Source organism: Oncorhynchus masou, chromosome 13 (genome assembly GCF_036934945.1).
Source record: "Oncorhynchus masou masou isolate Uvic2021 chromosome 13, UVic_Omas_1.1, whole genome shotgun sequence".
NCBI classification, from domain to species: Eukaryota; Metazoa; Chordata; class Actinopteri; order Salmoniformes; family Salmonidae; genus Oncorhynchus; species Oncorhynchus masou.
In genome coordinates, this window is record NC_088224.1 from 50,993,130 (window position 1) to 51,137,308 (window position 144,179).

Consider the following 144,179-nt stretch of genomic DNA (forward strand, 5'->3'; position numbering starts at 1 on the left):
TATGGGAAAAAACGCTACCTACTGGGAATATAGATTTTGGGCTCAATCATCCCCATTGCTTTGCTTCGCCTCTTCCTATCTAAATATGCTCATAATACGTAAACTAAGAAACTCAACAAAATGCTCAGTCTTATTCAAATTACTTCTCAGATCCATACACAGGTTCCGGGGCCTTTTTGGTGAACATGCAAATCCAGCGAGAACATCAACTATCGGTATCATACTCTCGCGCATCAAAGCTACAGTCAAAATTGTCTATATCATACAAATTCATGAAAATAAAGTGCTTTTTGGGCTTAATTTAAGTTTAGGGTCAGCCATAAGGTTAGCAGTGTGGTTAGGTTTAAAATCTGATTTTAAGAACGGTAGAAACGTGCCTAGTAAAATAAAAAATAAATAGGCGGGGTTTATGAATTTGTAACTGTGGTAACTTGTGACGACGATACAAGTCCGTGGAGAAAGGAGGCCCCTGGTGGTGGTTGTTTATAAGAAACCCCGTAGTGAATCTCTTTTCGTTTAATGCAACATAAATCCAAAATGGCAGGAGCTGATGGAGACGATTCTCTCTACCCCATCGCGGTTCTCATTGACGAGCTTCGTAATGAGGATGTGCAGGTAATCACCGATGCTCTGATCATAAGACGTTAGTTTTGGATATTATATTGGTGGTGTTTATTTTACTTAAACATGTCTGATTTAAAAAAGGATTGTTAGCTAACGTTAGGCCTTTTGGCCTGTTCATGAAATCTCAGCCCTGGCGCACCCAGTCTGGCTAACGTTAGCTGGCTATAAGCGTGTTACATGGTGTGATAAATATAAAACGGAATAGCTGCATGTCTTATTTAGTTACTGTCAAAAATATATAGCTAGGTAACTAACTAGTTATTTGCAGTGTGTAAAAGTAACTGGTGCTAGCTAGCGTTAGCTAGTTACTACTGGGTCACTTGTTTAGCTAGCTATTGTGCCGGGCTATCTATGCTACAGTCAGTAGTTAGCAGCGAACTAACTAATTAACGTTAGCTATTTAGCTACTTGTTTGTTATTTAAGTATTAACATGTACACACAACGTTACTGTATGCTGATTAGCAAGCTCATACATGTATATACCTGCTAATTACATAATTACAAGGAAGTTTCCTTCCTTCATGTACCCGACAGTCATCCAGCTCCACCCTGGTAATGGTAGTGAGATGATCATTATTTTCATGTTGTAACTAACTAGTTAACGTTAGTTAGGTAACTACTGACATGGTTAGTTATGTAATATATCTGCATCTTGCTTTGGTGTCTGAAAGCATTACAAAACATACACGTTATCTATACTCTAGAAAAAAAGTTATGTTTGTAGGAAGGCACCTAAAAGGGAATTCATTTCTCTTAGAAATGCTCATATCTGAAATAGTCTTGTAGTTCGCTTCACTGAAATGCAAAGAATCTTTTTATTGCTAATGGTGGCCTCTCTTGTAAGTTTCATGTAATAACTTCATCTGACATTGTTTACTTTCCAAGTTGCGACTGAACAGTATCAAAAAGCTGTCTACCATCGCATTAGCACTTGGAGTGGAGAGAACCCGCACTGAACTCCTCCCCTTCCTCACAGGTATGTCCTCACCTTAAGTCCCCAGTTACAGCCATCATCATGAGTCAAGATGTCTGAAAGGCTAATAATTCAGATTGAGTCAACACTCTTTAAAGAGATTCACAGGACATTACACAACCAGCATTAGCCTTGTCACTTTGCTGGAAATTGTTCTGTAGAATTCATCTATCTAATTGTGTTGTCATGCCAATCCCCCGTGCCCCCACTCTTTCAATTATGTTCAACACCTGACCTCTTGCAGACACCATCTATGATGAGGATGAGGTGCTTCTTGCCTTGGCTGAGCAGCTGGGCAACTTCACCATGCTGGTGGGAGGCCCTGAATATGTTCACTGTCTGCTGGTACGTATCTGTTTAAAACAAATTTGGTATTGAGCATATAATCAACATATTATATGGTGGGAGGCCCTGAATATGTTCACTGTCTGCTGGTACGTATCTGTTTAAAACAAATTTGGTATTGAGCATATAATCAACATATAGACCTTACAACACAATTTTAGAGTTAACCCATGCGTATACACCTATCTCAACATATCCAGTCAGCTACGCTACAAACACATACTTAGGTCCCTGTGTCTTTCTCCGCAGCCGCCGCTGGAGAGCCTGGCTACCGTGGAGGAAACGGTGGTGCGAGACAAGGCTGTGGAGTCTCTGCGTAAGATCTCCCAGGAGCACTCTCCTGTGGACCTGGAGGTGCACTTTGAGCCCCTGGTGAAGAGGCTGGCCAGTGGTGACTGGTTCACCTCCCGCACCTCTGCCTGTGGCCTGTTCAGCGTCTGCTACCCCCGCGTGTCCAGCACCGTCAAGGCTGAAATTCGCCAGTGAGTAGCTATATCAGGAGCGTTGTAGTTTAGACATGATTAGCGATTGAAATATGGTCTATTATGTGTCCCCCACTATAATCACTAGGAGCATAATATTAGAATTGCGGACGTTACTTTGTCTCATATCAGGGTTCCCATGCCCCCATCTCCTGTAGTCACACATACCAGCCTTTCAGTCCCAAGTCAATCAGATCGGGATGTTTAGCTACTCTTTTTGTGTAGAGGAGATACAATGGAGTTATGGTCTGATGGTGGGTGGCATGTTCTCTCCACAGGCATTTCCGCACTCTGTGCTCAGATGACACTCCCATGGTACGTCGCGCCGCAGCCTCCAAGCTTGGGGAATTCGCCAAGGTTCTGGAGCTGGACTATGTCAAGAGTGACATCATCTCGCTCTTCACCGCACTGGCCTCCGATGAGCAGGTACATACATGTACTCTATAAGCGCACAGGGCGTTCTGTGACATTGCGGTGGGAAGTGCCTGGAGTTCTACCACACAATTCCTAAATCGACTAGCCAATAGAAATAACATGTCCATACATATTAGCTGTTTTTGAATGGGGATGGATGAATATTTCTGCAAATTCAGTAGGTAGCACCACCTGGGACTCACAACTGGGTCTAGCTTTTGTTAACACCAACGCCTCAGCAGTTACACCATTTTATTAAATTGACACAGAATGAGAAATAATCCCATTGTCCCCCTGCCTGTAGGACTCAGTGCGCCTTCTGGCTGTGGAAGCCTGTGTGAGCATCGCCACACTGCTGCCCCAGGACGACCTGGAGACGCTGGTGATGCCCACCCTGCGCCAGGCCGCTGAGGACAAGTCCTGGAGGGTCCGCTACATGGTGGCTGACAAGTTCTCTGAGGTGAGCATGTGGAGACATTGATATGCTGCATGTAGCCATAATGCCTCAATATTTGCTGCTTTACCCAACCTGGAACGGAAGCAATGGGGGACGACAATCAATGCTTCACAAGTGGTCACTTTAAAATGGTTATTTTAGTAGTTTTTAGTCTGCCCATTTGTAGAGAAAAAAAGGGGCATTTTGAGAGAATTTTCTAATTTGTAAGAGGTATTTGCATTCTTTTGCTGTCATTTTAGTCTAGGCGTTTATATTTTACGTTGCTTTACTGTATTGAACTTGAGTAATACAATGCTGCAAGGGGAATGTAGGGTGGACATGGATTGCAGGACTGTTATGGGGCCCTGTAATGTTCTTAGTCCCCCAGTGTAGAACATTCTTAATGTCCTCTTTGCCACTTAACTTCATTACACTAACACATTGATTGCTAACCCATATGACCTTCTGTTGTCTTTTAGTATAAAATGGGACATATTGCCACTGTTCGATAATATGATGTAGAAGTTCAGTCAATCAATGTGAAAGCTTTCAGGATACCTCACACATTTTTTTTTGTGTGCCACACTTAACTGAAAGGTTTTCTACCACTTTCCCCCTCACCACCATGGTCTTTGGTAGCCTGTGTTCCCGACCTGAAATCCCATTAGTTTAGTGTGTTGATCAGCAAATCTCAGAGTAAGGTTTGAAGGTGGGATCATGTCAGAGCTGTAGATGGAGATGTCTGCTGGATGTTAATTGCTATGTCTGTGGTAGAAGTTCCCTTGTCCAATTCAACAGTTTGCAGGAAACTTACACACAAATGAAAGCCTGGCAATGGCAAATAGTTTTGTGCACTTTCCACCTTGCCACCGTGGACTTTGTAGCCTGTGTGTTCCCAACCCGAATCCCATCAGTTGAGTGTGTTGGTCATGGAGTCTCACACAAAGGTTTAGTGGTGGATGTTAATTGCCATGTCACTGATTCCACAGCTCCAGAAAGCGGTGGGCCCAGAGATCACCAAAAACGACCTGGTCCCAGCCTTCCAGAATCTGCTAAAGGACTGCGAGGCTGAGGTCCGAGCCGCCGCTGCCAACAAGGTCAAGGGTGAGTGTATGGACTATATCCGCCAGTCAAAGAAAGCCCCTGTTGAAATGAAAAATAACTGTTTGAATGAGAAGCTTTAAACGTCTTAAAGACCACAGTATTTATAAACCCCATTTCTTTCCTCAGAGTTCTGTGAGAACCTTCCAGAAGACAGCAGAGAGACCATTATCATGACTCACATTCTGCCCTGTGTCAAGGTATATATAAAAAACAGCCACGGTTCACTTTTATCCCTCTTTTATTCTGCTAGCTTGTCTTGGTTTCTTTGACCTGTCAATTTCTCACTTGATGGAAGTAACTCCTAGCACCCATGACTTACGAAGAGGCAATTTAAAAAAGCATTAATCTTAAAACATTATTTTTTTTAATCAAGCTGTCATGCTTTAGGCGAACAGTCATGTGTTCTGAAGTCTTGACAATAACACGAGTTAAGCAAATTATCTTGTTCAGAAGTGCAAATGCGCAGGCAGCGGATATTTTTAGACACCCGCATATCAATTTCTAGCATGAGTGTTAAACTGATTAACCTGTTTTTGGCCATACTTTCTATAAGTGAACTGGGAGGATATTATGCATTGTAGTTTGGGGGCTTGTGAAGAGATGAGGACTTGAGCTCAGTATAGCCTTTGGACAGCAGGGGGCAGTGTTGTATTTAAAATGTCTACCAAATCACCACAACTCCTATTCACTGTCTGTGTTGGAACGCACTGGGGAGTTCCTGAGTTTAAATGACATCCCTTTTGTTTAGGAAATATACATTTTGGGGAAATAACAGCTCTTCTAGGAACAACTCCAGCATAAAATACCAAAGTACAATTTTAGCCTATACCATCTTTAGTCAAATCCCAAGTCCTTATTAACTGTTATGTAAAGCTGGTCCAAATATGACTGAAATACTGTATATGAGCTCGGTGCAGCTATTCACTTATGTCGGATAAATGACAAAGTGTTTTCATGAAAGCAATTGAGAAAAGAACCAGTGGAAAAACACTAAAGGACATTATATGGACACTGCTCGTCAAATACAGTGGGGCAAAAAAGTATTTAGTCAGCCACCAATTGTGCAAGTTTTGTCACTTAAAAAGATGAGGCCTGTAATTTTCATCATAGGTACACTTCAACTATGACAGACAAAATGAGAGAAAAAAATCCTGAAAATCACATTGTAGGATTTTTAATGAATTAATTGGCAAATTATGGTGGAATATAAGTATTTGGTCAATAACAAAAGTTTATCTCAATACTTTGTTATATACCCTTTGTTGGCAATGACCGAGGTCAAATGTTTTCTGTAAGTCTTCACAAGGTTTTCACACACTGTTGCTGGTATTTTGGCCCATTCCTCCATGCAGAACTCCTCTAGAGCAGTGATGTTTTGGGGCTGTTGCTGGGCAACACGGACTTTCAACTCCCTCCAAAGATTTTCTATGGGGTTGAGCTCTGGAGACTGGCTAGTCCACTCCAGGACCTTGAAATGCTTCTTACGAAGCCACTCCTTCGTTGCCCGGGCGGTGTGTTTGGGATCATTGTCATGCTGAAAGACCCAGCCACGTTTCATCTTCAATGCCCTTGCAGATGGAAGGAGGTTTTCACTCCTTCCATCAGCACTGCAGGATTTGAGTCCCTGGCGGCATAGTGTTACTGATGGTAGGCTTTGTTACTTTGGTCCCAGCTCTCTGCAGGTCATTCACTAGGTCCCCCCGTGTGATTCTGGGATTTTTGCTCACCTTTCTTATGATAATTTTGACCCCACAGGGTGAGATCTTGCGTGGAGCCCCAGATCGAGGGAGATTATCAGTGGTCTTGTATGTCTTCCATTTCCTAATAATTGCTCCCACAGTTGATTTCTTCAAACCAAGCTGCTTACCTATTGCAGACTCAGACTTCCCAGCCTGGTGCAGGTCTACAATATTTTGTTTCTGGTGTCCTTTGACAGTCTTGGCCATAGTGGAGTTTGGAGTGTGACTGTTTGAGGTTGTGGACAGGTATCTTTTATACTGATAACAAGTTCAAACAGGTGCTGTTAATACAGGTAACGAGTGGAGGACAGATGAGCCTCTTAAAGAAGAAGTTACAGGTCTGTGAGAGCCAGAAATGTTGCTTGTTTGTAGGTGACCAAATACTTATTTTCCACCATAATTTGCAAATTCATTAAAAATCCTACAATGTGATTTTCAGGATTTTTTTTTCTCTCATTTTGTCTGTCATAGTTGAAGTGTACCTATGATGCAAATGACAGGCCTCATCTTTTTAAGTGTGAGAACTTGCACAATTGGTGGCTGACTAAATACTTTTTTGCCCCACTGTATCTCGTTCTTAAATCTTGGCCGTTAATAGGAAGTTGGCCCCTCCCTTTTGCCGCTATAACCGCCTCCACTCTTCTGGGAAGGCTTTCCACTAGATGTTGGGACATTGCTGCGGGACTTGCGTTCATTCAGCCACAAGAGCATTAGTGAGGTTGGGCACAGATATTGGGTGATTATGCCTGGCTCGCGGTCGGTGTTACAATTAATCCCAAAGGTGTTTGATGGGGTTGAGGTCAGGGCTCTGCAGGCTAGTCAAGTTCTTCCACACCGATCTAGACAAACCATTTCTGTATGGGCCTTGCCTTGTACACACGGGCATTGCCATGCTGAAACGGGCAAGGGCCTTCCACAAAGTTAGAGGCACAGAATGTTGTAGCGTTAAGATTTCCCTTCACTAGAACTATTGTGCCTAGTCCGAACCATGAAATAGCCCTAAACCATTGTTCCTCCTCCACCAAACTTTACAGTTGGCACTGTGCATTTGTGCAGGTGCCAGATTAGTCTATCGGTCTGCCAGATGGTGAAGCTTAATACATCACTCCAGAGAACAAGTTTCAACTGCTCCAGAGTCCAATAGTGGTGAGCTTTACACCACTCCACGCCGATGCTTGCCATTGCGTATGGTGGGCTAAGGCTTGTGTATGGGTGCTCAGCCATGGAAACCCATTTCATGAAGCTCCCGACGAACAGAAGCAGTATGCAACTCTGTAGTGAGTGTTGCAACCGAGGACAGACAACTTTTATGAGCTTCAGCACTCTGCAGTCCCATTCTGTGAGCTTGTGTGGCCTACCAGTTTGGCTGAGCTGTTGTTCCTAGACATTTCCACTTCACAATAACAGCACTTACAGTTGACAGGGCAGCTCAAGTAGGGCAGACATTTGACAAATAGACTGGGTGGAATCCTGTGACGGTGCCATGTTGAAAGTCACTGAGCTCTTCAGTCGGGCCATTTTACTGTCAATGTTTGTCTATGGAGATTGCATGGCTGTGTGGTTGATTTTATACACCTGTCAGCAATGGATCTGGCTGAAATGGCCAAATCCACTAATTTTGAAAGGGTGTCCACACACAGCAGTTTTGTGTGTGTATATAGTGTAAATGCCTGGTCTGTAGAGCACATTATGCTTCACAGCGCCGGGTCAGTTTGTGTAAACATGATTCATTTCAACACAGAGGCTAGTTTGCACTTACCCTGTCCACAACGGCACCGTATGCTATGGGCAGGATGTTGACTTTATACGCCTCTTGAGGAACATTGTCAGTGCTTCTCCAACTTTTTTTTCCGATGCCACTTTTCTCCCGAGGGAAATATCAATGTAGCAGTAATATTGTCATATAATATTGCCCTATTTGAAAATACTTGATTTGCTGTCCCTGTCCACTGAAATGTCTGACTCTTTCTCTCCTGACAGGAACTGGTGTCTGACACCAACCAGCATGTGAAATCTGCCCTGGCCTCTGTCATCATGGGCTTGTCCACTATCCTGGGCAAAGACAACACAGTGGAGCACCTGCTGCCTCTGTTCCTGGCCCAGCTCAAGGACGAGGTAAACACCAGTCACTACTTCTCCTATTCGTTCTGTTCATTAGGTACCAAATGGCAGAAAATAGGCTGAAACTGGTAGGGACTGGTTTCGACTTGGAGTCTGATCTGATCACCCCCTTAATATCCTCTAATGCTATTGGCCTTGTTCAGGATCAGATGTACCTGACTGGCTCCCTACCGGAGTATAAACCAAGGGATGACCCCGATAGGGTTTGAATCATTTTCCTGGTGATAGTTGTTGTAGTGGCTGTTTGATGTTTTCATTCTGTGTGGTTTCATTCTGACATATCCTTCCTAAATGTGGCCTGTATCACAGCCAAAATCCAGATGAAGTAAGACTTCGGCGCTAGCCGACTACATTTACATACGGTTCCTTTGGAATTATTCAGACCCCTTGACCTTTTCCGCAGCTTGTTACGTTGCAGCCTTATTCTAAAATTGATTAAATTGTTTGTTTTTCTCATCACCCTACACACACTACCCCATAATGACAAAGCAAAAACATTTTTTTGAGAAATGTTTCCAAATATATTCAAATTAAAACACTGATCACATTTACGTAAGTATTCAGACCCTTTATTCGCTAGTTTAAAGCACCTTTGGCAGTGATTACAGCCTCAAGTCTTCTTGGGTATGATGCTACTAGCTTGGCACACCTGTATTTAGGGAGTTTTTGCCCATTCCTCTCAAGCTCTGTCAGGTTGGATGGGGAGCGTACCTGCACAGCTATTTTCAGGTCTCTTCAGAGATGTTAGATTGGGTTAAAGTCTGGGCTCTGGCTGGGCCACTCAAGGACATTGGGACTTGTCCCAAAGTCACTCCTGCTTTTTCTTAGCTGTGTGCTTAGGGTCATTGTCCTGTTGGAAGGTGAACCTGCACGCTTGTTGGAGGTCTTGAGTGCTCTGGAGCAGGTTTTCATCAAGGATCTCTCTGTACTTTGCTATGTTTATCTATGCCTCGATCCTGACTATTCTCCCAGTCTCTGCTGCTGAAAAACATCCCCACAGCATGATGCTGCCACCACCATGCTTCACCATAGGGATGGTGCCAGGTTTCTTCTAGACGTGATGCTTGGCATTCAGGCCAAAAAGTTTATTCTTGGTTTCATCAAGAATTGTTTCTCATGGTCTGAGTCTTTAGTTGCCTTTTGGCGAACTCCAAGTGGGCTGTCATGTGCATTTCACTGAGGAGTGGCTTCCGTCTGGCCGCTACCATCAAGGTCTGATTTGGTGGAGTGTTGCAGAGATGGTTTTCCCATCTCCACAGAGGAACTCTAAAGCTCTGTCAGTGACCACTGGGTTCTTGGTCAACCCCCTGACCAAGATCCTTCTCCCCCGATTGCTCAATTTGCCCAGGTGGCCAGCTCTAGGAAGAGTCTTGGTGGTTCCAAACCTCTGTTTAAGAATGGTGGAGGCCACTGTTGTTTGGGACCTTTAATGCTGCAGAAATCTTTTCAAAATCTATTCGAGCTCTATGGATGGAGGCAGTTTCAACCTCGTGGCTTGGTTTTTGCTCTGACATGCACGGTCAACCCCGGAACCTTTTATATAGACACGTGTGCCTTTCCAAATCATGTTCAATCAATTGAATTTGGCACAGGGGGACACCAATCAAGGATGATCAACGGAAACTGGATGCACCTGAGCTCAATTTCAAGTCTCATAGCAAAGGGTCTGAATGCTTATGTAAATAAGGTATTTCTGTTTGTTAAAAAAAAAAAAGATTTCTAGCCTGTTTTTGCTTTGTCATTATGGGGTATTGTGTGTAGATTGAGGATTGTTATTCATTTAATCCATTTTAGAATACGGCTGTCATGTAACGTGTGTAATGTGGAAAAGGTCCAGGGGTATATTTAAGGCACTGTATTTCTGGTGGCTTATTGATACTGGAGAGGAAAGGTTTGGGCAGATGACGCAAACTGCCCTGCAACAAAAATAAATGTGCACAAATACACAGATACGATTGGCTGTCATCTATGGCAGCCTTACTATTAAAAGATGTTCTAGTTTGCCTTGCAGCCAATGCTGAGTTGACAGGGTTTGTGTCATAAAGGATTACAGTCAAAACGGACAACTGCGTTGCAAAACAGCCCGGATGACTCACGGATATAAAAAATAATCTGTTTTCGTCAATATTTCTACTCCAAATATTTAGTTATTGGATTTTGTACTGTCCCTCAGCTGGCTGCCAACTCTGTCGTGTTCTCTTTTTTTTTCACAAAAAGCTTGATGTGAAATGTGTCTGCACATTCGGAGGCTAAGAACCAAGGGTCTGGGACTGGCAGCAGGAGTTGGGAACGAGCGGAATGTCTTTGGCAATTCTTTTAGCCGTTGTTGCTAATGTCATGTTGCGATTGGAGCCAAGAAAGGCGTCATTACAAGCAGATGGGGAAGCATAAGCAATAGCTCAGATTTTCTGTCGCAAAGATTTTTGCCACTGAAGAACACTTGAAATAAAAGGGCTTTCATTCTTGAAGGACATATGACATGTAATGTTCCCTAATGTATTTATCCCCACAACTTATACAAGAGATCTCGCTCTTCTCTCTCCCTCTCTTTCTTGCTCTTTTTCTCCATCCCCTTCTTTCTCCCTGCAGTGCCCTGAGGTGCGCCTCAACATCATCTCCAACCTGGACTGTGTCAACGAGGTGATCGGCATCCGCCAGCTCTCCCAGTCACTGCTGCCTGCTATCGTGGAGCTGGCCGAGGACGCCAAGTGGAGGGTCCGCCTGGCCATCATCGAGTATATGCCCCTGTTGGCCGGACAGCTGGTGAGTCCTCGGTTGCATCCCAAACGGCACCCTATTCCCTACATAGTGCTCTGCTTGTGACCAGAGCCCTTGCGCCCTATTCCCTACATAGTGCACTACTTTTGATCAAATGTGCCATGCGTGTGTTCCGCAGTTCATGGTGGGCAAGTGCTGGTCACCAACATCATTGTAAAAATAAAAAATAAAAATCTATGCAATGTGTAAGTAATTCAGCTAGCTTTATTTGTGATTTCTATGTAGAAAGTAACACCCTCAATTACTATTCAGTAATAGTGTTGCTTCCACTGTAATGTCTGGATGTTATTTTTTGGGATTTATTTGAAATATATTCTCTTCTAATCTCTACCCCAGGGAGTGGAGTTCTTTGACGAAAAGCTGAACACCCTCTGCATGGCATGGCTCATTGACCACGGTAAGAACCCCCCCCCCCCACTAATACACACCACTCTCTGTTCAATGCATTTGACTTCTGTGTCCACACCGTGAGAAGTCGGCGGGAGTAGACGGACTCCAACATTGGACAGGGGTGGGTCACGTCCCAGACGGATCATGTCCCATGCTGCTGTCTCAGCTAGCAGTTCTTCTCCAGCTTCCCTCCTCCCCCGCATCCTCTGGTTTGGGGGGAGAGAGGGAGACGTGTCAGGCTGCAGCTCTCAGCCTCACGGCTGTGCCAATGACAAAGGTCTGATAAGAACCCAGTGACTTGGACTGGGAGAGGCCAGGGAAATGCGCTCTCCTTAATGTCTCTCCTGCCCTCTCCTCTCTAGCTGAGCAAGTTAAATTCAATGTTGTGCTACCGCACGGCAAGGGATACCAGAGCATCAAGTATAGGTCCAAGAGGCTTCTAAACAGCTTCTACCCCCAAGCCATAAGACTTCTGATCATCTAATCAAATGGCTACCCAGACTATTTGCAGTGCCCCCACCCTCTTCTACGCTGATGCTAGTCTGTTATTATCTCTGCATAATCACTTTAATAACTCTACCTACATGTACAAATTACCTCGACTAACTGGTGCCCCCGCACATTGACTCAGTACCGGTACCTCCTGTACATAGCCTCACTATTGCTATTTTACTGTTGCCCTTTAATTATTTGGGGGGTCTGAATACTTTCCGAATGCACTTTATCTGTGAGTAACTGGCAAATATGGGGGGGTGCATGTTAAACCATGGGGGCTGCTTTAAATGTGTGGCAATTTGATTATAGGGGAAGCACTGCAAAACATCAGTCAGAACAACACACGCTATCAACGAGCCACCTGTGGTTCTCCACTTGGCAGCTTCTTGTTATTGTTAAACTATCTGACCATTCAATCATAACTCACACCTTTCAGCCAAATCGATGCACGCTTCATATTCGTGACATTGTCAGCCAACCAGTCTATAAAGCCTTGAACAGCAAGATTGAATCTGTTGTTGGCCTATCGCTCGAGTGCATCTTTAGTAATCCTGTTTAGAAATAAATGTCTTCTGAGAGCTGTCCTCAGTGTATAGACGAGGTTCTGTTTGTCCTCAGAAAACTTGCTTAAATTTCAGCATGGAAGACTTTAGCTCTGGTCAACAGTTTTTCCAAGCTACAGATCTAGGATCAGGATTTCCTCCCCCAATCCTAACATCCTAAATGCGAAACTGACCCATTGTCAGTGTCGAGGCATTTTCTCCGCTATGCATAACGCAATCTACCTTATATTACCATATCCCCCATTTCCCTTCTGGCTTTATGGACAACCATCATGGCTGTAGAATAGATGAAACAGGATGCAGATAGGTCAATAGTGGAACATTCCCTACACATTTGTCAGACACAGTCCAAATACCTGTACTTGCATTTTAAATAGTAGGCTAAATATACTGAACAAAAATATAAGTACAACAATTTTACGGAGTTACAATTCATATAAGGAAATCAGTCAATTGGAAAATTCATTAGGCCCCAATCTATTGATTTCACAGGACTGGGCAGGGACGCAGCCATGTGGTCCAGGGAGAACATTGGCTGGGTCTAGCTCAAGTGAGTTGGCCTATCAGAATAAGGGTTTTCCCCTCAAAAGGGCCTTATTAGGTGGAGGTCCCGTGCTTGTGTGGTCGGCGTTTGTGATTCCAGTTGGACGTACTGTCAAATTCTCTAAAATGATGCTGGAGGCGGCTTATGGTAGAGAAAGGGCCTTTTAGGGCCGTCCTCTGACATTGCCTGGTATGGAGGTCCTGGATGGCAGGAAGCTTTGCCCCAGTGATGTACTGGGATGTATGCACTGCCCTCTGTAGTGCCTTGCAGTCAGAGGCTGAGCAGTTGCCATACCAGGTGGTGATGCAACCAACCAGGATGCTCTCGATGGTGCAGCTGTAGAACCTTTTGAGGATCTGAGGTCCCATGCCAAATCTTTTTAGTCTCCCGAGGGGGAATAGGTTTTGTCTTGTCCTCTTCATGAATGTTTTGGTGTGTTTGGACCATTCTAGTTTGTTGGTGATGTGGACGCTAAGGAACTTGACACACTTGACACACTCAATCTGCTCCACTAAGCTGTTGTCAATGAATAGCTTTCTCACATAGGTGTTATTTTTTGTCCAGGTGGGAGAGGGCAGTGTGGAGTGCAATAGAGATTGCATCGTCTGTGGATCTATTTACATTTACATTTAAGGGTGGTATGCGAATTGTAGTGGATCTAGGGTTTCTGGTATAATGGTGTTGACGTGAGCCATGACCAGCCTTTCAAGTACTTCATGGTTACACGTGTGAGTGCTACGGGTCAGTAGTCATTTAGGCAGGTTGCCTTAGTGTTCTTGGGCACAGGGAATATGGTGGTCTGCTTAAAACATGTTGGTGTTAGACTCAGACAGGGAGAGGTTAAAAATGTCAGTGAAGACAGTTGCCAGTTGGTCAGCGCATGCTCGCAGTACATGCCCTGGTAATCCGCCTGGCCCTGCGACCTTGTGAATGTTGACCTGTATGAAGGTCTTACTCACATCGGCTGCGGAGAGCGAGATCAGTCATCTTGAACAGTTGGTGCTCTCATGCATGTTTCAGTGTTATTTGCCTCAAAGCGAGCATAGAAGTATTTTAGCTCGTCTGGTAGGCTCGTGTCTCTCGACTGTGCTTCCCTTTTGTTCTTGTAATGGCTTGCAAGCCCTGCCACATCCGGCGAGCGTCGATTCGGTCTTAGTCCTGTATTGACGCTTTGCCTGGTTGATGGTTCGTCTGAGGGCGTAGTGGGATTTCTTATAAGCTTCCGGGTTAGAGTCCCGCTCCTTGAATGCGGCAGCTCTGGCCTTTAGTTCAGTGAGGATGTTGCCTGTAATCCATCCCTTCTGGTTGGGGGTATGTACGTACAGTGCCTGTGGGGACTACGTCATCAACGCACTTATTGATGAAGTCAATGACTGATGTGGCGTACTCCTCAATGCCATGGGAAGAATCCCGGAACATGTTCCAGTCTGTGATAGCAAAGCAGTCCTGTAGTTTAGCATCTGCTTCATCTGACCCCTTTTTTATTGATCGAGTCACTGGTGCTCCCTGCTTTCATTTTTGCTCGTAAGCAGGAACCAGGAGGGTAGAATTGTCACATTTGCCAAATGGAGGGCGAGGGATCGCTTTGCACACGTCTGTGTGTGGAGTAAAGGTGGTCTAGAGTTGTTTTGTCCCCCCCCTCTTCTGGTTGCACATTTAACATGCTGTTAGAAATTTTGTAAAACACATTTTAAGAATCCCTGCATTAAAGTCCCCAGCCACTGGGAGCGCCACCTCTGGATGAGTATTTCCTGTTTGCTTGTGGCAAAATACAGCTCATTGAGTGCGGTCTTAGTGCCAGCATCGGTCTGTGGTGGTATGTAGACTCCTACAAACAATACAGATGAAAACTCTGTAGGTAGATTGTGTGGTCTACAGCTTATTAAGCAATACTCTACCTCAGGTGAGCATAACCTGAACTTCCTTAGACATCGTGCACCAGCTGTTAACAAATATGCATAGTCCACCCCCCCTGTCTTACGAGTCGATGCTGTTTTATCCTGCTGATACAGCGTGTAACCAGCCAGCTGTATGTTGATAATGTCGTCGTTCAGCCACGACTCTGTGAAGCTTAAGATATTATTGGTTACACACTTTATTGATGACCCATAGCGTAAGAGAAATTTACACCCAAAACGGTTACCCTTCCATGTTCATTTGGCCCTTTTGTTGATATTATGGACCTTTACATTAGCTGGTCATGTATATGGTGCCATACAAATCCTCTTCCTAACATGATCAAAAGTCGACACCCATGTCACTTTTTCCCCCATTTTCTTTATTTTTATAAATCTCTTTGGAAGTGTTTTAAGTCGGAGACAATCAAGCCTCTAAGATAAACATTGAAAACATAGCCGTGGCTCCCTGCTTGGCCCTCAAATCCGAGTTTACGCGGAAAAAGTCAATCCACCTGCTCGGTGGATGGATTATCTTGGCAATGGAGAAATGCTCACGAACTGGGATTTAAACAAATTTGTGCACGAAATTGAAGAATAAGCTTTGTGTGCGTTTGGAAAATGTTGGTGATCTATTTCAGCTCATGAAACATGGGACCAACACTTTACATGTTGCATTTTATATTTTTGTTCAGTGAAGAAAGTTATGACATTTCAACAATAAAGATGTTGCCAGGATGTCCTCATTTTGCCAGGATGTCAGGATGTCCTCATTTTGGCTTCATCTTAGTAGAATTTGCTGCACATTAATGAAGAGAAGTGTCTTTTCAAACCCACTTGTTTGACAACAGCTGATAAGAGGATGGGCTGTACCAAAATGAAAGAATTGTGGGAAACGGCGCAATTAAGCATTGGATGACATTTCTCAGGATGGGTGTCCCTAGTTTGTGGCTTACTGCATTTATACTAAACAGTACATTCAAAGTAGTATGATTACTACACCGTATGTAGTTTTAGTAAGAAGTTGCCCAGACACATTTCTGACATGGCCAGAGTCACGCACAGGTTTTAATATCTCATTGTAGCGCCAAAGCCTTGGGTTCCACAGGCCAATGGCAATGCTCTTCTAGCCTCGGCTAGGCTCTCTAGCAGTCTCTTTATGGCTGTATTAGGAGCCAAGGGGCCAGGTTTGTCAGTGGGTTAGAAATGTGTTTTACCCAGGCCCACTGGTCTCCCTCGCTCTGTTTATAAGCCAGTATTGAATATCAGGTAATCAGGCTTGTGTGTACGCAGATGTTATGTCACTGTATTCTGGGCACAATTGAGTGTTTTGAGCAGTTCTGCAGTCACTAGCCTCTCTAGCCACGATTACTGGTGGACATGTTTTCCATGCAAATGGGAGATTTTCCATGTTATTTATTTGTTATTTGGCAAACAAACTGACAATAATCCAAAGATGGCTGCCAAATGGCTAGAAAAGCGCTCAAAAGAACCAAGAAACCTAGCAATGTTTGCAAGTGCAAGGTACTCAGGTTTTTCCTGAGTAGTGTATTGACGACCTACTCACTAAACCTACTAGTTTATCTCCATTTTAGATCGCAATTTAATTTGAGTAACGCTAAGTCAATAGGTCCACCTAGTTCTATTAATATTATAGTTTTATAAAGGAAAACCATAACACTTTTTTTTTTCTGACCACTTTTTTTTTATATACCTACTACTAAAAATAGCCAAGTAGTTTATTTAGTGCTTACAGGCCAATGTCTCAAAGTGTATGTGTGTGTGTTTTCGACAGTATACGCTATCCGCGAGGCAGCCACCTGTAACCTTATGAAGCTGGTGGAGAAGTTTGGAGCCGAGTGGGCCCAGAACACCATCGTGCCCAAGGTGCTGGGCATGGCCAACGACCCCAACTACCTGCACAGGATGACCACGCTCTTCTGCATCAACGTGAGTCCTCCTGACAAGTACACCACACACAAACCCTCAGACACTAGGCGTATAATACGATGGAAGCTAGATCTACTCAGGTTTTTATATAAAGCTAGTCATATTACCAAGGTGGATATTGATCATGTAGCTGCCTCCATCTCAAGCAGGCTTGTAACTTTGCATGCAGCACATGGCTAGTTGAACGCCGAACTATTCGAGTTGACGCTGAACCATCAATCCATGGGAGAGTCGGTGACGACTTTTGCTGAAATCAACATGAAAGAGAAGCTCTTGCAAATTTCACAGGCTATGGTATAAAGTAGGCTATTAAAGTGCATTTTGTTTTATTACATATCGTTAATGCAGACTTTGGGGTGCTTATCAATGCACAAATAGCTGTCCCCCCCCCCTCTATAAAATAATGGTATTATGTCATATAAAACTTTTATTATACATTAACTTTCTTATGCTTGCTGTCATTACTAAATGTTTAGTGAGATGGGTTTTTTAATATGACTATAACACATTTCATTCATAAGACGTGTGATTATTCATCTCTCACAAATTATGTGAAAGATTACGCAAACTTTGCGAAAGGGAGGGAATCTGATTTCATTGGTCCTCACCTCGCAGCTCAGTCATTTCATTCAGGGTAAGCGGAGTTAGTGGCCTGCCTTGGAGCAGGTTAGTTCTGAAGGATCCGTTGCCATAGAAATGGCTAAAAGGTGAGCCACTTTCGTATGACCAGTTATCCTGATTTGAACCCTGAATTGATCAGTTACCTCGCTTATGCTTCTAACCTGATTCATAGTATAGGGTTGATCTCCTTAAACCTCAGATGGATTTAAACCAAGTCATTTTTGGCCAACATTTTACTTCTAAAACAGTTATACTTTTTTAGCAGGTACCTTACTGTCCCAGTCATTTATTCTGGTAATTTATCATGATTTTAAATCTGATATTTTAGGCATTTATCAGATGCTCTTATCCAGAGTAATTTAGTCACTTGTGTCTAACGATCATTTGTTTATGCATTGTTGGTTTTTATGTAATCTACCCCAGGCTCTGTCTGAGGTCTGTGGCCAGGACATCACCACTAAGCAGATGCTGCCTGTGGTCCTCAAGATGTCCAACGACCAGGTGGCCAACGTGCGCTTCAATGTGGCCAAGTCCCTCCAGAAGATCGGCCCCGTCCTTGACAGCAAGTACGTCCTCCTCGTCCACCACAAAGCCCTCGTTCATCTCGTTCAGGCCTACCTGAACAACCATCTCCGATGACTTGACCACAGTCTACATCAGGGTTGTGTTCAGTGGGCACAAAACATGAGCAAAAATTATGAAACTGATGAGGCTCTTTTCTGAACTGGCCCAGTAAGGATGCTCATTTGAGTTATTCTGTGACGGTATGTTTTGTGTCTACTGAACACGACCCAGATCTCCATGTCCAACCGTAATTCCTTGCAGTCAGCTATTCCATTATGGCACGGGAGGGTGTGGAAAATGTGTGCCCTGTGTGAAACGTTTTGTTTTTCTCAGTGCTCTGCAGACAGAGGTGAAACCAGTCCTGGAGAAACTAGACACAGACACAGATATGGATGTTAAGTACTTTGCCCAGGAAGCTATAAGCGGTAAGTATAGTACTCTGTCCATTTTCTTCTTGTATGAAGTCGCCTCACTTGGGCCACATTCAGTTAGGCACATGTTGTGGAACATTGCCAATAGAAATGTCCATGAATAGAGCTGCTGGTAGTCCTTGTGCTACGTCAAACACATGTTTGTTAGAAATGGCCTATATTATGTGTATCTGAGCGTTCTACAATGTGCCCTGCTGAATGCGTTTCCCAATGTGAACGTTAGTCCATCTCGTCATTCTGATTCATTTCTCCCCTTAGTTCTGGCCCTGGCATAAACCAACCCAAGCTTGGCTATCCAGAGGAAACAACAACCCAAGATGTTGCGACATTGCAAACACTTTTCACAATATATTTATTGATGTTCATGAGCAACTGGTGATGTACGGAGACATAACGGAGCCTATTAACACCTATTTGTCTTTTTTTTTTTTTCTTTACTCTCAGAGATAATAAAATGTCCAGGAAAAGCACAGGCTTCTAATTTCCCCTCGCTGTAACTCTTTTGCTTCTCCAAGTGTGATGAAACATGCATTTAAGCATTGCATGCTGACCACTGTGCATAAGTAGCATTGCTGGTTTGACCCACACATTCCTCTCCTACATACATAGCCACCGACTAGCGTTTACTATTAGCACGGCCCCATTCGCTGCCACATTTCTCTGTACGAAACACCCAGAACACGCGAGCCAGCTCTTGGTTGCATGTCCAAGTGCTAGACAGATGCTATTGCTGCAGCAGATGGTGAGGAAGGCTGTTTTATTTGCTCGTGAAGAACTGCTAGGCTAAGGCACCTGCATATTTTGTTTACATGTGCTGCCCTCCCCCCCCTCGGGTGTTCCTCATGTATTCATAAAAGCAGTTTGTGCAACACCCCATCCTCGCTTTCTGTCCTGTGCAGGTGTTCTGTGTGTGTGCAATGAATTACAGTTGAATTTGTCTGAGAAATGAGTAATACACACCGTGTTCTATCGAAATGTGAAGGGATACTTTGTGATTTGCCCTTTATCTACTTCCCCAGAGTTAGATGAACTTGGGGATACCATTTTTATGTCTCGATGTCTAGTACAAAGGAAGTTAGAGGTGGTTTTGTGAGCATTCGTTAACTAACGCTAGTTAGCAATTAAGCCTGTAGTAGTTAGTAACTTCCTTCAAACTGCATGCAGAGCCATAAATATGGTATCCACATGTTCATCTGACTGGGGAAGTAGATAGAGGGACCTCATTGCCCAAATCATGAAGTGTCCCATTAGTTATGGGGACCACCACCACCCATCATTTGATTTGTTGTTATAGATTAGTTTATGTATTCAGTTCATCACTGGTGTTATTTCTTTTTCTGGGTCATTTGTTTGACACGGGGGGGGCATTTGGTGTAATTGTTCAATCTCTCTTGCTCTTAATCTTTGTGCCAATTACTGATGAGCAATGTTGTTGTTTTTTAGTAAGCTTTCGTAAGGTTTAGCTCTTGATTGCCCTAATTTTATGTCGTAATGATGTTTTGTGTTCTCTAAAGACAAGGCATCACTCCTCACGGGTTGTCATTCAGTCAGTTGAACAAGGCTGACCACTGAAGCTAAAAGGACGGGGAGCACTGAGAATAGCAGGGCTCTGTGTGTGGGTGGTTGTATAATATGGGATGGGAAGGGTGTGTGTGAATGATTTGGTTGAATACAGTCAAAAGAAACTTGTCTTTCCCTCCTGTCTCCCTCCCCATTTTCTCATCGGTCTCTTAAATAAACAAACCTTGATTGGCCCATAACATTTAGTCTTTGGTTTTTATTAAGTTCTCTCCACAATTGTGACGCTGTACTTGAACTGAATCCACTTTTGCATTGAGTGTTGTAACTTTAGTTGTCTGCACACCCTTAAGTTTATAGATCTTGTTGCCTTAAAGGTATTGAGTGAAATTACTTTGCACAGCAGCACTGCAACGAGCAAGATTAGACTGCTGTCACACACAGTATCTGTACATGTGCACCAGTTCCCTTCAGGCGCTTGATGTGAAAGCCACCGGACCAAAACGGCAGGGAAGTTTAGCCTGGCACGCCAAAGCTCCTAATTCTGACCTGAGTTAAGCGTGCGTAAATGGGTGTAATGTAAAAGTCAGTGAAAGTTATGCACAAGAGTATACGAAACATTAACACTTGCCCTTTCCATGACAGACGAACCAGGTGATAGCTTTGACCGCTTATTGATGTCACTTGTTAAATCCACTTTAAATCAGTGTAGATAGAGACCGGTTAAAGAAGGATTTTTAAGCCTTGAGACATGGATTGTCAGAGGGTGAATGGGCAAGACAAAAGATTTAAGTGCTTTTGAACAGGGTATGGGAGTAGGTGCCAAGACTTGCAAAACTTATTGGTTATTCACACAACAGTTTCCTGTGTATCAAGAATAGTCCACCACCCAAAGGACATCCAGCCAACTTGACACAACTGTGGGAAGCATTGGAGTCAACATGGGTCAGCATCCCTGTGGAACCCTTTCGTCCCCTTGTAGTCCAAGCCCTGACGAATTGAGGCTGTTCTGAGGGCAGAAGTGGAGGGGTACAACTCAATATTAGGAAGGTGTATATGCACAGTGCCAGTCAAAAGTTTGGACACACCTATGCACACCTTATACATTGAATAATAATAGTGAAGACAACTATGAAATAAAACATGGAATCACGTAGTAACCAAAAAAGTGTTAAATCTAAATATATTTTATATTTGAGATTAATCAAAGTATCCACCCTTTGCCTTGACAGCTTTGCACACACTTGGCATTTCTCAGGCTTCATGAAGTAGTCACCTGGAATGCGTTTCAATAAAAAGATGTGCCTTAACAGTTAATTTGTGGAATTTCCTTCCTCGTACATTTAAACTATTCAGTTGTGTTGTAACATGGTCGGGGTGGTATACAAAAGATAGCCCTATTTGGTAAAATACTAAATCTATATTATGGCAAGAACAGCTCAAATGAGCAAAGAGAAACAACAGTCCATTACTTTAAGACATGATTGTCAGTCAATCCTTTGAAAGTTTCTTCAAGTGCAGTCGCAAAAACCATCAAGCGCTATGATGAAACTGGCTCATGAGGACCGCCACAGGGAAGGAAGACCCAGAGTTACCTCTGGTGCAGAGGATATGTTCAATAGAGTTAACGGCACCTCAGATTGTAGCCCAAATAAATGCTTCACAGAGTTCAAGTAACAGACACATCTCAACATCAACTGTTCAGAGGAGACTGCGTGAATCAGGCCTTCGTAGTCGAATTGCTGCAAAGAAACCACTACTAAAGGACACCAATAATAAGAAGAGACCTGTTTGGGCCAAGAATCAGGAACAATGGACATCAGAGTGGTTGAAATCTGTCCTTTGGTCTGATGAGTCCAAATTTGAGATTTTTGGTTCCAACCGCTGTGTCTTTGTGAGACACAGAGGAGGTGAATGGATGATCTCCGCATATCTGGTTCCCTCCTGCAAAGCATGGAGGAGGAGGTGTGATGTGTTTTGCTGGTGACACTGTCAGTGATTTATTTAGAATTCAATACACACCCAGCATGGCTACCACACACAAAAGGCTGCCCGCATACTAAAACATATGCCCTGCAGATGTAACATGGAAAGAGACACGAGTTCTGTGCGAAGGAGACGAAGCGCAAAGAAATACCTGAAGAATGCAAATGAAGTGCATTCGGAAACTATTCACAGACCATCACTTTTTCCACATTTTGTTACGCTACAGCCTTATTCTGAAATGGATTTGCCAGTGACACTGTCTGATTTATTTAGAATTCAAGGCACACTTAACCAGCATGGCTACCACAGCATCTGCAGCGATACGCCATCCCATCTGGTTTGCGCTTAGTGGGACTATAGTTTGTTTTCAACAGGACAATGACCCAACACACTTCCAGGCTGTGTAAGGGCTATTTGACCAAGAAGGAGAGTGATGACGTGCTGCAACAGATGACCTGGCCTCCTCAATCACCCGACCTCAACCCAATTGAGATTGTTTGGGAATAGTTGGACCGCAGATTGAAGGAAAAGCAGCCAACAAGTGCTCAGCATATGTATGAACTCCTTCAAGACGGTTGGAAAAGCATTCCAGGTGAAGCTGGTTGAGAGAATGCCAAGAGTGTGCAACGCTGTCATCAAGGCAAAGGGTGGCTACTTTGAAGAATCTCAAATATAAAATAGATTTAGATTTGTTTATTAACACTCTTTTGGTTACTACATGATTCCATATGTGTTATTTCATAGTTTTGATGTCTTCACGATTATTCTACATTGTAGAACATAATAAAAACTAAAGAATAACCCTTGAATGAGTAGGTGTGTCCAAAACTTTTGACTGGTACTGTGCATATACACCTGTGCATGAAGACCTTCCTAATATTGAGTTGTACCCCTCCACTTCTGCCCTCAGAACAGTCTCAATTCGTCAGGGCCTGGACTCTACAAGGGGACGAAAGCATTCCACAGGGATGCTGGCCCATGTAGACTCCAATATTTCCCACAGTTGTGTCAAGTTGGCTGGATGTCCTTTGGGTGGTGGACTATTCTTGATACACACAGGAAACTGTTGTGTGAATAACCCAGTTATTCACAGTTTTGCCGTTCTTGACAAAAACCTGTGCACTTGGCACCTACTACCATACCCAGTTTAAAGGCACTTAAATATTTTGTCTTGCCCATTCACCCTCTGAACGGCACACATACACAATCCATGTCTCAAGGATTAAAAATCCTTCTTTAACCTGTTTCCTTCATCTACACTGATTTAAAGTGGATTTAACAAGTGACATCAGTAAGTGATCATAGCTTTCACCTGGTCAGTCTATGTCATGGAAAGGGCAGGTGTTAATGTGTTGTATAATCTGTGTATAACTGTCACTGACTTTTGCCTCATTCCACTCCATTGTTGGTTGATCCTGAGGATCGCTAGCAATAGTGGATCATATTAGGCTAACGTGCCAGCAGCATACCACCCTGCATACCACTGCTGGCTTGCTTCTGAAGCTAAGCAGTGTTGCTCCTGGTCAATCCCTGGATGGGAGACCAGATGCTGCTGGAAGTGGTGTTGGAGGGCCAGTAGGAGGCACTCTTTCCTCTGGTCTAAAAATATCCCAGTGCCCCAGGGCAGTGATTGGGGACACTGCCCTGTGTAGGGTGCTGTCTTTCGGATGGGATGTTAAACAGGTGTCCTGACTCTCTGAGGTCATTAAAGATCCCATGGCATTTATCGTAAGAGTAGGGGTGTTAACCCTGGTGTCCTGGCTAAATTCCCAATCTGGCCCTCAAACCATCACGGTCACCTAATAATCCCCAATTTACAATTGGCTCATTCATCCCCCTCCTCTCCCCTGTAACTATTGCCCAGGTTGTTGCTGCAAATGAGAACGTGTTCTCAGTCAACTCACCTGGTAAAATAACGGACAAATAAAATTTACAAAATAAATACATTAAAAAAAATTGAAAAACGTGTTACAAGTTGTGCAATAATTTGGGATATGTAGCCTATTTGAGCCGAGCGCACGGTTTACGACAACTGGACTGTTGTCGTCACATATCCATGATTATTAAGGGTCGATTTATAGAACTACTGTTCAACCCCAATTGCCCACTTTTCTCACCTTCCAATATTTCATGTATTGAACAATTGTGTATGTCAACTTTCCGGATGAATCAAAACTACTGTTTTTTACTCACCAATATATTTTGTGCTTAAAGGCTCTCCAAAACTGTTTTTGTATTTTTCAATACAGTGCATTTGGAAAGTATTCAGACCCCGTTCACTTTTTTCACATTTTGTTACATTCCAGCCTTATTTTAGAATGGATAAAATACAAATAAATCCTCATCAATCTACACACAATACCCCACAACAACAAAGTGAAAACAGGTATCTAGACATATTTACTAATTCATAAAAAATTCAAATAAACATACCTTATTTACATAAGTATTCAGACCCTTTGAGACCCCTTTCCATTGATCATCCTTGAGATGTTTCTGCAACTTGATTGAAGTCTACCTTTTGTAAATTAAATTGATTGGACATGATTTGGATTGGACATGTCTGTATAAGGTTCCATAGTTGACAGTGCATGTCAGAGCAAAAACCAAACCATGAGGTTGAGCTCCGAGACAGGATTGTGTCGAGGTACAGATCTTTGGAAGGGTACCAAAACATTTCTGCAGCATTGAAGGTCCCCAAGAGCACAGGGGCTGCCACCATTCTTAAATGGAAACAGTTTGGAACCACCAAGACTCTTCCTAGAACTGGCTACCCGGCCAAACTGAGCAATCAGGGGAGAAGGGCCTTGGTCAGAGAAGTGGCCAAGAACCCAATGGTCAACCTGACAGAGCTCCAGAGTTCATCTGTGGAGATGGGTGAACCTTCCAGAAGGATAACCATCTCTGCAGCACTCTACCAATCAGGCCTTTATGGTAGAGTGGCGAGATGGAAGCCAAGACCCTAACCCTAAGCACACAGCCAAGACAATGCAGGAGTGGGTTCGAGACAAGTCCCTGAATGTCCTTGATGTCCCAGATAGAGCCTGGAATTTAACCCGATCTAAGATTTCTGGAGAGACCTAAAAATAGCTGTGAAGGGACGCTCACCATCCAACCTGACAGAGCTCGGAAGGATCTGCAGAGAAGAATGGGAGAAACTCCCCAAATACAGGTGTGCCAAGCTTGTAGCGTCATACCCAAGAATACTCGAGGCTGTAGTCACTGCCAAATGTGATTTAACAAAGTACTGAGTAAAAGGTCTGAATACTTATGTAAATGTGATTTTTCAGTTTTACATTTTTATTACATTTGCTAAAATACACTGCTCAAAAAAATAAAGGGAACACTAAAATAACACATCCTAGATCTGAATGAATGAAATATTCTTATTAAATATTTTTTCTTTACATAGTTGAATGTGCTGACAACAAAATCACACAAAAATTATCAATGGAAATCAAATTTATCAACCCATGGAGGTCTGGATTTGGAGTCGCACTCAAAATTAAAGTGGAAAACCACACTACAAGGCTGATCCAACTTTGATGTAATGTCCTTAAAACAAGTCAAAATGAGGCTCAGTAGTGTGTGTGGCCTCCACATGCCTGTATGACCTCCCTACAACACCTGGGCATGCTGCTGATGAGGTGGCGGATGGTCTCCTGAGGGATCTCCTCCCAGACCTGGACTTAAGCATCCGCCAACTCCTGGACAGTCTGTGGTGCAATGTGGCATTGGTGGATGGAGCGAGACATGATGTCCCAGATGTGCTCAATTGGTTTCAGGTCTGGGGAACGGGCGGGCCAGTCCATAGCATCAATGCCTTCCTCTTGCAGGAACATGAGGTCTAGCATTGTCTTGCATTAGGAGGAACCCAGGGCCAACCGCACCAGCATATGGTCTCACAAGGGGTCTGAGGATCTCTTCTCGGTACCTAATGGCAGTCAGGCTACCTCTGGCAGCAATCAGTGTTGCTTCCTAAGTGGACAGTTTGATTTCACAGAAGTGTGATTGACTTGGAGTTACATTGTGTTGTTTAAGTGTTCCCTTTATTTTTTTGAGCAGTGTAGTTTTTTGCTTTGTCATTATGGGGTATTGTGTATAGATTAATGCTATTTTTTTTTACCAGGTTTTGCAAGCGTGCTCAATACATTTAATTAAACCACTGAAACCCCTCCCACTTGCCGCTCAACATATTTTCTCATGGAGTTTACATTCAATAGGGTTTTAAATAGATTTTACACCATTATTTTACCATTAATTAGATTTTTTTTCTACAGAATAGAATACTTTGTAAAAATGGGTTCAGAATATAGTGATCAATGAAAGAAATCCATATAAATATATGTGCATATTCGTCTTCGTCTCATCACCATCTGCCATCTGCCAAAATTGGTTTGGAGAGCCTTTATGCACACAATATTTTTAATTAAACAGACAGGGGCTTGTTTCATCCTGAAAGTTGTCATATTCAACTTCAGCCCATGAAATACTTGAAGGTGGACAAAAGCGTACATTACGGCTTGAACAAAAGTCCTATACATTTACCTTAATCCTCACTAATCATGGAACTGTATGACAATGGTCCTGTCGTCGTGAACCGTGCGCCAGGCTCCAGGATTAACCTGCTACATGTGGTCTGAGTTCCATAATGATTCAAATTGGCTACATGTCCCAAATAATGGCACAATGCCATCAGCCTATTATGATCCACTAATGCTAGTGAACTTCAGGAACAACTACGCAGACATGACAGAGGAAAGAAAGGTACACGGAATGGAATGATGTGAAATGTAAGGTACAAATTGAACAAATGAACACTAAAGTGACAATTATAAAAGTATGTGGGAATTACTGATGATGGTTCCCAATGGCTAATATACTGGCTAATATTTAACATGATACAAATTGTGAAATAAAATTGAGAAAAGCCCGGGTAAAATGTAAAACATTCTAAACTCCATACATGCAAACATTCTTAGATCTCCACCCCAAACGAATAGCGAGTGAATAGAATGCTATCCTTAAGAATGCTTAAATTCAAGGTCAGAATACGCATAGAGAGAAAAGTGCATAAGAATTGAATTATGTTCCATTTACGCACTCTTAACTTGGGTCAGAATTGGCCCCCGGTTGAATAAAATATATTCAGTTTGCGCAAGGGATCCACGCTACAAAGGCCGCTATGCACCTGCATAAGGTAAGTCTGAATACCAACTATTGTGAAGTACGTATGAATGGCGTACATTTTCTAAATCGGCCCCTTAGGGCTCTATTCAATCAGATTGCTTTAGCCGACATCCTCAAAAGCGGTTGTTTTGGTGGTGTCATAAATGGAACTGTGCTGAGCTGTCAAATCCTACCAGCTCTCACAGTCTCAAGTCAGAATTAGACGTTCATCCATTTTTCTCAAACGTCAAATTTTCATGTTGTTCCAAACACCAAATTTCAAAGTGTTTAAGTTTAAGGTTAGGTATTAACTCCAAATTCTTAAGGTTAGGCAATAACTCTGAATGGTTTAGATAAGGGTTAAGGTTTGGGATATGATTTTTTTTAAATCACTGGACTCGAACTGTCAACCTTTGGAATCTGAGACAGATGGTTAGGCCCATATCATGGGTGACCTAGCTGGTCAAATCCACAAGCTACTGGCATTATACCTAAAGCGGACATTGCCACTGGCTGCACAGAGTCCCATTAAAGGGTAGGAAGCATGAGCTTTTACTCACTAAAGTCACAACACATTGTGGTCAAAGACGTAGTTGTAGTCACGATCTGGTTACCTATAACTACATAGTTATGTTAACTTATTTACAGATATCTTCAGAACTACCCACAATGCACTATTTCTGAACTTCATATAGAGGATCTACTCTGTGCTACTGAGTTGGTATGCTAGCTCCACACCTAGCTCAGTCTGGCTAAGGTTAGCCACACCTCATGAGCTTCACGGATTTGTGGCTGTGTTAACTACTGGAAACTGAGTTGAACAGCATTCTTACATAGGTATTCCTCTTTTCCAGATGGGATAGAGCAGTATGCAGTGCCATGCCCATTCCGTCATCCGTGGATCTATTGGGAAGGTATGCAAATTGTCGTGGGTGTCAGGTAAGGTGAAGGTGATATGATCCTAAAACTAGCCTCAAAAAAATAACTTCATGATGACAGATGTGGGTTCTATGGGGCAATAGTCATTTAGTTCAGTTACATTCGCTTTCAAGCAAGTGGGGACAACAGACTGGGATAGGGAGAGATTGAATATGTCCATAAACACTACAGCCAGCTGGTCTGCACGTGCACTGATGACACGGCTAGAGATGTTGTCTGCGCCGGCAACCTTGCGAGGGTTAACACACTTAAATGTCTTATCTGTGCCACGGAGAAGAAAAGTTCACAGTCATCGTGTGTAGCAGTAGCCCGCAACCTCGGCTCTGTGTTTTTCTCGATGTGGGCGAAGAAGGTGTTCAGCTTGTCCGGGAGTGAGGAGTCGGTGTCCGAGACATGGCTGGCTTTCCCTTTATAATCTGTGATTGGAGTCCCTGCAACATGCGTCTCGTGTCTGAGCCGTTGAATTGTGACTCCACTTTGTCCTTGTACTGTTGTTTTGCCACTTTGATTGCGGAGGCTTTGATTCTGTTTGTACACGTCCATGTTCCCAGTCACCTTGCCGTGGTTAAATGCGGTGGTTCGCGCTTTCAGTTTTGCGTGAATGCTGCCATCTATCCACTGTTTTTGGTTTGGATAAGTTGTAATTGTCACAGTGGGAACAACATCCTCTATGCACTTCCTGATGAACTCAGTCACTGAGTCAGTGTATACGTCGATACTATTCTCGGAGGCCACCCAGAACATTTCTTCAGTCGGCATGATCAAAACAATCTTGAAGCATAGATTCTGATTGGTCAGACCACGGGTTCTTCCTGTTTAAGTTTCTGTCTATATTAGGAGGAGGAGCAAAATAGAGGCGTGATTTTATTTGCTAAAGGGAGGGTGGGAGGGCCTTGTAGCTGTCCCAGAAGGGGGAGTAGCAATGGTCAAGAGTGTTCGATGAGCGAGTAGCACAGGAGATGTGTTGATAGAACTTCGGTAGCGTTTTCCTCAGATTTTCTTAGCGAGCCAAAGAAAATGATTTTGGAAGGTAACGAGGTCGGCATTTGATGGTGGATATTCCAGATCAGTAGGAACAAACAGACTTGAGTTCCTGTACATTACCACAATCACACAATCTCCACCTTGTTTCTCCCCCAGGAGTTCTTTCATCCTGTTTGCGCGATGGACGGAGAACTCTGCTGGCTGAATGGACAGGGACAGTATATTCGGAGAGAGACGTGATTCAGTGAAACAGAGTATGTTACAGTCCCTGGTGTCTCTCTGGAAGGAGATTTTCACCCTGAGCTCATATGCTTTGCTGTCCAGAGACTGAACGTTAGCGATAATATACTCGGAAGCGGTGGATGGTATGTATGCCCCCTGAGTATGACTAGGAGCACACTCCTTATTCCGCTGTGGTGGCGTCATGGAGCAGCCCCCAGGATGAATGGAACTGCTTTGGGGAGTTCAAATAAAGGCTCCAATTCAGGGAAATCTCATTTCTGGTTGAAAAGCTGGTAATTGATCACCAATATAATATGCAGAAGTTCCCCAGGTGGTGAAGATAGGAAACACCTCCGCCACCCTGATCCTCATCATGGGGGCTCAGCCCTCCCTGTACTCCTTGTTCACCCATTATTGCGTGGCCACGAACGTCTCCAACTGTATCATCAAGTTTGCTGACGACAACAGTGGTAGGCCTGATTACAAAAAAACGACAAAACAGCCTACATGGAGGAGGCGAGGGCCCTGGTGGAGTGGTGTCAGGAAAATAACCTCTCCCTCAGCGTCAACAAAATGTAGGAGCTGATTGTGAACTTCAGGAGACAACTGAGAGAGCATTCCCCCATCCACATCGATGGGGCCGCAGGGGAGAGGGTGAAAAGCTTCAAGTTTCTCCGTGTGAACATCACTGACAACCTGAAATGGTCCATTCACACAGACAGTGTGGTGAAGGCGTTTACCTCAAGAGGCTGAAAAAAATGCGTCTTTGCCCCTAAGACTCTCTTAAACCTCCACAAGTGCACCATTGAGAACATTGGCACGGCACCGCCTGGTACGGCAATTAAACCGTCCTCAATCACAGGGCTGTCCAGAGGGTGGTGCGGTTAGTCCAGTAGTTGGGCTCAACCATGCCGACCATAGCCATGCTGATTGGCTAGACTGGCTAAGCTAATAGCTAACATTATTTGGCTAAATAGCTAACATTAGCTGGCTGGCTGCTTTTTAAAATGTGTATTATTATTATTATTATTATTTAGCTGGCTGGCTGGCTGGCTGTCTGGCTAAGTTGCTGGCTAAGATAACTGCATACAGCTAAAATTCTTTGATATTTGGTTAGATGGTGTTATGTATTTTCAAAACGTTGGTTTCCAGAAAGTATTCATACCCCTTGACTTATTCCATATTTTGTTGTGTTACAGCCTGAATTTAAAATGGATTTATTTTGTATCTAATGTATCTACACACAACAGCCCATAATGACAAAGTCAAAACATGTTTTTAGAGTTTTGTTCACACCGGAGTCAATACTTTGTAGAAGCACCTTTGGCGGCAATTACAGCTTTGAGTCATCTTGGGTATGTCTGAATCAGCTTTGTACATCTGGATTTGGGGATTTTGTCAAGCTCTGTTAAGTTAGATGGGGAGCGGCGGGTCATTGTGCTGTTGGAACGTAAATCTTCACCCCCCAGACTAACGGTCACTTGTACTCTGAAGCAGGTTCTCATCAAGGATTTGCCTGTATTTGGCTCCATTCATTGTTCCCTCTATCCTTATCAGTCTCCCAGTCCCTGCCACTGAAAAGCATCCCCATAGCATGACGCTGCCACCACCGATGTTCCCTCTAGTTTCTTTCATCACTGAGCAAATTTCAGGTCTGCTGAGCACAACCTTGAACCTTGTGAAAATTATGTGAAACTTCCGGTGGCCTACCATCAAAAACATTGGAGAAAATGCAGCCCATAACATTTTAACATGGAAATAGCTGATCTGTCATTCAGCCTCTTTAAGACAAAAAAAGCTACCTGACTCCTTTTCAAAGATGTCTAGAAATTCACAGGTTTGGTGCTCTTGTAGGAAGCAATCACTCCCCCATTGTTGACTACAAATTATATATAACTTGGCTAATAACTCACTAACTAGCAAACAAGCGGATCTCCCCACGCCTGCTGATGCTGTAAAAACAGTCAAGTTCAAAGTGAATGGCACAGATCCATATATGGCAAAGATCTATTTGTATATAGGCCTACTGCAGCTCTGATTGGTCATAGCGCACTGGTCTGTGTAGAGTAGGTGCCTGAGTTGTGCCTGTAAATGCAGTAGAAGCCTACTCCGATGTGCTCTGCCTACAATAAAATCTCTTGTATAGTTATTAATAATAATAATAATATTAATAATAATAATAATATTAATAAGTCTTGCATTGAAAGTGTCTAATATCGCATTGATTCGATCACAATTCCCACAGTAAAAGGTTCACTATAGGGATGGTGTTGGAGGGGTGATGAGCTGTGCCTGGTTTTCTCCATACATAGCGCTTTGCATTCAGGCCAAAGAGTTACATTTTTGTCTCTTCAGACCACATAATCTTTTACCTTATGCGCTCAGAGTCTTTCAAGTACCTTTTTGCAACCTCCAGGCGTGCTGTCATGTGCCTTTATCTCAGGGGTGGCTTCTGTCTGGCCACTCTCCCATAAAGTCCAGATTGGTGAAATGCTGTAGAGACTGTTGTCCTTCAAGCAGGTTCTCCATCTCAACCAATGAACTCTATAGTTCTGTCAGAGTGGGTTCTTGGTCACCCCCCTGACCAAGGTCATTCTTGACCGGTTGCTCAGTTTGGTCGGGTAGTTCCATATTTTTTTCAGTTTCCCAATGATGTACGCTTGGAAAATGTCAATACTATAGAAATGGTTTTATACCCTTCCCCAGATTTATGCCTCATAACAATTCTATCTTGGAGGTCTACGGACAGTTCCTTGGACTTCTGGGTATAGTTTATGCTTTCACAGGTGTGTTTCTTTTTAAATCATGTCCAAACAATTGAATTGGCCACAGGTGGACTCCAATCAAGTTGTAGCCTCATCTCAAGGATGACCAAAGGAACTTTGATCCACCTGTACTCAATTTGAAATGTAATAGCAAAGGTGTGTGAGTACTTCTGTAATCAAATCAATAGTCAATTAGATATTTCTGTATTTCATTTTCTGTATTTCAACTGTATTTCAACTTGCAAATATTTCAAAAAACATGTTTTCACTGTCGTTATGGGGAGAAACCCACACCAATGCGTTCTGCCTACATTAACATCTCTTATATAGTTTGTTTTGCATACTGTGTGGATTTGTGAGAATATACACTGCCGGGTCACTTATACATTTCCTTGTTTTCCATGAAAACATACCTGAAATGAGATGCAAAATGTATAGGAAATATAGTCAAGATGTTGACAAGGTTCTAAATAATGATTTTTAATTGAAATAATAATTGTGTCCTTCAAATTTTGCTTTCGTCAAAGAATCCTCCATTTGCAGCAATTACAGCCTTGTAGACCTTTGGCATTCCAGTTGTCAATTTGTTGGGGTAATCTGAAGAGATTTCACCCCATGCTTCATGAAGCACCTCCCACAAATTGGATTGGCTTGATGGGCACTTCTTATGTACCAAATGATCAAGCTGCAACCACAACAGCTCAATAGGGTTGAGAGCCGATGACTGTGCTGGCCACTCCATTATAGACAGAATACCAGCTGACTGCTTCTTCCCTAAATAGTTATTGCATAGTTTGGAGCTGTGCTTTGGGTCATTGTTCTGTTGTAGGAGGAAATTGGCTCCACAATTAAGCGCCATCCACAGGGTATGGCATGGCGGTGCAAAATTAAGTGAAAGCCTTTCTTTTTCATGATCCCTTTTACCCTGTACAAATCTCCCTCTTTACCACCACCAAAGCAACCCAGACCATTACATTGCCTCCACCATGCTTGACAGAGGGCGTCAAGCACTCCTCCAGCATCTTTACATTTTTCCTGCGTCTCACGAATGTTCTTTTTTGTGATCCGAACACCTCAAACTTAGATTTGTCTGTCCATAACACTTTTTTCCAACCTTCCTCTGTCCAGTGTCTGTATTCTTTTGCCCATCTTAATCTTTTATTTTTATTGGCCAGTCTGAGATATGTCTTTTTGTTTACAACTCTGCCTAGAAGGCCAGCATCCCGGAGTCGCCTCTTCACTGTTGACGTTGAGACTGGTGTTTTGCGGGTACTATTTAATTAAGCCAGTTGAGGACTTGTGAGGCATCTGTTTCTCAAACTAGACACTCTAATGTACTTGTCATCTTGCTCAGTTGTGTACCGGGGCCTCCCACTCCTCTTTCTATTCTGGTTAGAGCCAGTTTGCGCTGTTCTGTGAAGGGAGTAGTACACAGCGTTGTAAGAGATCTTCAGTTTCTTGGCAATTTCTCGCATAGAATAGCCTTCATTTCTCAGAACAAGAATAGACTGACGAGTTTCAGAAGAAAGTTATTTGTTTCTGGCCATTTTGAGCCTGTAATCGAACCCACAAATGCTGATTCTCCAGATACTCAACTAGTCTAAAGACGGCCAGTTTTATTATTTATCGTTAATCAGCACAACCGTTTTCAGCTGTGCTAACATAATTGCAAAAGGGTTTTCTAATGATCAATTAACCTTTTAAAATATAAACTTGGATTAGCTAACACAACATGCTATTGGAACACAGGAGTGATGGTTGCTGATAATGGGCGTCTGTATGCCTATGTAGATATTCCATGGGGCGGCAGGTAGCCTAGAGGTTAGAGTGTTGGACTAGCAACCGGAAGGTTGCTACATTGAATCCCCGAGCTGACAAGGTAAAAATCTGTTGTTCTGCCCCTGAACAAGGCAGTTCAGTTCCTAGTCCGTCATTGAAAATAATAATTTGTTCTTAACCGACTTGCCTAGTTATATAAACAAATAGTCCTTTACAACTTTCAAAAACAAGGACATTTCTAAGTGATCCCCAAACATTTGAACGGGAGTGTATATATTTTTTACATTTTATCCAATTAGAATTCAGGCTGTAACACAGACTGTTGAGTTCATCAAGGGATATTAATACGTTCTGAGGGCACTGTAGCTGTTAGCTAGGTGTTGATAGCAACTGGCTGACTCATTCAGTGCTAATGTAACGTAAGCAGGCTGGTAGGGATAATGTTAGCAGGCTAGTAGGGCTAACGTTAGCTAGCTATTTGGCTAGCAACCTTGTAAGTTGATTTGTAAGTTGGCTGAACATTTCATTGAAACGAGTAGTCATGAGTGCCAAAGATTTGGTTTCATTTGAAGTTATTTCTGTTGGAGTTTACATGATAGGAAATAGGCTGGCTTGCAGATTCTCCGTATTACACCACACCCCGGAAATCTTTTCCCGACATGACTGGAATTCTTCTGAATTCTGATTGGTTTTATGTAATAACACCACAAATAGAAAATATGTAACTTTGCATTGAGACTTTTGATGCGTGTATTAATGCAAATCCATGTTACATGTGGTTAGGAAGAGTTAACAACATGTGTGTTATCGTCTTGGAATGAATTAGAATATATCATAATGTAAATACATTTCCTGGAGACATACCAATTCTGTAGATTCACCCAGAGCCCTTGGTCAAAGGGGACAGTATTTGTATAATAGTGGTAATTGCTGCTGACTAATGCAACTAGATCATTTATATTGTATATATATCAAAAACAAGTTCTAATCTAACATTTGCTAACTAGTAACCAAACACGTTTTAATCTAACGTTCAGTGCAGAGCTATTCAGTTATGGGCCTCAAGAGCTACTGGTTAGTGAATTGATCAATTAATCAAATAATGTAATTGATTGGCCAGATAGCTCACTCAACACCAGATCTGAAACAGTCCTTTATTAGAAGAAAAAATAAAAACCAGTAAATTGAATCACCTTCTGGCCTAATGGTTAAAATGGATGACCAGATGAGCTGCTGGCCCTCTTAATGGCAGTAAGGGTCAAGCCAGGTGCTTCCTTTCTCTCCACAGAGGTCCATCCATGCCTGGGCCATGTGCCGACCTGGTGTCCTATCTATCTACATGTGTCAGTGCTTCAAAGTGTGTTTGCACAGCTCTCTCAGTGATCAACCCAGCTACCTCCAGTCCATCCATGGAGACCCATTGCGGTCAATTGTTTTCAGATGTTCCTGTGCTCATGTTTCAGCATTATGGAATGGCAGCTGCTGTGGAGATGAAATATAAATAACCGGCAGGTTGTTTTGGCAACAGGGAATCATGCAGACAGGAGGAACTGGAGCCTGACTACTTATACCTTGTGTCAACTCTGTGATGTGTGCCCTACCCACGGGGCAAAAACTGGTTGCATCAATGTTGTTTCCACCTCAAAAAAAAAATGGATGATGTTGAATCGATGTGGAAAACTGATTGGATTTGCAAAAAGTCATACATTTAAGGGAATTTTGTATTTCTTTTACCCAACTTTTTACGTAAATCCAACATGGTGATTTTTTGTTGATTTCATATTGAATTCACATTAGTTAACCACTTGACATCTCAACCAAATGTAAATCAAAACTAGATGTTGGAATGACATCTGTGTTCAGTGGGTAGGCCCTGTTCACTGAGGTGAATCGCTCAGGGGCTGGTTTCCTGGACACAGATTAAAGGGATAGTTCACCCAAGTTACAAAATTACACATTGGTTTAGTCAATGGACTGCTTACAAGGGGCTGGATTCAATCCATATCGCTGAAGTTCAGCACTCTAGCGCGATTGAAATTAAGGTAATTTCTGATTGAGCCAACATACACAGTGTTTACCGTGAATGCAGTCTCTGCTAACGTGGGAACATGGCCTTTAAATTTCTATCGCCCTGTAAAGCAGCGCTATTGATTGAATCCATCCCAAGGTAAGGAAACCAGTATGTTATTTTGTAATTTGGTTGAACTATCCCTTTAAGCCTATTGCCAGTGGTGGAAAAGTACTCAATTATCATACTTGAGTAAAGATAAAGATACCTTGATATAAAATGACTCAAGTAAAAGTCATCCAGTAAAATACTACTTGAGTTAAAGTAAAAAAGTATTTGGTTTTAAATACACTTAAGTATCAAAACTAAACGGAATTGCTAAGATATGCTTAAGTATCAATAGTAAAAATCATTTCAAGTTCCTTATATTTTGCAAACCAGACGGCACAAATGTCCTTTTTTATTTTTATTGACGGATAACCAGGGGCACATTACAACCCTCAGACATAATTTACAAATGAAGCATTTGTGTTTAGTGAGTCCGCCAGATCAGAGGCAGTAGGGATGACCAGGGATGTTCTCTTGATAAGTGTGTGAATTGGACCATTTTCCTGTCAAAATGTACCCAAGTACTTTTGGGTGTCAGAGAAAGTGTATGTAGTAAAAGGCACATTGTTTTCTTTAGGAATGTAGTGAAGTAAAAGTAGCCAAAAATATAAATAGTAAAATACCTCAAAAAACAACTTAAGTAGTACTTTAAAGTATAGTTACTTAAGTACTTTACACCACTGCCTATTGCCCTAAAAAGAATGCTTAATAGCAGTTATCCTTTGAAAGTGCTTTATAGACCAAAACTAGCCTTTTAATCTTTGTCTGGGAAACCTGCCCCAGAACGTTGCAGATAGACTTATAATACATTAAAAGTGACACATTTCCTATTATACAAGATGACAATCATATTTGTTCTGGGTGGGTCATACATCTCTCTCTGAATGTTCTGTGCTGTTGCTGATCCTGAACTGGCCCCAGAGGTGTATTCATTAGGAACCAAACAGAAGCAAACTGTACAAAACAGGGAGGGATGTAACTGAATTTGCTCAATAAGAATCTCTCTGTTGCAAAACGGTTGTCAATCACCTCAAAGTCAATTTAGGGACGAATTGATTGGGACTTACTGCAACTTCACTTAGATGACGTCAAATAAGAAAAGGTGTATGATGATAATGATTCTGGAATTCAATTAATTGCAGATATAGGATTTCCAAATTTGTACAACAGGATGAAATGAGTGGACAGTGATAAGTGATAATATAGGAGTTGTAAAAATGAAAATCTTTAGTGATAACTATGCTTTTTGAGGCTGGTACGACTTAGCGCAGCAGCATAGTGAATGAAATATGTTTCAAGTTGGCCTTCATATTCAACAGTTAGCGGAGGGCGAATTCATGTTGAAAGAGATTGTTTTTTATTTCACTTGGTTGTCACACTGAAGGGTTACACACGGGAAGACCTTGGCAGCACATCAAACACCACTTCCGTTGTTATAAAAAGAGCACTTAAACACTAAACAAAGCCATCGCATGAGAGATCATTAGAATGGGAACGCTTTTTAATCTCTCAAAATCTCCATCAGCCTACATAACCCACGGCCCACCCCCGATTATAGCTCATCGCTGTTATAGGCCTACACGTTATGCAAAGGTTAGTCTTTACGTCACATGGTCGCATAACAGTACTGTACTAGTACATGAGTGTTGGTGGTTTATAATGGCATGATAGGCAGCCTGGAGCAGAGGTCACAGCTGGACACTGTTCAATTTATGCAATAATCCTCTGCACTTGATTGCCGAACAGACTTATTTGGAGATTTAATGTGCCTGAAGCCTAAATAACAGTTAAATAAGACCTTTCTTAAAAGTATGTTTGTTTTTGATTCAATAGTATTAGCCATAATTCATACAGGAAGCCCAGCGATACTGAATGGAAGGGTTATGGATTCTGTTATCTCTTGGATACTAGTAATTGAAACCGTCAAACAGTCAGAACAGCTGTAAACTTTGAGGAAACTAAAACAATGTCGCTGGCTCCTCTGAAACTAGATAAAGTAATGATGACAGGTAATTCAGCTCAGTGGGGGAAAAGCAGTCCTCCAGTTGGTTTCTCTCAGTGACAAATGACAAAAGGTAGAATTTTTACTAAAGTCACTCTGCCCTCAATCTGTCCTTTCTTTCTCACGCAACTGTATGGAGTAGGTTATTCTGTCTATCTCGCACGCTCGACCATCACAAGCAGAAGTGCCTTGCCTCTGTTTCTGTGGGGGGACTGATGGACAAATTCAATATCTTACAGTTCATTCGGTGTGAAATAAACCATACAATATTTACTGTATAATATATTTAATTAGAAGTTGGGTGGTTCAAGCCCTGAATGCTGATTGGCTGACAGCCATGGTATATGCATGCGACAGAACATTTTTCGTTTCGGAATGGGGAAAATAAAATGTCCAGGTAGTCTTTCCCTGTTTCCGGCTGTTTTCTTTTGACTGGTACCCGCTTCTCAGTGTAGCTTCAACTGACCCCAGAGGGTTAAACTGATGAGGACTCTGACCTCAGCTGGAGAGCAGAAGTATGCTGTGGTCCTTCACCCGTCGTCATGGCAACCATTGATTTCAGTTTTACCAGCATGATCAGAGGGTAGAGTTCTGATTTGGAAGACATAATATTGAAAAGCCCAGTTTATACCTGGTGTTAACGTGTGTCCTGTGTCATCTTGTCCCTGTTCTGATTGTGCCCACATTTTTAGACCTGTAGAGACGATCAAAATAAACGGCTGTGATAATATTTCGGGTAAGAATTGATTGGTTATGAAAGCTCAGTTGGCAGACCTGAGTGACAGTCCAGTGGGTAGATTTTACAGGTTCAAGTCAAATAAAGAAAAGGCTCGCAGGGAGGTAGGTTGGAGGTGGATGGAGAGCATTAAATGCAGGTTGTGACACACAAGGTCGACCAGTTCGAATGCTAATGCAGCTTTTGCTTTCCAACCTTACCCAACATACTTAACAAATCACATTTCTATTGACATTCTAAACAATTGACTAACTGAACAGCTTTATGTAACTGAAAGAAATCAAACACAGTGGTTCACTCCCCCCTGCTAGCGCAGTGGACTACGCACTGCGATAGGGACCAGAAGGTCACAGATTCTAATGTTGCTGATGGCTTAAAAAAAAAAAAAAAACACATTGTGATGGACATTGTGTCGTGAGACAGTACCTTTAGAGGTGACCTACTTTTATCTGTTGAGTGTTTATAATCATGACAACTTAGTGTAGCTTACACTTACATCAGTGAATGAAGTAGTCTGTTTGGAATGTAATCTATTTGAAGAAGGTAAAATGGGTATATTCATTGAGTTTCGAGTGTGCTTTCACAGAATAGCATTGGCTAAGGCACAAATAGCCAATTAGATGTGCTCATCTAGCATGCACATGGATTGTGTCCAGGAATACCTGATGGATCTCAGATTCCTTGAGCACATTAGGTTGTTCTGCGTGTTCCTACAGGTAACACAGGGTTTCTGTACAGCTTAACTACAGGTAACTGCCAGAATAATGGAAACACTTGCATAAATGAGGGATACAAAGTACACTACATGAACGTTGAACGTCTCATTCCAAAATCATGGGCATTAATATGGAGTTGGTCCTCCCTTTGCTGCTATAACAGCCTCCACTCTTCTGGGAAGGCTTTCCACTAGATGGGTGTTTGATGGGGTTGAAGTCAGGGCTCATTGCAGGCCTTCCACACCGATCTCGACAAACCGTTTCTGTATGGGCCTCGCTTGGTGCATGGGGACATAGTATATAGACTTGTTTATACTGTATTATTGACTGTATGTTTGTTTTACTCCATGTGTAACTCTGTGTTGTTCTATGTGTCGAACCGCTTTGCTTTATCTTGGCCAGGTCGCAATTGTAAATGAGAACTTGTTCTCAACTTGCCTACCTGGTTAAATAAAGGTGAAATAAATAAATGAAAATTGTCGTGCTGAAACAGGAAAGGGCCTTCCCCAAACTGTTGCCACAAAGATGGAAGCACAGAATCGTCTAGAACGTCATTGCATTGTAGCGTTAAGATATCCCTTCACTGGAACTAAAGGGCCTAACCTGAACCATGAAAAACAGCCCCAGACCATCATTCCTCCTCCACCAAACTTTACAGTTGGCACTATGCATTCGGGCTGGTAGCGTTCTCCTGGCATCCACCAAACTCAGATTAGTCTGTCGGACTGCCAGATGGTGAAGCGTGATTCATCACTCCAGAGAACGCATTTCCACTGCTCCAGAGTCCAATGACGGCAAACGTTTCATCACTCCAGCTGACGCTTGGCAATCTTAGGCTCGTGTGCAGCTGCGCGGCCATGGAAAACCATTTCATGAAGGTCCCAACGAACAGTTCTTGTGCTGACGTTGCTTCCAGAAGCAGAACTTGGAAGTGAGTGTTGTAACCGAGGACAGGCATTTTTTTCTTCTTCTGATGGTCCCATTCTGTGAGCTTGTGTGGCCTACCACTTCACGGTTGAGCCGTTGTTGCTCCGAAATGTTTTCACTTCACAATAAAAACACTTATTGTTGACTGGGGCAGCTCTCGCAGGGTAGAAATGTGACTTTTTTGGAAAGGTGGCATCCTATGTGCCACATTGAAAGTAACTTAGCTCTTCAGTAAGGCCTTTCTACTGCCAATGTTTGTCTATGGATATTGCATGGATGTGTGTTCGATTTTATACACCGTTCAGCAACGGGTGTGGCCGAAATAGCCGAATCCATTAATTTGAAGGGGTGTCCACATACTTTTGCGTATATTTAAAGCAGGAGCTTCTGCACAGGTGTGGTTCCTGAGTTAATTAGGCAATTAACATCACATCATGCATAAAAATGCTTACTAGGCCATTATTTTGGCTACCATGGCTATGCCCTCATAGAATGACAATGACCCCATTCACAGGGCGCGTGTGGTCACTGAATGGTTTGATGATCATATGCCACGGCTGTCTCAGTCATCAGATCTCAACACAACTGAACACATTTTGGAAATCCTGGAGTGGTGCCTGAGACAGCATTTTCAACTATCAGCAACAAAACACCAAATGATGGAATTCCTTGTGGAAAAATTGTCACATCCCTCCAATAGAGTTCCAGACACTTGTAGCATCTATGCCAAGGTGCATTGAAGCTGTTCTGGCTGGTGATGGCCCAACGACCTATTAAGACACTTATGTTGGTGTTTCCTTTATTTTGGCAGTTACCTGAAGTTGTAACTAGTCTGAATGGGATTACAGGCCTGATTGGATTAACTGTATTCCTGCTCTAGTTTTATGGAAAATCTGTACTGTAAAAGCCAAGTGATCTCATCATCCACTTATGTAGAGGTCCTCACAACCGGTAACTTTTCAACTGCACTCTAGTCATGGCTCAGCAGGCTCACTCTACTGTTCTGGTATATACAGTCATGGCCAAAAGTTTTGAGAATGACACAAATATTAATTTTCACAAAGTTTGCTGCTTCAGTGTCTTTAGATATTTTTGATGTTATATCAATGTTTTGTTCCCCGAGCCACCTAGTTATCACTTTTGCCTTATGGCAAGGTGCTCCATAATGTTGGAAAAGGCATTGTTTGTCACCAAACTGTTCCTGGATGGTTGGGAGAAGTTGCTCCCAGAGGATGTGTTGGTACCATTCTTTATTCATGGCTGTGTTCTTAGGCAAAATTGTGAGTGAGCCCACTCCCTTGGCTGAGAAGCAACGCCACACATGAATGGTCTCAGGATGCTTTACTGTTGGCATGACACAGGACTGATGGTAGCGCTCACCTTGTCTTCTTCTGACAAGCTTTTTTCCAGATGCCCCAAACAATCGGAAAGGGGATTCATCAGAGAAAATGACTTTACCCAAGTCCTCAGCAGTCCAATCCCTGTACATTTTGCAGAATATCAGTCTGTCCCTGATGTTTTTCCTGGAGAGAAGTGGCTTCTTTGCTGCCCTTCTTGACACCAGGCCATCCTCCAAAGGTCTTCGCCTCACTGTGCGTGCAAATGCACTCACACCTGCCTGCTGCTATTTCTGAGCAAGCTCTGTACAGGTGGTGCCACGATCCCGCAGCCGAATCAACTTTAGAAGACGGTCCTGGGGCTTGCTGGACTTTCTTGGGCGCCCTGAAGCCTTCTTCACAACAATTGAACCGCTCTCCTTGAAGTTCTTGATGATCCGATAAATGGTTGATTTAGGTGCAATCTTACTGGCAGCAATATCCTTGCCTGTAAAGCCCTTTTTGTGCATTGCAATGATGACGGCACGTGTTTCCTTGCAGGTAACCATGGCTAATAGAAGAACAATGATTCCAAGCACCACCCTCCTTTTGAAGCTTCCAGTCTGTTATTCGAACTCTATCAGCATGACAGTGATCTCCAGCCTTGTCCTCGTCAACACTCACACCTGTGTTAACGAGAGAATCACTGACATGATGTCAGCTTGTCCTTTTGTGGCAGGGCTGAAATGCAGTGGAAATGTTTTTTGGGGATTCAGTTCATTTGCATGGCAAAGCGGGACTTTGCAATTCATCTGATCACTCGTCATAACATTCTGGAGTATATACAAATTGCCATCATACAAACTGAGGCAGCAGACCTTGTGAAAATGAATGTGTCATTCTCAAAACTTTTGGCCATGACTGTATAGGCTACAGTAGACTTGAGTGGAGCAATAGGAGGGAAATGCAGCAATGTGGAGGGCAGTGCACTAATGGGCGGACATGGCATCTCTGGGTTCCCTCAGTTCAGTTGCCGGGGTGCATCATTTGCTAATCCATATCCAGATAACAAATAGCAAGGGCATCAGCCTAGTAAGGGGAGTAATGCTTGAACAAATCGAATAATAACCTCTGAAGCTTGTTTGTGTTGACAACAATCCAGTTAGCAACTGAGACGGACACCGATCGGAACGGGAACTGGTTGGTCTAGTTATAAGTGGAACTCCTGTAGGCGATCCTGATGTAATTCTAGACAAGAGAACCAAGAGGGATATAGACTCCAGTCATGTCGAGAGACCTTTTTGGGAAAAGTGGAACCATTCACTCAGTCCGAGTCTCTATTCACACCCATTCCTGGGCCACCTTCATAAAGCATCTCAGGCGGAAGAGTGCTGATCCAGGATCAAGTTTGGCTTTTAAGATCATATGAATATTATATTGACAGGGGGACCTGATCCTAGATCAGCAGCGTTATGAAATACAGGCCCTGATTTACTCCACACCTAGCGATGACAAATGTACCGTGCTGGTGAGGGCAGACATTTCACTCCAGAAGTTTAGACCATTAACTCTGGTCCAATCATGTCGTTAATTAATTACTTACTTACATCACTAGCACTGAGTCAATGGTGTTAAAAAGAACCCTGAACATATTTATCAACACCATAATGGACGCCACATGGCCATCGGTTAAGAGTGTTTTTACAAAACCCATGCCACATTAGCGATCAATTTGGATGTCGAACCGAGTTTGGGTAATGAAGTGTTATCAATAACTGACAATGAAGACCTTGGATATTTTAGCTGAAACGATTTCAGGCTCATGTACCGTGTGACTCAACTGTTTATTATAAAAGGGCTACGTGTGATTCACCCATCCAGTTCATTACTTTACGCCTACACAGGTTATACTGGTACAATAGAAGATCCGCTGATGTCCGTATTTGGGCTGTTGTAATGGAATCTGAAATAGTGAGCTGTGTTTTGGGGAATGACAGTGCCTATTATTCAACCATGGCCATAAATATATTCATCATTGGATCCAACGCAAGAGCTGCGTAGTCAGATTATTTGGGGGAAAAAGTAGATGAAGAAATACTCACACGCACGTTGTTCGATAAACCTTTTTTTAATCTCAACAGCAAGTTAGCTTATGTGTGGTCAACATCAATGAAGGTAAATATAAAATTGGATTTTCTAAAGACAGGCGTTTGTCAGCAAGAAGTGAAATTATGATACTGAAACACATCCACTCCTAATCTTAATGATTTTCTTTACATCTTCAACTATTACTTAGAAATATTGCTATAATACTTTTTTTAAATGGCATATACTGATGGACCAAAAAAGCACTGTCAAGAAGCTAAAACCAAGAAGCTCCTAACTCCACATGGTGTGGTTGGACAGGGAAATGTCTGAGGGGACTTTGGTTTCGTACCTTTTGTAAAAACCTGGGTCTACTTATTTCCGGAAAGGATACCCCAAAATAAAAACAGAACGGGAATTAAAACTAGAAATGAAACGCTAAAATACTCTAATCTTCAACAAAACAAGTAAAAAAAGGCACACTGAACACTATTCACACTCAACACAATATTTGTTGCATCTTGAGAGCACTCAAGTCTCTAAACCCCAATTTTATTTTATTTTTTTACAAAGCACAATGAACAACCAATAGTGTTATTCTCTGCTCTTTCTTTGATAGAACCAAATGTTTTGTGCCCATTTATTGGGATAACAGAGAGTGAATGGTTCCCTCGCTTTTGTTTTAGTCTCCCGGGGAAGCAGCAGACTAGGCTAAGCACCATTCTGACGACCACCACCACCTCGCTCTCGCTATATTTCCTTTTTTTACCTTGTAAAAGTGCTCCAGTAATTCAGCATCCACAGACAATCCTGTAGTCTAGTCTATGGCAGTGTCCCAAATGGCACCCGTATACCTATATAGTGCACTACTTTGACCAGAGCCCATAAAAGCAGTGTAACTATGTAGGGAATAGGCTGCCATTTTGAGAAGCAGACTTTGCCTCGGACCTCGACTACTTCTGTTTTTCATCCTATTTCATGAAAAGTAGAGTTCTATGTCTTCATCAGAGATCTGTATGCTTCAAGTAGATTCAAAAGTGAAGTATTCATTCTAAGCTTGCTGTGAGAGAGCCATTGTGAAACTTGACACAATTAATCCAGTGTTGTGTGACTAACGTTCCGTTCTTACATTTGTCTTTTCCTTCATCTCATTATACATATTTTTCTACAGCAACCTTTAGGTTAGAGAAACACATTCCTTCAGAAAACCAGTAGGTATTTAGGTATATTACACCACAGAATCATGATTAGATGTTTTCTACCTCAACACGGTTAGGCCCACATCAGCTGCACATCCCAGAAGGTATAAGGACAAGATCTGGAGATAAAACCCTCACCTAACACTAGTGCAGCAAACTGATTTGATTGGACTTAACTTATTCCTTTTAGTGCCTAGTGAAGGGCTTCCCAAACTGATTTGTGTGGTTCGTTGGAAATAACTACCCCATTTATAAGGAACATGAACATAAATCGTGTTTCTCTTCATTAAATATAGATTGGAGTACTATTTTTGAATTTTTTCCTTCCCTTTTATCTGCTTCGATGGGATTGGTGGGGGGGATTATCTCACGATTACGTCGTCGCTGTCTATGCGGTGATGAGCTGTCACTGTGGATATGTTGGATGTGAGTCATCATACTGGAATTCTCCCGAGAAACGTCACAATAAAGTATGACTTTCTGGTGAGGAAGTCGCCCGTGCGGCTTCCTAGTCCCAGATGGATATATTGCTTCAATATTGCCACGATAAAATATTGACGAACATTGCACTTATCAAGCGCGCATTAATTCATTACTTTTGTCTCTTGTTCGTTTCTTGTTTTACTATGTCAAACACGCAATGTGTTTTAGAGTTCTTGTCCTATTTCAATACAAAATAGCATGGTTGTCGTTTGGATTGTGCTTTCGGTAAGCCAAGTTCCGTTGTGCATGTCTTCCAAACGACCAAACTGCACTAAGTCTTTTTTACCGTCCAGCTCTTCTCGACGAGGCTGCTGTCAGCCTTGAGGCAATTTGTGTTCCTGTGGAGCGATATCACTTCACACGTGACACCTCCCATCATGGCAACATCCATCCACATATACCCAGCCATATACCCGTACCCTGGCACGCCCTTATCGCCCAGGCAGCCACCAGGCCTGGGTCCTAGCATAGGGCTGATGGGAACAGAGGAGTGGGAAGAAGGGAGATGGGGATGATTTTGGTAGAAAGGTTCTGAGGTTGGTTCACCACAACAACAAAAATAGTATTCATTGATACAAAAAAAAAAAAAAAAAAAAAAACTTTCCCATGTACCTTGACCCCCATCTCCACTCCATCATATCTACGACATAATGCTGTGTAGGTTTTCAACTGTCGGTAATACCGCTTTCTCCCCACAGTTCCACCGGCTTCAGTTCACCAGTACGAAGCCGTGCTGCGAGTCTACAGTCTCCATCATCTCGCTGTCCAGAAAGGAGTCCTGGAGTTCGGCGGGGAGTGCCAGCCCCTCGTACCCGGCCACAGGTGCCTCTCCTGGGCCAGGCGGGTGTGGCTGCCCGGGCTCCAGGGGGAACTCGTATTGTTCTGGATAAAGTGCCTCTTGAGGGGAGTGAAACTGTCCCTGCTGGTCACACAGCTGGTAGCTGTAGCCCAGGGCCTCGGGAGGGTGATTCTGCAGCTGGCAGGCCAGGCCGGGGGGCATGAGTACTGGGCTGAGGTGGGAGTGAGGGTGGGGGTAGTGGTGGGCCAGGTAGGTGTCGTAGACCAGGTTGTCGCTGGGCTCCATGAGGGGGCTGAGGGCCTGGGTGTAGGGAGGGGAGGACTGGGAGCTGCCCTGCTGCTTGTGGGCCCCAGCCATTGCCCCCTGCTGCTGTGGAGGGGCCCCTGGGTCCCCTGGATAGGAACCCTCTACTATCTGCATCTGGTTGAAGTAGGTTTGGAGGTGTGTCTGCTTCTGGAGGTACATCCTCTTCTGGTGCAACCTGAAGATAAAGCGATATAGGTTATAGAGACAACCAGGAAAACAAGAAGTCGGTGGGATCTGTTAAGTGTGAATAGCTAATAATGTACCTATGCTCCTGCAGCTGTTGCTCTAGACTCCGAGGATTCTCCTTACAGAAGAGCTGGCAGCTAGCAGGACTCACATTAGCCATGACACTAGCTTTCTGTAACGGAGAGAGAGGGACATATGAGGGATAACTATATCAATAACTATATCTTACCAGTCTCAAAATGTGTCATCCATAATCATTAATAGGTATAAAATGAAAATCTTAATGATGCAGACAAACTAACATTTTATTAGTCATTGTTTAATTGTAATTGATTATTCCTTTAATAAATATTTTAGATACATACAGTATAAGACAGATTGAATGGTGTAGTACCTGTAGTCTGTGCGTGAGATATTGCGTCTCGAGACTTTGTCTTCTGGACAGTAGAGGTTGGGCGCCACCCTGGTATAAAGCCAAGTTATTTTCGGGCTTGGATGCCTCTCCCTGAAACGCATAATACACACAGAAGAGTTCACAGGAGGTTACACTCACAATCTCACTGGGTTACAGACGAAAAGCAGATCAAATTGTTGGCGACCAAATTTACCCGGAGGGGAAAAAAAACAATCCCGTTGTAAAAGATTGTTTTTATTCAGTCAATGGAAATACGTTTGACCGTCATGCTTATCGGTCTTTAGGGTAATTTGCTAAATTTAGGGGAATTCATTTGGGAGTGTGCATTTTCGTTAGTCGCAATTTATCACACGGGAACAGCATACACAGCCTATTTTGAGTGGAATATCACTTGTCAGACAGCACTAGACCTGCTGCTGCGGTTCCTCAAGCACGTTGCTGCTGGAGTGAAGCATGCTTTTATAAGCCCAGTCATTGCACAATAATTCTATATGCAATCGCATGTTAAAAACAGTTTTGATCGCCATGATTAAAAAAGAGCTACTATTTTTATTTCTCAACTGGTAATTGAAGCACGCCTTCCAATTCGCCATTCAAGTGCATAGGGAACGGTAGGCAGGCTATCAGCACATCACCCACCACTTTTCAATGTGAGCTGGAGGCAGTATGCATTTTGAAAACATATACTTCATTGTTTGAAACCTGAATGTTTTACGTCATATTACGAGGCATATCTTACTTTGCTTCAAAGTAGCCTGGGCAAAATCTGTCAATTGAAACCAGCATTTCTCACCTGTTCTACTGGTTTTCATATACATTTTCTTTCATTGTCCAGAGGCCTCCTTGTCATATTAGCAATACATCCGAGTTGCGGCATCTTTAGATTCCCCCTCATTCTAAGTTTCTAACTGAGATTTTCATCACCGTCACATATGCGCTGTTTAGAAAGGCGTTTCATCACAGGAGTTGCATGTTCTGTCAAGATGAATTATCATAAGATAAACGTGATCTCTGTCATCCTGAGCACCATTGGTGGACGCCCGAATGGGTTTACGCACCCAATGCATATGGGTCCGGTACATTTTCTCAAATGTAAAGGAAATCCAAATCTTCCCGGTCATGTTGTCCCAACGGAAACCCTGACGTGGAGGCGCGCACCTTGAAAACACACACTCACACAGCTCCACTGAGTAATGAAGTCATTGCCACTCTTGTATACAGGGCAGTGTTGCTGTTGTCGTTTTAATGTTGTTGCTGACTGTGTATAGTGATTGTGTGAGAAACAACTATAGGGACCTTGTGGACAGACAGGCATGCTGCCAATAAGCCCTTTCGACCACTAGGGCTTTGTCCCAAATGGCACCTATTCCCAATCCCTATTAGTGCACTATTTTCACCCAGAGCCCTGATCAAAAGCAGAGCACCAAATGGCTAGGGTGCCATTTGAGTCACAGACTAAGCCTCTGTGTATATACCACCACAACCGACCGACCAACCACACACACAGGCCTTGTGTTGACACGCAGCAACCACAGGACGCACTGTTCTAGGGCAAGGGAGATGGATGTACCGATTCACAGACGGATCGTGCCTCTCTCTGTCAGTCTTAGCGGCCATTCAATTGACTCATTGTTGTTGCCCGTTTATAAGCGGCAACCGGTACATTCTACTTCCCAGATTTGGCGATTCAGTTTCAGTCAGTCACACAGTTACTTCTAAGATAACTCGATTGCCTTTCTCTCTCACAGGCACAACACTTTCCCTCTAACCTCACTCTCACTCTTTCTCTCGCTCCCTCTTTTTCTGTCCCTGAGCGAGTGAAGGCCCAGTGGGCACCAGTCATTGCTATGGGCAGCAGTATTACCTCAACAATGGCTGTATTCACTCTGTGCAGCTCCAGGGGCTGACTGACAGTCAACAAGGAGACAATTGGCCTCTTCGTCCGGACGGATCATTATATAACCAGCCTCGTCTGTGATTCACCGGCTGGCTGGCTAACTAATCACTGGTGAGGTCAGGAGTGGTGCTGCTGGGTGGGATCTCACTCTCGGTCACTGTGGAGCCAGTACTGACCTGCAGCTTAGGGTCCAGCAGGTTCTGCAGGTTTGCATGGGGCCCCAGGATCCTCATGGAGGATGGGTCCTCCCCAGAGCCCATCTGCTCATACATCTGCTTGTTCAGCTCTAGGATGCCTTTGGTCCGCGCCAGGTTCTGGAGATGCTGCCGGAATGCAACCAGACCTGACAACATAGAGTTGGGATTATAGCATCCAAACTAATTGTTATAACCCGGTTCCCTTGCATCTCCGACTGAAATGACATGGCCATCACTTCTAGCCCTACCTTCACCGCCTGCAGGGAGAGAGTATGTACGTCATGAGTGTGTGTGTGTGTGTGGGTGGGTGGGTGGGTGGTAGCAGTGTGTGTGTAATGGTGATTGTAATAAAAATCCATCTCCGGCTCCTAAAAGGCTGGGTGACTGTTCATGATGGCGTGAACCATGGGACCTGACTCATCCTAATAATAAGGCTATATAAAGATTTGAGAAGCTTCTCCGCATCTCCTCCTTGCAGCGGCACGCAGAACCCAGCCGCTTCAAACAGCCATTACAAAGAAGTGGGGCTCCGGTGACTCTTAGCTCCTGCTGTGTGTGTGCGCAGACTGAAGAGGCAGCTGGGGGGAGGGGAAACACACACACACACACACACACACACACACACACCTCCTGTATATACATTTTAAGCGCTATTAATTAAGTTACTTTACAGGGTGCTTTTTCTGCTGCTACGGGATTAAACATTAAAAACAGAGCTATGTGGGCCAAACCTTCAAAGCGCAGTCTGATTCACAAAATGAATCATCGGAGAGAAAAAGAGAGAAAAGCGAAAGACAGAGTGGGTGGGTGAAAGAGAAGAAAATAAAAGAGAATGAGAGCCAATTTCAGCTTGAAAATGTGTGCGTACAGGGGTGTGAATGAGCTGCGGTTCACAGGGGTGTCATGTCGTCTGTGCAATGATTAGAGACCGAGACCTTGATGATGGCGTCTCTCAGGGGCCTCATGTTCAGGGGTTGAGGGAGGACAAGATGCTCAGATGGAGACCTGAAGTCAATTGTATTTTTCATTTAGCAAGTGACACCCTATTCCCTGGTGTATATAGTGCTCTACTTTGGAGCAAAGTCACACCGGGTGTCTTATGAGAAGGAGGCTGACGACAGAGAGAAAGATGGAGAAATGTAGAGGGAAAGACGGAGTGAAAGAAACAGGAAGACGGAGAAGGAGATGTGTAAAGATCGAGAGACAACCAGTGGGTCTCACCTTGTGTGAGGGAGGTGTCGGAAGCGCGGCGGCCCTCCCTGAAGCTGATGGGCGAGCGATTGTGGGCCTCCCTCCTTTGGGAGCTCAGGCTCTGCATGGTGGGGTTGGGGGGCCGCTGGCTCATGAAGGGGCCCTGGGTCATGTGGGGCCCCGAACTGTGGGTGTTGGCCAGGACCACCTCGCTGAGAGAGGGAGTGTCCTCCAGCAGACCCAGGTCACTGTGCAAGGAGCCCATGTCGTAGCCCATGTCAGAGTCCACGCTGCCCAGGGACGGGTTGTGGCCCATGGTGAACAGTTTACCTGTTGGTTCACAGCAATACAGGGTTCAGGGTACAGGGTTCATTGACAGTACTACTGGTGTATTGGATATTGCTCTAATTAGGGCCACAGGTTTTTCCAGGTAGACCTGGCACAATTATCATATAAACGTGTAACCGACACTATGGACAATAACCGTGAACAAAAAAGAAACAAATTGTTTTTCATACAGTCATGTTATGATAAGAGGGGATTGAACTTTTACATTCAAGTAGATATAGTTTACCCAATAGGAATTTAATTGAATATATATATATTTTTTTTTTACATGAAGTGGGTAAAGTCAGCAATCATTTTACGAGCAGAACGACATGGTTGGGTGGAGACCATTTCGAAAAGCTCAAAGCTGTCAAAATCTATAGGTAGAGACAAGGGTGTCACTGAAGCGTGTATAAGTCTTGTATTCATTAGGTATGTGATAATACATTTGAAAATGTAGCTAAATGTAGCTAAGATGCATTACAAGCTAAAAAAATAATAATAATTATGAATATAACAGTGACCATTTGCATGACAATGAATCGTTACCCCAAATTCCATAACGCCATAGCCCGTTTCCCGGGTAAGGTCGCTGGAAAGATTCCTGAGAGGTATGCTACAAAGCAAGACCATTGACTTAGCCAGTTAACTTACCACAATATTCTGAAATAACAATACATTTTTTAAGAAGATAAGCATGAAATGGGCATGGTCTAATTGCCTCAATAACCAAAACACACTAAGGTTAGCTTCCTTAAATTAACCAGAAAATCAAGTTATTTCAGTTATTAACCTGTTGATCCTGCTTTGTAGTGTACCCCTCTAGCCTCAGCTAGATACAATAAATAAATAAAACCAGTCCATCCACTCATTCATTTATCCATTCATCCACCTATGAATAAATGTGGTGCCTTTAAAATAACAATTTGTACTGGAAGCGCACATTTTCACCATTCACATACGCAATACTTGCTGGCTTAGCAGATCAACAACCCATCGTATGAACACAGGCCTATGTCCCCTATCGAGCCAATGACCTATATGATTCTCTAATGTCCCAAAGCCTTGGTTCAGTTCTGACCTTGGTTGATGACGGGGCCCAGCTGGTTAGTGACCTCGGACAGGGTGTGTCGGCGCTGGCCGAAGCGGGCCGTCTGGAAGGCGGAGAAGAGGTGGGCGGGGTCGTCCTCGGCGTCGGGTTCCTCCGTCTCTATGCCCTCGTCGATGGACGTCTCCATCATGTTACTGGGTGACGACGCGCTGGACTTGCGCAGCACTGTGGGGGGCAGGGGGTCCAGCATGCAGCCATTCACCTAAAGGCAAAGACCGGGAGAGGCACGGTGAGTTGTTTGCTGGAGTAATCCATTTATGAAATGTATTTCACAGGGACAGTGGACATTAATTCCCTTTCCAAATCAATGCTCAAGTGCCAGTTGTTTGCAAAAGAGCAAAAAGCAAAAGAGCTAATTTTCATCCCATAGTCCTTGGGAACTCGCTATAGAGTTCAAACTGGGTTACCAACACAGACTCTCAGGGCATTCTCTCTGGGGAGCTAACGTGAGTTTCCAGCACCCAGGCAAGGTTACTCATCATGAGAGAGGGTCTCACCTAAACACTTCCATTACACTTTGCTCTCCCCATTTATCTTCATGCCTACGGGGCAGCATGAGACTCTGACGTGAATGGGACCTCCTCGGTCTCACACACACACACACACACACACACACACACACACACACACACACACACACACGAGGTAAATGGCTCCTCTATTGGTTAATTCATGACCAGGCAGCTTTCCCCTAATGTACCCATCCAGAGGGCCCTCTCCACGTGTGTTATTGGAGTGGACAGCTCTGCACCTACAATCCTGCAAGGCTTGGGGACTGGATGAGTAAACCAAATGTGTCTGCCATTTCTTTCTACCCCCCCCCCCCCGTTGCTCAGACACTGTAAGAGGGGAGAGGGGAGGAAGTCTGGTATGCATGTACAGGAAGTGTGCTTTGGCCGAAAGTGCAGCGAGAGACACTTCCACAGAGACAGACGCAATCAGGCAAGCTCGTCACACACGCCTCTCGCTCAGTGTCTCTCTCGGACACAAATGTCTCCCTCTGACACAAATCTCTCACGCACTCGCACGCACACACTCTTGTCTGCCTCTCTGACACACCCCCTCGCTGACACGGATCATCTGGATGAGTTGCCGGGGTAACCAGAACCCCGGGCTCCTCCAGTCAGAGCCGCTTCGTACAATTCCTGAACCCAGTCCCCTGAAGCGTGCTAGGCCAGGAATGCTGCCTGTTACTCAACACACTGGGGACGGAGAGGGGCTGGCTGCACGAACCCAGGCCACACCAGCCTATTACTGCACTAGTGCCTAATGTGCATCCAAAAGGGGCGGCAGGAAGCCTAGTGGTTAGAGTGTTGGACTAGTAACCGAAAAGGTTGCAAGATCTGTCGTTCTGCCCCCTGAACAAGGCAGTTAACCCACTGTTCCTAGGCCGTCATTGAAAATAACAATTTGTTCTTAACTGACTTGCCTAGTTAAATAAAGGTGGGGGAAAAAGGCACACTATACCCTTATTAGTGCACTAGTTTGACCAAAAGTAGTACACTAAAATAGGTAACAGGGTGCCATTTGGGATTCATTCCTAGTCCCTACAGTGCTTAGAGCCAGCAGGGGCTCATAAAGAGTGAGGGAGGGCAGAGGGAACGGTCTCAACAAGCAGCATCCTGGTCATATGTTCTGCTGGTGCTCCTGCTGCTGGTGCTCCTGCTGCAGAGATCAGGCTAGTTCCTTGTTTTTGAGGGGCCATGCCGTGTTCCCTCACCAAGATAACACTTGAGCGTTATTTTGATTTAATCTCTCGCAAGCCTGCTGGTTACACAGCATTTTTTAAATGAGGGTTAATATATATTTTTTTAAGTATAGTTCGTAAGTGAAGAAAAAAAATAGGCTGTAAAAGTGATAAATGATGGTCAGAATAAAACTAGTATAGGGTCTGTGCGTATAAGGCAGCTGTTCAACACACAGCAGAAAGCAGGGGAATGGTAGATTGCTCAACGTAGAGTGTTGACGTCAGGAGCGAAGTCGAATGCTAAAGCCTGGCCAGGCTGGAAGAAAAGGTCACAGTCTGGCACAGATAAAGACAGACACTTAGCAGAGGAGGAGGAGGGGAGTAAGGGAGAGAGTCTGGATCCAGACGTGCAGGGACAAGAGTACAGCAGATGTCACATGGTCCAACACTAAGTGTGTGTGTGCTCCTAGTGTGTGTGTGAGAGAGGGAGAGAGGTCTCTGATTGTGCCCGAGCTGTAAAGAACTGGCAGCTGTCATATCAGATGTGTGGCCCCAGCCAGTGACAGACAGACAGACCGAGGGGACTGAGTGTGGTGGCTTACGTAAACTAGCGAGGGGCAGCTGGCCGTGCGGTTACTGTTAGACCCAGCCAGCCCAGTGCCTAAGCCTTAATGGCTCTGGGGACCTGCTCACAGGGCAAGCCCCATCCCTTCATTCCCCCTCTGATAACCAGGCTGTGGCTAGGGCAGGGTGCACAGACAGAGTGCATCTCAAATAGCACCCTGTTCCCTATATAGTGCACTACTTTTGACCATGACCCATAGGGAATCTATGGGACCTGATCAAATGTAGTGCACTATATAGGGAATAGAGTGCCATTTGGGATGCAGAAGAGAGAATGGGGGCCAGCCAAGTAGCATTAGCAGCAGGTCCAGGTCAGGAGGGGTCAGAATAGGACAGGGGATTTGAACGAGGTTAACACACAGACACACCGTCACGGTCCCAGCTTATGTACTCTCCTGTGGAGCCCCGACCTCAGTGAAATGTGAGTCAGAGCTCTTTCATAACATAACTGTGACGCAGTTACCACCATTCATCACTCAGGCAGCATCCCATATGGTACCACATTCCCTTCATAGTGCACCACTTCGGACCAGGGCCCAGGTCAAAAGTAGTGCACTACTAAATAGGGAGTCGGGTGCCATTTTGGATGCAGACTCAGGTGGAACTAACTAGAAGTTCCCACACAAGGTATAAAAGGGGGTAAGAGGGGACTGGGGCTGGACTGTGTCAGTCATCAGCTGATTTTGTGTTGTTGTTCTATTGAGTGCCAAACTGGCAACGCTCTGTTCTCTCGCTGCCTGGCTGTGGGGCGTTGGGGACAGCCTTGAACAAAGAGCCCCCTGGGGAGGAAAGGAGGGAGAAAGGAGAAGGCAGCATGAGTGGGCTAAACTAAATTAAATACAGACAAGAATCCCCTCTTGGATAACTCAACTGCAGTGGCCAGTCGGGGTTGGGGTGGCCTGGGGGGAGGATCGGTCCTCTGTAGCGTCACCACTGTCCAGTTGCAATAAGTGCACCACAGGGTCATGTTCAGTAGGAGAAAACCTTTTGAAACGTTTTCAAACAGTGGAGGTTCTCCCTGAGTTTGTTCAATATGAACATCAATTTGTTTGTATCCAGCTGGAAAACTGGATAATGCTCCACATTAGTGGGTGTCCACAGGCCAGGGTGGTTCAGAATACCTCGTAACCTTAGATTACATGTTGGCTGGCGTTGTGACTTACTTTAGGAGTGGCCACGTCCTCGACCATGAAGCTGTGCTCAGGCAGAAGAGGCGACTGCGGGAAGTTAAAGGCATCGGCCGAGGCTTGGGGCAGGGCCGGGGAGCGTAGGAGACCCCGCACCCCCTGGGGCAAGAGACCCACCTGGGGGGAGCCACCGCTCGGCTGTAGGGGACATAGATGGAGAGGTACAGAGAGAGCGAGAGAGGATGAGGGAGGAAGGTCAGGAGAAATAGATGAGGATAAAAGTTGGAGAGAGAGAATCAAAGAAAGAGGGGAAGAGGATAAAAGGAATGGATAGAGAGCGAATCAAAGAAAGATGGTGAAAGGAATGGATAGAGAGCGAATCAAAGAAAGATGGTGAAAGGAATGGATAGAGAGCGAATCAAAGAAAGATGGTGAAAGGAATGGATAGAAGAGTGAATCAAAGACAGAGGGTGAAAGGAATGGATAGAGAGCGAATCAAAGAAAGATGGTGAAAGGAATGGATAGAGAGCAAATCAAAGACAGGGGGTGAAAGGAATGTATAGAGAGTGAATCAAAGAAAGAGAGGAAGAGGGTGAAAGGAATGGATAGAGAGCGAATCAAAGACAGATGGTGAAAGGAATGGATAGAGAGCGAATCAAAGACAGAGGAAGAGGGTGAAAGGAATGGATAGAGAGCGAATCAAAGACAGAGGGTGAAAGGAATGGATAGAGAGCGAATCAAAGACAGAGGGTGCAAGGAATGTATAGAGAGTGAATCAAAGAAAGAGAGGAAGAGGGTGAAAGGAATGGATAGAGAGCGAATCAAAGAAAGAGAGGAAGAGGGTGAAAGGTAACAGAAAGAGAAAAAAAGGAAGAAAGGAAGTTGAATGGATAGAGGGGGGGAAAAAAGATGGCAGCGAAAGGAAGAGAAAAGACGCTTCATTAATGAATTAATGAATACATGTTCTTTGAAAAGCCAGGTGTGTGAATGGAAATGTCTTTGATCATTAGGACCACAGACAACCATACTAATGCACCACACAGACAGATCTGCTTTGTGGCGCTGAAAACCGGCGACGAAGATAGCGGGGGTTACCTTGACGACAGTCTGCTCGGCGCTGGTGCTGGGCCGGCGCTGGTGTACGTCAAGCCGCTGCTCCACAGGAAAGCTGCAGCGGTGGGACTTGAGACGCTCCACCAGCAGGTAGTAGATAGCAGCAAAGTGGTTGTAACTCTTGTTCTGGAGCGACTGGATACAGGGAGGGACAAACCATGTTAAATCTGCAATATGTAACTTTTTGGGAGACCCGACCGATCAAATTCACATAGTTATAGATCTGTCACTCATTGAAGCGGTAGATTTGTTCTATGTGCACCACTTCTATGCATCCCGTACTTAAGTTTAGTTTTTTTGGTAAAAAATATATTTCACAGCAGTTTAGATCAGTGGTTCCCAACCAGGAGTACTTGGCCTATCCACAGGGGGTACTTGAGAAGACTCAAGGGATCATAGGCCTGCTGGTAAAATGCACGAGCGGGGAGTACTTCAGGGGTACACTGGACAGAGCAAAATTCAGTTGGTGGTACAGTAACCAAAAAAAGGTTGGGAACCACTGGTTTAGATGGTACAATGGAGTCTCTACACGACACTTGCTTGTTTTTGTCACAAACTGAAATAAGGCAAACTATTAGAATTTCTGCATAGTGCATCTTTAAAGGGATAGTTCAGTATTTTATAACTTGATGTTAGATTGTTCCTCACCCTGAATGGAATATATGGTTTGGTTTTCTTGAAACAGCCACTAAACGTAGGGCAGCAGGTAGCCTAGCCGTTGGGCCAGTGGGCGAAAGGTCGCTAGTTCGAATCCCACTATCCTGGCATTGCAAGAGCCATGTTTTACCAGCTGAGCTAGAGGACCACAGCTGTGCCAACATCAATACTCATAATAGGGTGTGATTAAGATACAGCCAATATCCACTCTGGCACACTACTTTGAATCCATGCACAACACCAGTATTTCTACTTGCACATCATCATCTGCTCATCTATCACTCCAGCGTTAATTTGCTAAATTGTAATTACTTCACTACTATGGCCTATTTATTGCCTTACCTCCTCACGCCACTTGCACATACTGTATATAGACTTTCCTTTTCTCTATTGTGTTATTGACTGTACACTTGTTTCTTCCATGTGTAACTGTGTTGTTTGTGTCGCACTGCTTTGCTTTATCTTGGCCAGGTCGCACTTGTAAACGATAACTTGTTCTCAACTAGCTTACCAGGCTAAATAAAGGTGAAATAAAATATAAAATAAATAAAATAACACATTGCTTCATTCTCTTTAGTTTGCTAGTGTAGGGGCCGGTTCCAGACATAAGCGACTAAAAAAGGAACTCAGCCTGGGTCTCAAAACAGTGTTGTTTTGCCACGAGGTGGGTGCCGTCCAACCAAATATTGCTTAGGGCCACCAAAAGGCTAAAGCCGGCTCTGCTAGCGTAGATATTGCCTGCGTTCTAAAATGGCACCCCTATTCCCTTTACAGTGCACTGCTTTTGACCAGAGCCCTATATAAGAAACAAGGCGCCATCTCTCTCGGTCATCTTTCACCTCGATTGTCTTGTGTTGGTCGATGCCCAGGCTGTGCATGAGCCGCAGAACCTGCTCACTGTACTCGCCCACGCACAGGTCGCTCTCCTGCTGGTACAGCATGGGCCTCTGCACCGGCACGTCCAGTGCCATCCACTTGTGCTCCTTGATCTGGGCTACCGACAGACGCTTGGACGGGTCCAGCACCAGCATCCTCCGGATCAGGTGCTCGCAGTCTGGGAGAGGGAGGACGAGAGGGAGAAGGGGAGAGAAAAAAATAATAAAGACGGAGACAGAGAGAGAAAGGGGAAGAAAATGTATGTACAATCCCTGGTACTCAGAGAGCCCTCATTTGAGACATTGTCTGATGACAGAGAGGAGAGTGTTCTCTTGTCACGTCTGACTTTACACATTTTCCCCTGACACATCAGACCATACACAACAACACGCAGCCCGGGACAGTGATACTAAGTGTACTGTGTGTACCATGTACCGAGAGTACAGAGGGAAGAAACCCCTCATTTGAGTGATGAGAGAGCTCCAGCTGAAACGTTACGTTGGGGGAAACAAAGCGCTCCTATTGAAGCAGGGCAGGCCACAGGGAAGGAGTGAAGGAGCGCCTCCACTACTCACGCTAAGAAAAACAAATGATCTCAGGCAGGAATGCACAGTGGGCTCGTCCCCTCTCCTTTCTCTACCCCCCCCCGTCCTCTTTCTATCCCCCTCTCATTCGTACTCTCTCTGACTTCTTAACTCCATCCCTCTCATCTCTCCTTCTCCCTCGTCTCTCATAGAGAGGATGGAGAGGACTCTTAACCTTCAGTTAGCGGCTAAATGAGCTTGACGTCACTAACCCGCAGGGTCTTAATAGGATTACCGCCCACTGGGCTGAGGCTGTGCGTGTGTTTGCATCTGTGTGTTTCTGTGCGCGTGCGCGCCAGTCTGCGGCTCTCCTCTTCTCACCTCTTCAGCCCGAGCAACCTACTCATCCTCATCCTTCGATCTATGGTCTTATTCATGATGACTGCTCTGCTGCCAAATGAGCACTTCTCTGGGAGAGAAAGCCAGCAAGAGAGAGGTATGAGAGAGAGAGAGGGATGAGCGAGAGAAAGAGAAACTATGTAATCCACATTGACCCTCTTCTTTTCTCTTTTGTACATTATGACACTACCATGGAAATATTCAGGGCAGGGACAGTTAACACTTCCTTTCTCCCCCCCCCCCTGCTTTCTTTATCTCGGATTTATGTCACACCCAATAGCCCAGGGCAACTTCAATACTGACTTCAAAAGAATGTACAGTACTGGAGGTAAAACAAAGCAGTGTACTAACAGTACAGTGCTGCCTGATTTGTTATAGAGAGCCTCTGTACCGTACTGTGTGTGCGTGCGTGTAGCAGAGTGTGAGAACATGTAGAGAGGAAATGGAGGAGGAAACGGCACTCTGTTCTTCTCGTCTGCAGCAAAAGGAGGGAACAGGACCGGAGCGGGCCGGGGGCTGCAGGCAGGCAGGCGAGGGGGCTTAAGTAACACTCCTACATTCTCAACAAGGACTAAATAGTTCCCTGAACAAAGCCTGTTGACCCCCACAATAATAATAATATTAAGGGGTTAGAACTCCAGGGCTTAAAAACAAAGGTGTCATTGTACGCTAATGATTCATGTTCTTTTAAATCCACAATTTGGATCCCTCCACAGCATAATAGAGGATCTAGATACTTTTTCTAACCTCTCTGGATTAAAATCAAATTATGATTGGTGAACTTTATTACGTACACAAAAAAATGCAACTTTTACATTACCGTGTAGTTTACCAATAAAATGGTCTGACAGGGATGTGGCCATACTCAGTATACATATCCCGAAAGAAAGAAATGATCTCACTCCAATACCTTTTTATAGAAAGTTAGCAAAAATAGATAAGATCTTGCTACCATGGAAAGGAAAATACCTGTCTATTTGTGGGGGGGGGGGGGGAATCACCCTGATTAACTGTAGTCCTATCCCAGTTTACCTACAAACAATAGTACGCAAGTGTAAACACCACCGGACCACGGAGCCATCATACCGTTCTGTCTCCTAGAGATGAACGTTTTTTTGGTGCGAAAAGTACAAATCGGAACAACAGCAAAGGACCCGGTGAAGATGCTGGAGAAAGCAGGTACAAAAGTATCTATATCCACAGTAAAACGAGTCCAATATCAACATAACTTGAAAGGCCGCTCAGCAAGGAAGAAGCCACTGCTCCAAAACCGCCATAAAAAAATCCAGACTAAGGTTTACAACTGCACATGGGGACAAAGATCATACTTTTTGGAGAAATGTCCTCTGGTCTGATGAAACAAAAATAGAACTGTTTGGCCATAATGACCATCATTATGTTTGGAGGAAAAAGGGGGAGGCTTGCAAGCCGAAGAACACCATCCCAACCGTGAAGCACGGTGGTGGCTGCATCATGTTGTGGGGGTGCTTTGCTGCTGGTGATTCTCTGATCCACTTCTACGCAGACGACACCATTCTGTAAACTTCTGGCCCTTCTTTGGACACTTAACTAACCTCCAGACGAGCTTCAATGCCAGACAACTCTCCTTCCGTGGCCTTCAACTGTTCTTAAATGCAAGTTAAACTAAATGCATGTACTTCAACCGATCGCTGACCGCACCTGCCCGCCCGTCCAGCACCACTACTCTGGAAGGTTCTGACTTAAATTATGTAGACAACTACAAATACCTAGGTGTCTGGTTAGACTGTAAACTCTCCTTCAGCATCTCCAATCCAAAATTAAATCTAGAATCAGCTTCCTATTTCGCAACAAAGCATCCTTCACTCATGCTGCCAACCATACCGTCGTAAAACTGACCATCCTACTGATCCTTGATGTCGGCGATGTCATTTACAAAATAGCCTCCAACACTCTACTCAACAAACTGAATGCAGTCTATCACAGTGCCATCCGTTTTGTCACCAAAGCCCCATATACTACCCACCACGGCGACCTCCATGCTCTCATTGGCTGACCCTCGCTTCATACTCGTCGCCAAACCCACTGGCTCCAGGTTATCTACAAGTCTTTGCTAGGTAAAACCCCGCCTTATCTCAGCTCACTGGTCACCATAGCAGCACCCACCCGTAGCACTCGCTCCAGCAGGTATATTTCACTGGTCACCCCCCCCAAAGCAAATTCCTCCTTTGGCCACCATTCCTTCCAGTTCTCTGCTGCCAATCACTGGAAATGACTGCAAAAATCACTGAAGCTGGAGACTCATATCTCCCTCACTAACTTTAAGCACCAGCTGTCAGAGCAGCTCACAGATCACTGCACATCTGTAAATAGCACATCCAACTACCTCATCCCCATACTGTATTTATTGATCTTGTTCCTTTGCACCCCAGTATCTCTACGCACATTCTCTTCTGCACATCTATCACTATAGTGTTTAATTGCTATATTGTAATTACTTTGCCACCATGGCCTATTTATTGCCTTACCTCCCTTATCTTACCTCATTTGCACAAACTGTATATATGCTTTTTCTACTGTATCATTGACTGTCTGGTGCACTTCCCAAATTAGATGGTATCATGAGGCAGGAAAATTGTGTGGATATATTGAAGCAGCATCTCAAGACATCAGTCAGGAAGTTAAAGCTTGGTCGCAAATGGGTCTTCCAAATGGACAATGACCCCAAGCATACTTCCAAAGTTGTGGCAAATGGCTTAAGGACAACAAAATCAAGGTATTGGAGTGGCCATCACAAAGCCCTGACCTCAATCCTATAGACAATATGTGGGCAAAACCGCAAAAGCGTGTGCGAGCAAGGACTTCAAACCTGACTCAGCTCTGTCAGGAGGAATGGGCCAAAACTCGCCAAACGTATTATGGGAAGCTTGTGGAAGGCTACCCTAACCGTTTAACCCAAGTTCAACAAATTAAAGGCAATGCTACCAAATACTAATTGAGTGTATGTAAACTTCTGACCCACTGGGAATGTGATGAAAGAAATAAAAGCTGAAATAAATCATTCCCTCAAATATTATTCTGACATTTCACATTCTTAAAATAAAGTGGTGATCCTAACTGACCTAAGACAGGGAATCTTTACTATAAATAAATGTCAGGAATGTGATAAACTGAGTTTAAATATATTTGGCTAAGGTATATTTCAGCACATTCCCAGTGGGTCAGAAGTTTACATACACTAAATTAGTATTTGGTAGCATTGCCTTTAAATTTTTTAACTTGGGTCAAACGTGCTTCCCGGTTGGGATGGTGTTCTTCAGCTTGCAAGCCTCCCTCACTTTTCCTCCAAACATAATGATGGTCATTATGGCCAAACAGTTCTATTTTGTTTCAGAGGACGATCTTTGTCCCCATGTGCAGTTGCAAACCGTAGTCTGGCTTTTTTATGGTGGTTTTGGAGCCGTGGATTCTTCCTTGCTGAGCGGCCTTTCAGGTTGTCGATATAGGACTTGTTTTTACTGTGGATATAGATACTTTTAAACCGGTTTCCTCCAGCATCTTCACAAGGTCCTTTGCTGTTTTTCTGGGATTGATTTGCACTTTTTTCGCACCAAAGTAGGAGACAGAACGCGTCTTCTTCCTGAGCGGTATGACGGCAGCGTGGTCCCACGGTGTTTATACTTGCGTACTATTGTTTGTACAGATGAACGTGGTACCTTCAGGCATTTCGAAATTGCTCCCAAGGATTAATCAGACTTGGAGGTCTACAATTTTTTTCTGAGGCTGATTTCTTTTGATTTTCCCATGATATCAAGCAAAGAGGTACAGAGTTTGAAGGTAGGCCTTGAAATACATCCACAAGTACATCTCCAATTGACTCAAATGATGTCAATTAGCGTATCAGAAGCTTATAAAGCCATGACATAATTTTCTGGAATTTCCCAAGCTGTTTAACTTCTTGACGCACCCATCCCTTTAGCAGGATCATTTTCATCAACACCTGCTGAAATGCAGCGAGCCAAAATCAAATTAAATTACTACAAATATCTAATTTTCATTAAATCACAAGTGCAATATAGCAAAAATACAGCTTAGCTTGTTGTTAATCCACCTGGCGTGTCACAATTCAATACAGTTTTCGGCGAAAGCATAACAAGCGTTTATGTAAGAACATCTCTCTCAGTAGACAAAATATTACAAACACTAGCAGCCAAGTAGATTGGTCACGAAAGTCAGAAAAGCAATACATTAAATCGCTTACCTTTGATGATCTTCGGATGTTTGCACTCATGAGACTCCCAGTTACACAATAAATGTTAATTTTGTTCCATAAAGATTATTTTTATATCCAAAATACCTCCATTTGTTTGGCACGTTATGTTCAGAAATCCACAGGCTCGAGCGGTCACGACATCGCAGGCGAAAATTCCAAATAGTATCCGTAATGTCCACAGAAACATGTCAAACGTTTTTTATAATCAATCCTCAGGTTGTTTTTAAAATATATAATCCATAATATATCAACCGGGACTGTCGCTTTTTCAATAGGAGAGAGAGAGAGAGACAATGGCTGCCCCACTGTTGCGCAAGCAAAACTCTGCGAACACCCAGCTATCCACTGACGCAATGTTATATTTCTCGCTCATTTTTCAAAATAAAAGCCTGAAACTATCTATGTCTAAAGACTATTGACACCTTGAGGAAGCCATAGGAAAAGGAATCTGGTTGATATCCCTTTAAAATGGAGGCAAGGCATCCAATGGAACAGAGAGCTTTCAGGAAAAACAGCACTTTCTGGTTTAATTTTCCTCAGGTTTACACCTGCAATATCAGTTCTGTTATACTCACAGACAATATTTTGACAGTTTTGGAAACTTTAGAGTGTTTTCTATCCTAATGTGACAAGTATATGCATATTCTAGTTTCTGGGCCTGAGAAATAGGCAGTTTCAAATGGGTATGTTTTTAGCCAAAAATGAAAATCCTGCCCCCTACACTCAAGAAGTTAAAGGCACAGTCAACTTTGTGTACGAAAACATCTGACCCCCCGGAATTGTGATACAGTGAATTATAAGTGAAATAATCTGTCTTTAAACAATTGTTGGGAAAATGATGTGTCATGCACAAAGTAGATGTCCTAACTAACGTGTCAAAACTATAGTTTGTTAAAGATACACTTCTTGTTAATCTAGCCACTGTGTCAGATTTCAAAAAGGCTTTATTGGCGAAAGCAAACCATGCTATTATCTGAGGATAGCACCCCATCAAACAAAGACAGACAATCATAATTCAACCTGCCAGGAACGTCACGAAACTCAGAAATAAAGATATAATTCATGCCTTACCTTTGACGAGCTTCTTCTGTTGGCACTCCAATATGTCCCATAAACAAACGGTCCGTTTTTTCCATTAATTCCATCGTTATATATCCAAAATGCCCATTTATTTGGTGCGTTTGATCCAGAAAAACACTGGTTCCAACTCGCGCCACATGACTACAAAATCTCATAAATTACCTGTAATCTTTGTACAAACATTTCAAACAACTTTCCTAATACAACTTTAGGTATTTTTTAACGTAAATAATCAATACAATTTAAGACGGGATAACTGTGTTCAATGCCGGAGTGTAGCGAGCTTTCAGGTCGCGTGCCTCTATCAAACAGTACACTTCACTCGATCCTCGTTCTGGACAGCCTTACTTCTTCATTACTCAAAAGAAAAACATCAACCGATTTCTAAAGACTGTTGACATCAAGTGGAAGCAAAACGAACTGCAAGCAACTGCCTTAGAATTCTAGATTCCCATTGCAAACCATTGAAAAGAGAGTGACCTCAAAACGTTTTTTCCCTGGATGGTTTGTCCTCGGCGTTTCACCTGCCAAATAGGTTCTGTTATACGCACAAACATCATTCAAACAGTTTTAGAAACTTCCGAGTGTTTTCTATCCAAATCGACTAATATATGCATATCCTAGCTTCTGGGCCTGAGTAGCAGGCAGTTTACTTTGTGCACGCTTTTCATTCGGACGTGAAAATACTGCCCCCTAGCATGAGAGGTTAACAAGACATTTGTGGAGTGGTTGAAAAAAAAGCTTTAATTAATGACTCCAACCTAAGTGTATGTAAACTTCCGACTTCAACTGTATATATTTACAAAAATAATATATGGGGGATTGGAAATGATGCAGCCAATTACATTGATGGAAGCTACAATCTATCTGCAATAGTAAAGCTGATCTACCGCCTAAAAAGTAAATATAATACAAAAAAAGAAAAAAAAAAGAAAATATATATATATATATAAAAAAGTTGAGGTCACTCTCTTTTCAATGGTTTTCATTGGGAATCTAGAATTCTAAGGCAGTTGCTTGCAGTTCCTTTTGCTTCCACTTGATGTCAACAGTCTTTTATATATATATATATATATCGTATTGTGATGTCCCTGGCAATTCCCTGCCCTAGTAGTAGATGGGTTCCATTTTGGACAGGTGTTTCGAACAGGTATTTATGAAATGCAGTTGAGCCTCATGTCAAAAGCGGTCAATGTATTCCTTACATGCTAGACCCCTGTGCAGTGGTGAGACACAACAGAGTGGATTCTGAAGAGCTCCAAGCAGCCATTTAAAGGGGTAATCCGGGATTGGTATATACATTTTTGGGGACTATTAAATTAACTATGTCGTCATTGATTCGAGGAGATTAAAATTCTATAGCCCCATCCCTCAGCAGTTTACCAAAACAAGCGGTGGAGTGACCATTTTGTTGTATTTCATATCCCGTATTGCCCCTTTAATGTCCTCTACTGGTATTCACACCAACGTACAAAAACCTTTCCAACAACAACACAGACTGCTTTTTGGCTTTGGATGGTGTTTTTCCATAGGAGCATTGGTGTTACTTCAGGATTTTTGGGGTGTATGTTATTGAGTCTCACCTTCTGTCATGAAGTAGGGGATGCGGAAGCGACCCTCCAAGACGCGCTGTCGGAGCACGGGCAGGGTGGGGCCATCGAAGGGCAGGGCGCCACACACCAGCACGTACAGCACCACCCCCATACTCTACATTGAGACAGCCAACCAACCACGCAGGCATGCACGCAGACAGAGGGACACACACTAGGTCAGGGGCTGCAGTGGAAAAAAAGTCTTTACACTCACATAACTAGATCAATCATGTACAAAGGCACCTAGATGTATCTGAGGGCGAGTTCAATATGCCGTAAAACAGGGAAGGCTATAAAAAGAGGTTGGGAAATCTTATGCTCGCACGATGTTTTCAGGGCACCTTTGAAAAAGAGGGTAGGTAGGGCTATTTGGTTTATGGCAAGATGTAATTATCATAAACTTATCACGGCAAGGCTTAGAGGGAAAGCAAACAATTGATCAGCAGACTAGGGTTGTTGATTCACAATCAGATCCCCCAACGCAATCATGTCCAGTATCTTTAAAAAAAATCTCACCTCTCAGTTGAGCACCTTGGCTGCATCCCAAATGGCAACTTAATCCCTTTACAGTGCACTGCTTTTGATAGGGCTCTGGTAAAAGGTAGTGCACTATGTGGGGAGTAGGGTACCATTTGGGACGCAGAACTTTGCCCCAGTTTTCTCTTTGTTTAATCTGATCGGAAGCACATTGGTTGGCCTCACTATTGCTTCTAATGCCCATGATTAGAGTAGGTCCAATTTCAAAGACAATGTACAGTCAGTTCGGGGACACTCGGTATGTAATACCGAGGTACTAGTAGCAGTAATTGTGACTCATGGGCAGAGCAGGTGTGTCCCCAAAATGGACAGCCCATTCCTTATATAGTGCACTACTTGGGAACAAGGCCAATAGGGCACTATTGAGGGAATAGGGAGGCCATTTAGGATGCAAACAAGAGCATTGACTTACCCAGATGTCCAGCTGGGGGCCCTCGTACTGTTGTCCCTCGAACACCTCCGGAGCGGCGTAGGGCGGGCTGCCGCACCACGTGGCCAGGGGCTCTCCGGGCTGGAAGAAGTTCCCGAAGCCAAAATCTAACAAAGGGGAGAATGACACGGTTAACTTCATTATTACACACCTTCACCTTGAGTTCTTCTGACCATAGACAGTATGGAGGGTTCTGCCTGGGCACATTTGGCTGGCTGAGTAAGTGAGCAATGGGTGGTAAGAGGTGAGGGAAGGATGGAAGGGAACGGCTTGGAACAGAGGGAGATGCAGACAGAACAGTGACTACTCAGGGAGAAAGAGAGCGAGGTAGAGGGAGAAACAGCAGACGGGTCAGAGGATCAGAAGGTGGCTGATTCACTGACTACTTATAGCACAGGGGTAGCTTTAAAGCTAGCTCCAGATTAGAACAAACGTGTGTGTGCATGTGGTCAAAATATAGTGTGCACTACTCTGGTCAAAAGTAGTGCACACTATTTAGAGAATAGGGTGTTATTTAGGATACACTGTAGAACAACCTGACGTTGCTTTTTATTGCCAATGCGATATGTAATGCGCAATATGTAATGCACATATTTGTGTGTTGAGGACATTGATGGGCTAGCAGGGCCTTCATGAGGTCATCTCCCAGGAGACTGACTTTAGCTCATAGAATGACTGTTCTGATTGTTCCAAGGAAGGAAGAGAGAGCGAGAGACAAACTTTCAACTTGATCTTAATCATAACTCGAAAAAAACGTCTGCCTTCCATTAAAATTCAACTTCCAACAACGTGTTGCCAAATCTTTTACCAGTATGAAGCTGCTCGCTTTCACTTTTGCAAATTGCCCCCACCCCCCTTTCATTCTCTGTCTCACTCCCTCGCCTGTCTGTTCCTTATGTTTAAGATTTTATTTGAATACATTTCAGTGTCGTTGCCCTCGAGTATGAGAATGGAGAGACTTATCTGTGGAGCCCGATGGTGTTAAAGGACCCTGTTGTAACAACTAACATTTATCAGATGAATAAATATTTTAGTATGTTTTTAATCACCATCATCACAGCTATCTAAAGCCAAGGGAAGAAGATGCGTTGCGACAAATACAAATATTAATATTCTGGCTTACGTAATGGGGGCAGGTAGTGTTGGACCTTGTGGCAAAAAGCAGTGTTCAACAGCTTTTCAAATTGATTTAGTCTCTTCATTGCTCCGGCTAAATGATGCGCTCACCCCTCCCTGAGTGATTGTCGACCCCGTGAGATCCAATGTCCAAGATCAACCCGTATCAAGCTGCAGCAGTGTCACTGTCTGCATCCTAAATGCCAACCTATTTCATTTCTAGGGCACTACTTTTGACCAGGGCCCATTGGGAAGCCCATAGGCAGTACTTCAGACTAACATTTGACTAACTCGAACAGGAAGTACCATTGACACGATCAATATGGAAGGGTTCCGATGAAGTGGATGCTAAGCTACAGGACTGTTTCGCTAGTACAGACAGGAATATGTTCCCCTGATTCAAACGATAACATTGAGTAGTTTAATCAATCACGGACACTTATAACAAATCCCGCTAAGACTTCCGATGAGCCATCAAAGAGTAAAAATGTCAAAACAGGACTAAGATCAAATCCTGCTATGCCGGCTTTGACGCTTGTTGGATGGCGCAGGATTTGCAACTATTACGGATTACAAAGAGAAACTCAGCAGCGAGCTGTCCAGTGATGTGAGCACACCAGACAAACTAAATTCATTCTATGTTCACTTTGAGGCAAGCAACACTGAACCATGCATGAGAGCACCAGCTGTTCCCGGACGAGTGTGTGACATTGCTCTCCGTAGCCGATGTGAGCTAAACCATTAAACAGGTTAACATTCACAAGGCTGTAGGGTCAGAAGATTTACCAGGACACATACTCAGAGCATGCGCTGACCAGCTGGAAAGTGTCTTCACTGACCTTTTCAACCTCTCCCTGACCCAGTCGAACACCTACATATTTCAAGCAAACCACCATAGTCCCTGTGCCCAAGAACGTCAAGGTAACCTGTCTAAATGATTGTCGCACCGTAGCACTCACATCTGTAGCCATGAAATGCTTTGAAAGGTTGGTCACAAGTTACATCAAAACCATCATCCCAGACACCCTGGGCCCACTAATTTGCATACCATCCCATAGACGACACACTCTCTATTGCGCTCCACACTGCCCTCTCCCACCTGGACAAGAGGACCACCTACATATGAACGCTGTTCATTGACTACAAATCAAAATAACATTTTATTGGTCACGTACACATGGTTAGCAGATGTTAATGCGAGTGTAGCGAAATGCTTGTGCATTTCAAAATAGTTACGACAGTTCAGTACTGTCTAACAAGTAATCTAATAATCCCCAACAACTACCTAATACAAACAAATCTAAAGGGATAGAATAAGAATATGCACACAAATATATGGGTGAGTGGCATAGGCAAGATGCAATAGATGGTATAAAATACAGTATATACATATGAGATGAGTAATGTAAGATATGTAAACATTATTAACGTGGCAATGTTTAAAGTGACTAGTGAGTTTATGTAGGCAGCAGCCTCTCTGAGTTAGTGATAGCTGTTAAATCAGTCTGATGGCTTTGAGATAGCTGTTTTTCAGTCTCTTGGTCCCAGCTTTGATGCACCTGTACTGACCTCGCCTTCTGGATGGTAGCGGGGTGAACAGACAGTGGCTCGGTAGTTGTTGTTCTTGATTCTCTTTTTGGCCTTACTGTGACATCGGGTGCTGTAGGTGCCCTGGCAGGTAGTTTGCTCCCGGTGATGCGTTGTGCAGACTGCACCACCCTCTGGAGAGCCTTCGGTTGAGGGCAGTGCAATTGCCGTACCAGGCGGTGATACAGCCCGACAGGATGCTCTCGATTGTACATCTGTAAAAGTTTGTCAGGGATTTAGGTGACAAGCCAAATTTCTTCAACCTCCTGAGATTGAAGAGGCGCTGTTGCGCCTTCTTCGCCACAATGTCTGTGTGGGTGGACCAGTTCAGTTTGTCTGTGATGTGTACACAGAGGAACTTAAAACATTCTACCTTCTCCACTGTTGTCCCTTCGATGTGGATTGGGGGTGCTCCCTCTGCTGATTCCAGAAATCTACGATAATCTCCTTTGTTTTGTTGAGTGAGAGGTCGTTTTCCTGATACCACACTTCGAGTGCCCTCACAACGCACCCTTGTGGGGCCCCAGTGTTGAGGGTCAGCGAAGTGGAGATGTTGTTTCTTACCTTCACCACCAGGGGGCGGCCCGTCAGAAAGTCCAGGACTCAATTGCACAGGGAAGGGTTGAGACGCAGGGCCTCCAGCTTGATAATGAGCTTGGAGGGCACTATGGTGTTGAATGCTGAGCTGTAGTCAATGAACAGCATTCTTAAATAGGTATTCCTCTTGGGATAGGGCAGTGTGATGGTGATTGCATCGTATGTGGACCTGTTGGTGTGGTATGCAAACTGAAGTGGGTTTAGGGTGGCAGGTAAAGTGGAGGTGATATGATCCTTGACTGGTCTCTCAAAGCACTTCATGATGACAGAAGTGAGTGCTACAGGGCGGTAGTCATTTAGTTCAGTTATCTTTGCCTTCTTGGGTACAGGAACAATGGTGGCCATGTTGAAGCATGTGGGGACAGCAGACTAGGATAGGGAGCGATTGAATATGTCCGTAAACACACCAGACAGCTTGTCTGAGCATGCTGAGGACGCAGCTAGGGATGCCGTCTGTGCCAGCAGCCTTGTGATGGTTAACATGCTTAAATGTCTTACTCACATCAGCCACGGAGAAGGACCTCTCCTTGACTGTTTGCGGGCCGCGTCGGTGGCACTGTAATTCCTCAAAGCGGGCAAAGAAGGTTAGTTTGTCTAGAAGCAGTACGTCGGTGTCCGTTACGTGGCTGTAGTCCGTGATTTCCTGTAGACCCTACCACATACTTCTCGTGTCTGAGCCGTTTAATTGCGACTCCACTTTGTCCCTATACTGACATTTTGCTTGGTTGATTGCCTTACGGATGGAATAACTACTCTGTTTATATTTGGCCATATTCCCAGTCCTCTTTCCATGGTTAAATACGGTGGTTCACACTTTCAGTTTCGTGCGAATGCCGCCATCCAAAGGTTTTTGGTTCGGGTCGGTTTTAATGGTCACAACATCTCCAATGCACTTCCTTATAAACCTCACTCACAGAGCCAGCGTATGTATAGATCAATGTTATTCTCTGAGGCTGCCTGGAATATTTCCCAGTCCATGTGATCAAAACAGTTTTGAAGCGTGGTCAGACCAGCGTTGAATGGTTCTAGTCACGGGTACATCCTGTTTGAGGACGGTAGGAGCAAGATTGAGTCGTGGTCAGATTTGCCGAAGGGAGGGCTCCCTATAGCTCAGCATTCAACACGATAGTGTCCTACAAGCTCATCACTAAGCTCAGGATACTGGAATTGAACACCTCCCACTGCAACTGGATCCTGGAATTCGACAGGCCGCCCCCATGTGGTGAGGGTAGACAACAACACATCCGCCATGTTGACCCTCAACACGGGCCACTCAGGGGTGCGTGCTTAGTCTCCTCCTGTACTCATTTGAGATTTTAGTCACTTAGCAGACAGTGTTATCCAGAGTAGCTTAGTGCATTCATCTTAAGATGAACACCCCCCGTTTCTCTGTCCTGATAATGTTTTAGGGAGCCTGAGCACGCAGGTACGACTACCTGGCCTGCTGCTCGGTAATGTAGGAAAGTTTTTTTTAACATCCATGGCAAATGACAATATATTAAAACTATAATTCCTCACAGAAAGCTATTTAAAAAATACTTTATTATTGAAATGGAACAGTTCCATGAAAATGCACATATAAAATAATAACTGGCACACAGAACAGTAGAATAAATTGTAATCTTCCCCAACCTTGAAACTCATGCACCGCCTATGAAGTCTTTATAAAATAATTACCTTTCAAGTCCATGGTCGTATTTTGTCTATAGGCGACTTTGAAGCAAGGTAAGACATGCCTCATAACATGAAATAAAACTTTCAGCTTTCAAACAATTACATATCATTTCAAAGTGCATACTGCCTCCAGCTCACATTGTAAAGTGGTGGGTGACACGGTGATATGATAGCCTGTTGCCTGCACTTTAATGGGAGGTGTGCTTCAATGAACAGTTGAGAAATAAAACTTTTGAATTTTAATTGTGCACCAAAACTGTTAACAACATGCCTTTAGAATGGTTGCGCAATGAATTGGCTTATAAAAGCACGTGTTTTACTCCAGCAGCAATCAACTGGGAGCTGCAGCAGAAATCCCACTCAAAATTGGCTCTGTATGCTGTGCGCGTCTGATAGTTGTGCTGGATAAATAAGATAGGCCTACATTATGACTAACGAAAATACACAGGCCAATTTAATTCCTCTAAATTATGCAAATTACCCTATAGACCGAAAAGCATGACGGTCAAATGTATTTATATCAACTGGTATTTCCATAAGTGAATAAACAGCATTTTTCTCCCAGTCATTTTGGCCGGCAACAGATTTATTTAAATGGCCTTTTCATAAAGGCAAAAGCGGGCAATTGCCAGCTAAAGGAAACACTGTGTGATGTATACCAGACTGCACAGCACACACTTAACAGCAGCAGGGCAGCATTGCCATTGACCAGCCTATCTAAAAACACAAGGTTTCTTAACCGTCATCTAAAATGTACACGAATCCATCCCATGCACGTCTGATTTATAGTCTAGTAATACTGTGAATCTGGGTTTACTGAATGATAGTAATCTGAAATATGTTTCTCCCCCCTTTTTTTATACCTCACATGACAAATTGGCTCTAGCAATGCAATTGCATCAAGGTCAAAATGTGAAAATGAGAGGCAAAGGCATGGTATACGTACGTCTAGATTTAGCCTTGGCTTTAGCCTACATTTGAACTAGAGACAAAAGAAGCGGTCAATCCTACACCTCAAGCCTATAAGTAAGTTGTAGATTTTGGGGCGGCAGGTAGCCTAGTGGTTAGAGCATTGGACCAGTAACCGAAAGGTTGCTCGATCAAATCCCCGAGCTGACAAGGTAAAAATCTGTCGTTCTGACCGAGGCCGTCATTGTAAGTAAAAATTTGTTCTTAACTGAATTGCTTAGTTAAATTAAAAAATAGACTAGGCGAGATAATGATATGACAGTGAGAGTCACGGCAAGGCATGTTAAGGCAGACTAAGGAAGGAGTGAGGGTTTATCAGAGGAGCCGACCCACTTTGCGGGCTGCATACTGAGCAGCACGGCTGGCTGACGTCAATGTTCCCAACAGGCCAGGGGCTCGCTATGTGTGGACGGTGGGCTGTGCAACGCCGCGCCCAGCCCCGATCACTCTGTGTCCCAAATGGATCCCTTTCCCCTATTAAGTGCACTACTTTTGAGCAGGGCTCCGGTAAAAAGTAGTGCACTAAAGTAGTGCACTAAATTATGAATAAAGTGTAATATGGGATGTAGACACTATCTAGACTACTTCCTGTTCCAAATATTAGCCTAAAGCGTCTACTCACACAGGGGGGTCAACGCTAGCTAGTAGCCAACAGTGGTTGTGTGTTTATAATGAGGGATAATGCGATGTGTCCTTGCGCAAGTTGATACAAGTGCATAGAGAGCTCAGCTTACTATGGAGATTTATACAGCTGGGGAAATGTGTGTGTGGTTGAGTATTATCCTGTCTGAGGTACAAAAGCATACATTTTGGCCATATCAAATTACTTTCACCACTGGGGAGGATGAATGAGGGGGTGGCTGAATGATGATATAACACCTGCACCATGCACATGTTAGTCTGTGTAGCGGGTGGCCTTTCAGCTTGGTCCATGAACAATAAAACAAGACATACTATGGGTGTGTGTGTGTGTGGGGGGGGGGGGGGGGGGTGGCGAGCAGTGTCCCTGTGATCAAATGTTGTTTGCTGCAGCAGCAGAACCAATCCATTTAAGTGGCTTCCTGATAAGTGCATGATCTGGCTGCTTCTTAGAACGTGCAGAGCTCGCTTACACACACACACACACACACACACACACACTTTGAAGTGGAAACAAAAGGCAACACCCCCCGCTGCCTGGCACTTGGGTGACCTTTCCTTGACTGACCATCAACCACCACAGAGCTTCTGAGCGATTGACCACCAGGGCTGGGTTCTGGGTATACAAAAGGAGACCTTTAGAAAGGGGGACTAATGTGGCAGTAAATCCTCTTATTTGAGGATGAAACATGAACCACACAATGTCCTTCGGTGAGGTAAAACAGGGGTTAAATATCACTGGGGGAATATTTATCTGTTTCTCTGTGAAGTGAGTCTCTTAAATCCAGAGAGACTCGAACAAAACAACAAACTTCCTCATCTAAGCCAAGCAAAGCACAGGATGTACCAATGTTCTTGTGTGCCTGCCTGATGTATTTGTAATCCTAGGTTAATGTAGTTTCATTGGTCAGTTTCTCAAAATAAGTACCTTCCCCAACAATTGGATCGGAGTTATTGTGGTGGCGATATTGCCTTTGGTAATAACAACAACCACCCGCCACCACTCACAACAGCTGATTATCTTCTCTTACATCCAGAGAGACAAACTGGTTTGTGTTCATTAGAAATCAAACAGAACAAAACTGACTAAAACCGAGGGACTACAGGGACTCATTTTCAGCTGAAAAATGTTTGGAAACTTTTTCCATGACTAAAACCGAGGGACTACAGGGACTCATTTTCAGCTGAAAAATGTTTGGAAACTTTTTCCATACCTGCCCTAATGAACACGGCCAAGGAAGGGAAAACAGGCTTCTTAGGAAGCCCCGGCCCACGTCTCTCTCTCCATCAGTCACTGTCCGGACTAGCCTAGATCTAACACCCCTGGAGCAGGAACACGGGGACTCTGTGGGCATGCGCACATCGTATCACCGTGTCTGAAACTCAGAACACTCCTTCTCGCCCGGCACTCTCCCAGATGCTCGATGACATTTTTCACTGGCCCGCTCAAAATGCCATCTTCCTGATAATGCAACAGCAGCCCAGGGCTCTGTACAGTACGGCCTAGCTTCAGCTCCCGCTTCCCTCATCTAGCTGGGGGACTTTGGTTACCTCTCAACACAGTGCAAATGGCCTGCTCTGGTCGTTAGACATTTCAGAACTGAACCGTCGCTGAGGTCATTGCTCCTGGCCATGTAATCCAACAGCAATGTTCTGATCAAAACAAGTTGTGAAGTTGTTCTCACTGCAATATAAAAGACTTGGTTTACACTTTCTAGGCCTATGTCGATTTACAGGTTCTTCATGACTTTGTGAAACTCTCACACAGTCGATCCCGCTGGCAATTCCAAGATTATTCTTAGGTTACCCTGCAACACTAAGAGTAGGGTTGCAAAATTCAGGTAACTTTGTCAAAAACGCCACAGGTAATTGGATCAGGAGAAAACAGACAAAACTTCTGGCTTTAATGCACCGACCACCTACCTGCTATCTTGATGTTCATGTGTCCGTCCAGCAGCAGGTTCTCAGCCTTCAGGTCTCGGTGGACTATGTTGCGGTTGTGGCAGTACTCCACCGCTGACAGGATCTGCCAGAACTTGCGCCGCGCTTCCAGCTCGCTCAGTCTCCCGTGTTTGGCCAGGTAGTCTAGAGAGGGGGAGAGGGTGATACGTTCAGCTGTCTTACATTCAAATCAGGGGTGGCTAGGATGCAAAGGTCTCAAACATGTAGACTTGTGTCCTCAAAGTCTTTTTCCTAGCTAAGGTTTGCTAGACTACATATTAGACCAAATCCATCAGTGTAACTAATAGAATCACCACTCTGCTCATGCCTGAACAGTAATAGGCTAGTACAATTCCATTTGGGTTTGTTTAGCCAAATCCATGTTTGTAGAGTACAATCACAGAGGCATGGAATACCTCAGCTCGCTCAACTACTCTTACAGTAACCACCCTTCTCCCAGCCAGACAGCTAGCCGACAGAGGATAGGACAGTGATGAGCCACAATAAGGAGCCTGGCCTGTGATTCTGTGATCGGGTTGATGAAGCAGAGTAAACATCCCCCCCGCATGGATGTAATCATGCGGTCAGTCACCACACCCAGGAGTGCTGGGTCAGCCCCCGGGCCCTCAGCCAGCCAAGCCCACAGACCCAGCCCTAACTAACACAGACACTGCTCCGCTGGGTAGTAACAAACACATTATAGCCTATGCCTACTTTAACACACAGAAAACATTCAAAATGAAGGGATTGACCAATTTATTTCCTCATCAGCCAACTAGGAGGTAGGTTACTCAGAACTGGCCTGTTTGTGCATGAGGAAATAAAGGGCTCCTGAGTGGCGCAGCGGTCTAAATCTCAGTGCTAGTGGCGTCACACATTTACATATAAATAAATAAAAAAAAAAAAAAAAATATATATATATATATATATATATATATATATATATATATATACACACACACATATATACACACACGAAGTCGGAAGTTTCCATACACCTTAGCCAAATACATTTGAAACGCAGTATTTTTTATTTTTACAATTCCTGACATTTAATCATAGTAAAAATTCCCTGTCTTAGGTCAGTTCGGATCACCACTTTATTTTAAGAACGTGAAGTGTCAGAATAATAGTAGAAATTATATATTTCAGCTTTTATTTCTTTCATCACATTCCCAGTAGGTCAGAAGTTTACATACACTCAATTAGTATTTGGTAGCATTGCCTTTACATTGTTTAACTTGGGTCAAACGGTTAGGGTAGCCTTCCACAAGCTCCCACAATAAGTTGGGTGAATTTTGGCCCATTCCTACTGACAGAGCTGGTCGTGTTTGTAGGCCTCCTTGCTCGCACACGCTTTTTCAGTTCTGCCCACAAATTGTCTATAGGATTGAGGTCAGGGCTTTGTGATGGCCACTCCAATACCTTGACTTTGTTGTCCTTAAGCCATTTTGCCACAACTTTGGAAGTATGCTTGGGGTCATTGTCAATTTGGAAGACCCATTTGCGACCAAGCTTTAACTTCCTGACTGATGTCTTGAGAAGTTGCATCAAAATATCCACATAATTTTCCTTCCTCATGATGCCATCTATTTTAGGAAGTACACCAGTCCCTCCTGCAGCAAAGCACCCCCACAACATGATGCAGCCACCCCCGTGCTTCACTGTTGGGATGGTGTTCTTCGGGTTGCAAGTCTCCCCCTTTTCCTCCAAACATAACGATGGTCATTATGGCAAACAGTTCTATTTTTGTTTCATCAGACCAGAGGACAATTCTCCGAAAAGTACGATCTTTGTCCCCATGTGCAGTTGCAAACCGTAGTCTGGATTTTTTTATGGAGGTTTTGGAGAAATGGCTTCTTCCTTGCTGAGCGGCCTTTCAGGTTATGTCGATATAGGACTCGTTTTACTGTGGATATAGATACTTTTGTACCGGTTTCCTCCAGCATCTTCACAAGGTCCTTTGCTGTTGTTCCGGGATTGATTTTCACTTTTTGCAACAAAGTACATTCATCTCTAGGAGACCGAACGCATCTCCTTCCTGAGCGGTATGACGGCTGCGTGATCCCATGGTATTTATACTTGCCTAGTATTGTTTGTACAGATGAACGTGGTACCTTCAGGCGTTTGGAAATTGCTCCTAAGGATGAACCAGACTTGTGGAGGTCTACAATTTTCTGAGATCTTGGCTGATTTCTTTTGATTTTACCATGATGTCAAGCAATTTGAAAGTAGGCCTTGAAATACATCCACAAGTACACATCCAAGAAGAACTATAGTTTGTTAACAAGAAATTTGTGGGGTGGTTGAAAAACGAGTTTTAATGACTCCAATTTAAGTTTATGTAAACTTCCTGACTTCAACTGTGTGTGTGTATATACATATAAGTATATAAAAATTGAGGGGGAGGGAGTTACCTAACTCCAACGTCCCTGGCTGCTGCAATGTTGCGCAAAGAGCTGTATCACACTCTTCTTTCCTGATGTTTACGCTGCCTCTCTGAGGGACAAACAGGAGGAAACTATTTGGGCCACGCACCCTTTCCCTGAGACAAATGCTTACATTTGAATCTATTTGGACTTGGCTTATATTGTTTTGGTTGACAACTAGAATAGTCTACATGTAAAATATATATATATATATATATATATGATTTGTTAAAAAAGTTTGAAATATCCAATAAATGTCGTTCCACTTCATGATTGTGTCCCACTTGTTGTTGATTCTTCAAAAAATTACAGTTTTATATCTTTATGTTTGAAGCCTGAAATGTGGCAAAAGGTTGCAAAGTTCAAGGGGGCCGAATACTTTAGCAAGGCACTGTATATTTAAAAAAAACTCCCCCTGTCCATCTCTAACGATCATGGAGCCATCATGGCTCGATTCTGTTTAATATTTCTTTAATCAGTATTCAATGATGCTAATAGTCTATGCGAGGGCACACAGCAACTCCAAAAATGATTCTCGCTGCATAATCTACACCGAATTCCCTATCCAAGCGGTAACAGAGCACCAGGTCTGGGACCAAAAGGCTTCTTAACAGCTTCTACCCCCAAGCCACAAGACTGCTGAACAGTTAATCAAATGGTGCAAATAAGCATTTCACGGTAAGATCTACACCTGTTGTATTCAGTGCATGTGGCATTTAAAAATAAATTTGTAACCATCCGCAAATGTCAAATCAAACTCGTTACGCCAATTACAACCTTCAAATCCTGCAGGCCCATGAACAGATATAATGGGGGAGATAATTAATACTTCCTAATTCATCATTTCTCATCCAGCCTCATCAACAGCCTCTGGGGAACACGTTTCATGGCGGCCCCTTCACACCTCCAACCAGCAGGCAACCATGCATGCAGGCTTGTACTTCACACCCTCACATAGCATGGAGGGAAGGAGACGGAGAGGAATGAGCACCTATATCCCTCTACAGTAGGGCAAAATTACGTTGAAGAAATTCAGGTGCCCAACCAGAGTTCGGGTTTTTAGAGTCCGAGTCAATTCAAGTAATTTAGGTGGGGGTCGATGTTCCTCACAATAACACCGTTGACCATCCTGTGCTTAAACAAGAGGGCCTGATAAAAAATTACAGATGGAGCAAGGGCAATAGCAAGCATTAAGCTGAATTATAATTCACTCATATACATAGAGTTCATCATGCAGATGGGAATGAATATGGCTAAAGTTCCAGGAAACTGTGACATTATAGACAGTGCTTCTGATAAATGGTTAACTTCAGAGGAAATGAGAAAAAAACATTACACTGATTAGAGAGGGTGCCACATTTCATATTGTTACCCCTCTTGACTGAGGCTTCTCTTAGTGGCGTGTCACTAATAAAAAAAATATGAAAAACGCACTTGGCATGGGAATGTGGCGAGGTGCTCTGAATACAGAGACTGGGTGGGCTAGGGCTGCTGCAGCTCCACAACACAGCTATGCAAGAAACCTCTCTGCATACACCGAGTAGTAGGCCTACAGCGGCCTCTTGCTCTATCGTACCTGACCAATCCCTCGCTAGAGAAAGTTTGGACTTTGGATCCTGGATACCTGTCTGGCTGGAATTAGCTGACACCATGACATTGGACAATAGAAGTGTTGTTCACTGTGCTACATACTATTTCTATTGCGTTGAAATAGACATTATGAGAAACACAACACAGAGGTTGACATGATTTTTGAAAGTTAATAATTATGCTGTGGCTGATCTACTAAACCACCCAGACACATAAAATATACAGTCGTTCTGAACTGAGCTGCAGGACAGGAAGGAAACTGCTTAGGTGCCACCATGAGGCCATTGGTGATTTTAAACAGCTATTGAGTTCAATGGCTGTGATGGGAGAAAACTGAGGATGGATCAACAACATTGTAGTGACTACACATTAACCTAAATGACAGAGTGAAAAGAAGGAAGCCTATACAGAAAATACACCACATACATAATACAAATATTCCAAAACATGCATGGCACAATCACTAAAGTAATATTGCAAAGCCTAAATGCAAAGCCTTATGTTTGGGGCAAATCCAAAACAACACTCAGCCCCCTTATTTTCCAACATGCTGCAGCATTGTATGTTTGACATTGGCAAAGACTGGGGAATTACTCAGGATGAAAATAAACGGGATGGAGATAAGCACAGGCAAAATCCTAGAGAAAAACCTGCTTCAGTCTGCTTTATACCAGACACTGGGAGAGGAATTCACCTTTCAGCAGGATAATAACCTACAACACAAATCCAAATCTACACTGGAGTGACTTACCAAGAAGACAGTGAATGTTCCTGAGTGGCCAAGTTACAGTTTTGACTTGAATCTTCTTGAAAATCTATGGCATGACTTGATCTCCAACACCTTGACATAGCTTGAAGAATTCTTAACATAATAACAGGAAAATATTGCATAATATAGGTCTGCAAAGCTCTTATGAGACTTACCCAAGAAGACTCACAGCTGTAATCACTGCCAAAAGGGGTTTCTAACATGTATTGACTCAGGGGCGGATACTTATCTAATCAAGGTATTGTGTGTTTTTTTTCTATTAATCTTTATAAAATCTTAGAATTCTTCCACTTTGACAGAGTATTTGGGTAGATCGTTGACAACAAAAAAATATTTTTAATCCCTATTTGTAATGCAACAAAATGTGAAAAAAAGTTCAAGGGGGCGTAGACTTTCTATAGGCACTGTACTAGCTAGAAGGTAAACCAGCCCTGGCAAGCCAGACCTTCAGCTTCACTGTTAGCCTAATCTGTTCCTTTCACACACTAGCAACAGCATTTGGCTCACTCCAGAGTGCTCCCGCTAAGGGCTAATCACAAAAAAAAGCACGTTCATCACACCAGTAGATGTATGAGTAATGCACTGCTTGAACATCAGAAGGGGCAAGGAGGAGGACCGACAACATGGCAGCACAGTCAGGTGTACTCAGTCAAAGAAGTGTTGCATTTTGGGAAAAAGAGAGGGGGGGGGGGTGGGGGTGAATGATGAATCACAGATCTAGGACAGGGTGTTAAAAACAATGAAGAAAAAGCTCAGAAGAGCACCTAGTTCCAGGTCTGTTGGGGAGATGTGTAATCTTTTAACAGCTGCTCAGGTTTAGAAGAGATTGGAGAGCCGAGCGAAAGCAGGAGCCGGCGTCCGTAAATTTCTGTGCTGGCCAGCATCCAGACAGCCAAGCAGAGCCTGCCCACCGAACAAGAGCAATAACGACGCTCTCCTGCCTTCAACGTCTCAGCTCCAAATGTATTTTCCTGAAACTTAGTGCTGAAGTAAAGACGTACCCATAGGCTACACAATCCAACACTTACCGAGCATGCCCCAGGTCAAATCAGCCAGCAAAGAGATGATACTAGTGTCAGCTAGGTGAGTCAACAGTGTAGCCAAGCCTTTTCAGCTCATAAAAAAAACAGATACCTACTGAGTAACAGAAGAAAAAACATTAGACCCAACTATTGCAGCAGACAAAAGAAGTTGACAGGCAAAATTAATCTCGCCGGGGCACTCTATCAAGAAGACAGATGTGTTCAGGCCTAGTCAATAAAACCCACCCACCCACTCTCTGGCAGTTAATATGCATGGCCTACATTTTTTCACCCCCTTTCCAAATTCAAATGGACATCCCCTTCCTCTCTCCCCCTCTCCTCTGCCTGGAGGTTCTGTTCCGCCGCTCCTTCTCATTATTTGTGGTTGACCCAATTTCTCCAGGTTTGATCCACTCCTGCAGGGCTGGGTGGGTGGGTGGGTGAGGCTCACTAGCCAGCAGACAGGTTGGAATGGCTGCTTTCACTGTGTCCGGCACCCACTACCCTGCCAGACTCAAACTCCATAGGGCTGGGATGGATCGTAGAAATAGACCTATTGAAACAGTTTAAGTCATTGGCTTGTATAGGAATGTCTATTCTAGTAATTCCATGGGATGGACAGACTAGATCTGCTCCCAGACAACTAGCTAGTTGACACTCAGAGTCTAGGACAAAGCTGGATGGACACGGACCGAGAGCAGTAGGCTTATAAATAGGACTTCTAAACAGAGATTTCTTTTACATGCATTTGTTTTATTTCACCTTTATTTGGGGAGGCTTGGGCAAGTTGCTGTGTGTGTGGGGGGTAGGGGTAAATGGGTGAAGTGCTTTCTGGTGATTGGGTAAAGAACTGTGGCTTTAAACGAAGCTACTTGACAGCCAGCTACTCAGTCAAGTTGTACAAATGTAGCTTGGTGGCTCTTTAGATTGATGTTAAGTGGAAGGGATGTCTGTTTATAGTGGAAGAAAACAGAACATTATAATCCTGTTTACTTACGTCAGCTATTGTGCTGCTTGCTGCGTGTCTGTCAATATCAGTGATGATGTTGATGCATTACCTAACCATATTACACCGCGCAGTCAGGACTTACAGCACCATAAGTGGGGACAAAATGGTTCTGTAATACCTAGACATGATCTGCGAAGCAATCTAAGGATTCTTTGAAATGAGGTTACCCAATGTACTGAGCACACAATCAAGTCCAGTCTATTTCTATCATAATAGTCTGATTGCAAGACAAGTCTTCCAAGTGCCACAGAAGCCAATACAGCCCCGGAAAGAGTCCCAAATGGCACCCCATTTCCCTATGTAGTGCACACATGAAGGGCCCTGGTCAAAGGAAGCGCAGTAAAAAGAGAATAGGGTGTCATTTGGGATGCGGCCCCGGAATCAATGCAGTCGTCTTTGTCCCATTCACTCGCCCCTACTCTGTACCCTTCATTATCAGTCGTGGTGAAAACAAGATGGCTGTTGTTAGAATCAACACCAGTGTCAGCTCTGAGCTTGGCCCTGGCATAACCCAGGCACGGGGAGACGCAGTGTCAAACACACAGTCTGTTTATTTAGTGCAGTATCGCTGCTTTGTGCACACACACATGATGACCATCCAAAAGGCATCAACCGTTTGATTTGCTACATTTCCCTCCTCCTGAACCTCTGTATACATGCATTACTCTGACTTGGCAAAATCACACACCCTAAGACGTGAGTGTGTGTGTAAGAAAATTTTAAAAAATGGAACACAAAAAACATAGTGTCTTCAGAAAGTATTCATACTACTGAATTTATTCCACATTTTGTTGAGTTACAGCCTAAATTTAAAAAGGTATTATATTGAGATGTTGGGTCACTGGCCTACACACACACACACACACACACACACACACACACACACACACACACAACCACCCATAATGGAATTATGTTTTTAGAAATTGTTACAAATTAATTAAAAATTAAAATCTGAAATGTATTTAACACCTTTGTTATGGCAAGCCTAGATATGTTCAGGAGTACAAATTTGCTTAACAAGTCAAATAATAAGTTTGCATGCAATAAAAGTGTAGAGGATCGGACCCTTTTTCTCAACACTGACGTTAGTGGAAATGTGAAATGAATGTAGGAGAACACATTAGATCTGGTAAAATATAAACTGTTCCATCAGCTTTGAAATGCAAGGGAAATGCCATTATATCACTAGATGTAATTTAGATTGCAGTGTATGTGCAAAGTTTTACTGATCCAATGAACCATTGCATTACTGTTCAAAGTCTGGTCAATTTATATATTTTCAAGTACATAACTATAGAGAACATACACAAATGATCTGGTAATAATCACATATGTGTGGGGGTGGGGGGCAGACACAGCAGGGGTTCAAACTGTAGAACGTATCAAACAAAACTATGCTACATTTGATCTCTGGGACCCTCAGGATGACAAATCAGAGCAAGATTACTCAATGTAAGTACATTATTTACCTTCAGAGGTGAATGTATCAAACCAGTTGTTGTTGTGTACTCTCCTCAAACAATAGCATGTTTTTTTTCACTGTAATAGCTACTGTAAAATTGTACAGTGCAGTTAGATTAGCAAGAATTTAAGCTTTCCTCCCATATAAGACATGGACATTTTCTTGTTACTTACAACGTCATGCTAATCACATTAGCGCATGTTAGCTCAACCGTGGGGAGCACATCGATCCCGTAGAGGTGTTAACAGGATTTCTGAATGACAACCTAATCTCTGGAGCACACGCATACAATTATCTGTAAGGTCCCTCAGTCGAGCAGTGCATTTCAAACACAGATTCAACCACAAAGACCAAGGAAGTTTTCCAATGCCTCACAAGGGCGGCACATATTGGTAGATGGGTAAAAATAAAAAGCAGACATTGAATATCCCTTGGAGTATGGTGAAATTCTTACTTACACTTTGGACGGTGTATCAATACACCCAGTCACTACAAAGACACAGGCATATTTTCTAACTCAATTGCCAGAGAGGAAGGAAACTGCACAGATATTTCACAACGAGGCCAATGTTTGAAACAGAGTTTAATGGCTGTGACAGGAGAAAAGTGAGGATGTATCAACAACATTGTAGTTACTCCACAACAATAACCTAAATAAGTGAAAAGAAGGAAGCCTGTACGGAATAACAATATTCCAAAACATGCATCCTGTTTCCAATAAGGCACTAAAGCAAAACTGCAAAAAAAAAGTTAACTCTTTGTATTCCAGACATGAAGCTACCTTTGGGGCTAATCCAACACAGTGTCACTGAGTACCACTTAATATTTTCAAGCAGGGTGCCGGCTGCATCATGTTATGGGTATGCTCGTCATTGGCAAGGACTATGGGGTATTGTAGGATAAAAATAATACAGTTAAGCACAGGCAAAATCCTTGAGGAAAACATGGTTCAGTCTGCTTTCCAACAGACACTAGGAGACAAATTCACCTTTCAGCAGGACAAACCTAAAACACAAGGCCAAATATACACTGGAGTTGCTTACCAAGACCACATTGAATGTTCCCGAGTGGCCTAGCTACAGTTTAGACTTAAATTTGCTTGCAAATCTATGGCAAGACTTGAAAATGGCTGTCTAGTAATGACAGAGCTTGAATAATTTATAATTTATTGTAAATATTGTCAAATCCAGGTGTGCAAAGCTCTTAGAGACTTAACCAGAAAGACTCACAGCTGTAATCACTGCCAAAGGTGATTCTAACATGTATTGACTCAGGCGGTTGAATACTTATGTAATCAAGATATACTTTCCGTAGGCACTGTACTCAGACCTCTGGACTTTTTTCACTTTGTTACGTTACAGCCTTATTCTAAAATGGATTAAATAAATACACCTCAGCAATTTACACACAATAACCCACGATGACAAAGTGAAAAAAGGTTTTAGTGTTTTTTCAAATTTAGAAAAATAAATACCTTATTCACATAAGCATTCAGACCCTTTGCTATGAGACTCGAAATTGAGCTCAGGTGCATCCTGCTTCCATTGATCATCCTTGAGATGTTTCTACAACTTGATTGGAGTCCACCTGGTAAATTCAATTGATTGGACATAATTTGGAAAGGCACACACACAAACCGACACATCTGTCTATATAAGGTGTGACAAGGTTGTAGCGTCATACCGAAGAAGACTCGAACCTGTAATTGCTGGCGGAGGTGCTTCAACAAGGTACTGAGTAAACGGTCTGAACACTTATGTAAATGTGATACTGCAGTTAATTTTTAATACATTTGCAAACATTTAATACAAGTTTTTGCTTTGTCATTGTGGGGTTGTGTGTTGATTGATGAGGAAAAAACGATTGAAATCTATTTTAGAATAAGGCTGTAACGTAACAAAATCTGGGAAAAGTAAAGGGGTCTGAATACTTCCAAATACACTGTATTAATGTTTAATTTTGTATAATTAAAAAATATATATTTTTTAAAGTTAGAAATGTTCAACGTTGACTTGAGTATTTTGTTTAGATCCTTGACAATAAAAATCCATTTTAATCCCACCATGTAACACAACAAATTATGAAAAAGTAGATGAGTGTGAATACTTTTTGAAGGCACTGTACTTAATATCTGCCTGCACTCATGTTTCGGGCTCCATCATGGACAAGCAAAAAACTCAACCGCACTCTGTGCATCGTCAATGGGCATGGATAAGGCAGACAACGTTGAGGCGGGCCTTGTCTCTTCACTTTGTTCACAGGTAAAGAAATGTCATCATTCACATGTCAAGCAAGCACTACCTTTGCTCCCTCTATACAAAAAAAAGACAGTTGAAGTCGGAAGATTACATACACTTAGGTTGGAGTCATTAAAACTCGTTTTCAATCACATTTCTTGTTAACAAACTATAGTTTTGGCATGTCGGTTAGGACATCTACTTTGTGCATGACACAAGTCATTTTTCCAACAATTGTTTACAGACAGATTATTTCACTGTATCACAATTCCAGTGGGTCAGAAGTTTACATACACTAAGGTGACTGTGCCTATAAACAGCTTGGAAAATTCCAGAAAATTATGCCCTGAAAGGCCGCTCAGCAAGGAAGAAGCCACTGCTCCAAAACCGCCATAAAAAAAGCCAGAATATAGTTTGCAACTGCACATAGGGAAGATCGTACTTTTTGGAGAAATGCAACATCTCAAGACATGTCAGGCAGTTAAAGCTTGGTCGCAAATGGGTCTTCCAAATGGACAATGACCCCAAACATACTTCCAAAGCTGTGGAAACATGGCTTAAGGACAACAAAGTCAAGGTATTGGAGTGGCTATCAAAGCCCTGACCTCAATCCTATAGAAAACTGAAAAAGCGTGTGCGAGCAAGGAGGCCTACAAACCTGACTCCGTTACACCAGCTCTGTCAGGAGGGATGGGCCAAAATTCACCCAACTTATTGTGGGAAGCTTGTGGAAGGCTACCCAAAACATTTGACCCAAGTGAAACAAATAAAAGGCAATGCTAGCAAATACTAATTGAGTGTATGTAAACTGGGAATGTGATGAAAGAAATAAAAACTGAAATATTTAATTCTCTACTATTATTCTGACATTTCACATTCTTAAAATAAAGTGGTGACTAACTGACCTTAGTCAATTTCTTACTAGGATTAAATGTCAGGAATTGTAAAAAACATAGTAAATGTATTTGACTAAGGTGTATGTAAACCTCCGACTTCAACTGTATAAAAAATGCGAGAACCAGAAAATGCTGCTTATCTAACCAAGATGGCTGGTGGCAGCAGTGCTGGTTCATATTGGAGCAGACCAGAGAGCCTGGCGCGTCTGTTGGTGATAGAACATGCGCCTCCTACCACAATGGTACATCAAGATAGAATTTACAGAACCGAATTAGGTTATTTCTTCTGGTTTTTCCCTCCTTTCATGACCACTTTCTTATTAATTCTTCACAGCTAGTATACCTCTCGCTTTTTCATATCAATAACTGCTGCAGTCCAGTAGTAAAATCCCAAATGTTTGTCTTCCACTTTTTAAATGGGGCAAAGGTTAACCAACCCACTCACCTTGTGCACACCCTCAATCACACAGAACAAGAGGATCACTATACACAGCTCTGCACTGCCTACAGTACAATGATGTGTCAAACATCATGCAAAACAACTCAAAATCACTTTACATAACCATTGGGAAATGGCTTGCGTTGGGAAGAAGGCCTGTCTGTGACATCCATGTACTGTAGAAAAGCTAACTTTGCTAACATGCTTTTCACATCTTGACCTACATCATACGATATCTTAGGTTTAGATTCCATCTTATATGGTGGGCATATAGAACGGACAGGTAAGCCGGTATCATCTCTGTACAGATACAGACGGGTATTGAAGAAAGCCTGTTGTTGACTGACTTCCAAACTGAATATGGAGGTCAGACAAGCGCTATTAACCCGTGCCGCCTCCTTGCCCACTCCCTGGCTCTGGTGGATGCCATCCAAGTGGCACAACAATGTAAACAATGGTCTTAGGACAAATTACCAGATTTGTTAAGTCAAAACAGAGTGAATTTAGAGATGATTTCCTAGACTATCTACTCGACTCACAATCATAGAATTCTAATTATATGGTTTTAACACAATGGTTCTCACCTATGACAACCTTCACTGAAAGTAAGCTTTGGGGCAAGAAATGCAAATGGTGGGGAACTCAAGGGAACATTTAATCAAATCATCTCACAACAGGTGGAGGCATTCCTTTTCCCTACGGCCTGTCCTTCAACAGACAAAAGATTACGTGAAAGCCAATCAGTAACATACAGTGCATTTGGAAAGTATTCAGACCCATTTATTTTTTCCACATTTTGTTACGTTACAGCCTTATTCTAAAATACCCCATAATGACAAAGCAAAACTGTTTTTTAGAAAATTAAGTAAATATCACATTCACATAAGTATTCAGACCCTTTACTCAGTACTTTGTTGAAGCACCTTTGGCAGCGATTACAGCCTTGAGTCTTCTTGGGTATGGCACTACAAGCTTGGCATACCTGTATGAGGAGTTTTACCAATTCTTCTCTGCAGATCTTCTCAAACTCTTTCAGGCTTGGATACAGAGCGTCGCTGCACAGCTATTTTCAGGTCTCTCCAGAGACTCCAGTCTCTGGTCCGGTCCCCTCAAGGACATTCAGAGACATGCCCCGAAACCACTCTTGCATCGTCTTGGCTGTGTGCTTAGGGATTCTCCTGTTGGAAGGTGAACCGTCGCCCCCCAGTCAGCGGTCCTGAGCGCTCCGGAGCAAGTTTTCATCAAGAATCTCAAGGCACTTTGCTCCGCTCATCTTTCCCTCGATCCTGACTAGTCTCCCAGTCCCTGCCGCTGAAAAACATCCCCACAGCATGATGCTGTCACTACCATGCTTCCCGTAGGGATGGTGCCAGGTTTCCTCCAGACGTGACACTTGGCATTCAGGCCAAAGAGTTCAATCTTGGTTTCATCAGACCAGATAATCTTGTTTCACATGGTCCGAGTGTCCTTTTAGGTGCCTTTTAGCAAACTCCAAGTGGGCTGTCATGTGCCGTTTACTGAGGAGTGGCTTCTGTCTGGCCACTCTACCGTAAAGGCCTGATTGGTGGAGTGCTGCAGAGATGGTTGTCCTTCTGGAAGGTTCTCCCATCTCCACAGAGGAACTTTGGAGCTCTATCAGAGTGACCATTGGGTTTCTTGGTCACCACCCTGACCAAGGCCTTTCCCCCCGAATGCTCAGTGTGGCTGGGTGGCCAGCTCTAGGAAGAGCCTTGGTGGTGGATGATGGAGGCCACTGTGTTCTTGAGGACCTTCAATGCCCTCAGAACAGCCTCAATTCATCGGGGACTCTACAAAGTGTTGAAAGTTTTACACAGGGATGCTTGCCAATGTTATCACCAAATACTTCCCACAGTTGTGTCAAGTTGGTTGGAAGTCCTTTGGGTAGTGGACCATTCTTGATACACATGGGAAACAATTGAGCGTGAAAAACGCATCAGAATTGAAATTCTTGACACAAACCGGTGCACCTGGTACCCATTACCACAGGGTTCCCAAACCTTTTCACTCAGGCCACCCTTCCAGCATTGGGGAACATTTTGCGCCACCCCTGTGTGCGTGCCACATTTATTTCTATGGGCACAAGCATGGTTCATGACAGAAAACTATTCACACCCCTCTGGTTGGCGGAGAGAAAATGTTGCCGGTTTAAAGCCTATTTCAAGCAATTCTAGCCATTTAGGCATGGGCTGCAGAGAACATTCTACATTTTGCAATGTATAATGTGTATTCATGTGACTTTTGAGTGACTACAACATTACAAATAAAATCTATGGGCTAAAAAACATTAGCTGACATGGGCTAGTTGATCCAGACATTTCTTACACATTATAAAAGCTCTCGAACGTATGCAATAACTGACATGACAAGAGGAACTGATGATGCACTACCCAATTTTGAAAGTGCACCTTGTGCATTCTACTATTACAACTTTCAAGAGTATCTTGGAAGCCGGGCTGAGTTGCAAAAAATGAAATAATTTTAAGACCCCCACGCCCCGCCAACACAGATTGGGAACCACTGCACTACCATGCCCCCGGTTCAAAGGCACTTAAATCTTTTGTCTTGCCAATTCACCCTCAATGGCACAGATACAGTGGGGCAAAAAAGTATTTAGTCAGCCACCAATTGTGCAAGTTCTCCCACTTAAAAAGATGAGGCCTGTCATTTATCATAGGTACACTTCAACTATGACAGACAAAATTAGAAAATAAATAAATAAATAAATCACATTGTAGGATTTTTAATGAATTTATTTGCAAATTATGGTGGAAAATAAGTATTTGGTCAATAACAAAAGTTTCTCAATACTTTGTTATATACCCTTTGTTGGCAATAACAGAGGTCAAACGTTTTCTGTAAGTCTTCACAAGGTTTTCACATACTGTTGCTGGTATTTTGGCCCATTCCTACATGCAGATCTCCTCTAGAGCAGTGATTTGGGGGGGGGGGGCTGTTGCTGGGCAACGCGGACTTTCAACTCCCTCCAAAGATTTTCTATGGGGTTGAGATCTGGAGACTGGCTAGGCCACTCCAGGACCTTGAAATGCTTCTTACGAAGCCACTCCTTCGTTGCACGGGCGGTGTGTTTGGGATCATTGTCATGCTGAAAGACCCAGCCACGTTTTATCTTCAATGCCCTTGACTGATGGGAGGTTTTCACTCAAAATCTCACGATACATGGCCCCATTCATTCTTTTCTTTACACGGATCTGTCGTCCTGGTCCCTTTGCAGAAAAACAGCCCCAAAGCATGATGTTTCCATCCCCATGCTTCACAGTAGGTATGGTGATCTTTGGATGCAACTCAGCATTCTTTGTCCTCCAAACACGACGAGTTGAGTTTTTACCAAAAAGTTATATTTTGGTTTCATCTGACCATATGACATTATCCCAATCTTCTTCTGGATTATCCAAATGCTCTCTGGCAAACTTCAGACAGGCCTGGACATGTACTGGCTTAAGCAGGGGGACACGTCTGGCACTGCAGGATTTGAGTCCCTGGCGGCGTAGTGTGTTACTGATGGTAGGCTTTGTTACTTTGGTCCCAGCTCTCTGCAGGTCATTCACCAAGTCCCCCCGTGTGGTTCTGGGATTTTTGCTCACCGTTCTTGTGATCATTTTGACCCCACAGGGTGAGATCTTGCGTGGAGCCCCAGATCGAGGGAGATTATCAGTGGTCTTGTATGTCTTCCATTTCCTAATATTTGCTCCCACAGTTGATGTCTTCAAACAAAGCTGTTTACCTATTGCAGATTCAGTCTTCCCAGTCTGGTGCAGGTCTACAATTTTATTTCTGGTGTCCTTTGACAGCTCTTTGGTCATAGTGGAGTTTGGAGTGTGACTGTTTGAGGTTGTGGACAGGTGTCTTTTATACTGATAACAAGTTCAAACAGGTGCCATTAATACAGGTAACGAGTGGAGGACAGAGGAGCCTCTTAAAGAAGAAGTTACAGGTCTGTGAGAGAAAATCTTGCTTGTTTGTAGGTGACCAAATACTTATTTTCCACCATAATTTGCAAATAAATTCATAAAAAATCCTACAATGTGATTTTCTGGATTTCTTTTCTCTCATTTTGTCTGTCATAGTTGAAGTGTACCTATGATGAAAATTACAGGCATCTCTCATATTTTTAAGTGGGAGAACTTGCACAATTTTTTGCCCCACTGTACACAAACCATGTCTCAACTCTCTCAAGGTTAAAGAAGGATTTTAAGCCTGTCTCCTCCCCTCCATCTACACTGATATAAATATATTTAACAAGTTGCATGAATAAGGGATCATAGCTTTCACCTGGTCAGTCTATGTCATGGAAAGAGCAGGTGTTGTTAATGTTTTGTACACAGAAAATAGGCTACAGCATGCAAGTACACAATATAACTAACAGGAGAGGAGAGGTGACTCATGACAAAAAATATTTCAGCTAAATTTGTTTGACATAGTTTCCAGTTGGGATTAAATTCACTTGGTACGTCGGCTTCACTTACCGAAAATCTCCCCGTTTTTGGCATACTCTGTCACCAAGTAGAGCATGTTCTTGGTCTCCATTACCTGTGAAAAAGGGAAGGAAACAATGAATAAGCAATAAGCACACAGCAAAACAGATTAAGGCCAACCTCAGCAATGACCTTGGTGCTGTTAAGATGTAAATTCATCTGATAATCCTCGTGCATAGATTCCTGGAAGTATTAGGCTGGCTGACGTGGGTGTACTGAGAACAGCAGAACAGTCTTAAATGAAAGGATCATAAAAGAAGAAATTAATTAATACAAAATTGCATTGATCAGCAGAGTAAATGTTGCAAATGTCACACCGTAAACGCTCATATATGATGCTCACAGCAAAAAAAGAATGCTTTATTTTTTTGGAATTACAAAAATGACACAAATATGGAACACATGAGAGAATGGGAACGAAGTTCTGGTTGAACGGCTCCGCTATTCCCAGTAGAGAGAAGGTACTGATAGTGCCAGAGGTGTGAGAGGTAGGACACCAGGGCAGCATCCCAAATGGCACACTATTCCCTATGTGCACAGCATCCCAAATGGCACACTATTCCCTATGTGCACTTCTTTTTGACCAGGGACCTATGGGAAGTAGTGCACCACATTGGGAATAGGATGCCATTTGGGACGTGACCTAGAATTAGCCAAAGAAAACAAAGGGATGAATAGAGATACAAAAAATATATAAACACATTATTTATTATTAACACAAACGCATCAGATACATTCACATAGAAATCCCACAAAGTGGTTATTTCATGTAAATTCCCATCTGGGCTAACTTACCCTTTACTCTGCACCATTTCTGACCAATATGCCCCTGTCTCCATGACTTTACCAAAAAGCCTGTAGGGATAATCAATGTCACTTATCCCAGTGCTTTCCATAACATGCCGATCACATGGCACTTACTATCCAAATTCTGTCACAGTACTTGGTCAATGATGCAAATGGAGAAATTACATGGATTGTTATCCCATGCAAATGTCAACATTATAGCCTACAACTGCTCTGTGTTGTTGAGAACGCTTGATGGGGACAAATAGGCCATATATTGATGAGGGTGGGGATGAGGAGTTCATTGGAAACAGTGAAGAGCTGTGTATGTGACTGTGGGAAACTTGGGCCTCTGAGTCCGCTGAGGAGGCATCCTGTGAAGCAAAGACCCCAAGACAAACTGAACAGAGGGGGGGGTTGGTTGTTTGGAGATGAGAGAGCCGATGCCAAGCCTACTGCCCTCTGTTTATGAGGCCTGAAAGGAAATGACTAATTGACCCATGCCGTTTGTATGGAAGAGCTGTTGGAAATAATGATACACTGTGATTACACAGCAAAGCCTGGACCAGAGCCATTTGGTTGTGTAATAATAATTAACTGCTATTCACATTCCCAACGACCAAAGTGACCTGAAGTCTTATGTAAGAAAAGTGAAGTCTGGGGTGGGATTTTCGGAATGACTGGTAGAGGACCCCCTTTGATTGTGGCGCTTGACATCTGAACATTGCTTCCCCCCCACTGCTATTAACACGAGAGGCTGAACCCTACAATACAGTTTGTGTGAAATTTTGTTAAGCACCTTGACACGTTGCTTGGTTGGTTAGTTATTAACTCCGTCAGACGTCAGTTCTGATATCTATGAAGGTCTAGGACTGTGAAGGCCAGGTAGATTGGAGATGTTTGCTCACCCATTAGAAAATGTCCTGAATGACCATAGGCATTGCATATTTATACAAAAACCCAGGAGGAACAAATAAAAATGGATGATATTTTGTATACTGGTGTTTTAAAAAGGAGAGGTTTACCTGGTACAACTTGATGATGTGCGGGTGGTCCAACATTTTCATGATCTGTACCTCCCGGTAGATTTTCTCCAGGTTCACAGCATCTAGTTGGCTCTTGTCGATGATTTTAATGGCAACCTGTAGAACACAGAATACAGTGATGAGTCCCTGGACAAAACATTCAAAAGGATTCCCTTGAGGTCTTTTTTGTGTAAAGGAATAATATATATATATATTTTTTTTTAAATGTGTTGCTTAGACAGACAGATAATTCTAAGAGAGTACAAAGGCAAAAGTGGTAAGCAGTAGGCCTAGCTCTTCCAAATATAATTCCACAGCACTCTTAAGTTCTTGCAAGGCGAGCACAGACAATAAAACTCAAACACTATCCTTTGCACAAAAAACTGTTTGCTAGGGGAAATCATAAACAGCTTTTATATTCTGTCATCCACACTGGGTGAGAGGTAAGGGGGGCAGACACGAGCAGAAGCTGCTGGAAAACAGGCAATTTCTTCATCCTTGCAAGAGTTGATTAACAGTGTCCATGTCATGATAACATGCAATATCCCAAGCCTCGCTCTCTCATAAACAGCATTTCATCACCACCAGGACTTCAAGAGATCCAAGTGTCTGCAAGCCAAGCTCTGGAGTAAACGAAAACGAGGAGGCCTTTAAATCATTCTACTCTAATCTTACCCAATACAATGCTTGATTACATCCATATCACAGCACTAATGCTCCCTCCCTCTGCGTTATGAACAGAAGACATCTTGATCACACCTACATCATTGCACAAAATGGTACGCAGCATTATCTGGATATGTGTGCAACAAAAGTTCAACATTCACCTCCTGCTACCATTTCTGTCAAGCCGTTTATGCATATTGTTTGACGCATACGTTCAATATTTCCAATGTACGCGTCACACAGAAGGCACTGCAACTGCCTCTGCAAGGCAAACTCAGTGTTCCATTGGAAATTAATGTACTTCTGGTGTACCAAAACATAGACGCTTTCGGAGTAATGAGGCGTTAGGCCTACTGCCAGCCCCTACAAGGAGGTCAAGTAAGGTCAGGGGCATTCTTGAACTGAGGACCTACTGATCACAAGATCACTAAGACGATATGAGTAACGAGAGAGATTTTAAATCTTGAAAAGTCAAGAATCCTGGACAGTGGGCTGCTGTTAATACCATAGCCAAGCGGTTAACACTAAACAGGGGCTGACGGATTTGCTTTGCAATTACTAGTTACAGTGCCTTGCGAAAGTATTCGGCCCCCTTCAACTTTGCTACCTTTTGCCACATTTCAGGCTTCAAACATAAAGATATAAAACTGTATTTTGTGAAGAATCAACAACAAGTGGGACACAATCATGAAGTGGAACGACATTTATTTGGATTTTTCAAACTTTTTTAACAAATCAAAAACTGAAAAATTGGGCGTGCAAAATTATTCAGCCCCTTTACTTTCAGTGCAGCAAACTCTCTCCAGAAGTTCAGTGAGGATCTCTGAATGATCCAATGTTGACCTAAATGACTAATGATGATAAATACAATCCACCTGTGTGTAATCAAGTCTCTGTATAAATGCACCTGCACTGTGATAGTCTCAGAGGTCCGTTAAAAGCGCAGAGAGCATCATGAAGAACAAGGAACACACCAGGTAGGTCCGAGATACTGTTGTGAAGAAGTTTAAAGCCGGATTTGGATACAAAAAGATTTCCCAAGCTTTAAACATCCCAAGGAGCACTGTGCAAGCGATAATATTGAAATGGAAGGAGTATGAGACCACTGCAAATCTACCAAGACCTGGCCGTCCCTCTAAACTTTCAGCTCATACAAGGAGAAGACGGATCAGAGATGCAGCCAAGAGGCCCATGATCACTCTGGATGAACTGCAGAGATCTACAGCTGAGGTGGGAGACTCTGTCCATAGGACAACAATCAGTCGTATATTGCACAAATATGGCCTTTATGGAAGAGTGGCAAGAAGAAAGACATTTCTTAAAGATATCCATAAAAAGTGTTGTTTAAAGTTTGCCACAAGCCACCTGGGACACACACCAAACATGTGGAAGAAGGTGCTCTGGTCAGATGAAACCATAATTGAACTTTTTGGCAACAATGCAAAACGTTATGTTTGGCGTAAAAGCAACACAGCTCATCAACCACAACACACCATCCCCACTGTCAAACATGGTGGTGGCAGCATCATGGTTTGGGCCTGCTTTTCTTCAGCAGGGACAGGGAAGATGGTTAAAATTGATGGGAAGATGGATGGAGCCAAATACAGGACCATTCTGGAAGAAAACCTGATGGAGTCTGCAAAAGACCTGAGACTGGGACGGAGATTTGTCTTCCAACAAGACAATGATCCAAAACATAAAGCAAAATCTACAATGGAATGGTTCAAAAATAAACATTTAACATTAACATTTAAGTCATTTAGCAGACGCTCTTATCCAGAGCGACTTACAAATTGGTGAATTCACCTTCTGACATCCAGTGGAACAGCCACTTTACAATAGTGCATCTAAATCATTAAGGGGGGGTGAGAAGGATTACTTATCCTATCCTAGGTATTCCTTGAAGAGGTGGGGTTTCAGGTGTCTCCGGAAGGTGGTGATTGACTCCGCTGTCCTGGCGTCGTGAGGGAGTTTGTTCCACCATTGGGGGGCCAGAGCAGCGAACAGTTTTGACTGGGCTGAGCGGGAACTGTACTTCCTCAGTGGTAGGGAGGCGAGCAGGCCAGAGGTGGATGAACGCAGTGCCCTTGCTTGGGTGTAGGGCCTGATCAGAGCCTGGAGGTACTGCGGTGCCGTTCCCCTCACAGCTCCGTAGGCAAGCACCATGGTCTTGTAGCGGATGCGAGCTTCAACTGGAAGCCAGTGGAGAGAGCGGAGGAGCGGGGTGACGTGAGAGAACTTGGGAAGGTTGAACACCAGACGGGCTGCGGCGTTCTGGATGAGTTGTAGGGGTTTAATGGCACAGGCAGGGAGCCCAGCCAACAGCGAGTTGCAGTAATCCAGACGGGAAATGACAAGTGCCTGGATTAGGACCTGCGCCGCTTCCTGTGTGAGGCAGGGTCGTACTCTGCGGATGTTGTAGAGCATGAACCTACAGGAACGGGCCACCGCCATAATGTTGGTTGAGAACGACAGGGTGTTGTCCAGGATCACGCCAAGGTTCTTAGCGCTCTGGGAGGAGGACACAATGGAGTTGTCAACCGTGATGGCGAGATCATGGAACGGGCAGTCCTTCCCCGGGAGGAAGAGCAGCTCCGTCTTGCCGAGGTTCAGCTTGAGGTGGTGATCCGTCATCCACACTGATATGTCTGCCAGACATGCAGAGATGCGATTCGCCACCTGGTCATCAGAAGGGGGAAAGGAGAAGATTAGTTGTGTGTCGTCTGCATAGCAATGATAGGAGAGACCATGTGAGGTTATGACAGAGCCAAGTGACTTGGTGTATAGCGAGAATAGGAGAGGGCCTAGAACAGAGCCCTGGGGGACACCAGTGGTGAGAGCGCGTGGCGAGGAGACAGATTCTCGCCACGCCACCTGGTAGGAGCGACCTGTCAGGTAGGACGCAATCCAAGCGTGGGCCGCGCCGGAGATGCCCAACTCGGAGAGGGTGGAGAGGAGGATCTGATGGTTCACAGTATCGAAGGCAGCCGATAGGTCTAGAAGGATGAGAGCAGAGGAGAGAGAGTTAGCTTTAGCAGTGCGGAGCGCCTCCGTGATACAGAGAAGAGCAGTCTCAGTTGAATGACTAGTCTTGAAACCTGACTGATTTGGATCAAGAAGGTCATTCTGAGAGAGATAGCGGGAGAGCTGGCCAAGGACGGCACGTTCAAGAGTTTTGGAGAGAAAAGAAAGAAGGGATACTGGTCTGTAGTTGTTGACATCGGAGGGATCGAGTGTAGGTTTTTTCAGAAGGGGTGCAACTCTCGCTCTCTTGAAGACGGAAGGGACGTAGCCAGCGGTCAGGGATGAGTTGATGAGCGAGGTGAGGTAAGGGAGAAGGTCTCCGGAGATGGTCTGGAGAAGAGAGGAGGGGATAGGGTCAAGCGGGCAGGTTGTTGGGCGGCCGGCCGTCACAAGAAGCGAGATTTCATCTGGAGAGAGAGGGGAGAAAGAGGTCAGAGCACAGGGTAGGGCAGTGTGAGCAGAACCAGCGGTGTCGTTTGACTTAGCAAACGAGGATCGGATGTCGTCGACCTTCTTTTCAAAATGGTTGACGAAGTCATCTGCAGAGAGGGAGGAGGGGGGGAGGGGGAGGAGGATTCAGGAGGGAGGAGAAGGTGGCAAAGAGCTTCCTAGGGTTAGAGGCAGATGCTTGGAATTTAGAGTGGTAGAAAGTGGCTTTAGCAGCAGAGACAGAGGAGGAAAATGTAGAGAGGAGGGAGTGAAAGGATGCCAGGTCCGCAGGGAGGCGAGTTTTCCTCCATTTCCGCTCGGCTGCCCGGAGCTCTGTTCTGTGAGCTCGCAATGAGTCATCGAGCCACGGAGCGGGAGGGGAGGACCGAGCCGGCCTGGAGGATAGGGGACATAGAGAGTCAAAGGATGCAGAAAGGGAAGAGAGGAGGGTTGAGGAGGCAGAATCAGGAGATAGGTTGGAGAAGGTATGAGCAGAGGGAAGAGATGATAGGATGGAAGAGGAGAGAGTAGCGGGGGAGAGAGAGCGAAGGTTGGGACGGCGCGATACCATCCGAGTAGGGGCAGTGTGGGAAGTGTTGGATGAGAGCGAGAGGGAAAAGGATACAAGGTAGTGGTCGGAGACTTGGAGGGGAGTTGCAATGAGGTTAGTGGAAGAACAGCATCTAGTAAAGATGAGGTCGAGCGTATTGCCTGCCTTGTGAGTAGGGGGAAGGTGAGAGGGTGAGGTCAAAAGAGGAGAGGAGTGGAAAGAAGGAGGCAGAGAGGAATGAGTCAAAGGTAGACGTGGGGAGGTTAAAGTCGCCCAGGACTGTGAGAGGTGAGCCGTCCTCAGGAAAGGAGCTTATCAAGGCATCAAGCTCATTGATGAACTCTCAGAGGGAACCTGGAGGGCGATAAATGATAAGGATGTTAAGCTTGAAAGGGCTGGTAACTGTGACAGCATGGAATTCAAAGGAGGCGATAGACAGATGGTTAAGGGGAGAGAGAGAGAATGACCACTTGGGAGAGATGAGGATCCCGGTGCCACCACCCCGCTGACCAGAAGCTCTCGGGGTGTGCGAGAACACGTGGGCAGACGAAGAGAGAGCAGTAGGAGTAGCAGTGTTATCTGTGGTGATCCATGTTTCCGTCAGTGCCAAGAAGTCGAGGGACTGGAGGGAGGCATAGGCTGAGATGAACTCTGCCTTGTTGGCCGCAGATCGGCAGTTCCAGAGGCTACCGGAGACCTGGAACTCCACGTGGGTCGTGCGCGCTGGGACCACCAGATTAGGGTGGCCGCGGCCACGCGGTGTGGAGCGTTTGTATGGTCTGTGCAGAGAGGAGAGAACAGGGATAGATAGACACATAGTTGACAGGCTACAGAAGAGGCTACACTAATGCAAAGGAGATTGGAATGACAAGTGGACTACTCGTCACGAATGTTCAGAAAGTTAAGCTTACGTAGCAAGAATCTTATTGACTAAAATGATACAGTACTGCTGGAGTAGGCTAGCTGGTAGTGGCTGCGATGTTGACACTACACTAATCAAGTCGTTCCGTCGAGTGTAATAGTTTCTACAGTGCTGCTATTCGGGGGCTAGCTGGCTAGCTAGCAGGTTGATTGCGTTACGTTACCTTAGAAGAACGACAATAGCTGGCTAGCTAACCTAGAAAAGCTAGCTAACCTTTGCAAGGAGGAATGGGAAAACAATTCAAAATAAACATATCCAGGTGTAAGAATGGCCAAGTCAAAGTCCAGACCTGAATCCAATCGAGAATCTGTGGAAAGAACTGAAAACTGCTGTTCACAAATGCTCTCCATCCAACCTCACTGAGCTCGAGCTGTTTTGCAAGGAGGAATGGGAAAATAATTCAGTCTCTCGATGTGCAAAACTGATAGAGACATACCCCAAGCGACTTACAGCTGTAATCGCAGCAAAAGGTGGCGCTACAAAGTATTAACTTAAGGGGGCTGAATAATTTTGCACGCCCAATTTTTCAATTTTTGATTTGTTAAAAAAGTTTGAAATATCCAATAAATGTCGTTCCACTTCATGATTGTGTCCCACTTGTTGTTGATTCTTCACAAAAAAATACAGTTTTATATCTTTATGTTTGAAGCCTGAAATGTGGCAAAAGGTCGCAAAGTTCAAGGGGGCCGAATACTTTCGCAAGGCACTGTATGTACAGAGTAGGCCCATAATGGACTAAAGGAGCCTAACGATACTCATTAAAATCCAAGGACCTAAAAATATTCTAGTTCATGGGGAAATGGCTTTGGAAGCCAAGAGACAAATACGCCAACTAAATGTGAATTGATTCTCAAATGCGGTACGGTTATAGAAACATAAATCCCCCTACTTTCAGATCACATCAAAATAATTCCACAAATGCAAAAAGCACACATACACTCTACACAGTTAACACAGTTGCAGCCAACGGTATTTTTCATTGACAACACGTTTGTGGCATACGTCTTCTGTTTACATACAGGTGTGGAGACGCATATACAGTACCATTCAAAAGTTTGGACACCTACTCATTCAAGGGTTTTTCTTTATTTTTAATATTCTCTACATTATAGAATAATAGTGAAGACTTCAAAACTATGAAATAACACATATGGAATCATGGAGTAGCCCAAAAAAAAGTGTTAAAATATATTCGTAAGCTATGTAACCTATTATTAAATAATGGCCATAAAAGATACTTTTAGATGTGTCATTTAGATAGAATATTGATTAACCACGACATTGATTTTGAGATATGAAGACTTATTATAAAATTAAATGAAACTGTTCCACGAAAATGTGCATCTGAAAAATCACAACTGGCACGCAGATCAGTAGAAATGGTACGATAAGGTTGCCGACCGCTGGTGAAGCCTATTACAAGCAACTTCAGGAGTGCAAGGGACAGAATCTGGTCAATAACAGTTTTTTTTTCTTCTTCTGGTTAGGCTATAGTGATCTCTGGCTCCCTGTTGTAATGTATGTATTTTTCAATCGCAGTGCCTAAAGCGTCAGACAAGCTCAGTAGCCTATGTATAGATGATTTTATTCAAATATAGGGTGTGTGCCTATATATGGAAACATTTGTCACCATCTGGATGTCACCTTGACATGCCAATTAGCTAGCGTAACGAGTTTGTATCGAGGTTCTTCCCACTGTTTCGCTTCACCGGGCAGATGTATCATGTTGCTGGCAGCAGCTAACGTAGCCAATTTGTTCCATCCCACTTGATTATATTTTGAGTAGGATATCACCCTACACAAAAAATAACTTGTAGTATTGGTAGTCATCGTGATACAGTCTTCTGCTCAATGAGAGTTTGCAATGCAAGCAGGCAACACAACATCACCGGGCACAGTGTTTCCTTAGTTCCTGCTTGCCGGCTAATGCCGAGTCCTGCTGTCCTGCAGTAAGGAGAGGGAAGTAGCTAGATTGTGTGGCCAATATCATGCCAGGATAACAGCTGAAGCACATTTATTGTAGTGATTTTCACCGAAAATGTACAACTACGGCATTAATATCCGCGTAAAAATAAACAATTACCCCGATAGAAATGGAATGACTCTCTCAAGTCCCAACTTTGGCAGACAAGTTTCTAATTCTCGTTGAACTCACAAGAATAAATTAGTTAGCTGGTGAGGGCTCATTAGCACAACTAACTGAACCGAATCCGATCGTCCCCATTCAACTCTTGCTGCATGACATGCGTCATACATTTTGGGCACCTGGCGTCTCCGTATAGCCTCTCCCAGTGCCCTACCTGTGCTAATTAGCTAGCTACAGTACCAGTTAAAAGTTCAGACACACCTACTCATTCAAGGGTTTTTCTTTATTTTTTACTATTTTCTACATTGTAGAATAATAGTGAAGACATTAACACTATGAAATAACACATATGGAATCATGTAGTAACCAAAAACGTCCAATCAAATTTTATTGGTCACATACATGTGTTTAGCAGATGTTATTGCAGGTGTAGAGAAATGCTTGTGTGAAACAAATCTAAATATATTTTATATTCTTCAAAGTAGCCACCCTTTACCTTGATGACAGCTTTGCACACTTTAGGCATTCTCTCAACCCGCTTCACCTGGAATACTTTTCCAACTGTCTTGCAGGAGTTCCCACATACGCTGAGAACTTGTTGGCCGCTTACTTCCTTCTATGAATAATCAAGTATGTGTCCTCCCTCAAGATTGACAGGAGCGCTCCAAACAAAAAGACAATTAATAAATTGACAACTCGTAAATGGAATGAAATCATAATTTTAACCACAAGTGTAGTCTACTGTAGGTTGTGCACTCTAAAAACAACATGTCCACACCTACAATAACAATGGTAAGACTAGAATAATAATACACTGCTCAAAAAAATAAAGGGAACACTTAAACAACACAATGTAACTCCAAGTCAATTACACTTCTGTGAAATCAAACTGTCCACTTAGGAAGCAACACTGATTGACAATACATTTCACATGCTGTTGTGCAAATGGAATAGACAACAGGTGGAAATTATAGGCAATTAGCAAGACACCCCCAATAAAGGAGTGGTTCTGCAGGTGGTGACCACAGACCACTTCTCAGTTCCTATGCTTCCTGGCTGATGTTTTGGTCACTTTTGAATGCTGGCGGTGCTTTCACTCTAGTGGTAGCATGAGACGGAGTCTACAACCCACACAAGTGGCTCAGGTAGTGCAGCTCATCCAGGATGGCACATCAGTGCGAGCTGTGGCAAGACGGTTTGCTGTGTCTGTCAGCGTAGTGTCCAGAGCATGGAGGAGCTACCAGGAGACAGGCCAGTACATCAGGAGACGTGGAGGAGGCTGTAGGAGGGCAACAACCCAGCAGCAGGACCGCTACCGCCGCCTTTGTGCAAGGAGGAGCAGGAGGAGCACTGCCAGGGCCCTGCAAAATGACCTCCAGCAGGCCTCAAATGTGCATGTGTCTGCTCAAATGGTCAGAAAGACTCCATGAGGGTGGTATGAGGGCCCGACGTCCACAGGTGGGGGTTGTGCTTACAGCCAAACACCGTGCAGGACATTTGGCATTTGCCAGAGAACACCAAGATTGGCAAATTCGCCACTGGCGCCCTATGCTCTTCAACAAATGAAAGCAGGTTCACACTGAGCACATGACAGACATGTGTTCCTCCTAAATGCAAGACAATGCTTTAGTCCAGGTCTGGGAGGAGATCCCTCAGGAGACCATCCGCCACCTCAACAGGAGCATGCCCAGGCATTGTAGGGAGGTCATACAGGCACGTGGAGGCCACACACACTACTGAGCCTCATTTTGACTTGTTTTAAGGACATTACATCAAAGTTGGATCAGCCTGTAGTGTGGTTTTCCACTTTAATTTTGAGTGTGACTCCAAATCCAGACCTCCATGGGTTGATAAATTTGATTTCCATTGATCATTTTTGTGTGATTTTGTTGTCAGCACATTCAACTATGTAAAGAAAAAAAGTATTTAATAAGAATATTTCATTCAGTCAGATCTAGGATGTGTTATTTTAGTGTTCCCTTTATTTTTTTGAGCAGTGTATATTGAATGCATTAACAGAAATTGCCCTAACCAAACAAAAGTTATAGATGAGCTATTATGGTAATTAACAGTACATGTACTACTGGCAATACTGGTGTGCCATCCCGTGGCCTCCGCAATGGTTGACCAACAGCCTATCGACCAAACAATCGACCAGTCGACTAAATGGGCTCAGCCCTAAATACAACACAACTTTGGTGACACCCCTGTCTCCAAAACGAATGGTGTTGACCGCTTGGAACTTTTGGAAATGATGCTTCTCCTCCCGAATGTGCCATTCTGCTCGTAAAATTATTAATATCTTTACCCACTTCATTTTAAAGTGTTCTTGGGTAAACTATATCTACTAAATATAAATGTTGTATCCACCCTTAAGAAGTAAGTAGTAAGACGATTATTACAACAACAAAAAAATGTGTTCACGGTTTATGTCCTTAATTGTCGGTTACACGATTCTACGATAATTGTGCCAGCCCTAACAAGTTATTTCTTCCTTGCCCATCGAAACAAACATTACTTTCTTTTACAAGTTTTAACTAGCACCATGCTGCTCTTTTTGTAAGCTAGCAAGCATAAACTAAGAAGCTGGGAAGGAAGCGTGTTAACATTTAGAGCAAGCGTCGGGGCTCAACAAAAAACTCACCCGTTCATTAAATTCTCAAACGGCATTCTGCCTTCTCCCTACAGTTTTCAGCCATGCATACGTTTTGCACAGATCAATAAAGCTATGGGTACCTCCATCTGATGAAATGTCACTTCTGCTACACTTCCTGAGTTACACACAGGTGTTCGGAGTATGCTAGATACCGTAGCTAATTAGCACAGGTCGTCGCCTCGTCTTCCGTCTGTTTTCCATAAACAAATAACATTTTATTTGTCACACACGCCGACTACAATACATGTAGACCTTAGTGAAATGCTTACTTACAAAACCTTAACCAACAATGCAGTTAAGAACAATAGGTCAAAAATAAAACATTAAAGTAACAAATAATTAAAGCGCAGCAGTAAATTAACAATAGCGAAGCAATATACAGAGGGTACCAGTACAGAGTAAATGGGTGGGCCTGGTCTGGGAAGCCATTTGATTAGCTGTTCAGGAGTCTTATGACTTGGGGGGAGGGGGGGATTAGAATAAGTGCTGTAGCATGGAGATATGGCGTGTAGAATGGCGCCGGAGGGGATGGCTGACGTTTTACATGCTCCTAACCAATTGTGCTATTTTGTTAGTTTTTCCGCGTTGTTTGTAACTTATTTTTTTAAACTTATTTTGTACATAATGTTGCTGCTACCATCTCTTATGACCGAAAATAACTTCTGGACATCAGAACAGCAATTACTCACCTCAAACTGAAATTATTTTTTTTTAACGAGTCCGACGTGAAGGATACACTGCTTTCTCGGGAACGGGCGTGAAGTAAAGATGGGGGAAAAGGGGCGGAGGTCGGGCTGCCTTCTGAGAATTCGTAGGCGAGTGAGTAAACTCCCACTGCTATCCGTTCTATTGGCCAACGTGCAATCATTGAAAAATAAAATGGATGACCTACGATCAAGATTATACTACCAACGGGACATTAAAAACTGTAATATCTTATGTTTCACCAAGTCGTGGCTGAACGACGACAGATAATATAGAGCTGGTGGGATTTTCCATGCATCGGCAGGGCAGAGAAGCTACGTCTGAAAGACAAGGTGCGGGGTGAGTGTGTCTATTTGTCAATAACAGCTGGTGCGAGACGTCTAATATTTAAAAAGTATTGCTCGCCTGAAGTATTGCTCGCCTGACGTAGAGCACCTTGTGAAAAACTGTAGAACAAACTATCTACCAAGAGAGTTCTCATCTATATTATTCGTAGCCGTCTATTTACCACCACAAAGCGATGCTCCTGAATCCCGCTTACAAGCAAAAACTAAAGCAGGAATTACCAATGACTCGTTCAATACGGAAGTGGTCAGATGACACGGATGCTACGCTACAGGACTGTTTTAATAGCACAGACTGGAATATGTTCCGGAATTCATCAAATGGCATTCAGGAGTATACCAGTCATCAGCTGCATCAATAAGTACATTGACGTCGTCATCCCCACAGTGACCGCAAGTACATATTCCAACCAGAAGCCAAGGATTAGAGAAAACATCTGCATTGATCTAAAGGCTAGAGCTGCCGCTTAAAGGAGTGGGACACTAATCCGAACGCTTATAAGAAATCCCAAACAAAATCTCAGACAAACAAAGCATCAATACAGGATTAAGATTGAATCCTACTACACCGACTCTGACGCTCGTCGGATGTGGCAGGGCTTGAAAACTATTACGGACTACAAAGGGAAACCCAGCCGCAAGATGCCCAGTGACGCGAGCCTACCAGACGAGCTAAATGCCTTTTGTGCTCGTTTCGAGGCAAGCAACACTGAAGCATGCATGAGAGCACCAACTGTTCAGGACGACAGTGTGATAACGCTCTTGGTAGCCGATGTGAGCAAGACCTTTAACCTGTTGAAACTCCCCATCCCGGATCCGGGATCGTGACTAAAGCCTCAGGCTCATTAGCATAACGCAACGTTAACGATTTCTGAAAATCGCAAATAAAATGAAAATAATGCGTCTGCTCTCAAGCTTAGCCTTTTCTTAACAACACTGTCATCTCAGATTTTCAAAATATGCTTTTGAACCATAGAAATTGACTAATTTGTGTAAGAGTATGCTAAGCTAGCTTAGCATTTTGAGTAGCATTTAGCACGCAACATTTTCACAAAAACCAGATAACCAAATAAATAAAATCATTTACCTTTGAAGAGCTTCGGATGTTTTCAATGAGGAGACTCTCAGTTACATACCAAATGCGCAGTTTTTCCTGAAAGCGTCTGTGTGTAGGAGAAATCGTTCCGTTTTGTACATCGCATTTGGCTACCGAAACGAACCGAAAATTCAGTCACCTACTACGTCAAACTTTTCCCGAATTAACTCCATAATATCGACCGAAACATGGCAAACGTTGTTTGGAATCAATTCTCAAGGTGTTTTTTCACATATCTCTTCATTGATATATTGTTTGTGGAAGCTTGCATTCTTCTCTAAATTCCATGGAAAAATACTTGCAGCTGACTTTTGCGCACCAATTTCGGCGCAGGACACCGGGCGGACACCTGGTAAATGTGGTCTCTTATGGTCAATCTTCCAATGATATGCCTACAAATACGTCACAATGCTGCAGACACCTTGGGGAAACGACAGAAAGGGCAGACTTACTCCTCTCGCATTCACAGCCATATAAGGAGACAATGGAAAACAGAGCCTCAAAAATCCTGCTCATTTCCTGGATGCCGTCTCATCTTGGTTTTGCCTGAAGCTCACATTCTAGGGCACGCACAGAAAATATCTTGGTAGTTCTGGACACGTCAGAGTGTTTTCTTTCGAAAGCTATCAATTATATGCATAGTCGAGCATCTTTTTGTGACAAAATATCTTGTTTAAAACGGGAACGTTTTTCATCCAAAAATGAAATAGCGCCCCCATAGCATCAAGAGGTTAAACAGGTCAACATTCACAAAGCCGCGGGGCCAGACAGATTACCAGGACGTGTAGTCAAAACATGCACGGACCAACTGGCAAGAGTCTTCCTGACATTTTCAACATCTCACTGACCGAGTCTGTAATACCTACATGTTTCAAGCAGACCACCATAGTAATGTGTCCAAGGAAGCAAAGGTAACCTGCCTAAATGATTACTGCCCGTATCACTCACATCAGTAGCCATGAAGTGCTTTGAAAGGCAGGTCATGGCTCACTTCAACAGCATCCTCCAGGATACCCTAGACCCACTCCAATTCACATATCAACCCAACAGATCCACAGTTGACGTAATCTCAATTGTACTCCACACTGCCCTTTCCCAACTGGATAAAAGGAACACCTAAGAAAGAATACTGTTCATTGACTACAGCTCAGTGTTCAACACCATAGTGCCCACAAAGCTCATCACTAAGTTATGGACGCTGGGAATAAAACACCTCCCTCTGCAACTGGATCCTGGACTTCCTGATAGGCCGCCCCCCAGGTGGTAAGGGTAGGCAATATCACGTCTGCTACGCTGATCCTCAACACTGGAGACCCTTAGAGGTGTGTGCTTAGTCCCCTCCTGGTCTCCCTTCTTAAGTTTGCTGATGACAACAGTGGTAGGCTTGATCACCGACAACGATGAGACAGCCTATAGAGAGGAGATCAGAGACCTGGCAGTGTGGTTGAAGGACAACAACCTCTCCCTCAATGTGAGCAAGACAAAAGGAGCTGATCGTGGACTACAGGAAAAGGCGGGCCGAACAGGCCCCCCTTTACGTCGACGGGCTGTAGCAGCGCGGGTCAAGAGTTTCAAGTTCCTTGGTTTCCACATCACCAACAAACTACCATGATCCAAACACACCAAGACAGTCATAAAGAGGGCACGGCAACACCTTTTCCCTCTCAGGAGACTGAAAATTTGGCATGAGTCCCCAGATCCTCAAAAGGTTCTAAGGCTGCACCATCGAGAGCATCCTGACCGGTTGCATCACTGCATGGTATGGAAACTGCTCGGCCTCCGACCGCAAGGCGCTACAGAGGGTAGTGCGTATGGCCCAGTACATCACTGGGGCCAAGCTTCCTGCATTCCAGGATCTAAACTCTGCAAAACAAAGAAGTGTCCCTTTTTCAGGACCCTGTCTTTCAAAGATTATTTAGATTTTTACAAAATCATTGTAATGGATTTAAACACGGTTTCCCATGCTTGTCCAATGAACACGCACCTGTGGAACGGTTGTTGAGACATTAACACAGTTTACAGACTGTAGGTAATTAAGGCCACAGTTATGATAACTTAGGACACTAAAGAGGCCGTTCTAGGGACTCTGAAAAACACCAAAAGAAAGATGCCCAGGGTCTCGGCTCATCTGCGTAAACGTGCCTTAGGCATGCTGCAAGGAGGCATGAGGACTGCAGATGTGGCCAGGGCAATAAATTGCAATGTCCGTACTGTGAGGTGCCTAAGACAGCACTATAGGGAGACAGGACGGACAGCTGATCGTCTTTGCAGTGGCAGACCACGTGTAACAACACCTGCACAGGATCGGTACACCCGAGCATCACACATGCGGAACAGGATGGCAACAACTGCCCGAGTTACACCAGGAATGCACAATCCCTCCATCAGTGCTCAGACTGTCCGCAATAGGCTGAGAGAGGCTGGACTGAGAGCTTGTAAGCCTGTCGTAAGGCAGGTCCTCACAAGACATTAGAGGTCGAATGGCCAATTATTTAGGACCGATTTCAAGTTTTCATAATCGGAAATCGGTATTTTTGGACACCGATTTGGCATATTTTTCTTTTTTTTCTTTTACACCTTTATTTAGTCTTTATTTAAGTAGGCAAGTCAGTTAAGAACACACTCTTATTTTCAATGACGGCCTAGGAACGGTGGGTAAACTGCCTTGTTCCGGAGGCAGAACGACAGATTTTTACCTTGTCAGCTCGGGGATTCAATCTTGCAACCTTACAGTTAACTAGTCCAACGCACTAACCACATGCCTCTCATTGCACTCCACAAGGAGCCTGCCTGTTATGCGAATGCAGTAAGCCAAGGTAAGTTGCTAGCTAGCATTAAACTTATCTTATAAAAAAACAATCAATCAATCATAATCACTCGTTAACTACACATGGTTGATTATATTACTAGTTTATCTAGAGTGTCCTGCATTGCATATAATCAATGCGGTGCGTATTCGCGAAAAAGGAATGTCCTTGCTACAATGTGCACTTTCGTGCGTTTTGCCAGCAGCTCTTTGCGGTGCTTCAAGCATTGCGCTGTTTGTGACTTCAAGCCTATCAGCTCCCAAGATTAGGCTGGTGTAACCGATGTGAAATGGCTAGCAAGTTAGCGGGGTGCACACTAATAGCGTTTCAAACGTCACTCGCTCTGAGACTTAGTAGTAGTTATTCATCTTGCTCTGAATGGGTAACGCTGCTTTGAGGGTGGCTGTTGTCGATGTGTTCCTGGTTCGAGCCCAGGTAGGGGCGAGGAGAGGTACGGAAGCTATACTGTTACACTGGCAATACTAAAGTGCCTATAAAAACATCCAATAGTCAAAGGTATATGAAATACAAATGGTATAGAGAGAAATAGTCCTATAATTCCTATAATAACTACAACCTAAAACTTCTTACCTGGGAATATTGAAGACTCATGTTAAAAGGAACCACCAGCTTTCATATGTTTTCATGTTCTGAGCAAAGAACTTAAACGTTAGCTTTCTTACATGGCACATATTGCACTTTTACTTTCTTCTCCAACACTTTGTTTTTGCATTATTTAAACCAAATTGAACATGTTTCATTATTTATTTGAGGCTAAATTGATTTCATTGATTTATTATATTAAGTTAAAATAAGTGTTCATTCAGTATTGTTGTAAATGTCATGATTACAAATAAATAAATGTTTTTATTGTATTTTTAAATCGGCTGATTAATCGGTATCGGCTTTTTTTGGTCCTCCAATAATCGGTATCGGCGTTGAAAAATCATAGTTGGTTGAGCTCTACAAGACATCACCAACAACGTCGCCTATGGGCACAAACCCACTGTCGCTGGACCAGACAGGACTGGCAAAAAGTGCTCTTCACTGACTACTCGCGGGTTTGTCTCACCAGGGGTGATGGTCGGATTCGCGGTTATCGTTGAAGGACTCTGGAGCGGGATCGATTTGGAGGCAGAGGGTCCATCATGGTCTGGGGCGGTGTGTCACAGCATCGTCGGACTGAGCTTGTTGTCATTGCAGGCAATCTCAACGCTATGCGTTACAGGGAAGACATCCTCCTCCCTCATGTGGTACCCTTCCTGCTGGCTCATCCTGACATGACCCTCCAGCATGACAATGCCACCACCCATACTGCTCGTTCTGTGCGTGATTTCCTGCAAGACAGGAATGTCAGTGTTCTGCCATGGCCAGCGAAGAGCCCGGATCCCATTGAGCACGTCTGGGACCTGTTAGATCGGAGGGTGAGGGCCATTCCCCCCAGAAATGTCTGGGAACTTGCAGGTGCCTAGGTGGTTCTCAGCAAGAACTGGCAAATCTAGTGCAGTCCACGAGGAGGAGATGCACTGCAGTACTTAATGCAGCTGGTGGCCACACCAGATACTGACTTACTTTCGCTTTTGATCCCCCCCTCTGTTCAGGGACACATTCTGTTAGCCACATGTCTACGGAACGTGTTCAGTTTATGTCTCAGTTGTTGAATCTTGTTATGTTCATACAAATATTTACACATGTTAAGTATGCTGAAAATAAACGCAGTTGACAGTGAGAGGAAGTTAATATTTTTGCTAAGTTTATATACTAGGTGGTGTCAGAGGAAAGACCAAAAAATTGTCAAAGACTCCAGTCACCAAAATCATAGACTGTACTCTCTGCTACTGCACGGCAAGCGGTGCTGGAGGGCCAAGACCAGGACCAAAAGGCTCCTTAAAAGCTTCTAAGCACAAGCCATATGACTGCTGAACAATTAATGAAAAGCCCACTGGATCATTTACATTGACACTCCCCTTCCATTTGTTTTCTACACTGCTGCTTCTCATCATTTATTATCTATGCATAGTCACTTCACCCCTATCTACATGTACAAATTACCTCAACTAAACTGTAACCCCACACATTGACTCGGTACCGGTACCTCCTGTATATAGCCTCGTTATTGTATTGTGTTACTATTTATTATTTTTATTAGGTAAACTCTTTCTTGAACTGCACTGTTGGTTAAGGTCTACAATTGTTGTATTTGGAGCGTGTGACAAATAAAGTTTGATTTTATCAATTTAACCTTTTGGAAATCGCTGATACGAAAGATACGGTCATTACGCTTGTTAATGTTCAGATTGAGTGTCAGCGCACTTAACAAAACTCCCCTGCACAGAAGACGCCTTCGTCCAAAGACTTATGTGTAATATAATGGAAATGAGAGTCATGATCAAGGACTATTAGCATCTGTGTACACAACAGCAGCACGCCGATTGTCCCAAGAAGAGGCAACAAAGTTATATTTTTATTGGGTTATGTAACCAATGCATTAACCCATGTTGCATGCCCTAGATATTTATATGATTGTAAACAACCATGGTGTAAACAACAGTGCAGGCTTTCCCAAACTTGATCCCGGAGTCCCCCCTGGGTGCATATTTTGTTTTTTTTCCCCCAAACACTACACAGCGGATTCAGATAATCAAAGCTTGATGACGAGTTGGTTATTTGAATCAGCTGTGTAGTGCTGGGGGGGTGGCAAGGACTATGGGGTGGCTTGTTGACCACATTATACAAAACTGCACACAATTGTTAGTGAGAGTAATGAAGCAAGGTATTGATCCATGGTTAAAGAAAGGCAGTGTATTGCACATCATTGAGGTTGCCCTAACCCCTATGTGAGAATGCTGTTCATCGACTACAGCTTAGTATTTAACACCATAGTACCCTCCAAACTCGTCATCAAGTTCGAGACCCTGGTTCTCGACCCCGCCCTTTGCAACTGGGTACTGGACTTCCTGACGGGCCGCCCCCAGGTGGTGAGGGTAGGTAACAACATCTCCACCCCGCTGATTCGCAACACTGGGGCCCCACAAGGGTGCGTTCTGAGCCCTCTCCTGTACTCCCTGTTCACCCACGACTGCGTGGCCATGCACGCCTCCAACTCAATCATCAAGTTTGCGGACGACACTACAGTGGTAGACTTGATTACCAACAACGACGAGACAGCCTACAGGGAGGAGATGAGGGCCCTCGGAGTGTGGTGTCAGGAAAATAATCTCACACTCAACGTCAACAAAACAAAGGATATGATTGTGGACTTCAGGAAACAGCAGAGGGAGCACCCCCCTATCCACATCGACGGGTCAGTTTTAAGTTCTTCGGTGTACACATCACAAACTGAATTGGTCCACCCACACAGACAACGTTGTGAAGAAGGTGCAGCAGCGCCTCTTCAACCTCAGGAGGCTGAAGAAATTCAGCTTGTCACCAAAAGCACTCACAAACTTCTAGATGCACAATCGAGAGCATCCTGTCGGGCTGTATCAGCGCCTGGTACGGCAACTGCTCCGCCCACATCCGAAAGACTCTCCAGAGGGTAGTGAGGTCTGCACAACGCATCACCGGGGACTACCTGCCCTCCAGGACACCTACACCACCCGATGTCACAGGAAGGCCATAAAGATCAACAAGGACAACAACCACCCGAGCCACTGCCTGTTCACCCCGCTATCATCCAGAAGGCGAGGTCAGTACAGGTGCATCAAAGCAGGGACAGAGAGACTGAAAAACAGCTTCTCTCTCAAGGCCATCAGACTGTTAAACAGCCACCACTAACATTGAGTGGCTGCTGCCAACATACTGACTCAAATCCAGCCACTTTAATAATGGAAATTGATGTAAAAATGTATCACTAGCCACTTTAAACAATGTTTACATACCCTACATTACTCATATCATATGCATATACTGTACTCTATATCATCTACTGCATCTTGCCATCTTTATGTAATACATGTATCACTAGCCACTTTAAACTATGTCACTTTATGTTTATATACCCTACATTATTAATCTCATATGTATATACTGTACTCTATACCATCTACTGCATGTTGCCTATGCCGTTCTGTAACATCACTCATTCATATATCTTTATGTACATATTCTTTATCCCCTTACACTTGTGTGTATAAGGTAGTAGTTGTGGAATTGTTAGGTTAGATTACTCGTTGCTTATTACTGCATTGTCGGAACTAGAAGCACAAGCATTTCGCTACACTCACACTCACATCTGCTAAACATGTGTATGTGACAAATAAAATTTGATTTGATTTTGATGAGATAATGTGAATCTCATGGCATGAACACACATGAAATAATCAGCTTCACAGTTAGGCTAACGTTGCCTAAATGTAAAACAGGGTAAAACACAATTTTGCTAATCATAGACAGTTATAATTATCAAGTTACATAATAGTACATTTCTAGTCTATAACTTTCTTCATGTAAGGTTCAGAATCTTTGCAAAAAAAAAAAAAGACACTTTGCAACATAGTAAACTAGGTAGGTGTGAAATGGTCTAAACATGCCAATGTCAAATGAGAACCGAATGAGACAACTACAGAATAAATGTGCAAATATAACTTTAGATAACTAGCTAACTCACAACTGCAATGCAGGGGGCAAGTAACCACTAGCTTGTTAGTTAAAAGACAAGGTTAGTGCCCTTTGCAAGAGAATCACACGCTTAGCTCACTGTTAACTAGCACGCTAGCCAGCCAGCTAGCTAATTCTCAGCACTCACCTCAGTCTTGGTAATGCGATGTCGAGCCAGCTTCACAACTGCGAAATTACCCTTTCCTAGAGTACGTTCGATATCGTAGAAGCCCACTCGGACAGGACCCCGGACCATCGGTTTTTGGTGATTGTCAGCCATGACCATGCTTTATTAAATGTGGTTTGGGGGTGAGGACCTAGGGACTCGCGACTTGAGCCTACAGATGTTGAAGGGAAAACAAACCGCCCGCTAAAATGTTGTCTATTCAAAATAGACAAAGTCCATTTCTCGGTCGCCCGGCCAGTTTGAACGTTAACGACCCTTCAGACCAACGAGACGACAGAATACATTTTACGGCTGTCACGCCACGTTCTCCAATACAATAGAGCTATACTGTTTCAGCTAGCTACCTATATTAGCTAAAGTACATGAGTTGAGTTGCAGGAGGCATCATATTCTCTCGTTGACGTACATTGACGTCAGAGCCATGGGGGTATTTGTACAGGGGGCGGGCCTCTGAAGCGGTTCCACGCTTCAGTGCCAATTCGTTTCCAAGCCAACCGGACCCACCTCTTACGTCAACCGGTTAAATTGCTATTCTGATATCTGTTTGCTCGCCGCCCTGAGTGGAGGGTTGACTTTGAAGTTTGACCTGCAGGTGCACAGAAAAAGCTTTTGTTACTCTGAGTCAAAGTGCAGGGATTGGACTGGTGAATTATTTATGTACATTTATACTAGCACATTAATCCATGCATGCATGTTGTTTTGATGTGTGAAGGTGTGTGTGCAGCTGGTCTCTGACTATGTAATGTGTACATGCTTGTGCACAAAGCAAATGATGCATGCAAGTGATGCAACCACGAATACATTTTATTATACCTTTTGTTGGTTGCAAATTGTCCTTTATGGTTGTGGTAAAATAATCATACATTTTGAGAAGAGAGTGTGAGATGCTTGCCAGGTTTCCCAGCTACGGACAAAACGGCAACATTAATTTGGATTATGCTGGATGGTGTGTGTTCTGCAATTCAGGGTTGTACACTGAACAAAAATATATACAAAACATGTTAAGTGTTTCATGAGCTGAAATAAAATATCCCAGAATTGTTCCATATGCACAAAAAGTGTATTTTTGTCACAAATTTTGTGCACAATATTGTTTACATCCCTGTTAGTGAGCATTTCTCCTTTGCCAAGATAATCCAACCACCTGACAGGAGTGGCATATCAAGAAGCTGATTAAACAGCATGATCAACTCATCAGGTGCACCTTGTCCTGTGGACAATAAAAAAACACTCTAAAATGTGCAGTTTTGTCACACAATACAATGCCACAGATATTTCAAGTTTTGAGGGAGCGTGCAATCGGCATGCTGACTCCAGGAATGTCCACCAGAGCAGTTGCCAGAAAACTGAATCTTTGTTTCTCTACCATAAGCCGCCTCCATCGTTTTAGAAAATTTGGCAGTACTTCCAACCGGCCTCACAACCGCAGACCATGTGTAACCATGCCAGCCCAGGACCTCCACATCATGCTTCTGCACCTGTGGGATCGTCTGAGACCAGCAACCTGGACAGCTGATGAAACTAAGGAGTATTTCTGTCTGTAATAAAGCCCTTTTGTGGGGAAAAAAACTCATTCTAATTGGCTAGGCCTGGCTCCCCAGTGGATGGGCCTATACCTTCCCAGGCCCAGCCATGGCTGCACCCCTGCCCAGTCATGTGAAATCCATAAATTAGAGCCTAATGAATTTATTTCAATTGACTGATTTCTTTATACTGTATGAACTGTAACTCAGTAAAATTATTGAAATTGAAGTTGTTGCATGTTGCATTTATATTTTTGTTCAGTATATTTTTGTTCAGTATACATTTTAGATACATGTTATTAAGCCAAATCAATTGGTTTGAGAATAATACAATAATATGACAGAATATTAGCACATTGTTATCCTTTTTTTAACATACCCATTGCACATCTAGCGATCAACATAGAATTTGAGTGAAACTGCTGGAGTTCGAGACCAATGGAAAGAGTTGAAATATGACATGAAACAGCACCATCTGCTGGTCAAACAAACAATATGAAGCCATAAGTAAGTACTGTTTGCAATAGTACAGTAAAGTAAGCTATATCTTACCAAAGGTTTTACGGCTTATAAATGGTCTATTTTTCTTTCTTCTTGTACACAAAAACACAATAAAAGGCACATTATTATAAAAACAATTAAAACAAAACATTTATTTGTAGCCAGAGCAGTGCGCGATATTTGAAATATCACCCATATAGGCAGGTCCAGCAAGTACATGTTTTGTTAATTAACCTATCGTGACAGCCTTACATGGAAAACGGTTGAGCGCAGCACCCCAAAAGCATCTGCTGTCACTGCTAGATTTCCTGTATGTGCGAGTTCCAGATGTGCTTTTGGTATTTCCTGTCCGACATCCTCCAAGAACACTCAGCTTTAGCTCGTTAAGACTACTTTTTCACAACACTCTAGTCAGGCCCACTTGAATCTACCATGTACGCAAAACATGTATTTTCTTGATTTTTCTCACGACATTGTGATAAATACAAGATTATAAGACGAAGACACAGGAATAGGCAAATAAACAAATGCTACACTCTGTTATTCAACCAGGACATTGGTGTAGCCATGAAAAGGCACATTATGACTTTATCCAGCCAGCTCAAACTGGTGTCATAGCAGTGGAGGCTTTGTTAAACATCACTGGGAGGATCATCTCTCGCAGGCAGCCATTGCTCAGAGGTGTCGTGGGGTCAGACTTCTGTTATCCGAATTTCCGAAGATATTGTCTTGTTCCCTGACATCAACTTCCACACAGGAAACCTCAAATGGGGGTGACACCATAGGCCTCTTTGTACGGTTAGTGGGCGTACCCTAAAGCGAACACTATATAATACCACACAGGATCTGTCCATCCTGTCTCGCATCACATGATGCCATACAACCCACCAGCAGGAGATATGAAAGAAATGATATGAAAAAGAGTCAGATGCCCAGATGGCCCAGTGGACATGTGGTAAAGAGAGAGGCACTGCAGGGCCGCAACATTACTCATAGATCTCATTCTCCACCCATCCAGTCTCGTTGAGATAGTGCCGACCCTGGTTTTGGCAGGCCTCATAGATATCGTTGGTCACAAAGCCACTCTCTGTCACTGTCTCCATGTTTGAAACGTTCTCGTAATCATCACACTGGGAATCAAAAGAGGAGGCACAGAAGGACATCTTCTTGATTGATTCAGGTGCCATGCTCTCCAGTTCGGCTGGTTGAAGCTTGGTGATGTCCTGGTAGGCATAGGGTCCTTGGATGTTGCAGGCCGCAGTGGACATTGTACCCCATTGCTCTTGCTTAGGGTAGCTGTCTGTTGGAGACTTTCTCCTGCACAAAGAGTTACACTATCAGTTACAGAGGCATGTAGCGAGCCACAAACACCTCCATCATTGCTTATTTCAAGTACGGCATTTAAACCAACCTCAAAACAAAACATCTCTTATGCTCTGTGACGTCTGATGTTGATTGTGTTTCACAAGCCCTCTTGCAAGCTCCCTCTGTTTTGCCCCTCTTACCTGTGTCATTTTTTACCTATAGATTATTTTTGACATACTTTTAAATAATGTTTGGTGACCTTGACAGGTGCCTAACATACAAAATGTATTATTACCTGTTATTATTCAATGAAACGAACAAGTATTACCTTTTGGCAGCCCGTTTATAACAGAAGACTCCTGTTGCCACAAGCAGCAGCAGTAGAATAGGGATAGTAGCAAATAGAATGTAGGAGACATACAGGACATTATCTGAAAGAGATACTGAAGGGAGAAAAAAAACACCAGAGGTAAGACAATGGCATTATAGCCTGGGCCCAGGTCTGTTTGCGCTATCATGTCAACTCCTTGTCACTCATTGTCAATGAAAAGGAGCTGACTTGATAGCACAAACACACAGATCTGGGACCAGGCTAATGACAGTAAGTTGGCACCTACCTATGAATCATTTTGGAAATAAACTTTGGAAAATAAATGAGATCATTTATTGTATTTGGGACACAATTAAGCAATAAGGCATGAAGGGGTGTGGTATATGGCCAATATACCACGGCTAAGGGATGTTCTTACCCACAACGCAATGCGGAGTGCCTGGACACAGCCCTTAGCCGTGGTATATTGGCCATATACCACAAACCCCAGAGGTGCCTTATTGCTATTATGAACTGGTTACCAACATAATTAGAGCCGTAAAAACAAATGTTTTGTCATACCCATGGTATACGGTCTGTTATACCATGGCTGTCAGCCAAATCAGCATTCAGGGCTCAAACCACCCAGTTTATAATGTACAATATTTCATAACCAAGGATCAAACTCGATAGACATGAAGAGTGCAGATTTTTTACCTGATGATTCAGGCAGTCCTAGTTTTGTCTTCTCATCACTCACTTTAGCTGATGGGAGGATTGGTATTAAAGATATAATTGGGGCAACTGGAAAATAGATAATGATCAAAACGTGTAAATAGACAGACACCGTAAATTGGATTGATATACAAAAACGGCATATTGCCCAAATAAATGTGCAGACCAAAATAAGCACAATTTGTCTTCAACAGAGAAGAAAGATTGAGCATGTGTGATTCAGCAACGTGTAAACAAGTACAGTATGACTAATATGCAAATAAACTCTCGAGGAATAAACTCAATCAGAGCAACAGTTTCAAGCAACTTCACTGGTAATCTGTAACTGTACTATAGCCTACTGTATTTGTCATGCATAGCCTCTATTATCTGGTAAGAGGATTGATTCAATGACACTGATGAGGTTTTTATGTTCTATTATATTCTCTCCTATTATATTATATTGTGATTCATAAATCTTTACCACTAGATGTCATCCTTTACATAGACACTTCGGAGATTGAGAATTGTGATGTCATAACAATGTTCAAGCTGTTGATCTCAGTATCAACAAATCACTCATCTCAAGTATTCAAATATTTGACCTTGAACAAATCTAAATGTTAGTTGCAGGGGTGGGTTTACCTGTGTATAATGAATTCCACACCACAGTAAACACTGGGAACTTTTCTGTAAGAGAGAGAAAGAGAATCGTCAGCTGCAAAAGTATATGGACTATATTGACTGTGAATTATATTTTCTATGGTTCCTTGTTGATAAACTGGTATTCAATCAAAATCATACCATACAATATTATCTCCTTCAGCTGAGATAAACTACAGGATTGAGATAGGATAAATGTAATGTAACATTGCCAAATTCATTAGTGCACACTGTTGCAATCCGTAACAAAAAAACTTGTCAACAAAAGAGATTCTAATTGGACAAATTCAGTTAGTCCCTCCCTGTTTAGGCCCCTTTATTTCCATTTGCTGTCCGTTGAATACAACCCTTTTAATCTGTTCATGTCTAAATATGAACACTATCAAGGACACCGGGGCCATGTTTTGCAGGGCACAATGTTGTGGATCGTTCAGATAGAAAAACACGATGTGAAACAAACATAACTCTCTGACATGTAGAATACCAAATCATGTCAACTCTATTCATAACATTTCTATCTGCAATGTTCCACAACGTTTGTCTACTCAGAACGTGTCCAGGGTACAGTTCACCTTCGGAGTACTTGCAGACAAAATTGTTCCTGGTGTTGCAGTTGTCATCGTTCCACTGGAACATTAAGCGCCCCCCCTCGTCACGGGGGGCAGAAGGCTGGTGGTACAGCACCACACACATCTCGTTGCCACACGATGGCTCGTCCCAATGCCAGTTTCTGCAACAAGCGTGTTTTCCATAGGTCAACAACTTTATCAGAGATCCTTTGATAGTCAACAGCATGCCTCTGAAAATGGACTCTCATCCTACTGATACCCAGTGTTGGGGAGTAGTGAAATATGTAGTTCAACTAGTAATTGAACTACATTTTGCAGTAGCTTGGTGGTAGTTGAACTAAATTCAAATCAAGGTAGTGTTTTCAGTAGTTAATAACTTTTGCCATGTAGTGGTGCAGCTAACTACTGGAACTACACACTAATCTTTTTGCAATGCTTTTTTCGGCCTCAGACCTGCCTAATTCTCACTTGAAGCATTTTATTTAGTGATTAATAGGGTAAATAACATCTGTTAACATCTGACAACGGTGATCTGTTCTGGCAACTTGTCGTCTATGACATTTCAGATTTAGATATAATATTTTTTCATTAAGTAGTTTGGATGAAGTGAACTACTTTTCAAAGTAACTTTAGTTAAATCAACTATATTTTTTTAAGGGTACCTTTAGTGTAGCTTAACTTATTTCAGTGTGAAGTAATTGGTAGCTGGGTAAACTATATTTCAGAGTAGCTTTCCCAACACTACCAATACCATAACATTCATGATAATAGAAATTGTACCGATAAAATAGCAATGACTCTCAAAGCATGTAGACACCAACATATGTTAATCCCTGATGCTCTTTGATGACTCTCAGATTACTGTGAGTCATGTGAGGTATCTCTATGGCCCTGTATTTTCCTGTGGTGTGCATGCCAACAGCTGCAGGGATCTACTTGACTTGAAACCAAAGTAAAACACCTGAATCTGGCCTTGCTGCCATCCAGCCAGTAGTACTGCGAAGGGCATCCTATGGTAGTCACTCGGTGGTGTGGGCTTCTGTGCAGCCCGATCCAGAAGTCCCCATCGGTGGCCTGCAACTGTTGGATGAACCTCTCGACCAGACGCTGCTCATTGTCAGTCTCGATACTGAGGAGCTCTGCCCCATCCGTCCTGCAGGCCTGCCTTGCATCATCGAAGGTCACCCTCCGCCGTGGGTCCTGGAAGTAGTTGATCCTGTAGCAGGGTCGCTCCGTGCCACGCCGGCAGATCCTCTGGCCTACAGTGCATCGCATTGGAAAACAAGAAATTGCAAATCAAGAAAGCAAATCAAATTGCAAATTCAATTGGAAAATTGCTCATCTAAACGTGGGTAATAAATAACGTCAAATCAGAATGGTCATTCAGTGGAATAACATTGCAAGTTGTTATGTAAACTGTGAGGACATAAGGCACATGTATTAGCATACATGGATTACATGATAATAGGCCTATGTGCAAGATCTCTTGATTTTATGTAGACCTACCTATTGCCATGTTTTCTTTATTATTAGGGCCTTTACTAATAATGTTGCAAACCACAGTGAATAAGCTGTAAAGTAATATGGCCCACCTTGATATTTGCACCACCTTTAGGCTATTACATACCACATTGGTCTTCTAAATCTGTAGCCTACTTCTGAGCATAACGGTCCATCTCAAAACGAATCATAGGTTCCCAACACACAAACCAAAACAAAAAGCCTGCTCTGGGCAATGTCTAGGCCTATTGAAGAGAAATATTGCAGTGACTGTTTTTGTCATCTAGCTTACAAAAGCACTCGATTTTGGGTGACATTTGAAGTTTCTATTTAAACATTTTAACGTTCCAAAATCTTTCTTCTTTCGTTGGGTACTACGATTTTTTTCGCACAATCAAAAGAGCGCAAAATTGCAATGCATTAGATAACCTTTGGTTAATCATACAGTTACCTTTTGACAACGGGCTTTGACAAGTTTCACATTGTTTCCCTGTCAACACTCACCATTGTGTTCAAATTGGGTGAATCCTAAGTGGCAGAAAACGGCGAGAACAGTCCCGAGCAGTTTAACAAAATCCATTTCTTCATCTTCACTAAACTTTCGTGTAAATTCGAGAAAATCCGTAACCGCCCGTCAAAGCCTGAGAGAGGGGCGAAAAATCGCATATGGTCCAATCAGAATTAGGTCGAAGTATTTTTGCAGGATCCGGTAAAGCGTTTTTTAAACCCCTCTCACTGCGAAAGGCTCATTATTTTGAGTAAATCCATCGCAGATAAAAGGAGGAAAGGAGGAATGCTTGTCATACCTTGCTATGTTTTTTTTTTGCACTCATAGGCATAATGAAATTAGGCTACTCCATGCTGCACCCACACAATAATCTAATCAAAGTCACATTTATTTGATAAGAATGGAAGAGAGACTGAAAAGATGTCTTTGAGTGATATGCTATACTGATCACGAGAAATGTACATGTTTAGCAAACGTCTATTTCATACAAGCACGCACACGCACGCGCACACACAAACTACTTTAATTGAATATCAAACATTCATATACAAATGTTCCTGCTATTATAGCCTAGATCTACTGTGTGCTGGGGGAAAGATTTGACAACCAGGGCAGGAAATAAGAAATAAAACAGTTAAGAGAAAAATTGGGAATTAATTATGTAAAGGTCAAGCATTAGCCTGAGGAGAAGATTGTGTTCTTTCACTTGAGGAAATTAGGAAATTCTAGGGCCGGGTGGTGCGTGTTAATTTAGCCAGTAATGAGGCTACAACATGGAAAACTTTGGTGAGACTGTGTTCCAGGCAGCAGACTCCAGACAATACAAGACCTTTTTTTTTGTGAGGTTGTTTTGTGATTACCGACTGCAAGATGGCACTGACAGAGATGGTCGCCTCGCTTTGAGTCCTTTTGAAAACTATGCAGTGTTTTGTTTTTTAAAAAGTATTATTTCTTACATTGTTAGCCCAGAAAACAATGTCAATTTTCCTACATTACGTCCTGAAATACAACTTTCCTGAAGCGGATCCTTTGTTCGGACCCCAACCCGGGACAGTGGATCTAATCCCAGAAGCCGAGCCAAAACAACATCGCCGCAGACGGAGCCTCCTGGTCAGGCTCCGTAGGCGTGCACACCGCCCATCGCTTCCGAGTATACTACTCGCCAATGTCCAGTCTCTTGACAACAAGGGTAGACGAAATTAGAGCAAGGGTTGCCTTCCAGAGAGACATCAGAGATTGTAACATTCTCTGTTTCACAGAAACATGGCTCTCTCGGGATTTGTTGTCGGAGTCGATTCAGCCACCGGGCTTCTTCAAGCATCGTGCCGACAGAGATAAACACCTCTGTGGGAAGAAGAAGGGCGGGGGTGTATACCAATAACATTTGATTTGATTTGATATGATAACCAGATAGCAATGACCCTGAAATCTGTATCAACATAACTTACACATTGTCAGTCAGTAAAAAAGCCTGTTTTATGCCAGAGCAGACCAGAGATAGGATTGAGTGTTGATGCTAATCTGGAAGTCTCAGAAAACCAACATCAGTCACTTCAGACTCTACCATAATAACACAGTTGGTTATATGCTGTGGCCTAGGCTACATGGGAAGGGGTTGGCTAACTTGGAAACAAACAGCAAAGGGTTGCCAGGTATGTTAAACCTGGAAACCTTAATTACCCCTATAGTGAACAGTTTTCAGTTAGTGTTTTGAGTGTAACTATCAGAAATTGAAAAGTCCAGGGCCTGTGTTCATAAAGCGTCCTAGACACAGGAGGTTAATCGCACCTTAATGGGGGGGGGGGGCTCGTCGTAATGGCTGGAGCGGAATGGTATCAAACACATGGTTTCTATGCCTTCACTGGTCTTAGAGTAGGAGTGCTGATCTAGGATCGGATTGCTTGTGAGGAGAGTTGATCGCAGTGAGTTCATGGGCTCAGAGGAGTGTGCAAAGCATTGGCCCCTGACAGGAAGCCAGAAGGGAGGAAAGGGAAGAGCTGTTTTTTCAACACCATATTTCCTATCCCTGTCCTTCCTCATTTGTTTTTCAGGCACTTCCACTAATTTCCCTTTTCTCTCTAGAAAAATTATGTATAGGTCTATTGAAGAATACAAAGAAGAATGTAGAGGCTTTAAAAGGCTTAAAATAGAGTAATCAATAACAGTATAATACACATTCCATGCAGCAAATATAACTTTCATCTCTCATCTAATAATATTAGTTACATATAGCCTAATGTAGTCAGAACATATTTTTTGCAATATTGTCAATGACAGATTATGCCCAAGCAGAATCAGGAAAGAACAAATCCAATCGTCTATGAATGAAGACGTAGCATACGTTTTCTCATATACCATAAATAGTATTGTCGGTGTCCTGGAATTTTTATTTCATTTTTGTTTAACCTTTATTTAACTAGTCAAGTCAGTTAAGAACAAAATCTTATTTACAATGACGGCCTACCCCGGCCAAACCTAACCCGGACAGTGCTGGGCCCATTGCGCGCCGACCTATGGAAATACCAATCACGGCCGGTTGTGATACAGCCTGGAATCGAACCAGGGTATGTAGTGACGCCTCTAGCACTGAGATGCAGTGCCTTCGACTGCTGTGCCAATGGAAAAACCTTTTATCTCCAAAAAGTCAACTTAATGTTTTTATTAAAAAAAAATAAAAAAATGCAGTCCTCCCGAGTGGTGCAGCAGTCTAAGGTGCTAGAGGTGTCACTACAGACCCAAGTTCGATCTCGGGCTGTGCTGCAGCCGGCCGTGACCGGGAGAGCCATGAGGCGGCGCAATTTTGACCCACCATCGTCCGGGTTAGGGGAGGGTTTGGCTGGCTGGGATGTCGTTGTCCAATCACGATCTAGCGACTCCTTGTGGCGGGCCGGGCACATGCATGCTAACTTAGCCAGCTGTACGGTGTTTCCGCCGACACATTGGTGTGGCAGGCTTCCGGGTTAAGAAGCATTGCGGCTTGGCGGGGTTGTGTTTAGGAGGACGCATGACTCTCGACCTTCGCCTCTCCGAAGTCTGTATGGGAGCGATGGGACAAGACTGTAATAAATATATAAATGCATTTATTTTTAGATACATTTCCATGTAGACTAGTCATGGACATTCACAATATTTTTTTATGACTTTTGTAGGTTCTAGAGTCATGTGCCTTTATCAATAAACGGAGGGGAATGTATGCCAAATATTTACATCTAAATAGAAAATACTATCCTATTTGGCCCAGCACACACAGAAGTCAGCCACAAGTCAGCCACAAGACCGAGACTCATCGCCTCTCTTCGTGCTGTCTCAATAAGTCATCAGCAGATGGTAAACCCTGCAACACATGCTTTCTGGGAGCAAATGAAGAGCTCAGACAAGCCAGGATGTGTTCCACAACACATTCATTTTATGTGAGGCACTTTTGTGCTGTCTGGCTGGCTCTGGGCCAGAGGTTCACTACTCATCTTCCTGGAATGTAACTCTCTATCATGTCTCTTTATTAGTGACACGAGTCTTGGCCCCATGAGAGGGTCGTCATCTGAGCGAGGCCAGGGTAGTGTTACTCAAGTCAAGCAAAGGCATGCACTGTCTCTATGCGAGGGGGTCCACCTCTGGTGTAACTCAGGAATGGAATATGCCTTTTTTTACTTCAAGGCATCAGTTGATTTCTTTGACAGGGAAACAATGTATGTTATATAATGTTAAATATGGTCCTACTGGAGCTGATGCAAGTCTGTGATTTGGGACTGCATTCTGGTCATTTTTAATAATCATATTTGAATTTGCAGGTATTTCCAAATAATAAGAGGAACAGTTGTGTCAAGTTGGCTGGATGTCCTTCGGGTGGTGGATCATTCTTGACACACAAAGGAAACTGTTGAGTGTGAATACCCCAGCAGCGTTGCAGTTCTTGTCACACTCAAACCGATGTGCCTGGCAGCTACTGACATACCCCGTTCAAAAGCACTTACATATTTTGTTTTGCCCATTCACACTCTGAATGGCACACATACACAATCCATGTCTCAATTATCTCAAGGCTTTAAAAAATTATTTAACTGGTCTCCTCCCCTTCATCTACACCGACTGAAGTGGATTTAACAAGTGACATAAATAAGGGGTCATAGCTTTCACCTCGATTCACCTGGTCAGTCTTTGTAATGGAAAGAGCAGGTGTTCCGAATGTTTTGTATACTTTGGTCCACGAGCACTGATAACAACCCATACTTGGCCAGCAGATGACAGCAAGAGACTACTACTCTTTACGACAATCTTTTTTTTACTCATCACCGTGTCTTGACCATCATTGCATTGTCTTATTCAAGTAATGACAGTGACCAATAATCAAGCTATTTCTACTTTCACACTTTCACACTCCAAAATCTCCAACACAAAAGAGTCTTCTCAAGGACACACCATGTACCTTAACACTTAGATAATGGCCCTTGTATGGCCATAGAGCACCACAGTGGAGGTGTCATAATACCCATAAAACCTAGCGGTCAAACAGGGAAATGGTTCCAACAGTTTTTCCACCGTTTTAGACACACTTAAAATAAGGGCTGTGTTTCGTGTAGGCTTACCCTGGCGTGACGTTTTGATAGCCATGTAAATCTCTCCCGGACAAGGTGACTTTTATCAATATATTCGTCTCTATTTACTCTCAGATTATTTAAAAAAATCAGATTAGCATCAATGTATACATCGTGCAAAACTACAAATCCCTGCAAGCTCCTGGTCCTCATATCTTCTCGATGCCTTTGCTAATATGTATTGTGTCAATTTCAAACTTGCACAAGACAGTTCACAGAATTCTGTCAATTTAAAGAAATCTATCCTCTTTATTCATTTCTACATTTAGCTAACATTAGATAGTTATAATCCAGAGATTCCTACCCTTGCCTCGTGTCAGCAGTCTCGTCCAGATCACCATGGTATTTGTAGTCCTTTATGATAGCCACATAATTAGCATTTCAATTTTGGAAGGGTAAATACAGTTGAATGTATTGATAAAAGTCAAGAGATATTTGCATGGTTATCAAAAGTTCACACCAGGTGAGCCTACAAAAAACACAGCCATTATTTTAAGTGTTTCTAAAATCCCAAATGGGAGAAATGAATGGTGGAAATACGATTGGAACCATTTCCACGTTTGACCTCTAGGTTGTATGGGTATTATGACTCATACTATGGCACTCTATAATAGGTCCACCTTGCGAGCTGGCACGATGAGAAAGGAGAGATAAACTAGTAGTCAACTCTGATAGACAGGTACTATAATGAATTCTTGATCTCTCCACTATACCCTTTGTGAGAGTTCAATTATCAGCTGGAGGAAGACGACACGACAGCACCCTCCTTAGGGGATAGGTATTCAGTGTAAAGCAAATTAGTACACAACTGGGCCCACTGATTGGCTTGGTGTCTCCCTCTATATAGGTGTAACAGGAGAGGAGTGGATTGGGAGCAGGCACGGGTACCTGTGAGGACGTCGGACTTTCCTACCGCAGAGAAAGCGGCTTCATCTAACGCATCTTGGCTCTATGTTAAACAAGGCAGGTTATAGATAGGGGGAAGAATTCCCCCTGTAAATATTATGTGTAGATGATAGTCTAAAGACGAGGGGACTCGTTTGTTGTTTTGCGTTCCCTTTTTGGCCACGGCTTTTGGTCAGCTGCTTAGTTTGTTTATTCTTTTCAATCAAATCAAATTGTATTTGTCATCCACGCTGAATACAACCTTACAGTGAAATGCTTACAAGCCCTTAGCCATCAATGCAGTTTTAAGAAAATACAACAAAAATGTAAGAGACAAGAATAACAAATAATTAAAGAGCAGCAGTAAATAACAACAGAGGGGCTATATACAGGGGGTACCGGTACAGAGTCAATGTCAATGTGCGGGAGCACCGGTGTCAAGGTAATTGAGGCAATAAGTACAAGTAGGAAGAGTTATTAAAGAAGTGACTATGCATAGATAATAACCGAGAGTATCAGCAGCGTTCCAGAGGGAGGGAGGGGCAATGCAAATAGTCTGGGTAGCCAATTGATTGGATGTTCAGGAGTCTTATTGCTTGGGGGTAGAACCTATTTAGGAGCCTCTTGGACCTAGACTTGGCAGTATGGTACCGCTTGCTGTGCTGTAGCAGAGAGAACAGTCTATGACTAGGCTGGCTGGAGTCTTTGGAGTCTTTGACAATATTTAGGGCCTCCTCTGACACCGCCAGATATAGAGGTCCTGGATGGCAGGAAGCTTGGCCCCGGCAATGTACTGGGCCATACGCACTACCCTCTGTTTTGCCTTGTGGTCAAAGGCCGAGCAGTTGCCATACCAGGCAGTGATGTAACCCGTCAGCATGCTCTCGATGGTGCAGCTGTAAAACCTTTTGAGGATCTGATGACCCATGCCAAATCTTTAAGTCTCCCAAGGGGGAATAGGTTTTGTCGTGCCCTCTTCACAACCTCCCTATCCAGTTGCATAGGGAGGTGTTCAGTCCCAGGGTCCTTAGCTTTAAGAATGAGCTTTGAGGACACTATGCTGTTGAATGTGCTGTAGTCAATGAACAGCATTCTCATATAGGTGTTCATTTTGTCCAGGTGTGAAAGGGTAGATTGGAATGCAATAGAGATTGCATCATCTGTAGATCTGTTGGTGTGGTATGCAAATTGGAGTGGGTCTAGGGTTTCTGGGATAATGGTGTTGATGTGAGCCATGACCAGCATTTCAAAGCATTTCATGGCTACAGATGTGAGTGCTACGTGTTGTTAGTCATTTAGGCAGGTTACTTTAGTGTTCTTGGGCAAAAGGCCTATGGTGGTCTGCTTGAAACATGTTGGTATTACAGACTCAGACAGGGAGAGGTTGAAAATGTCAGTGAAGACACTTGCCAATTGGTCAGCGCATGCTTTCAGTACACGTCCTGGTAATCCGTCTGGCCCTGCGGCCTTGTGAATGTTGATCTCTTTAAAAGTCTTACTCACATCGGCTGCGGAGAGCATGATCACACAGTCGTCCGGAACAGTTGACTCTCTCATGCATGTTTCAGTGTTACTTGCCTCAAGGCGAGCATAAAGTTATTTAGCTCGTCTGGTAGGCTCGTGTCACTGGGCAGCTCTCGGCTGTGCTTCCCTGCCACGTCCGACAAGCGTCTGAGCCGGTGTCGTAAGATTCGATCATAGTCCTGTATTGATGCTTTGCCTGTTGGATGGTTTCGTTGGAGGTCATAGCGGGATTTCTTAGAAGCTTCTGGGTTAGAGTCCCCCTCCTTGAAAGCGTCAGCTCTACCATTTAGCTCAGTGTGAATGTTGCCTATAATCCAAGGCTTCTGGTTGGAGTATGTACGTACAGTCACTGTGCGGACGATGTCCTCGATGCACTTATTGATACAGCCATTGACTGATGTGGTGTACTCCTCAATGCCATCGGAAGAATCCCGGAACATATTCTAGTCTGTGCTAGCAAAGCAGTCCTATGGTTTAGCATTTGTTTCATCTGACCACTTTTTTTAATAGACCGAGCTTGTAAGCAGGAATCAGGAGGATAGAATTATGGTCAGATTTGTCAAATGGAGGGCGAGAGAGCTTTTCACACTGTTTCAGCATTGGATTCTACCTTGTACAGGAACTATTTTGTCGGGCGAAAGAACCCGTGACAATACGTGACAATACGAAAGCTAAGGAACCACAACCACTGCCTCCGGTCTGTTCATTTCATGCCTCACACCTGTTTTTAGGGGGTTTTGGACTAGCTGTTCTGTCACACCTTCTAAAGTCTACAGTATCATTCCCTTACCTATTCCCAGCATATTTTCTTTCCCAACTCAAATCAGCATCTTAAACAACCCTAATTGCCCTCGGTTATTGCTGTGACTGAGATCAAATTTCCGCCACCTTTGTTGAGCGCTGAGAATGGATATTGTAAAGAAGCACAATGGTGATTACTGTGTTGGAGTATGTTGTCACTACAGTATAATCCTGGCTGACATGTCTTGGTGTTTTTTTACACTGGTCATGTCTGGCTAGGACTTTTTTTTAGCTCGTTTTCAGTGGTGAAGGTTACAGCTGCAATGTTTAACTTTGTGAAATGTTAGGTTTCCTGTATTGGTGATTGGATGGACGAATACCTGTATTAGAAAAACTGAATAGAGAAAGATTCCACGTTTAACAGCTACACTGAACAAAAATACAAACGCAACATGCAGCAATTTCAAAGACTTTACTGAGTTACTGATCATATAAGGAAACCAGTCCATAGAAATACATTCATTAAGCCCTAATCTATGGATTTGCATGACTGGACAGGGGTGCAGCCATGGGTGGTCTACACACTTGGTAGCCAGGCCCACACACTTGGTAGCCAGGGCCCAGCCAATCAGAATTAGTTGTTTTTGCAACAAAAGGGCTTTATTACAGACAGAAAACCCAACCCCCCCTTAGACCATCCCGCAGGTGAATTCTCTGAAATTATGTTGGAGGCGAATTATGGTAGAAATATTAACATTCAATTCTCTAGCAACAGCTCTGGTGGACATTCCTGCAGTTAGTATGCCAATTGTACGCTCCCTCAAACATCTGTGGCATTGTGTTGTGTGACGAAACTGCACATTTTAGAGTGTCCTTTTATTGTCCCCAGCAAAAGGCGCACCTGTGTAATGAACATGCTGTTTCAGCTTCTTGATATGCCACACCTGTCAGGTGGATGGATTATATTGGCAAAGGAGAAATGCTCACTAACAGGGATGTATAAATACATTTGTGCATATGGAAAATTTCTGTAAGGGATTTCCTCCTCTTCTTCCGAAGAGGAGAGGCGAAAAGGATCAGAGGACCAATATGCGGCGTGGTAAGTGTCCATGGTTCTTTTTAATACGTACTGTACACATGAACAACTGACTACATAAAACAAGAAATGTGAAGACCCTAACAGTCCTATCTGGTGCAAACACAGAGACAGGAACAATCACCCACAAACACACAGTGAAACCCAGGCTACCTAAGTATGATTCTCAATCAGAGACAACTAATGACACCTGCCCCTGATTGAGAACCATACTAGGCCGAAACATAGAAATACCCGAAATATAGAACAAACAAACATAGACTGCCCACCCAACTCACGCCCTGACCATACTAAATAAAGACAAAACAAAGGAAATAAAGGTCAGAACGTGACAATTTCTAGGATCTTTTATTTCAGCTCATGGCACATGGGATGTTGCGTTTGTTGAGATGTTGGGTTTATGTTTTTGTTCAACATATTATTAACCCATTCATTTTACATTTGAGTTAATTGTTCTGAATTCCTTTGTCATATCTGTGTTCCCTCTCTCAAACCACAAATGATATAGCAAAATACACTTGCTAATTTATTCCCCTTTTATCTAGCTAATTCATTTCTTTCTTTGCATCATATAGCATGTAAGGCAAGCAACATGCATTTTATTACTATGGTATTTCAACATGTCCAATATTGTTCTTTCATCATTTTCAGAATCAATAAACCTTGATTATCCATTGATTTGAAATAATTAGTAAACAGCTTAGCTTGAAACTACAAGGGTCCAGAGTTTTGCATAATCTGGAATTGTCCCATTGAATGACCCCAGCAGCCATTAGGATGATTGGAATCTGATAATATGATTAGACCACATGAAAATACAACCCGTGCTGAAGACTAAACAATTGTCATTGGAGGAATCTTGGGCAGAGGCAAAAAAGTGAAGGGACTGTCACCAAGTGATGCATCCGTATAGTGTAACAAATCGCTTCTCTCGCCAAGGGGCTTTTGGCAGAAACATATTTTGATTCTATATTTCCCGCTGAACAATAGGCCTTCACAGTAGCAGTTGTAGCCTATAGCAAAGGCTACTTTCAAAGTAGCTCTTGGAACAAAATAGAATAGAGGGAGGATGACATGCGAGTGAAATTAATAATGCCTATTTTTTGGGTTCTGTGTGTTTCTTACCTTGTGGCTTCCGTTATCACATTTCCAGCATTCATAGTGTTTCATTCTCAAGACATGAATCCACTCTTCTACATAGGACATCCCAAGGGCCGCTTTGTCTCTCGTATAGACTTAACTTCTCACTTTTAGATGGAAGTTTGATAAGAAATGCAAAAGGAACCCCAGGGATTGTATGGCATTTTGATGAATAGGTTTTGTGTGGTGATTAATGTTTATAAAATTTGAACCGACCCGCCCCTTGTTCCAAACAAGGTTATGTAATGAAATGCCAATGCATCCCCAACCCGTGAAGCTCTAAGGGCCTGTTTCTTCGACAGAGGTTAAGGCTGGTCCTGCGCTAAAAACTATGATCAAAGGAGAATTTCGTATATTTCTGGATCATCTCATTGGCTCAGAATTCATATTATTGCATATTCTACACAATATCTCATCCTATCAAATAAAAAATACAATTATAGTACCAGTCATTGATGAAGCCTACTCATTCAAGGGTTTTTCTTATTTCTTTTTTGACTATTTTCTACATAGTTTACGTTTTCACAAATATTCTACAATGAAATAACACACATGGAATAAGTAAGCATTTCATGGTAACGTCTACACTTGTTGTATTCAGGACATGTGACTATTACAGTTTAATTTGATTTGAATCATGTAGTAGCCAAAAAAGTGTTAAACAAATCAAAATATATTTTATATTTGAGATTCTTTAAAGTAGACACCCTTTGCCTTGATGGCAGGTTTGCAAACTCTTGGCATTCTCTCAACCAGCTTCATGAGCTGGTCACCTGGAATGCATTTCAATTAGCAGGTATGCCTTGTTAAAAGTGAATTAATGCATTTGAGCCAATCAGTTGTGTTGTGACAAGGTAGAGGTGGTATACAGAAGATAGCCTTATTTGGTAAAAGACCAAGTCCATATTATGGCAAGAACAGCTCATATAAGCAAAGAGAAACGAGTCCATCATTACTTTGAGATATGAAGGTCAGTCAATCCGGACAGTTTCAAGAACTTCGCAAAAACCATCAAGCTCTATGATGAAACTGGTTCTCACGAGGACCGCCACAGGAAAGAAAGACCCAGACTTACCTCTGCTGCTGAGGATAAGTTCATTAGAGTGACCAGCCTCAGAAATTGCAGCCCAAGTATTTCAAGAGTTCAAGTAAAAGAAACAACATCCGCTGTTCAGAGGAGACTTTGTAAATCAGGCCTTCATGGTTGAATTTCTTCAAAGAAACCACTACCAAAGGACACTAATAAGAAGAAAAGATTTGCTTGGGCCAAGAAATACGAGCAATGGATATTAGACTGGTGCAAATCTGTCCTTTGGTCTGATGAGTCCACAATCACCCGCCCTCACCCAATTGAGATGGTTTGGGATGAGTTGGACAGCATAAGTGGGAATTCCTACATATGTTGAAGCCGGTTGAGAGAATGCCAAGAGTGTGCAAAGCTGTCATAAAGGCTACTGTCATAATGGCTACTTTGAAAAATATCAAATATATTTTGATTTAACACTTTTTTTGATTACTACATGATTCCATATGTGTTATTTCATAGTTTTGATGTATTCACTATTATTATTATTATACAATGTAGAAAATAGTAAAAAATAAAGAAAAAGCCTTGAATGAGTAGATGTCAAACTATTGACTGGTACTGTATATTAAAACGTGATATATAGTTATTACTAATTGTTTCCACAATTAGCAAATCACCGAAGAATATTGCATTCAAGTGGGTTTATTAAAGTGTAAAAAAAATCCTGTTGTTGAATGGAATGAATCTAATATGATAAAACAGATATGAATGCAGTGTACAATATGTCCCTGAAAACCAACAACGCTCAATCGTTCTTAAAATATCCCCTATTTGTCTCCAAGATATATGAAATATCCTGTGCAGGTTAACCTTTGAGATCGATGTCAAACCCCACTGACACAGTCCTCTCAGTGGTTGTTTGATGGCTTTCACTTTTAAAAAACAACAACCTTGGTGTGTGTGTGTTTGTTGATGGGATGAATGTGTGTTTCACTCCCATGTGATATTAGATGTCAGGGAGGTCTAACACCTGCAGTATATGAGACACACCCCACCACCACCTGCTCACACAAACACCTGCTCAGGAACCTCACAGGTAGGATGGGATGACTTGAGACTCAGCTCTCCTTGCTTTAGTTTTGAAAGGTCAAACCAAACTGATTTGGAGTAGGGAATCATGTTTTTGGGGAAATTGATCATTTTAGACATGTAACAGATTTTCTTTGGTGGCACATTTGACATGTTTACTTCCTATGTGGGATAACAAACCTCAAAACCACCTCCGCTTTATCAACTTCTCTGCACTCTGGCCATGGACTGTGGTTCTTTCTGTTCTGTGAATGTCCTCTGAGTGTGTCTCTCATCCTCTCTCTCCACAGTAGTTAAGATGCTCTCCCTGTGCTGTGTCTCCGCTGTGATGGCTATTTTCCTCCAGCCTGCCTTCTCCATTACCTACAACTGTTCTGATCTGTACAAGAGGCTCCCAGGTAAGTCCTGAGGGTTGAACCTTGTGGCTATTCAGGGGTGGAATTCTCCATGTGAAAATCTCAGGGGGAACATTTTGAGCTGAACGATAATTGAGACACGGTGATCAGACAGTGGTGAGCTCACTGATTGAGTCCCCCCAGTAACTTGCCTGGCTGGGCTGAGGAGACAGTGGATTGCGCAGTCACGTGGAACAGAGTCAATAGGCATTTTAACATCATAGATTTCGCCAGTGGTAACTTGTGGAATAGACACCGGCTGGAATGCACTTTTAACCAATCAGCATTCAGGATTAGACCCACCCGTTGAATGAACAGTGGTAAGATCCCTGAGTGATTCCCCCAGCAGCTACTGTACTCTAGTAATGATTCTGTATATGTTTTAACCTCAACTCCCTGTCCTCTGTGGCCCCTCAGACAACAACGACTTGACAGTGGACTGCGGGGCCAGCATGATCAACCTGAAGGTGAACCTGTGTACGGCTCAGTGGGCAGGCTTCGACCCCTCCGGTCTGGCTCTGAATGGAGAGCACAACAAGAGCCAGTGCCAGGGCTTGATTGACACCAGCGTGGATCCGCCTGTCATACGCTACCAGCTGCCTGTCAATCACAGCCAGGCGAACCCCTGTCGACAGTCACTGCAGGTGAGAGGGTTACTTGACGTTCACTGTGACAGAGTGCCTTGGGTAAGGTTGTACATTTGAGGAAATCTGCATACTACAGTTAATGCACAATGAGAGAGTGACTTAGTTACGGTGTAAATTAGGACATCATGAGAATTTGGGCTTTTTGACTGTATGTAATGTGAACTGTGTCCAAGACTATCCCTCTGGTGGTTATTTGGGAAATGGGGCAGAAGTGTAGCCTAGTGGTTAGAGCATTGGACTAGTAACCGAAAGGTTGCACGTTCAAATCCCCGAGCTGACAAGGTACAAAATCTGTCGTTCTGCCCCTGAACAGGCAGTTAACCCACTGTTCCTAGGCCGTCATTGAAAATAAGAATTTGTTCTTAGCTGACTTGCCTAGTAAAATAAAGGTAAAAATAAATAAATAATAAAAATAAATAAAAAATAGCTCATGGAAATAGGAACATTGTGTTTAGCCTACTGTGAACTGTTCAGTAGTGTAACAATGATACTACCTTACCTTATTATAGAATCGAATGTAAAACAAACCTAATATTGGTGGGCTGTGTTTGTGTACTAGCTAACTGTCTAATAGCAACGTGTTGATCCCCTATCAATCCGATCTTACACTGATCCGTCATTGTGTGGATCCTACATAAGTGATCTATCATTCATTGGTCTTACATCAACAGCTGACTAGATTACCCCTTTCCCTTTCAGTCATCAATTCCTTAAATCCGTCATTGTGTTGATTGAGCCTAGATCTTGGACGAGGCCCCGGATGCCTCTGGTCCTTTCAACTTTTTCTCCAGCATCCAGTCGGTCATCATCACAGGTTACCTTAACACCCCCAAGTCCTCTGTGGGGATCATCAGTTACACCACGGACCTCTACTATCACTTCTCCTGCCGCTACCCGTTGGAGTACCTTCTCAACAACACACAGATTGTAGCGTGAGTTTGGGTCCTCTAACTGGTCATCAGTAAAAATGCACTTTATTGATCCCCAGAGGGTGAATTGGGTTATATAGCTAGTGAGGTAGCTACGTAGATGTAGATAGATGGGTGGGGGGGGGGGGGGGTTGGTTACAAATTCATTCTGGTATCTTTGTCAGGTCAACTGACACTTTTTCCTTCTTCTCTAACGCCAGCTCTCTCCCACTCTCTCTATCTTAGGTCGTCAGTCTCAGTGGCCACCAGTGACAACAATGGCACGTTCATCAACACCTTGAGTATGAGTGTTTTTAATGTGAGTGCAGGATTCAATTCCTTATGTATAAAAAAAAAAGCATCCATGAATGGTCAGGGCTGTCTGAGAAGTATATAATATCTCAAGTACACTGTACCTGCCTATAGAATGTTATTATTAATGTAGCTATATCTTAGCGACGTTATGAAGTGTTCATTTACTCTTATTTCACTCTACTATTAGTCTTTTGATTTGGATATTTACAGAATACATCTCACCTGTGATCTTCCTCACAACTCCTTCTCTTCTCTACTGTTTGTTGTGTAGGGCACTGATTATGGTTACCCATTGGTGGTACCACCAACAGGACTTGAATTGCGTTCCAAGGTTTATGTGGAGGTCAAGGCCACCAACCTCACTGGGAAGTAAGACAACATTTTGTCTCTTAACTTATCTACTGGGTCAAATGTCAAGTCCACACTCATTTGATGTACAGTATTTTGTATTGTAGTTTTCCATATCCATTATATTCATATTTATTTTGTATATTCTATATTTTCATTATTGTGAATGGTGTACACTCTTTTTCTAACAAATTGACATGACTCCCTCCCTCCCTCCCTCCCTCCCTCCCTCCCTCCCTCCCTCCCTCCCTCCCTCCCTCCCTCCCTCCCTCCCTCCCTCCCTCCCTCCCTCCCTCCCTCCCTCCCTCCCTCCCTCCCTCCCTCCCTCCCTCCCTCCCTCCCTCCCTCCCTCCCACAGTTTTAATCTTTTACTTGACCACTGCTTTGCAACCCCATCAGCGTACAACATGTCAAACAATGAGAAGCACGACTTCTTCACAGGGTTTGACAAAAACCATTCTCTCATCAATTTCAAATATAGAGATATATGAATGATAAATTGCAGCCCAGAATATTGATCATAATAACTATGTGCTAAATGACAAAGCGTTTTCTTATAATCCTTATTCACAGATGCACTGTTGATTCACGCTCATCAGTCACACAGAATGGGATTTCCAAGAATTCCCGATTCTCCTTTGAGGCATTTCGCTTTGTGACACACAATAACCTGGAAAAGTCCAGTATCTTCCTGCACTGCATCCTTCGACTGTGTGAGCCCAGCAAGTGTCAGAAACTGGTTGATGTAAGTGGAGTTCACATACCTACACCATTCTTAAAGTATCTTGTTCTTTACAATTAGCACCACCGATAAAACAGTGTTGACCTTGACCCATCACAGTAACCATGTCAAGAGATCGGATCTCTTGGTATAGTGGCTAACTTGTTGGGTTGACCCGTCACTGAACCAGGGTTCCAAGTTAGCGCCAACCGGAATTCGCTGCAATGCCATAAATGGTTCATATAAGCATAAGAACTTGTCTTTGTTACAGGCTTGCAATAGCAGGAGAAAGAGATCACTGGAGCCTTTTGGATCCGAGTCAGCAGAATCAGCCACTGTTTCTGTGGGACCACTCTATACTAGCAGAGATGGTGAGACCTGGAGTCCTCCATTAATGATTTTGTTCAACATTATGTCTGAGATTCTGATATTCAGTAATAATGATCACAGGTAGCACTTCATTCACTGGAGTTTATGGAGATAATTGCTATTAGTACCACTGCTACTCAAATTCCATTTCAATGAATAATATGTATTCCCTCCCTGTTGTTTATCCTACAGAGGAAAGACCTGCTGCGTTGGCATATAGTGAGTTAAATGTTTTTGCTAAATTAAAGTGTCAAATAATGAATATGTCTAGGCGGGAGGATAAACGTGTCATTTAAATCACTCCCAACACTATGCTCTACTTTTCCTCTGTGTGATCCAGGCAGCGGAGGGGTACAGTCAAGAGGTGACAGGGTTAATATCACAGGGCTGGTGGTAGGGATCCTCTTTGGCACTGCAGCCATAGCCCTGCTTGTCCTTGGCAGCTGGTTTGTCCTCAAGAAGTTCTACTGGGCAGGCGGTCTGTCCCACTCCTTTGACTGAAAGGTGTCTTGGCCAATGACCATCTACCAACCAACCTGTCCACCTCCGAGCTGCCCAATCTGCTTTGCCTAATAGGGTGTGTTTTAGATTTCTCGTGATGTCATTCATTTTGTAGCCAAAAACTACTAGAAGACCTTGAGTGTGTCCTAAAAAAATAAGTGGACACGAGTGTCTAATTCTCCTTTTGTTCATAGATAAAGTTAATCAATATCAATTACCTGTTTATGAAGGAAAATGTGTAAATGCTTGAACCATCACAATACTTCACCTTTTGTACTAATATATAAGAATTTCTGAAAGTATGTTATTAAACGCTTGAGCAATAGTGTAGTAGATGAGGCAACATAAATACTTTGAATTTGAATCATTATTCTGGAATGTGGGAACTGATATATTAACTATGGCATTTATCTGACTCCTATTAAATAGCGTTGCCTATGACTCCATAGATATACACACAGAGTCTTCCACAATGCTATAATATATATAATATATGATATGGGTTTTGGGGATTTTTTTGGGATATATACTGAACTCAAGTTGACTTGTAACCGAAGTGGGCGGGGTTTCGCAACCCAGTTTTCGTGTCAATCATGCTCCAATTTCAGACCTGCTACTACTGCTCTGTACATTATTGGAAAAAATACTAAATAAAGTTTAACATGAATTCAATGTTGTGTAATGGTGTCTGTTTTTTATGAGAATACAATACAAGTACTGCATATGAACTAGCCGTTTACAATGTAAACTTCACACAAGCTTTATTTACAGTTTACAAAATAAAATGCCTTACAACAATCATCCACATGAAATAAACAACAGCAAAAACATAAATATACATGGATTACTTACTGTACTGTATATACAATGGTAGAGGAGTTTATATATATATATATATAAGCACAAGGAGCAGAAACAACGATATAGTTTAAATGTACCCAAAAATGGGACACCATGTTCTTTCTCTCTCATTTTGCTATGAGGAAAGTTCTGTTCTGCTTTTACTGGACAGTGTGCAGAATGTCCTGGAGGAGAGCGCTTAGTTTCGCAGAGAAGTCCTCCTCCAATAAGCCCAGAGGTGGAGAGGGCGGCTCGCTGGGGCTCTGAGCCTGTGACTCCTGCCCCAGAAGGTGCTTCTCTATTCTGGCATGGAACAACTGGTCCTGTAAGGTGGCACTCTGGCAGAACTGCTCCATGCTGGTGAACACCTCTGCCCTGAGGGGCTGTGGAGCCAGCAGGAGACGGACCAGCTTTGCTTTCAGCACCCCCACCCTGCCCTGGACCTCCAGACTCAACGCCTGCACCTCCTGCCCCAGCCGTACGTTCACCTCCTGCCAGAAGTCCCCCTGGAAGGTGCCATTGAGCTCCCTGATCATACTGGATGTCTTGGTTTTGAAGTCCTGGATGACGGAGGTCATTTTGGCACTGCTGTCATCCAAGGTCTGGCTGATCCACTGCACGGCCTCCAGGTATAGGGTGGGTCCGGCCGCTGCCTGGCTTTCCGCGGCCTCCAATCCCTGAAAGTAGAGCTTGAGGTGGCTACACAGCTCCTGGCTGTTGCTGTTCACGGCGCTCTGGAGCTGCTTGATCAGTGGGGCCAGGCGATCTCTCACGCTGGCCAGGGTGGACTCGCTGGACTGGGGGTGGGCAGGGTACACGGCGAGCCTCTCCCTCAACTTAGCGAGCTCCTGGCGAAGGCGGGCGCGCAGCCTCTCGGACTCCAGGGTAAGCTTGTGCCTGATCTCGCTCACCATGGGGTTGGGGCTGTCTTGGGTGTACAGGTTGCTGCTCTCCACATGACTCTTCCACATCCCACTGTTAACATACAGGATCAGTTAAAGCATTGTTATAAAGGCTGGTATGAGGCTGTTAAAATACTGTTATAATACCATTACAAAGCTGTTAAGAGACCATTATAAGCCTGTTATGGAACTGTTGTAAGACTTTATTGGACTGTTATAAGGCTGTTAAAAGGCTCACCTGAAAACATGCATTTGTGATTCATGATTCAATTATTTATGTTATATATTGTATGAGGACATACTTGACATCCTTGTTGAGGTCTGTCTTCTCATGAGCCTGATTGGTCATTATGTCCTGTAGGTCCTGTGACGCTTCTCTGCTGGTACGGTGGAGTGGGTATGCTACAGTAGAAGTAGAAGATAGACATACATTAACTCATTTAAAATCCTATTATTCTCTTTAATACATCTGCTCTATATTCTAAACACTATTCGATAGCAGATGCAATGATGCTTTTAATGGAAAGGAAAGAAAGCACAAACCTGTGGTTGTCAAGAACGACAAGGCGAAGATCACTACTTTGAGATGCATGTTTTTTTATTTTTTTTATTTTTTTTTACACTGAGGAGAAATGGGAAAATGAATTAGGATTTTTAACAGGAATCTTCAGACTAAATAGACCAAAAAAACAGAAGTAACGCAAGATCAATAAGTGAGAGAGTGGCCTGTTCTTACCTATGTACTAGGTTTGGCAGATTGACTCTTCATCAAGACCGTGCTTATAAAGGGATGGGTCCTTCTTATCATTGTTTGTCCTAAACTCTGCCTGTGTCAACACACAACACGTGGAGGGTCATGTTGATGACGAATAGCACCCGACACAATGCACAAAAACACTCCCTATCACAGACTGCACAAGCTCCAACATTCCTTGCGACATCGGTTTAAAGAATTTCAAATGATGTCATCCTGTAATAAGGGAAATATCGTAAAAGCATTGTGGTCATGAAAGGAGTCATGTGCGGCGACAGGGTCAATATCAGGAAGAGTTTGCGGGTCAATAGAGGACATAAAGTTAATTCAATTCAACTACCATGGGGACAAATTATCAACAAAAAAAACAACACTTTGAATTATATTGAAATGCACTATTAAATGTATCCCCTTAGGTACACTACATGGCCAAAAGTACACTATATATACACACAAAAGTATGTGGACACCCCTTCAAATGAGTGGATTAGGCTATTTCAGCCACACCCGTTGCTGACAGGTGTATAAAATCGCGCACACAGCCATGCAATCTCCATAGAAAAGCATTGGCAGTAGAATGGCCTTACTGAAGAGCTCAGTGATATTCAAAGTGGCCACATTTTAGGATGCCACCTTTCCAACAAGTCAGTTGGTCAAATTTCTGCCCTGCTAGAGCTGTCCTGGTCAATTCTAAGTGCTGTTATTGTGAAGTGGAAACGTCTAGGAGAACACTTCCTGTCCCAATGCATAGTGCCAGCTGTAAAGTTTGTGGAGGAGGAATAATGTTCTGGGGCTGTTTTTCATGGTTCGGGCTTGGCCCCTTAGTTCCAGTGAAGGGAAATCTTAACATTACAGCAAACAAATTACATTCTAGACGATTATGTGCTTCTTTGTGGCAAAACTTTGAGGAAGGCCATTTTCTGTTTCAGCATGACAATGCCCCTGTGCACAAAGCGAGGTCCATACAGAATTGGTTTGTCGAGATCGGTGTGGAAGAACTTGACTGGCCTGCACAGAGCCCTGACCCCAACGAACACATTTGGGATGAATTGGAACGCTAACTGCGAGCCAGGCCTAATCGCCTAACATCAGTGCCCGAATCAACACTATATTAATACCCATGATTTTGGAATGAGATATTTGACGGGCAGGTATTCACATACTTTTAGTGTATGTCAACTTGCAGGTCTCTGAGATCCCAGGCCACCACACAGACAAGGCTATATAGTTTACATTTTTTTTCAAAAGTATCATACAGTCCCAAAATACTCTCTACGCTGCTGGAGGTCCTCGCCATGCTGGAGGTCCTCGGCCTTCGCCATCACCGTCAGTCATCCAGCATTTGTCTGTTGGTCATTGGTTGCCAGTTATTCCTCTTTGTCCATTGTCAACAAGTGTCTGTGGCACCAAGCCCATGGTATGTTCCATGCTGGCGACAGAGGAAGACATGCATGAGCCATTCTGAACAGAGGTTTTTGACCACACTCGCATGCTTAGGGGTCGACCATCCCTTATCTGCAGGATAGAGCGTTGTCGACTCAGGTCGCTCTGGCGGCATGTGAAGTGGTGACTAATGCTGGTAGTGGTCGTGGTGGCAGCAATAGTTTCGCCAGAACAAAAAGTGAGCCGAGAGGGGGGTGATGTGGGGGCCTATGAGGTATGCATGAAAAAAATGTCACCTTTATAATACAGCATTGCATGCATTACCATCGCTTTGTGTGCTGGCATAGAGCATAGACCATAGAGCATAGATCATAGAGCATTTCATGCAGTTCTACATCATTTTAGATGATTTGAGACTTTAGCAGAATCATTTTTAATACCTCACAAATGATCGAAATGACAGGCTACTTTGACTGACAAACCGAGATCAATAAAAACGTCCTCGTCTTGAATCCGTTAGTAGCCTAGGTGTGTGGAGATCTCGTACAACATGAGGAAATTATAGTCTTAAAACAGCATTCCGGTTTCACCCAATGACGCGCTCTGCCAAAAGCCTTGTTTCTACTTTGTGCAAAACAATGCTGTTCGCTCAATAGGCCTATTTGGAAGTTGATAACATAAAGACAGATTTGTCTTCTCTGTTCACTGAGATATTTACCACACGTTCCCAACTGCATGCCATGTGATTGGGCTACACACAATTCACAGTTAAGCTATTTAAAAAATTTACACTGCTCAAAAAATAAAGGGAACACTTAAACAACACAATGTAACTCCAAGTCAATCACACTTCTGTGAAATCAAACTGTCCACTTAGGAAGCAACACTGATTGACAATACATTTCACATGCTGTTGTGCAAATGGAATAGACAACAGGTGGAAATTATAGGCAATTAGCAAGACACCCCCAATAAAGGAGTGGTTCTGCAGGTGGTGACCACAGACCACTTCTCAGTTCCTATGCTTCCTGGCTGATGTTTTGGTCACTTTTGAATGCTGGCGGTGCTTTCACTCCAGTGGTAGCATGAGACGGAGTCTACAACCCTCACAAGTGGCTTAGGTAGTGCAGCTCATCCAGGATTGAACATCAATGCGAGCTGTGGCAAGAAGGTTTGCTGTGTCTGTCAGCGTAGTGTCCAGAGCATGGAGGCGCTACCAGGAGACAGGCCAGTACATCAGGAGATGTGGAGGAGGCCGTAGGAGGGCAACAACCCAGCAGCAGGACCGCTACCTCCGCCTTTGTGCAAGGAGGAGCAGGAGGAGCACTGCCAGAGCCCTGCAAAATTACCTCCAGCAGGCCACAAATGTGCATGTATCTGCTCAAACGGTCTGGGAGGAGATCCCTCAGGAGACCATCCGCCACCTCATCAGGAGCATGCCCAGGCGTTGTAGGGAGGTCATACAGGCACGTTGAGGCCACACACACTACTGAGCCTCATTTTGACTTGTTTTAAGAACATTAAATCAAAGTTGGATCAGTCTGTAGTGTGGTTTTCCTCTTTAATTTTGAGTGTGACTCCAAATCCAGACCTCCATGGGTTGATAAATTTGATTTCCATTGATAATATTTGTGTGATTTTGTTGTCAGCACATTAAACTATGTAAAGAAAAAAGTATTTAATAAGAATATTTCATTCATTCAGATCTAGGATGTGTTATTTTAGTGTTCCCTTTATTTTTTTGGAGCAGTATATATACAGGCCTACTCCTGGTGTATTATTCTGAATTATGGTCATTTAACAGGGGTGACTCATGATGAATGCAACGCTGGAGAGCAACGACCACACCTTGTTCATAGGTTACAATGTTGCGCAAACCATAAACTTGGACTGAACCAACATGAATACATTCTTAGAATATTAGGCCATTTCACATGACGTTATTTTAGGGGGCAGGAGAATTAGAGGCATCAAGTTGAATGAATTTGATTGGAGTTGCAAACAGTAGAAATATTGTGTTCATGCCACAAGATGTACTGGATCCTGACAAATGGGTTCAGGAACAAAACAGTCCAAATTCAGAGGTGCCGGATCAAATTAAGCACTGGATTTAGCATTGGTGTGTCCTCCCTCCAGAAGCAGTCCCCAAACGGTCTTCGGTGGGGTTTAATCGGCAATTGGCATCCAACATTATTGTGCATTACCACCACCTACTAAACCAGTGTGGGCCAGAGAAACTAAATCCTTCCTGCCAGCCCAGTTAATCTTAAATTATATATATTTCAGACAGTATCTAATCATGTTCTACTTAGTAAGCTGTTTAAACTAATTTCCTGTATCCCCTTCACACCGGATCTCAGCCTCTTTCCCTCTCATACTGCCCACACTGTTTTAGTACATGCTCCTGTATCTATATTTCCTGGCAATAATCACACTTTCCTGTTGGATGCTTTTCTATCACATTTAAAGTCTTATTTAAACCGTAATCTTGTCAAAATAGCTTCTGCTCTTCTTTCTCTTCCTGCCATCCTCACATTGTACTTGGAATAGATACCTGCCCTTAGTCTGTTCCACTGCTCCCATAAGCTTGACACCTGTAACATCGTAATAGAGTCGGTACATACGCTTATACAGGATACTTATACAACATAACTTCACTTTGTCAGGCAAAGACTCAACTTCAAAACTCAAAAGAAGAGAATGACTCTTCTGTTTCCCCAGCTTTTGCCACCCTGTTTGCGGAAATCTTTTCCCTCAGCTGGTCAACTTTTATATTTACTGTTACCCCAGTTACCACTCCTTTCATTGAGAGCGAAACAATTCGCTTTTCTTGCCCCCATTTGCTTTACTACGATGCTCCTTCTCCCTCAAACCAACAGAAATAATTATCACTAG

General features: G+C 43.3%; 5 protein-coding genes across 7 annotated transcripts; 2 read left to right on the forward strand and 3 right to left on the reverse strand.

Annotated features, from left to right (window-relative positions):
- Nucleotides 1–464: 464 nt before the first annotated feature.
- Nucleotides 465–20,230, forward strand: ppp2r1bb (protein phosphatase 2, regulatory subunit A, beta b). 2 transcript variants are annotated; one of them, XM_064984190.1, is made up of 15 exons: nucleotides 465–615; nucleotides 1,511–1,601; nucleotides 1,843–1,943; nucleotides 2,193–2,425; nucleotides 2,704–2,851; nucleotides 3,144–3,299; nucleotides 4,265–4,379; nucleotides 4,506–4,576; nucleotides 8,099–8,233; nucleotides 10,829–11,002; nucleotides 11,354–11,414; nucleotides 16,700–16,854; nucleotides 17,899–18,041; nucleotides 18,373–18,464; nucleotides 18,729–20,230. In XM_064984190.1, the coding sequence occupies exons 1-15, from the start codon at nucleotides 520–522 to the stop codon at nucleotides 18,743–18,745; spliced, it is 1,788 nt and encodes a 595-aa protein (XP_064840262.1). In that variant the 5' UTR covers nucleotides 465–519; the 3' UTR covers nucleotides 18,746–20,230. The 2 variants fall into 2 exon arrangements, with proteins under 2 accessions (XP_064840262.1, XP_064840263.1); XM_064984191.1 differs by lacking the exons at nucleotides 465–615; nucleotides 1,511–1,601; nucleotides 1,843–1,943 and adding an exon at nucleotides 2,004–2,032.
- Nucleotides 20,231–43,754: 23,524 nt separating this feature from the next.
- Nucleotides 43,755–113,919, reverse strand: sik2b (salt-inducible kinase 2b). Of its 2 annotated transcripts, XM_064984192.1 has the most exons (15): nucleotides 113,476–113,919; nucleotides 93,444–93,560; nucleotides 91,624–91,687; nucleotides 75,245–75,406; nucleotides 66,722–66,846; nucleotides 65,764–65,887; nucleotides 57,889–58,103; nucleotides 56,375–56,527; nucleotides 55,316–55,477; nucleotides 51,812–52,043; nucleotides 50,434–50,733; nucleotides 49,192–49,358; nucleotides 47,098–47,208; nucleotides 46,781–46,875; nucleotides 43,755–46,692 (listed from the first exon to the last, which is right to left on the reverse strand). In XM_064984192.1, exons 1-15 carry the CDS (start codon nucleotides 113,611–113,613, stop codon nucleotides 46,122–46,124), a joined length of 2,736 nt encoding a protein of 911 aa, XP_064840264.1. In that variant the 5' UTR covers nucleotides 113,614–113,919; the 3' UTR covers nucleotides 43,755–46,121. The 2 variants fall into 2 exon arrangements, with proteins under 2 accessions (XP_064840264.1, XP_064840265.1); XM_064984193.1 differs by lacking the exon at nucleotides 55,316–55,477.
- Nucleotides 113,920–115,670: 1,751 nt separating this feature from the next.
- Nucleotides 115,671–121,357, reverse strand: laynb (layilin b). The gene is made up of 7 exons (XM_064984194.1): nucleotides 121,104–121,357; nucleotides 120,061–120,358; nucleotides 119,103–119,260; nucleotides 118,513–118,557; nucleotides 117,871–117,957; nucleotides 117,172–117,286; nucleotides 115,671–116,855 (listed from the first exon to the last, which is right to left on the reverse strand). The coding sequence occupies exons 1-7, from the start codon at nucleotides 121,177–121,179 to the stop codon at nucleotides 116,525–116,527; spliced, it is 1,110 nt and encodes a 369-aa protein (XP_064840266.1). The 5' UTR covers nucleotides 121,180–121,357; the 3' UTR covers nucleotides 115,671–116,524.
- A 12,133-nt stretch (nucleotides 121,358–133,490) lies between these two features.
- Nucleotides 133,491–137,405, forward strand: LOC135553348 (zona pellucida-like domain-containing protein 1). The gene is made up of 10 exons (XM_064985498.1): nucleotides 133,491–133,599; nucleotides 134,014–134,240; nucleotides 134,985–135,175; nucleotides 135,398–135,470; nucleotides 135,738–135,835; nucleotides 136,173–136,256; nucleotides 136,388–136,559; nucleotides 136,807–136,906; nucleotides 137,097–137,123; nucleotides 137,245–137,405. Exons 1-10 carry the CDS (start codon nucleotides 133,500–133,502, stop codon nucleotides 137,403–137,405), a joined length of 1,233 nt encoding a protein of 410 aa, XP_064841570.1. The 5' UTR covers nucleotides 133,491–133,499.
- A 726-nt stretch (nucleotides 137,406–138,131) lies between these two features.
- On the reverse strand, nucleotides 138,132–139,895 carry zgc:162608 (uncharacterized protein LOC100037332 homolog). The gene is made up of 3 exons (XM_064984195.1): nucleotides 139,691–139,895; nucleotides 139,450–139,549; nucleotides 138,132–139,220 (listed from the first exon to the last, which is right to left on the reverse strand). The coding sequence occupies exons 1-3, from the start codon at nucleotides 139,737–139,739 to the stop codon at nucleotides 138,407–138,409; spliced, it is 963 nt and encodes a 320-aa protein (XP_064840267.1). The 5' UTR covers nucleotides 139,740–139,895; the 3' UTR covers nucleotides 138,132–138,406.
- Between the last annotated feature and the right edge of the window lie 4,284 nt (nucleotides 139,896–144,179).

Bases quoted from the DNA above. Each gene is read 5' to 3' on its own strand.
- laynb (XM_064984194.1), bottom strand. From the start codon at position 121,179: ATGGATTTTGTTAAACTGCTCGGGACTGTTCTCGCCGTTTTCTGCCAC. The intron at 120,359-121,103 runs GTGAGTGTTGAC...GATGCACTGTAG, and splicing joins CACCCAATTTGAACACAATG to GCCAGAGGATCTGCCGGCGT. The intron at 118,558-119,102 runs GTGAACTGTACC...TCTCTCTTACAG, and splicing joins TGTCTGCAAGTACTCCGAAG to AAAAGTTCCCAGTGTTTACT.
- ppp2r1bb (XM_064984190.1), top strand. From the start codon at position 520: ATGCAACATAAATCCAAAATGGCAGGAGCTGATGGAGACGATTCTCTC. The intron at 4,577-8,098 runs GTATATATAAAA...CTCTCCTGACAG, and splicing joins ACATTCTGCCCTGTGTCAAG to GAACTGGTGTCTGACACCAA. The intron at 11,415-16,699 runs GTAAGAACCCCC...TGTTTTCGACAG, and splicing joins GGCATGGCTCATTGACCACG to TATACGCTATCCGCGAGGCA.
- zgc:162608 (XM_064984195.1), bottom strand. From the start codon at position 139,739: ATGCATCTCAAAGTAGTGATCTTCGCCTTGTCGTTCTTGACAACCACA. The intron at 139,550-139,690 runs GTTTGTGCTTTC...CTTCTACTGTAG, and splicing joins GTCGTTCTTGACAACCACAG to CATACCCACTCCACCGTACC. The intron at 139,221-139,449 runs GTATGTCCTCAT...GTATGTTAACAG, and splicing joins GACCTCAACAAGGATGTCAA to TGGGATGTGGAAGAGTCATG.
- sik2b (XM_064984192.1), bottom strand. From the start codon at position 113,613: ATGGTCATGGCTGACAATCACCAAAAACCGATGGTCCGGGGTCCTGTC. The intron at 65,888-66,721 runs GTAAGTCAATGC...GTCTCAATGTAG, and splicing joins GCCCCCAGCTGGACATCTGG to AGTATGGGGGTGGTGCTGTA. The intron at 56,528-57,888 runs GTGAAAGATGAC...CCCTGTATCCAG, and splicing joins ACCAACACAAGACAATCGAG to TCGCTCCAGAACAAGAGTTA.
- LOC135553348 (XM_064985498.1), top strand. From the start codon at position 133,500: ATGCTCTCCCTGTGCTGTGTCTCCGCTGTGATGGCTATTTTCCTCCAG. The intron at 135,471-135,737 runs GTGAGTGCAGGA...TTTGTTGTGTAG, and splicing joins TGAGTATGAGTGTTTTTAAT to GGCACTGATTATGGTTACCC. The intron at 135,836-136,172 runs GTAAGACAACAT...TCCCTCCCACAG, and splicing joins GCCACCAACCTCACTGGGAA to TTTTAATCTTTTACTTGACC.